The 129782-nt window shown below is 46.4% G+C and overlaps 2 protein-coding genes and 3 non-coding genes across 6 annotated transcripts; 1 reads left to right on the top strand and 4 right to left on the bottom strand.

The window, feature by feature from the left end:
• Positions 1-5881: 5881 nt before the first annotated feature.
• On the top strand, positions 5882-12458 carry MRPL44 (mitochondrial ribosomal protein L44). The gene is made up of 4 exons (XM_066232461.1): positions 5882-6100; positions 7949-8417; positions 10563-10741; positions 12146-12458. Exons 1-4 carry the CDS (start codon positions 5922-5924, stop codon positions 12315-12317), a joined length of 999 nt encoding a protein of 332 aa, XP_066088558.1. The 5' UTR covers positions 5882-5921; the 3' UTR covers positions 12318-12458.
• A 5679-nt stretch (positions 12459-18137) lies between these two features.
• Positions 18138-18213, bottom strand: TRNAP-GGG (transfer RNA proline (anticodon GGG)). The gene has a single exon. It is a non-coding gene; the product is annotated as a tRNA-Pro (tRNA).
• Positions 18214-20019: 1806 nt separating this feature from the next.
• SERPINE2 (serpin family E member 2) lies at positions 20020-80456 on the bottom strand. Of its 2 annotated transcripts, none has more exons than XM_066280910.1 (9): positions 80248-80456; positions 41768-42048; positions 38035-38262; positions 32729-32926; positions 28524-28722; positions 26835-26935; positions 24378-24464; positions 22017-22100; positions 20020-20666 (listed from the first exon to the last, which is right to left on the bottom strand). In XM_066280910.1, the coding sequence occupies exons 2-9, from the start codon at positions 42024-42026 to the stop codon at positions 20629-20631; spliced, it is 1194 nt and encodes a 397-aa protein (XP_066137007.1). In that variant the 5' UTR covers positions 42027-42048; positions 80248-80456; the 3' UTR covers positions 20020-20628. The 2 variants fall into 2 exon arrangements, with proteins under 2 accessions (XP_066137007.1, XP_066137005.1); XM_066280908.1 differs by lacking the exon at positions 80248-80456 and adding an exon at positions 79866-80188.
• TRNAS-GGA (transfer RNA serine (anticodon GGA)) lies at positions 36450-36525 on the bottom strand. The gene has a single exon. It is a non-coding gene; the product is annotated as a tRNA-Ser (tRNA).
• Positions 80457-114971: 34515 nt separating the features above from the next.
• LOC136307096 (U6 spliceosomal RNA) lies at positions 114972-115078 on the bottom strand. The gene has a single exon (XR_010725788.1). It is a non-coding gene; the product is annotated as a U6 spliceosomal RNA (small nuclear RNA).
• Positions 115079-129782: the final 14704 nt, after the last annotated feature.

Genomic DNA, 129782 nt, shown 5'->3' with positions numbered 1-129782 from the left:
TTGTCTGGAGCCCTGAGGGGTCTGGAAAAGGAGATTACTCTGGCCTTACAAAGGTGTGTGATCTTAGATGCACAAAGATAAATGACAGGCTCAGTTAAGGACTGACCTTAGTCAAAGAAGCTCCAGGCCTAGGATGTGACTACCCGCCATGACCTGCGTTTAGTTAGGAATTTTCATGTTCAAACCATCCTGTATGGTTACTCTCAATCTCTCAGTTTGAAAGGCCTGCCATGCGTTCCTCCCCTGAGCTTGCCAGGTTTAGTATGTGGCCTCTTTTTTTGTCCACACAAAGTAAAGTTTACCCAAGAATTGAGCAGTTGGCAGGGAAGAGAAATTGGTCCCCAAACCAAAACCTTCAGAAAATACAACTATATTATAGTCATTCTAAAAAGCCATTATTTGGAAGACACCTGCATTTCAGAGATGGTAGTGTGAAGAAGTAGAGTGCAGCTGAGAATCTGTGAAAGCTAGTAGGTGACACTCACTGAATGGTGACTGCGTCCTAGATACTATCTCCAATTTCTTTATTTATTGAGTGCTTGTTATGAGCCTGGCACCATTCTAAATATAGTTGGGTTTAAGCAAGACAAACATTCTCTATCATTAGAACTTACATTACAGAGAAAGAACCAGGTAATAAACAAAGTAAATAAAGTACACAGTATATCAGGGGTCGGGAACCTATGGCTCACAAGCCAGATGTGGCTCTTTTGATGGTTGCATCTGGCTTGCAGACAAATCTTTAATAATAATGTTAAAAATATATAAAACATTCTCATGTATTACAATCCATTCATTTCCTACCGCTCATGTTCATGGTTGCGGGTAGCTGGAGCCAATCACAGCTGTCCTCTGAGACAACACCAAATTTTTATTGGATAATGCATAAAGTACACAGGTTGTTGTGAGGTCAGAAAGTAAACTTCCCTTTTAATCAAGTAGTCAGCTAGCTAATTGCAGAAACTTTGATGAAGAAGATGGCCAAAAGAAAAAAAGATGAGGAGTATCGTACTTTTCAGCAGGAATGGACAGAGAAATTCGCCTTTGTGGAGAGAGCAGGTTCTGCAGTGTTTCTAATATGCAATGGTAAAATTGCATCGATGAAACAGTCAAATATAAAGCGGCACTTCGGCACATGTTATACTACATTTGCATTGAAATATCCAGTGGGGACAGCAGGAAGCATGTCAAGAGCTACTTTGCAGAGTGCAAGCTAGTCAGCAGCAACTCCGTGTTTGGACCCAACAAGGTGACTGGAATTTGGCTAGCTTTGCTGATGCTTTAGCAATTGTGAGAAACAGAAAGCCATTCACAGATGGGGAGTATGCCAAAACATTCATGTTTGATGTTGCCAATGAACTTTTGAAAGACTTTTCGGATAAAGACAATTTAATCAAATGAATAAAAGACATGCCTCTGTCGGCAAGGAACTGTTCATGATCATACCATCATGATGGCAAATCAAATTGAGACAACACAAGTGAAGGACATAAATGCAGCACCATTCTTTTCTTTCGTTTTGGATGAGTCAACAGACATAAGCCATTTATCCCAGTTCAGCGTGATTGCAAGGTATGCTACCGGTGACACACTACGTGAGGAAAGTCTTGCTGTTTTGCCTATGAAAGAGACAACAAGAGGAGAGGATTTATTCAAGTCTTTCACTGAGTTCACTAAAGAAAGAAATCTACCGATGGATCAACTTATTTTGGTGTGTACTGATGGTGCTCCGTGCATGGTGGGGAAAAACAGAGGATTCGTAGCACTTCTTCGTGAACATGAAAAGAGACCCATCCGAAGTTTTCACTGCATCATACATCAGGAGGCACTTTGTGCTCAGATGTGTGGCGAGCAGCTTGGTGAGGTGATGTCGCTGGTCATTTGGGTGGTCAACTTTATTGTTGCCCGAGCTTTAAATGATTGCCAGTTTAAAACACTGCTGGATGAAGTTGGAAATAATTATCCTGGTGTGCTTCTGCACAGCAATGTGCATTGGTTGTCAAGAGGGAAGGTGCTCAGCCATTTCGCGGCTTGTTTGGGCAAAATCTGGACTTTTCTTGAAATGTAAAATGTCAAGAATACTGAGTTAGTTAACACTGAGTGGCTCCTGAAGTTCTACTATCCCGTGGACATGAGTGAACATCTGAACCAGCTCAATGTGAAAATTCAAGGCATTGGAAATACAGCCTTATCCTTTCAACAAGCAGTGTTTGCATTTGAAAATAAGCTGGAACTCTTTATCACTGACACTAAAACAGGTCATTTACTACACTTTGAAAAACTGGTAGAGTTTAAAGATGCATTCACAACAAGTGACCCTGCTCAACATCTTGATCTCCAGCAGCTATCGGGCTTCACATCTAATCTGCAGTTATTCAAAGTGCACTTTGGAGAATTTTGTGAGCGCACTCATCTTTTTAAGTTCATCACCCATCCATACAAGTGTGCAGTGGACAGCACCAACCTGAGTTACGTCCCCAGTGTCTCTGTCAGAGATTTTGAGCTACAAGCTGCTGACCTGAAGGCCTCAGACATGTGGGTGAATAAGCTCAAGTCACTGAATGAAGATTTGGAAAGACCTGCATGACAGCAAGCAGAGTTGGCGAGCCAACACAAGTGGGTAGAAATGAAAAAACTTCAACCCGCAGACCAGCTGATTGTCAAAACTTGGAACGCGCTTCCCATCACATACCACACACTGCAGCGTGTGAGTATTGCTGTACTGACAGTGTTTGGCTCTACATATGCATGTGAGCAGTCTTTCTCACATCTAAGGAACGTTAAGACCAACCTACAATCACGTTTAATGGATGGAAGTCTCAACGCCTGCATGAAGCGTAACCTCACCACGTATCAACCAGACTACAAAGCCATCAGCAAAACCATGCAGCACCAGAAGTTGCATTAATGGTAAAGAAGTACTTTAATCATCATTGGTTAGCAACAGCATAACAACGTTATTAAAAAGAATGCAGAGACTTATTGTACTTTAAAAGTGTTGGTCTTACATAAAATGTACACATTTACTTGTATTTAGTGTTAAACATATTGTATGGCTCTCACAGAATTACATTTTAAAATATGTGCTGTTCATGGCTCTCTCAGCCAAAAGGGTTCCCGACCCCTGCAGTATATTGACAGATGTGAAATGCTATGGGGAAAGTAAAGCTGGGAAGGGTGATTGGGACCCTACGAGGTGTTGCAATTTTACATAGGATGATGTGGTCGCTCTGGAGATACACTCACAGATCCAAGTTCATGGATGGAGGGAGGGCGGCAGGCAGTCTCGGCTCTCATCTCTTTCCTGCTCTGCCTGAGCTGCAGAGAGCCACTATGGCTCAACCATGTCCTCCATGGAGCAGCTTGAATTCAGTGACTAAATGAGACACGGATATTCAGGCCTGGCCATTTCAACCTGACCCGGGGCACACTGATGGCAACACTGGCTCCAGAACTCTCTCCTGGGTGGGATGAGGCTTTGCCAAGTCTGCATTGCAGCTGACTTTATCTGCCAACTCCTGCAATATCTCCCTTCCTTCAAGCTATGAATCCCTAATCAATACCCTCTGCGCCAACCTCTGTCTCAGCATCTGCTTCTAGAGAATGCAATCTGAGACAGGTGGCAAGGGAAGGCTTCCCGGAGATGATGACATTTGAGCCAAGAAGGAAAGGACGCAGTAGCCCTTTGAAAATACGGGCAAAATGCCCTGCTGGCAAAGAGTACAAGAGCAAGGTTTTCTAGGATTGCAAGAAAACTGGGGCAGGGGCAGGGGAGTGCATGAGTAGCACAGAGGGATGGGGGCAGAAGGCTCATCAGCCAGACCATGTTGAGCCTTGATAAGTGGTAAGGACTCTGGTTTTTGCCTGAAGTGAGACAAAAAACCATTGGAGGGTTTGAGCAGAAGATTGGCTTAATCTGCCTTCAACTTTATTTTATTTTATTTTTGACAACTCAAAGTCATGCTTATTTCAAGAATACCCCACTTACTTCTACCCTGATTATTTTGAAAATCTGAGATGCCTTATTTTTCACAGGTAAATATTTCCGTGTAAATCTCTAAAAGCGAAGACTTTTTTTTAAAGAATCAAAACTAAAATACCACCATTGTAAACCTCTCAATAATCCTCTGGTATTATAAAAAATTTGTCAGTATCCAAATATTCCATGTCTCCTTTTTTTTTTTTTTTTTCATTTGATTGGTTCCAACCAGAGTCCAGACTAGGTCCACAGTTGATTATGTCTCCTAAGTCTCTTTTAGTCTATAGATTTTCCCTTCCTCTTTTTGTAACTCTGCATTTATTTGTTGAAGAAATCAGATCACTTTGTCTTGTAGCTTTCCCACATCTTGAATTTTGCGATTGTTTCTCTTTGGTGTGTCACCGAACAGGCCTCTTCATTCACTACATAGGCTATAATCTAGTAATTAGATCTAGAGGCTTGCTTTGGTTTTGGTTTGGTCTTTTGGCAAGACTACCTCACAGAGAGTAGTGTTTTCTTCCACCAGAAGGTTCATAATGTCCAATTGTCTCTCTTTTTCTGGTCGCAGCCACTGTGACCATTGATTGTTTAGATCCATTAATTATTAGTTTATTAGGGGTTGCAATGTGGTGATATTGCAATTCTTTCATTTTCTTCATTCGTTAGCTGAAATACATCACATTTGATGTGCTGAGTGACACTGACCGGCTCCATTTGGTCTCGCAGCCAGCCTGCTCTTTGGCAGGATGGTAACAGCAGTCATGACAATGACAGCACCTGTGCTGGGCAGGGGGAGTCTGGGTACAAGCAGCAGCAGCAGCAGCATTACTGCTGGGCACAGGGGCAGTGGACCTACCAGATTGTGGCAAGTGTCAATCTGCCTTCACTATTGAAATTCTTGAACTAAATGGTAACATGCATGCTTGGGTCAGTGTTTCAGGAAGATGAATGTAGGTGAACTGGGTCCAGGTCAGGGAGGGTGCGGTAAGACCTGTCTGGAGCCAATTACAATTAACCTGGGAGAGAGGTAAGGGTCTCCATCAGGCAGCTCTGCGGAAATAAATTGGAAAAGGACTTGGCAAGTAGACAAAAGGTGTTTGTGGAAATAAGAACAGCTGAAGTCATAAGTTCCCAGGCTGGGTGGCATCAGGGGATGCTGCTGCCCCTAGCAAGTACCGAGACCACAAAAAGAGGGGCCCCACTAAGGGTGTAGATGTACGGCAGGCAACTCGAAATGGGAATTCAGACAAGTTTTCCTTTACAAATTATTAGATTTAAACAAAATCATATTAACAGTTTGTTAGGCCAGTAATGTGATATTGCTAAAGATAGGAAGATAAAAAAAACCATGACACTTAAAAGCCACTGTTCCTGTGTTGATGTATTTTTTCCTGTCTGCTTTTATTTTATTTTATTTTTTGATACTTTTTAAAAAGTTTATACTATTAGGTTGTTTTAAAATAAAAAATTTCGTTTTGGCTGAGTATCTCTTAGTCCAGGGGTCCTGAAAGGAAGGTTTTTGGAGACATACCAAGTAAATACTTGCTCAAAAAGCGGCTCGATTTATGGTCAGGAGCTATAAGACCAAGTTTCATAGAAGTAGTTTCTTTTTTTGAGAAGTAGTGTTTTCTTTGAACGCGTTTTGTTGTTTTGTTTTGCTTTAACGAGAAAGGAAGGAACAAGACAGCAACTGACAAGGCGAGGCAACTTCTTTCAGAAATTTTGGCTTCAAACGCTCCTCACAACCGGCTCACCCAAGAGTAGTCGGCTTGACAATGGCCAGCGCTCGCGCACGCGCAGTAACACTCAACCGCATCCGCCCCTCCCACTGCGTGCCGGCCCCGCCCCGGCCTAGCTCAGCTCCCTAAGTCCGGGGGGACTGTGCCACCGCGATACTCGTCCGACGTCTTTCCTTCCGCCCTCCATTGCTTTGTCCCTCGCCATGGCGTCCGCGCTGGGGAGGCTGCTGCTGCTGCGGGGGCCTCGCTGCCTCCTGGCACCGGCTGCCCCCACTCTCTCCCCGCCGGTTCGGGGAGTGAAGGACTTCCGCGTCGCCATCCGCTTCCAGAAGGAGTTAGAGCGGCGGCGCCTGCTCCGGTCCCCGCCGCCGCCCGTCCGCCGGTAGGGGCCGCCTCGGGACGGGGTCAGGGCGGCGATCGAGGGCCCGGGCGGGGACAGTAGTCCTCGCTAGCGCGCGCCTGGTGCGAGATCAGGGGGTGTGCGGTGCAGACACGCGTGTGACGGCGACGCGCGGACCGAGCCGAAGGCAGTGGCTCTGTGCGCGCGGAGAGCGCGGGGCTGCCCGGGACTTGGACGCCCGTATGGGCGCCCGTCTCCTGCGCGTTGTGAGCGGGAGGCCGGCTGCACGGTCCCCTCTGTGTGCGCTGGGTGTCGTCGCCCCTGTTCTGTGATGCCCGAGAAGTCTGGGTACGGATAAGAGGGAAGAGAACACTCCACAGCAGTGCGATGTAGAGGAAGGAACAAAAAATTAAGTGTTTTTCACCACAAGTCCACAGTTTAAAGTGAAAGGGAAACTTATTAGCTTTAGGCTTTTGCCCTAATTAATGTTGTTCCAGTAATAGAAGTTCCAACGGAAGTGGGCGCAGATACGTATTCCTAGATCCAAGTCAGACCCTATCGTGCATGAGATTTTGCATCTTGTTCTCTTTAATAGTGTGTCTGACCTGTGGCGGTACAGATAGATGCACTTCACTATTTTATAGCTCCAATGATGGGCATTTGAATTCTATGTTATTTCTATTACAACAGATGTAACAGTGAATGGCTTTGAAGGTGTCACTCCTTTGGAGATGTATTAAAATTTTTCGGTAGCTAGTTTAATATCCCCCTGCCCTCAAGAAAAAGTTAATCCAGTTTATACTTGTTCGTAATCCTATACTCTTTGAACACAAATATTAAGTTCTTTTCCTAATAGGCAACAACAACAACAAACATTTCTTTTAAATTCACATTTGATTATTGTAAGGTTAGTCATTTTAGGCTTTTATAGTTGGAAGAAACTTATGGGTTATATACACATCTTATTTACAACCCAAAGCTATACTTTGCTGCTCTCTTTTATTTACAAGTTTATTTTGGGTTTGTCTTTCTTTAAAAACAGACCTGTTAGTTGTTCTTGGGAGTGATTATGAACTTTTAACCTACTTATACTATTGATACTAGACTACTTAATTGCTAGCTTAAATGGATTTTTTCTTTTTCATTTTAATAAGTGAGAGGTGAGGAGGCAAAGAGGCAGAGAGACAGGCTCCCGCATGTGCGCGGATGGGGATCCACCCTGTCCACTGGAAAGCGCCTTACAGGGTGATCCTCTGCTCATCTGGGTAGCTGCTCTGTTGCTTGGCAACCAAGCTATTTCAGCACCTGAGGCATGCAATGGAGCCATTCTCAGTTCCCTGTGGCCAACTTGCTGGAACTATTCAAGCCATGACTGCAGAAGGGGAAGCGGGGGAGGGAGAGAGTAGGGTGAGGGGTGGAGAAGCAGATGGCCCCTTTTCCTGTGTGCCCTGACCAGGAATCGAACCTGGGACTTCCACATGCCAGGTGACGCTCTACTGCTGAGCCAACTGACCAGGGCAAATGGATGTTTTCAAAACCTAATAAAATGTAAGGTAAATAAATACAATATACTTATTATGGCTAGAACCTGTGAAATTATAATTTGTATTTAACACCTATGTATTAAGTGTAGTTCTATGGTTAGAGCCCTTTAATGTAGCAGTTGGCTCAAAGGGAAAATGTATCCAACAATGTATCTAGCAAAGAACAAATAATCATCTGACTTGAATTGTAACTTTTAGAAAATCACAATCAGGCAGTAAAATGAAACTTTTAAAATTTACTTCATATAATTCCGGAAATTGCCTCACAGTGAAAAGTTTTTGCACTGTAGTAACATTCTGTTGTTCTCTTTACCATCTGTTACTGTCTTCTGCTTTACCTTTTCAGTTCAGAGAAACCCAACTGGGATTACCATGCTGAAGTACAAGCGTTTGGACATCGGTTACAGGAAACCTTCGCCTTAGATCTTCTCAAAACTGCGTTCGTTAATAGCTGCTATATTAAAAGTGAGGAGGCCAAACGGCAGAAACTTGGAGTAGAGAAAGAAGCTATTCTTCTGAATATTAAAGATAATCAAGAACTATCTGAGCAAGGGTTATCTTTTTCACAAATGTGCCTCGCGCAACTTCTCCAGGATGCATTTCCAGACTTGCCTAGCGAAGGCGTTCAAAGCCTCGTTGACTTTCTCACTGGGGAGGACGTGGTGTGTCATGTGGCTAGGAACCTCGCTGTGGAGCAGTTGACGCTGAGTGCGGCATTTCCGGTGCCCCCGGCCGTGTTGCGGCAGACCTTCTTTGCAGTGACCGGGGCCCTGCTGCAGAGCAGCGGACCTGGGAGGACTGCCCTCTTCCTCAGGGTGGGTCATTATTCATGGAGCGTTGCCAGAACATACCTGAGGTAGACGGAAAGGAAGATTTCTTCTTGTAATTCAATTCTGTGCTATATGACCTTGGAAGGTTGTGTGTGAAATGTCTTTGCTACCAACACTGAGAAAGACTTAAAGCTTTTCTTACGGTAGTATATTAACTATTCCAGTTCTCTCATGGAGGACAACATTAGGGTGACTGTTCAACACTGAGTTGTGAGTTTGTAAGCACTGCAGACCGTGTCGTTGGCCTTCCATCCTCGGGCCGAGGGTGCTGCCTGCATAGCAGATGCGCAGTGGCTGTGCAGTGCGTGACTGAGACCGAAGGCCCCGATCGAGGGCCCCGTGTGCCCGGGAACCTTCGTGCTTCAGTGCTGACATCTTGGCTTTCTGAGTGCTTGAGATGCACATCTGACTTCCCTTTAGCTGCTAGCCTAGCCAATTCAAACAAAGTAGAATTGGTATGACTCGACAGCCACGGCCTTTTAGAAATGAACTGGAAGAATTTTTATCCTCTGCACGATAACATGAGTTTTTGGTTGCTCTCGCATAATGAAGAGTTCACACAGTCACTTCAAGTAAAAAAAGAAAAGGAAAGAAAAATCTTGATTCAGACATTTGCATGTTATGTCTCTTAAACCAGCATCACTTGCTGTTGGCATCTTTCCATCTGGTTTTGATAACTTTGGTAATTCTTATAGAGAAGGCTACCTGTACTAAGAAACACTCAGGTGTGTTCATGGGTAGAATCTCTTTCCCCAGCTAAGCCTGTGGGAAGTGGGCTGCTGTCTGCCTTTGGAAAGCAGGTATGTTACCTGACCCCCCTTCCGGAGTAGGAGCTCAGGGAAGGAGAAAGAGCAGAAGATTTTGACTTGGCTTGATGACTGTCAGTTGGTGTAGTGCTTTCTGAGCCTGGCCAATGTTTAAAACAGTCTAATGGGTGTTGTGTCCCCTGCTGTAAGCTTCCAACCGTGTTCCTTGATGTGGTGTTGGCTGCGCCTTCCCTGTTCAAATTCCGGTTTCCCAAAAAGATTTTTTTAAAAATGGCATTTCTCTGGGCATTCCACATCGGGTCTTAGGATCGTTACACCTTAGACCAGTGGTTGGCAAACTGCGGCTCATTAACCACATGCGGCTCTTTGGCCCCTTGAGTGCGGCTCTTCCACAAAACACCACGTGCACGCGCCACCTCGATAGGAATGTACCTACCGATATAGTTCAAGTTGAAAAAATTTGGCTCTCAAAAGAAATTTCAATCGTTGTACTGTTGCTTTTTGGCTCTGCTGACTAATGAGTCTGCCGACCACTGGCTTACACATAGCTGCAGACTTCACCCTCCTGGGACTGGCAGGTTCTGCCAGCCTGTTGCCTTTCAGCCGGGCTGGGTGTCAGCTGCCCCACCCCCGATGCAGAGGAGACACTTTCAAGGCCTCTGGGCTCGAGGTGAAAAGGGCAACATACCCTGCCCTCCCCTCCCAGAGTTAATGACTTCTACAGAAATCCTCACAACGCCTCCCTTGAGTTGCCTTCTTTTTATCACTAGCTTCTGTGGCATCGTAGAATCTCTACAATTTGTGGTCACTTTGAAATTTCTCTAAGGTAGTCACGAGATCATGGGAATATTTGCTTACCACATTCTAGTGCCTCTGCCAGTTCTAGGTGTAGACCTATCAGCTAATCCAGGTATCTGTTCCTAAGTCATGAGCTGGTCTTGTCTCCCATTTTACGTCTCACACGCTGGAAATGACGACCTCGGCCTGGCTGGGGTCTCCCAGCTGCACAGCTGCCAGAATTGTGAACTTGTATTTAAATGGCTTTTTTAAATCACAAACTTAGACAAAGAAGTGCTGTCCTCTAAGGCCCCTAGTACCTTTTCACAAGAGTTTCTGCCAGAGTCATTACTGTTTATTAATTGAACTCTAAAAATATTTTTCTTACTGATAAGAATATATTTCTAAATTATGAGGCAAGATTTCACCTTCAACTATGATTTTTGTAATAAAACTTATATGGGAATGAAAAGGAATAGTAAGTTTTGTTTTCCCTTTAAGTATTTCATTTCTGTTAGAATTATACATTGCATTATGATTCTCATTTACACTAATTTAAATGTATGAATTATATTTTTATATGCAGGACTTCTTAATTACTCAACTGACTGGAAAAGAACTCTTTGAGATCTGGAAGCTCGTCAATCCCATGGGGCTCCTGGTGGAAGAACTGGCGAGAAGGAAGCTCCCAGCCCCTGAGCCCAGACTGACCAGGCAGAGTGGGGGCGCCACGGCCGTGCCTGTGTACTTTGTCGGCTTGTACTGGTGAGGGGAGCTTTCATCTTTCACGACCTTGAGGGGAAGCCTTGAAGAATGCCTTTGTGCAATTCCTAGTGTAACCTGATTGCATCAAAGGATTATTCAGAATCTCATTTCCTGTGGTTATCTCCGTACTTCTTTCTTTCCTGTTGGTCATTCCTAGGGAAAGACAGGTAACCTATGGATTGCTGATAGTGTCTTACTTTTTCCCCCCGAATTTTCTTTCTTTTTTTTAAATTTTATTTTTCAATTAAAGTTGACATTCAGTGTTATTTTATATTGGTTTCAGGTGTACGGCATAATGGCTAGACAATTATATAATTTAAAAAGTGATCTGATATTGTACTTGGTACTATGGATACTTACTACAGTATTATCGACTATATTCTCTATGCTGTACTTTAATACCTATGACTATTGTATTTTATGTTTTAGCAAGAGAGAGAGAGACAGACAGACAGGAAGTGAGAGAGATGAGAAGCATCAGTTCTTTGTTGTGGCACCTTAGTTGTTCATTGATTGCTTTCTCATATGTGCCTTGACCCAGGGGCTACAGCAGATTGAGTGACCCGTTGCTCAAGCCAGCGGCCATGGGGTCATGTCTGTGATCCCATGTTTAAGACAGTGACCCCACGGTCAAGCTGGATGAACCTGCGCTCAAGCTGGCAACCTCAGGGTTTCAAACCTGGGTCCTCTGCGTTCCAGGCTGATGCTCCATCCACTGCACCACCGCCTGGTCAGGCCACCCATGACTGTTTTGTAACTGCCAATTTGTACTTCTTAATCCCTTCACCATTTTCATGCTAATAATAACTATTGTAGAATTTCAGGGAGTATATATGTTAATCTAAATATTTCTGTAGAAAAAATAAGTTTCAACTCAAGTTTTACATATTCGACCCTAATCCACACTGCAACAGCTTCAGCAGAGCCACAGACTGGAACAGGAAGAGTTTAGTTGTTCACAAAATGTTTGTTCAGGACTTTTGTTTTTTTAGTAAACAGTTGACCTGCCTTGAATTTATTTCAGGTGGATTAGTGTTAAATGCAAGCAGTGAATATCTAAGCTTTTCAGGAAACGTTTTTCAAATCTTTCTGTGGTGCAGGGCTCCGTAGCTATAAAAGCAGGGAGGACGTCGTGGAGGAGAAGACGGAGTGTTACCCAGTTCCATCTTTAGTGTCCAGCTAAGTGCAAAGCAAAACAATGAGCCACTCTTTCGCTTCTCAGATCACCGAGCCCTGAGCACAGCCTTCAGCAGCAGGTCACTTGCTGTGGCTGTGAAGAGAGAAGATGGCGCCACGTTCCTGTGGCTGCTGGCGGTGTTGCCAGAATCAGTCACAGGCAGAGCTGGTGAGGGCACTGATTTGTGAGGCCCCTGGAGTTTCAGAGTGTGCTCTTGTTTGTTCTAGTGACAAGAAGTTGATTGCAGAAGGACCTGGGGAGACCGTCCTGGTCGCCGAGGAGGAAGCGGCCCGAGTGGCACTTAGGAAGCTCTATGGATTCACTGAGAACAGGCGGCCGTGGGACTATTCGAGGTCCCCAGACAATTCCAGGGCCGAGAGGACCGTCACGGCCAGCTAGCCAGCGGGCGGGGAACCTGCGGTTTGTAAGCAAAGCGTGGAGGCAATGCCAGCGACGTTCGAGGTGGGACAGTTTTCAGATCATGAGGGAGTCTGTTACTCCTCCTACGGAGTTCTTAAAATTAAACAGGTATTCATCAGGGCATCTGTCGTTTTAGTTTTGTTTTTCATTTTTCCTCTTGTCTATTTTGACATTTTCTCAATAAATTTTTCCTAGGTCATTGATTTTATTGTGTATAACTTGTGCAGTTAGGTGTATTTTATTCCCTTCAAGCTTTGAGATGTCATAGTTTGAATGTATGTTTTATGTGAACTTTGCTGTAGTACCAATAAAATAGTTATTTTCTAATTGTTTCATTGTAGTTTAATTTGATATACCCTGGTGAGTGAACTTTGCCTCTCAAATATAATTTTAGCTAAAATAGTAATGTTACCACTCAACATTTAAATGTAAGGTGTATATTGCAGCAATTAGGTCTTTACACAATCACTCGAGTCTCATGCACATTTAAAAATCTGTATACTAATTCATTTCCTAATTACTCAATTTATATAAAATAAATGGCAGAAAATGTACTTTTTGTGCTTTTAAAGAAAACAAAGATCAAAAGCAGCTTAAAGTACTGATGTCAGTGATAATGGAAAATAAAGTATCAATTTAATATTCCATATCCTGGGTGCTCTGTACCCCGTGCACTGTTTTAAGTATTTTACCAACATTTAACTCCGTAGAGGATAAATCTTACGTGTGCTCTTAATGGTTTATTAATCCTTTGTATTCAATTCAGTAATCCATTTGCAAGTTTTTGTGATTTATTTCTTTTTCACTTTTTGGCAACAGTAATTTTTTTTTCTTTTTTTCCCAGCATTCTCCTCACTGAGTTTTATGGGGTGGAAAGGGAGGAATGAGAGGCGTCAGCTCATTGTTGCTTCACTTGAGTTCATTGCTTGCTTGTCCTCTGTGCCTTGACCAGGCAAGCCCAGGGCCTCGAGCCGGCGACCTCCGCGTTCCTAGTCAACACTGTCCACTGTGCCTCCACAGACCCGGCAACAAGCGTAGTATATTTAGTTTCAGCGGGCCATAGTCACTCCCGGGGTTAACAAGGAAAGTGGGAATTGGGAGCTGAGACGAGAAAGGGAGAATGTTTGGGCTGATAGCTCTTTAACCAGGAAGTCTTTTTATAAAGGAAGGTCAAGGCCCTTTGGAACTTCTGAGCCTGATTGGGAACGTGGAGCTTAGTCACAGTAAGAAGGTGTAAAGATCACACAGCTAACAGACTTGGAATGGGAGGTTTGAGAATTACGTAGTTGGTTGAATTGGTAGGTTAAATGTAAGTTATTTCACCTTTCTTATGAGGGTTCAGGAACTCCTAATAATTGAACACAGGGACAGAGGACCAAACCCAGTGACATGCCACACTTAGTGTCATCTGTGACCAATAAACATGATTCATAAGCAGCTCATTGACACCAGAGGAGAAGAGACCATGGGAGGTTTCTGGGAAGCAAAAGATGATAAACGTACTACTCATCCAGCATGTGCACAACGCCAGCTTCTACTACAGTATTCAAATGTTAGGTGAGCATTTTTGAAAGTTTTTAAAAATATAGTTGCAGCCCTGGCTGGTTGGCTCAGTGGTAGAGCATCGGACTGGCATGCAGGAGTCCCGGGTTCGATTCCCGGCCAGGGCACACAGGAGAGGTGCCCATCTGCTTCTCCACCCCTCCCCCTCTCCTTCCTCTCTGTCTCTCTTCCCCTCCCGCAGCTGAGGCTCCATTGGAGCAAAGTTGGCCTGGACGCTGGGGATGGCTCTGTGGCCTCTGCCTTAGGCGCTAGAATGGCTCTGGTCGCAACAGAGCAGCGCCCCCTGGTGGGCCTGCTGGGTGGATCCTGGTCAGGCGCATGCGGGAGTCTGTCTGCCCCCCCATTTCCAACTTCAGAAAAATACAAATAAATAAATAAATAAATAAATAAAAATATAGTTGCAAACCCAGTAATCCCTCCCCAACCCCCATAGGTAGTGCTGATAACACAATCCCAAGTGTCTCCTGTTCAGGCCAACTGGCAGGACCTTCGACTACCAGCTTGGAGGAGACGTGTCCTCACCCTTACGGTTTCAAACTTCTAAACTTTGAATGCTTTTAGACTGACACAGGAACAAAGCCAGCTCTAGTTCATGAAAACGATTTTGCAAGCCAAGTGATCCAAGTTCCTTGTGCAGAATGTGATTTCAACATAATTCTAAGTCAAGTCTTTGAACCTAAATTAAGCACCCATGAGCATATGATGGACTGGAAGGCAGAGACCAAAACTGCGTATGTTTGCCCTTCTATATGAGATAGTTTCTGGACAACTAGTTAATTTGCTCTAAGAGAATAGATCCTGCAGACGTTTGATGTAGGCGCAAGAGGAACTTGGGTACAAGGATGTCGAAAGGGATGTGTAACCAAGAGCATTTCGGGACCGTTTGGAGGACTGGGTTTTTTTTTTAATTTTTTTTTTTTTTATTCATTTTAGAGAGGAGAGGGAGAGACAGAAAGAGAGAGAGAGAGGAGAGAGAGAGAGAGAGAGAGAGAGAAAGGAGAGACAGAGAAAAGGGGGAGAGGAGCTAGAAGCATCAACTCCCATATGTGCCTTGACTAGGCAAGCCCAGGGTTTCGAACCGGCAACCTCAGCATTTCCAGGTCAACACTTTATCCCACTGCGCCACCATAGGTCAGGCGTGGGTTTTTTTTTTTTTACTAAAGTCTAAACCATGCTGAGAAGACAGTTGTTATGACCACAGGAAGTGGGAGGGATATAAAAGTTGTAGAATTTGGCGTCAGAGAAAGACATTAGAGTCATTTACTTTGAAATTCCAACATTCTTTCTCACCTCTTCCCACTCCAATTCCTAAGCTCAAAATATAATGGCACCAAAAAAAGTTCCTTAGCCAAAAATGTGATTGATGTCTACAAACTCATGAGAAAGTGAACTAGAATGACTAAGAACTCAAAACTCAAGAATGGAATAGGCGCCGTTTATCATGTTCAACATGTAATATTTTTTGGCCACAAGGTGGTGCTCTAATCCCACGTCCCAGTTCTGTAATATGCAAAGTGCCACTAGAGGGGACCATGCCTTTTCTCCCTGTACAGGAGAGGTTATGTGTGGGATACGTGATTACAGTGACAAGTGACTTTTCTAGACCCCTTACAGCTCTAATATTCTATGACGTGGGCAGAAGTAAGCTCAGCTCTTCCCTCAGGATGTCAAGTCGAGAATTGAATGGATGAACCATTCACCGCTGACGCCAAGGTCCCGGTGTTTTAGATCTTTCGTGTTTACTGGAAAGAGGGAATATGGGAGGGCTTCCATAGATAAAACTTTTAAAGGCAGTTTTTTCTTGGGTCACTTGCAATTTTTTTCTCCTACTTTTGTTGAGGATGGAAGAAAATGCATTGACCGTGGAGGCCAATCTCTTGGTGTCCATCTTGACAGTTCATGAAACCGAATGTGGACATTTCTGTCATCAGGGGGCCAGCTCACAACGTCCCCCGGCGAGGCATGCCCATTGAGGATGCCCAGCGGGCAGTGTGCCGCCCACGTCTGTTCTCCCCTCAGCTGACCCGCGTTGTCTCTCAAACCTCAGCTTGTGAAGCCCTGGACCGCTGGCCCCAGGACCGACAGCTCTGCTCCCAGCCTTGGTTGGCTGCCGGGCCCTTGAACGCATGGTTCTCCCTGTAGAATACCAAGAGTGATGGCTAGAGTGAACCCCGTCCTGCAAACTAAGAATTTTTTCCAGGAGAAAATTCATGCCACCAAAAATTATAACCATGAGCACATATCCCCCTGAACAAAGCAAGCTGCCTGAGCTTTCTCACCAACACTCTTTTGCTCTTGTTCATGCACCCGACTACCTGTCAGTGCTCACTGACAACAGAGGACCAAGCCGGAAGGAAAATCTGAGAGAAAAACAACCGAGAAAATTAAAAACATTAAATTATTCCCCCTTCCGGTGAGGGAGAGCCCCATTATTTGATATTCACAGCCAGCATGCCTTTTTAACACATCTGTTGGACATTAAAATCGCAAAAGTGAACTACTGATTTTGATCTAATGAGATTTGCGGAGGAGGTGAGTAATGAGGTCACTGACAGGGAAGAAGATTTCTGGTTATGAGGCAGGATAACAGAAAGCTGGTTGAATCTCTTGGCAAGTACAATGGGGACAGATAGCCAAACAAACTGGCCGAGCAATTTATAGCCAGATACAGAAGGTCCCCTCCCTAGCGGTGACATCTAGGCCTCAGTTGTACTTCTGTTCCAGGCCCAGATAAGCAGCCAAACCAGGTGGGCAAGGAATAAGCCAGGACCAGCTGCAATGAATAATGAGCCCAATCAGGAGAGACCATGACCCTAACACGCCACACCTGGATAAACTAATGAATATTCTATGGGATCTCTCCTAAGACCTCCCCTAAACTACAGCCTTTAAAACTCTCAAAACAAAGGTCCCCTCTCAAACTCTCTCTCTGGGAGCTCACCCCAGCCTTTCCCTCCCTCTCCTTCCCCCACAGGCGTGTGTCTCCTGAACTCTCAGGGTTCCCACCAGACTTGCCACCAGGGGAGCAGTGGGCAGCGGCAGCAGCTCGTCTGGGGCTCGCCCTGTCCCCAGGGCCCCCTTTCTCTAACATACCCGCGTGTAGGCTCTTTCTTTCCTGTAAGGTCTCTAGCTGGACGAAGCAGCGATGCTTGGGCTCCCTCCTGTTGTCCCTTCTGTCCGGGGCCCTTCCTGGCTTCCCTGTCCCCAGCTCTAATAAACTTACTCTCATCATCGCCTGGACTCGTGCTGTGAAATCTTCCCTGCGTGAAGTCAGAAACCCACCCACACACCACCTGCTGGCTCTAGGAAGCCCCGCGGGGCCAGCTCCCGTTTCTGGGAACAGTCCGAGGAGGAGAGGTTTGCCTGAATCCCCCCAGCCACTTCCTCTGCAGACATCACAGATGGTATCATCCCCACAGCAAGAAAACTGGCCGTAGGACCAGGGGATACTCTTTAGTAGGCGATGTAGTTATTAAGACAAGTGCATTCAATGATCAGCGCATTGTCCTCAGATTAACACGACAGTGATGTCCACAGAGGTCCTCAGGAACTGCCACTAGGGCTCCCTTCTCAGTCCTGAGATTGTTTGCTTGTCTCGGAGGGAAAAGCACAGGGTCTGTCACCTTCTCCCTCCCTCTGGTAGCTGGGATGATCAACTTCAGATGGAGGAGGTGTACCAATAAGAAATGTAAACGTTCCCTTCCATTTTGATATTTAACATTCAATTTGCAGGCATCCCCAAACTGCATGACCCGTGGGCCGCATGTGGCCCCCTGAGGCCATTTATCCCCCCACCCCCACTTCTGGAAGGGGCACCTCTTTCATTGGTGGTCAGTGAGAGGAGCACTGTATATGGCGGCCCTCCAACGGTCTGAGGGACAGTGAACTGGCCCCCTGTGTAAAAAGTTTGGGGACCCCTGGTGGAGACACTACTATCTTTTTTTTTTTTTTTTTTTTTCTTTTTCTGAAGTTGGAAACAGGGAGACAGTCAGACTCCTGCATGCGCCCAACCGGGATCCACCCGGCATGCCCACCAGGGGGCGATGCTCTGCCCATCCGGGGCATCGCTCTGCCGCAATCAGAGCCATTCTAGCGCCTGAGGCAGAGGCCACAGAGCCATCCTCAGCGCCCGGGCAAACTTTGCTTCAATGGAGCCTTGGCTGCGGGAGGGGAAGAGAGAGACAGGGAGGAAGGAGAGGGGGAGGGGTGGAGAAGAAGATAGGCGCTTCTCCTGTGTGCCCTGGCCGGGAATTGAACCCGGGACTTCCGCACCCCAGGCCGACGCTCTACCACTGAGCCAACCGGCCAGGGCCCAATTTATCTTTATCACTGGAGAACAGTGATTTCTCCTTCAGCAGCATGTCTCCTCATCTACATCCCTTTTCTTGACGATTTGGGAGAGGGTCAAAGGGAAGGAGGGTGGGGGGATCTCTAAAGAAACAAGGCCGTTAGAGGCAGAGGCGTCTTTGTGACCTGGCCACCCGAAGCGGACTCTCGGTGGGACAGTGTCTTTCAGCGCCCACGGGAGGGTGAGGACCTGGACGGCCCAGCAGCTTGCCCAGTGCTCGTCCCTGCCCCGGTGGTCACCACGGCTCAGTCCCCGGAGGTGGTGTTTGCTGCTCCGCTACTCAGACCAAGTTCCTGCTCTCCCTCCTTTGGTTTCTTAGCTGCCTTCGTCTAGAGCAAGTATCACCGTGCGTCACTTTCAGAAAGACGAAGAGTGACAAGAGTGACGGGTACAAAAGCCACTCCCTCGTGTCCTTTTGTAACATTCTCTCATGTTTGACATTTGCTCCAGGTCACCTGCTATCATTTCCTTTTTAGGACAAAGACGGACAGGCCATCTCCCATCAGGCTTTCCACGTGAGCCCTTGCCTCCTCCTCCTCCCCCTGTGTCCCAGGCATCTCCTCTCATTCAGTGTCGGAAGAGGACTTCCCTGGTTGTTGGCCTCAGTTTTTCCATGTTGTTCCTTTAGGAAACTTGTGGCCTCACTCCTGCCCAGACTCAACGTGACATCTAATTTATATGATAACTTCTTTGCTCAAATGTCTACTTAGCAAATCAAGATGCGGACCCCCCTTTCCAACATGCGGGTCTCCCCCGCACACAAACAGCCAGTTCTCGAACACCAGCAGTGTCCTGCCACTCAGTTCTGACACTAGCTACCCGGAGGTATCATCAGAACCCACCCGTTAAGGGCTCAGGCCCACCGGACCGCCCTCCGCTCCAGGTGCTTTTCACTTTGATTTCTTTCTTTCTTTCCTTTTTTTTTTTTTTTTACAGGGACTGAGAGAGTTATACAGGGACAGACAGACAGGGACGGAGAGAGATGAGAAGCATCAATCATCAGTTTTTCGTTGCGACCCCTTAGTTGTTCATTGATTGCTTTCTCATATGTGCCTTGACTGTGGGCCTTCAGCAGACTGAGTAACCCCTTGCTCGAACCAGTGACCTTGGGTCCAAGCTGGTGAGCTTTGCTCAAACCAGATGAGCCCACGCTCAAGCTGGTGACCTCAGGGTCTCGAACCTGGGTCCTCGACATCCCAGTCCGACATTCTATCCTCTGCGCCACCGCCTGGTCAGGGCCCTCTGACTTCTGAGGTACACTGGTCCCCAGCAATTTCTCCCGGCCCTGGCTACAGAATCTCCGCTTCTGCTGACAGCACTCAGCCCTCAGAGAGCAAACGGGCAGCTGCGACCAGGGTGGGTTTAAGGAGACAGCTGCTCCTCTAAGGCGACCTACGCTCTGAGCAGGGGTGCGACAGGGACCGTGTCTGATTGCCAGGTGAGGAGGACAAAGCCCGGGATCCCAGCAGGTAACCCAAGTGCACAAAGCCCGGGGTCCCGGCAGGTAACCCAAGTGCACAAAGCCCGGGGGTCCCGGCGGTTAACCCAAGTGCAAAGGGTTCCGAGAGGGGCTGAAGTTTTTCTAAAAGGTTCCGTTGCTTGTGTTGTGTTTTCAAATAGCAGAGAAAGAGCTTTTTTCTTTTTTCTTTTCTTTTTTACTACTCATCACACTTTATTTTTACTTTGTACAAAATACAAAAATGCAAATCCAAGGACTACAGACCAGAGCGACAGGCACACTGCACGACAGCAAACCTTGTCCAGCAAGACTTCCGTTTTTAGAACTTTATTTTAGTGAGTACATGCATGATAGAAAACACACCACCACAACATCCCAAACGCACAAAGAGGCTAGAGATTTCACTATTTCTATTTCCCGCCCCCCTCAAATAATGCTTACTATCAAGACTGTGGATGGAGCCACCACCAACAACAAATTCCAAAGGCCAATAACAGATTTCCATAAAAATGTAACAGCTACCATCAAATGTCTTCCCACCCCTCTCATCACGCTGATTAAATTTCTTCTGCGAAGCCATACATATAAACAAAACAAAACAAAAATCCTGAACTGGATAGTAAATACTCTAGAGGGTTGTTACCTAGGTAACCACTCAGTAGTTTAAAGAATCTTTTAAACATTTGGAAGCCTTCCTATTCCTTGCTCAGTACAGTGTTGGAGCCATCCTGCCCCTTTCCCCCCTTCAACACATCCTGGAATAGAAATGCTCGCATCATCGAGTCTCTGTTCCTAAGAACTAGTTTTGAAGAAGAAAGTAACGTACAAAAATATTGAACAGAACTATTAGAGATGTAGGCAAGGAGCCTTCTCTTCGCAGCAGAGCCGGCGGGCTCCGCATGGCTTCTTCGGCGTTCCTCTCAGGGTTTGTTTATCTGCCCCATGAATAAGAAGGCACCTGCGGAATTCAAGGAAAACAATGCATGACTATAAAACGCAGTCCTTTTGAAGTAAAGTGGAAGGCGCAGTCAAGGGAAGGTTCCCGGGCTGAGTTTAACCCACTGCTCTCAAACAGAACTGGAAATGATTTCTATCTTCCTGGTCCCATGTGGTAGCCACTCGTCGCATTTGGCTATGGAGCCCGACATATGGCTAGTGTGACTAAGAAGTTGAATTTTAAAATTGTATTTTATTTAAATTAATTAAAAGTTAAAGGGAAAATAGCCACCTGCAGCTAGAGGCTCCCACTGCGGATTATCCACGTCGGGAGCACACTAATTATGACATTAAAGATGCAATGAGACAAGAGGATAAGAAACTAGTTTATAGTATTGATTTCAAAAAGAGTAACAGTTAAAGTCTATTAGTTTCTACTCTGTACCAACTTGAAGCCAGTGTCTCCCCAAAGGCAATCTTATTTATTCTTCAGAACTGTACTGAGGGGTAGGAACTACTGTTATGCTTAACAATGGAGCTGAGGTTTGTTTGTGGTTTTTTTTTTGTACTTTTCTGAAGCTGGAAACGGGGAGAGAGTCAGACAGACTCCTGCATGTGCCCGACCAGGATCTACCCGGCATGCCCACCAGGGACGACGCTCTGCCCACCAGGGGGCGATGCTCTGCCCCTCCGGGGCATCGCTCTGGCGAGACCAGAGCCACTCTAGCGCCTGGGGCAGAGGCCAAGGAGCCATCCCCAGCGCCTGGGCCATCTCTGCTCCAATGGAGCCTTGGCTGTGGGAGGGGAAGAGAGAGACAGAGAGGAAGGAGGGGGTGGGGGTGGAGAAGCAAATGGGTGCTTCTCCTATGTGCCCTGGCTGGGAATCGAACCCGGGTCCCCCACACGCCAGGCCGACGCTCTACCGCTGAGCCAACCGGCCAGGGCCTGGAGCTGAGGTTTGAATGAACGATTCAAAGAGCCAAGACAGACTGATTTAACAAACCTCGAGTCAGAGCCATGGAGTGGGTTTGCAAAGGTCGATGACATCTAGCTGCTTATAAAATTTAATTATTGCATTTATTTAAAAAAAAATCAATAGATGTCGAAGTGCCCCAAAGGGTTGCGGAGCTCTATATGTTCAAAACAAAACAAAGAACATAAAATCTTGCCCTTGTTTGAAAAATTTCATCACACTTTGTAAACACAGCCTGATTTTCCTCTCTCCAAGGTGGGTGGTTATGTTAGCTAAAGTGCTTGTGACTCGTGTGACATGGGACCCAGATGACAAGCACACGGCCGGCTGTCACTACCGTGGCACTCTACCTCCCAGAATGCTAACAACTGTGACCAGTGGAGGCAGAGAAGCACTCACCTGTAGGGTTATGTCGGATGAAAAACAGAAAAGGTCTGTCCACTATGAACCAGGGAGGCGACGACCTTGCGATGAGAATTGCAGCTGCGGGAAGAAGAGGAAAGGTGTTGAACACCCAGCGTGCGGCCCGGCATCTCCTCGATGGTGGCGTTCGAGGCCACATGGTCCCATGGGCTGGCCATGTTCCAGCAGGCCCAACGGTCACCATGTCCTGAACACTCGCCATGGGCCAGACCCTTCACAGCACCATCTCGTTCAGTCTACACAAGCACCGTTTTGTCTAACAGAAGTATGTACGCCTGCCGGGTTTCTATGAGGATGAAATGACATAAACCTAGGACAGCCCTCTGCACAGAGCCTCGTCACCGTCAGTACTGGTTCTATTTGCTCCGTCTTCCGTCTGCCTTCCAGATGAAAGCAGCTGGTCTTCCCAGCTTGTCCGGGGCGCTTCTGAGGACCGAGGCCCGGCTTCGAGCTCGGACACCGAGCCTGCGCCTCTTCCCCTGGCACCATCTGGGTTTCCTGCGCAGCGGCAACATAGACGAGTGGCTTTCAACCATTGGTCTGCAGACCAGTGCTGGTCCACCAGAAATCTTGTGCCGGGCTGCCAAAGAGTTAACCACCTGACACTGTATGAAGATTAGAGACCCAACAATTACAGACTCTAACCTTCTGGGGCCCGGCGGCTGGAAAACACAGACAGAAGCCACTCATCTGGGACCTAGGATGCTGTTCAGCTCCTCTGGTGTAGACACGGGACTTAGACAGCAAACTTTTTTTTTTTAATTAAAAAATTTGTTTTGTTGATTTTAGAAGGGGGGAGAGAGGGAGAGAAAAGAGGCAGACGGAGAGAGAAAGAGCTACCCAGCCAGGACCAGAAAGCAAACTTCTTCAGTTCATGGTCTCAGACATGCTTACTCTGCCATCTTACCAAGGATGGCTTTAATTCAATGAGCCTGGGACAAGGCCTTGCAGAGGGTAGCGCCCAGCATAACTGCCTCGTGCTGGCTGCACTGACCCCGTCCTCTTGTTCAAACCCCAGAAAGCATCAATGACTTGGGCTTGAGGTTATAAAGGAAATATCTGCAGCTATGCTGGGGGTAAACCACTCAATTCAGGGTTGTTAGAAACAACTCCGTAGTTAGCAGGTGTTACGGGCTAAACTGAATCCCGCCAAAATTTGTATGTTGAAGCCCTAACCTCAATGTGACTGTATTTGGGACATAGGGCCTTTAAGGAGGTATTTATCTAAATGAGGTCATGAAGGTGGAGCCTTAATCTAATAAAACTGGTGTCCTTATAAGAGAGAGAGACACCAGGGGTGTACGCATACAGAGAAAGGACACAGTGAGGAGGAGGCCATCTACAAGCCATGGAGAGAATGCTGAAGAGAAACCAACCCTGCCAACACCGTGATCTTGGGCTTCAGCCTCCAGAAGTAAGAAATGCGTTTCTGCTGCTAAGCCACCTGGTCTGTGGCATTGGTGTGGAGCCCAGGAAGACTAATGCAGCCGGGCCGGGCTTCATGTGGACATGACCTGATGACCTGGGCAGTCCCCTCCCCCCCCCACCGACACAAGGACCTCACACTTGGTCTAGCAATCTGCTGCTGCTGTCTCAAAATTCTTAATCGACTTTGAACAAGGGGCTCCATGTTTTCATTTGCGCGAGGTCCTGCAAATGATGTAGCCGACCAATCCTGATAGTTCTACTAGCTGGAAAAAATTGGTTAATAACTTTGGCAAAATTTAGATGTCACTTGTGATCGCCAAGAAAAAACAAGAGGCATCTTAAAAATCTCTAAGGCCTCTTATTCGAGGTCTTTGTTTGAAATGCTGTATTAGCCCCGGTCCAGTCGCGCCGCTGGTTAGAGCGACACCCGGATACACCAGGTTGCTGCTCCGCTCCCTGGTCAGAGCACATTCCAGAATGAACCAAAGAATGCGTAAATAAGGGAACAACAAATGGATGCTTTTCCCATTCTCTTCCTCTCCTTTAAAAATCAATTAAGAAACATTATTTTAACAGAATAAATATTAAATTTATTTTAGAAAGGTCATAAGGTGTTTATGTGGGTATACACGGTATCTTTTAATGACCAGACATGTCTGACCCAGTCACAAGTGTAGCTAGGACATTCTTCACTTTATGAGCTCACAGAGCTCGGTCACATCTATTCAGGCAATCTCACAGGGATAATTAGGGGGTAAAAAGAAAACCTGAGATTGTTCTGTGTTCTCCTTTATTGTATAAGCCATGGAGGTGCCGGGGGAGCCAGGCACGCTCGCCCCCCACCCCCAGCCCCCCGCCCCATGACCCACCCCCCGCCCCACGACCCACCCGCCCGGGACTCCAGCTTACTCGTTACTGCTGAGGCTTTGGTTCCGTCTTCACTGACTTCGATTTTCGCTTTTTGCAAGATGTGAGACACATGGAGGTTTTCTGACCCTGTTTCCAGAAAAGAAGACAAAAGCCAGCGTTCATTTGCTAAGCAGACCCCTGTTCAGTTGAAAAGGGAACCTCAGTTCACGGCAAATTCCAGCTCTTCCGAGGTGTCAGTCTCCCCTGACACCTTACAGCCCCGGTGACCAGAGGCCATCGGATGGCAGTCACTGCGGCGTCTGCTAAGCCAGCTGTGAGGTCACCGGGGGGGAGGGAGACCCAGACCCCGGACACGGCAGTGCCTCTAGCAATTCCACTCTGACCACGAAGGATGCTATTAAAGAAATAAAGGGAACAGAGCTTTACGGAGGCTGCCCGGGTCTGCAGAAGCAGCAGGCCAATGCTGCCTTTCACTGACACAGCGTCGGACCTAGGAAGGGTTTCAGATGGCATTCACAGATGGGGAAACTGAGACCCAGAGTGTTTAAAACAAAACAACAACCTGCCCTCAAATCACACGGCCAGTTAGTGGCAGAGGAAGCGCTGGATTTTCACAACACAATCCACTCATCTCAGGGGCATCTCGGTGAGAGAAGAGGGTCAAGTATGAGGAGAGTTTAGGCTGTCTGAGGGTCGGCCGGACTCGCTGGAACCTTTAGTGAATTCACATTCCTTCTCAGCAAATCCCTGCTATACCAGCAATGCCCACTGGGTGCCGCCTTTGGGGGCAATGCAGACGGAGGTTAACACTAGCCCTGACAGAATGCGGGCTGGGTGCAAAGGGAAATAGTGCTTCCTGGGTCATCTGATTGTAAATTGTCTGCACCAATCAATGCTCGGCTCTAATATATGACCCATGGTGAGTGAGAGGCCCCTCTGCAGAATGTTTCAGGAGAATTTGGGGTACCTGGTCTTCCCTCTGAACACCTCTGAAACCCCTATGCTGTACTTAGGTGACACAGGAGGACCGTGAAGGGGAAAGTGCAGGTTAAAACAGCACTTCCGCCCTGGCCGGTTGGCTCAGCGGTAGAGCGTCGGCCTAGCGTGCGGAGGACCCGGGTTCGATTCCCGGCCAGGGCACACAGGAGAAGCGCCCATTGGCTTCTCCACCCCTCCGCCGCGCTTTCCTCTCTGTCTCTCTCTTCCCCTCCCGCAGCCAAGGCTCCATTGGAGCAAAGATGGCCCGGGCGCTGGGGATGGCTCTGTGGCCTCTGCCTCAGGCGCTAGAGTGGCTCTGGTCGCAATATGGCGACGCCCAGGATGGGCAGAGCATCGCCCCCTGGTGGGCAGAGCATCGCCCCTGGTGGGCGTGCCGGGTGGATCCCGGTCGGGCGCAGGCGGGAGTCTGTCTGACTGTCTCTCCCCGTTTCCAGCTTCAGAAAAATGAAAAAATGAAAAAACAAACAAACAAACAAACAAAAAAAAACCAAACAAAAAAAACCCCAGCACTTCCCACATGTTACCGGGCTGAGGAATCTGGTAAAGATTCTGATTCAGGACGTCTGGGTTGGACCCAATATCGTGCATTGCAAACAAGCTCCCGGGTGATACTAACGTCACTGGGTGGGGACAAGCACTCGACTAACAGGATGAGACCGTCAGAATACCCGTGGAGCGCAATTTCACCAGGGGAGCCAAGTTTATTCCCAACACAGGTGCTCAAGGGTTCACTAGCAGGCAGCTGAGGCTGCTGCTGAACTGATTCCTGCTCATTCAAGAGGAAACGTACAAAAGGGGGTGAAAATAATGTTCAAGTCATGACTTTCCTTTGGGAGGAGGTGGCTATGCTCCAAGTTAAAACAACAATAGCAAAGGACTAACCACTCAAACCCAGCTCCAGGAAAAGGCCCCTTTATGGGCAAAAGAAGGGATAGCATACCAGCTGTGTCTTAGAAGCCTTGGCAAAGAAAAATTCTAATTAGGCTCTTTTGAATTTATATCATTTCAGATTAATGGGCATGAGATTCCAGAATACGTGTCTGGCTATTGTGCACGCCTGCTGTTGTGTGGTGGACATAAGCAAGTGTTTGAGAGCCCAAAATGTCTTGGTTTTTCAAACACAGGGGGAAAAGTGTGCATTTGAAAGAAGAAAAGAATCTAAAACTAAGAGCCAACATCTTAGCTAACAGAGACAGCACACAAAATGGTTCTTTAGCTGCACGGAGCCACTTGGGCCGCGCAGGAAACGCGCCTGTGAGAGGCGGGGAAGGCTGGCTGCGCTCACTGACGCGAGGAAGGGCCGATCGTATCACTGGCTGATGCAGCACATTAAACCTTGCAGAGCTTCAGGGCCACACATTTGTAAGTTTGACCTTTTCTTTCTAATAAATAAATAAATAAATAAATAAATAAATAAATCGGAGACTCAGTTTGTAACAGTCTTCAAGAGTAAGTTTCAAACTGAACATACAAGAATAAGTTTTAAACTGAACATACTTGTTATTTTTGCAAAATTTGCCCTTGATGGGTCAAACATCTCGGTGATGCCAAGAGCTTTCAGCGGCTCCTTCAGGTCTGTCTGTGCAATGGCTGTGAACCTGGTGTGGAAGAGAAAACGGGGGTAAAACCATCACACTGTAAACGACATGATCCGTGCCGGTGGAAAAACTGCTTACAGATTCTTTCCTAAGCACGCTCTGAACACCAGTCACCCTAAATTGTACTGTGACGTTTGGTCCCAAGGTAAGCAGAGAACATCCCTCAAACCCTCCGCTGGTATTAGCAGCACATACGGTAGTCGCCAGCAGGGGCGCTCTCGCCCCTCGTGTGCAACAGGCACCCTAATCCATTCTCAGGAAGAGCCATATTCGCACCACCTCTTGCGCTGATGGGGAGATGCAGGTGTTGAGGAGTGTCTACACTCGGCAATATCTACAGTTAGTTCTTCCCCACGTCCAATCAAAGAGCCATCACCTTGGATGCTTTAAGAACCATCATCCTTATTGGGATTGGGGATGGCCAAGAGAGAGGAGATGCGTTCCTGCTAGTTCCTGGTGGGATTCTGAAAGCATCGTCCTGTTCACATGAGAACAAGCATTGGAACAGGTGTCATGAATACTGTATTTGGGCGTCACACAGACTTCTTGGATATGTGTGGGCTCTCCGGCCTTATAACCATACATATGTCGGCTACTCATTGTATCATCAGAAGATGTCTGAAGATGTCTGAGCGGATTTGATCACATCCTGTGGGACAAACAACAGGCCAGGCGAACAGATTCTCATCACAGATGGGCCGGGACGGTAACCTACCATTCTAATTATAATTTGCCTACAATATCAGCATCTTATTCATTTATCCCAAGCTTTGCCTGTGTGAAGGCTTATTTTATAACAAAAATTAATCTTGGGAGGATTACTAATACTTATTATCAATGTACTTCTCTGATTTCTAAACTCGGTGATTGAAAAGGGAAAACTGTAAGGTCCCCCCTGCCCCCCGAGGTCTGGGTGGTTAAAAGCCCTAGAGATAGGCAGAACACTAATGTTAAAAAGCTCATAGAAAGGGGACATCACTGCCTCTTTCACAGATCTAACCTGTTCAGATATTTAGGATTCAGACAGAACCTGGGATTACTCTTCCCTTGGACTCAAATCTTAACAGCTCAAATTCCGCCCATCTTCTACTTTCAGGGTATGACCAAAAACTTCCGCAGATAGTTAGGTACGAGTTCTGCCTGGTGGTTTCAAAATATTTCCTTACCGCCTGGTTCTGGACCTCAGTCTTCAGGGACTTTCAGCTAAGACTTAAACGACTACCGTGAAGCTCCCTCTCAGGACACAGACCACTACCAAACTTTGGAATTTCATCAGACTAACAGGATGCCGTGCTTGCGTTTTTCAGACTTTTGAACAGAATGAGATACGTTAGGAGCTTGTGGTTTTTGTGGCGGCTGTGAGGCCGCTGCCTTCTCTCCTTCTCCTCCGTCAGTAACTGGCCACGTCAGAGACACGGGGACGATGACAAACTCACAAAAAGCCTTGTTTGTATTCCTGCCCTGCAACAACTTCTGTACAATAAAACGGGCTTCACAATGAGCCAGATCTTAGCCTCGTGTTGTCTGGTATCCGGCACAACCGCCGTCAAGGACTGAGCACCCCCTGTGGGGACAGGAGGCCACTTACTTGGGCAGGACCACCTGCACCCTCTTGGGCACCATCATGCTGGTCCAGCTGTCCACGGTCTTGGTGCTGATGTGCGGGATGACGGCCGAGAGTGGGGTGGAGCTCTCGCTCGGCAGTGCGATCAGCATGCTGATGCTCTCCCCGTGGTAGGGCAGCTCGATGAAGTTGTACCACAAGCCATTGGGGGTGCTTGCCGACCCTAAAGAAATCAGAGGCAGGTTCAGCGTGTCCTTTTTTTTTTTTTTAAATTTTTATTTATTTATTCATTTTAGAGGATAGAGAGAGAGGAGAGAGGGAAGGGAGGAGCAGGAAGCTTCAACTCCCATATGTGCCTTGACCGGGCAAGCCCAGGGTTTTGAACCGGCAACCTCAGCATTCTAGGTCGAGGCTTTATCCACTGCGCCACCACAGGTCAGGCTCAGCGTGTCCTTGATGACTTCCAGAGGTGGCAGGAGGGATTGCTGAGTGCCAGGGCAGCTTCAAGGAAGGGAGCTATGCAGTTTAAGAACTTCTTCCCTTTTCACAAAATAGCTTTCTTCAAGAGACAAAGGTAAGGACAATTATTTCTTCCTTCCCGGGTAGAGAATTCCCTTCCTTCCGTCTAGACATGTCTTAGCAGAATGCCTTTGGTCCTGAAATCACATCCATTCTGTTCAGGTGATTTTAACTAGGTCATAAGGCATTTAGAGCACAGAGCTTTGCAGGAAGTTAACCCTTCTCACAGGAATAAAGGAACGAATGGAACTGCCTTAGGAGGAGTCCTCTGGCCAAGCCTATGTGGCATGTTGAAGAGTAGGGAGGAAGGGGATAAAAAGCTTCCACTCTTTCGGCCCACTCTAGCCAGGCCCATACCATCCACGTCAACACATTTAGACTCTGTGGTGCCCCACGAGAGAGGGATAAGCAGTCTATGTTGCTTTCGGGGAAGCTACAATTAGGGAAATTACGTAATTTGTCAAGGGACACATGGCTGAGACGCGGAACATCAGGACTCGGACTCAATACGTCTAATGCCAAAGACCAGCTTCCCACTTCCCTGCTCTGACTCCCTCTTCGTTCATTCGGGTAACTCCCATTAGGGCTCTTAGATACATCACGCTACTTGTGCTTACTAATAAAAACCCAGAAAATACACAGCTTGCAAGATGCTCAGTATACAGATTGGTTCCACATCCCAGTAAGTCCAGGAAGCACTGGGCCCTTGACCCTTCTTGCAGATTATAACAGCAATATTTTATTTATGTATTTATTTTTTTGACAGAGACAGAGATGAGTCAGAGAGAAAGACAGATGGGAACAGACAGAAAGGCAGAGAGATAAGAAGCATCAATTCTTCGTTGTGGCACCTTAGTTCATTAATTGCTTTCTCATATGTGCCTTGATGAAGGGGGAGGGGGGGACATAGCAGAACGAGTGACCCCTTGCTCAAGCCAGCGACCTTGGGCTTTAAGCCAGTGACCTCGCGCTCAAGCCAGCGAGTCTGTACTCAAGCTGGTGACCTTGGGGTTTCAAGCCTGGGTCCACTGTGTCACAGTCCATGCTCTAATGATTGCGCTACCACCTGGTCAGGCATAACAGCCATATTTTAAAGGCTCTGAGACATTCTGCAGAAAACTGTTCAACTCTAGTTATCCCCAGGTTTCCCAAACTATTGTAATTTGACCTGGGAACCCTTTTATTGCACGTAAATAAAATATTCAAGACACTTAGCAAGTGACCAGCACACCAGAGCACCGCTGACTAGAGTGAGGAAGAGTGTGGTTTTCATGGGCCCTGGTGGGGATGGGGCCCAGAGAAGCTACCAACTCCCTGGGAAGAGAGTCTCCGACACAGCACGCCCAGGGATCCTGTGAAACCATTCCATTCAGCAGGTAACGAGAGAGTCATAAAAATTAACGAGGTGAATGAAAAACCAGCAGTTCCAGTGAAGCAATCAGAACGGCTGACCACTGCAGGATGACACTGCAGGTTCCGCTCAGGAGAGAGGTGTGGGCACTCGCTGCGTGTGAACATTCACTGTAGCCCGGTCTGTCTTGGGGCACCTATGATTCGGATATTGGCTCCTTCGTCTCTACTTTACCCTGCTTAATCCAATGGTCTCAGCAGAAACTAAAAATCAATGGGAAAGTGAGGGGAAAAAAAAAAAAAAAAGAAACCACTTCCCTATAAGCCCTTTAATCCTCAAAGAAAACATTAGTCCCCTACTCAGGCAGAGCTAATTTTTAAAAACTGAAATTTGGGAAGTAGTTAATAAATGATTTCTCTAGGGCATGAAATAAGAACCTGGAGGCATTCATTAAGCACTTCTAGAAGTGCTTAATGTTCAGATAAGGATTGAGGTCATGAATAATAAAAACTTAGGAGTTGAGTGCGTGCCTCCGGGAAGAAGGGGGAGGGGCTGACATTTCCACCAGTGAATCCAGCCTCCATTGGAGACATTTTCCACTAACCGTTTGGCATCCACTCACTTCGGTCCGGCTGGTAACTCACTTCTCCCTGGCCCACTTCTGCATATGACAGGAGCTGATGACAAACGTCAGCTAGGATGCCTCAGAACATCCCCCTTCCACGCTTATCTGGACTCAGTGGCTGGAGAAGCCAGAAGACAAAACAGCACCTGTCCCCTCCTCCCACCCGGTCACTGACACGTGCTGCTTTCACAGCCTCGTCTCATACTGGGCAAGTGCCAGGGCCAAAGATGCGATCTCTGAGTTATCACAGGGCCTGGATTCCAACCCTGGCCCTGACGCACACTGGCTGGGGGGTCTTGGGCAAATTCCTCAACTCCACGTCTTAGTTTGCTGATCTGTACAATGGGGTGTAACACCGCCTCCCTTACAGAGCTGTGGAAATTAAACGAGAACATATATGCACAGTGGTCCGCACAGGAGCCGCACGAAGCAAACATTTTCATCTCCGGTCGGCAGCAGCTTTGTAAAACACCTCCTGTCTGGAGCCTGCGGTCGCTGTTCCAGCCGTTGAAAGACAGAAGAGACCCACCACGAGAAAGAAAGCACAGCACCCTGGGTCGAGCTCCACTCCTGGGTGGAATGAGTCACAAAAGAGAAGGGCATCTGGGAACCTGGGGTCAGGGCAGGGAGCCTGTCACCGTCCCAGACTGCTGTCCTCTGAAGTGTCCCGCCGAGGCCCTGCAATCTTTATCTTCTGGAAGCAGACCGACTGTTTCTTTAATGAGGATAATTTCTAGAGTGTGTTACAACATGAACGAAGGAGGCTTGTTCCTTCTCAAAAGAAAGGGAAGACTGGAGAAGGGGGGAAAGCAGCCTTTTCTCTTAGATGGATGGTGATCAACAGAGCCTTCCATGAGAAATAAAAAGCAGAGAATCAAATAGGAAAAATAGAGAGAAGACTCAGAGTGTTCTGTGGGCGGCACTCCGGGGACGCGCCCGTTTCCGGAAAGCTCCCTAAAATACCCCCGTCCCTATTTTAAGTCCTGTCAGGGAGGAAGTAATCAGCAGGCTCGATGGAATGCTAAGGACTCTTATCAGCATGTAAGATCAGAGGGAATGTTTTTAATACGTCATATCAGGAGAGCCCAAAGAGATGAATGTCCTTCTAATTACCTTCTACCACAAGTAACCTGATGCATTTCCTGAGCCCTTAAGGAACCACTCGGGCTATGCTTTCGGAAGATATTGAAATAGATATGTAAAGAAACACAGAACTCAGAGCTCCGCTGCCTCTGGTCTGTGTTCAGGCTGGAGCCACGGGAGTGTGGGGAGCGGAGCGTGGATGGGGAAGGAGGTGTGGATTAAGCTGCTGGGTGTCTACTGACGCCACTTGCTGAGCCCAGGAACACTGGGCAGAGGGGACTACAGGGCTGAGGGCAACTGTGCAGGGATCTGTGGAACTGGAGCTCACCAGACAACCAAATGGAGAAGTAAATGCGTAGGTAGGTATGAGCTAGAAGCTCCAAGGAGAGTGGAATCTGGAAACAGACTGATGCACAAACACACCTACGTATTTCTGGAATTCTTTGCGGTCTTTTTCAAACTACATGACCTTTGCAGATAATACAAAGACTACCGTGAGCTTTTAAAAACAAATTCTGCCCTCTGCTCCTCTGCTCTTTAAACAGTTTTTTTTTTTAAAGGCAGGATGGCTTTTGAACTCAGTGAAAGCACTCCGGGGCCTCTCTGTGGCCGGCACACTCCACTCCCAAACGGTCACACGTGTGAACTCACCGCTCCGGAACAGGGAGAGCTGAGCGAGCATGGGAACTTGGTAGGACTTCCCGTCAGCTGCCACAAACGGACGTTTCTTTGTGTTCTCGGGTCGGAACCGCGACTTCCACAAACCCTTGAAGTACAGGGCGTTGACCAGGACCATTCTGGTGAGCCCGCCGTCGATGACGTCTGGGGAGAGCAGGCTGTCGATCTTCCCTGGGGGGTCACAGAACAAACAAGGGACAAGCTCAGGACTGGCGTCCACCTCAGGACAGAGGCAGCGGCGGGATCAGGTAGCATGAAAAAAATCAAAAGAATTCTTAAAAGGCTTTTAAAAGCAATGTTTTACAACACCCTTCCATACTTCCTAATTCTTTTCCTCACTAAAAATTAAAGCTGAACACGGCTTAAAAATCAGAGACCAGGAAAGACTTTAGATCTCGTCTATGTAATGATTACCAAATTTTTCATCAAGGACTTCTTTTACACACGGGGCTTCTTTCTCTGAAGCCCCACACATGAGAACATTTTAATCATCCAAATAAGCTTTATTTAATTTCCATATTTCTGCTAATTAACTGACATGTGTGAGGACCCGTGAGGGGTTGTGGTCAAACACAAGATAAGTAGTCGTACGCTCTTAACCCCTGAGCTGATTTAATCCCAGTCAAAATAAAGGCACACTCTATCCTGTGCAATGTCATCAAAGTAAATGTTTCATGGCTCTTAAGATCATAGAAATGTTGATCCGTGGTTAAGGAAGAGAGTTGAAGTTAAAATTGGTGTCTCTATTTATGGGTCAGGGGTCCAGCTAGGTGCCAGCATTACAGAGATGAGAAGAAATCAGGTCTGTCCTGGGACTCCCAACTTTGAAGGAAAATGCTCTTCACATGACATCGGGATGGTCCCCCTTGTTTGTGTCGGGAAGGAAGGAGAAACCACCATTGTTCTGAGATGCTCTAGTGAAGTCACAAACATCCTTCAAAATGCCACCTGTGCTTGATTGTCACTTCGGTTTTTCACTGAGGTTTCCTTTGCTTCGTATTTGAAGAGTCAGTTGTGTGTGTGTGTGTGTGTGTGTGTGTGTGTGTTTAAGAGAGATTACTAATACCTAGTCCCAAGTATGTATGTATGTGTGTGTGTGTGTGTGTGTGTGTGTATATATATATATATATATATATATATATATATTTTTTTTTTTTTAAAGAGTGAATATAAATGCCAATGATAATGTATTAAATGGTAAGGGTAAAACCAATGGTTTCTAAAGAAGAATAATTTCTAATTTAGTAGAGAGATAAAGAGAGATTTAAATCCTTTATAATGGAGCCCAAGAACATTCTGATGTACAATAAACATATGTTTAAATAAATTATGACAGAGAAGCCCATTTAGAGGTTTCTCTGACCACAGTGTACTCAAGACAGTTTCATGACTCCTTACTCCCACTAGGGGGCACCAACACCCCCTTCCCTCAAGATCTGAAGGAAAAGACGCTGGCTTTACACAGCCATTCTTCAACACAAGGCCCGCCCCTGCCAACAGACTGTGGGAGGAAGTTGGAACTCTGTGCTCCAGCGACAGCAAGCTCCTTAGAGTTGGTTCCTTCATTCATAGCGAATGTTTCTTGTCTTTGCTGGGAACATCACCCAGTCCAACCCCTACCTGCCTTTAAGACATCACTCAGTGGTCCCTCTTCTGTACACCTTTCTGACCCTTCCACCCATCTCCTGGAAGTCTGCATAAAGCCCAGTGCTCAGCAGCACCCAGACACCAAGGTATTTTATTCTAGACAAATTTAACGTGTGCGTCTCCTCCAGCTGAGCCACGAATGGTGCAAGAACAAGGGCCCTGTCACTCATTCCTTAAAATCCCAGCTCGCTCTGTGTTCAACCCGTAGTCAGCCCTCACTAAGGGTCTGAAGAAACCTCCTCAGCCTTCTTTCGCTAAGATAAATAAAACCTTGGATGGCTACGGGTGGGACTAAGATATTATAAAGCGGTGTGAAAAAATAAAAAGGATAAAGAGAGAAAGGTAAGAAATGCAAACAATAGAGGCAAGGAGGCACACACGGGGCGCCCGCCCTCAATACTGGCCACAGACAGGCCTCCATCCAGGTGCCCGCCCACAAGTCACCGCCCACCTACCCGTCCATCCTCAGATGCCGACCTATCAGGTTCCGCGCACTCTTTTAGATTAAAACAAAACAAAACAAAGCAATGAGCCCTGCCCTCAAAGAGCCGTGGATCCACAGGGCGGAGATGGACATAAATGACTCGGGAAAGTGTGAAACTGCAGATGGAATAACTACCTTGAAGTGGAAGTACTCAAGGTGTGCGGGCAAGTAAGGGGGGCCTGACCCGGTCGGCGAGGGCAGCCAGGGACGGACGGTTCCCTGAGGAAGCATTACCTGAGCTAGTGGCTATAAAAACAGCTCACACTTGAACACGTGTATTATTTTTTTATCCCCACAACAGCCTTAATGTTGTTGTAACTATTCCAGTAGTATCACTATGATATTTCCACTTTACAGATGAGGACACTGAGGCACAGGGAGGTTAAATAACTGGCCGAAATTTATTTAAATGGAAGAACTGAGATTCCAACTCAGAACGTGCACTTGTCACTATTACGCTATTCACATGACAGTGTGGAGTTGAATGGACATTAACAAGGGGAAGGGAAGTATACCAGGTAGCAGGACACGCATGTTGGGGGTGCGTGATGGGAGAGGAAGTGAGGCTGCAGAGAGGTGGGCAGGGCAGCCCCAAGGGGCCACCCCACAGCCCTGGTACCCTGCAAAGGGCCTCTGTGCTGGTTCTCCCACTCTGCAGGGCAGAAGCTGCCACCTCTCCGGAACGAACTTGGCAGTCTTCACACAGAGACTGTTTAATCTCCAGAGTCCTTCTGAGACCCTTTACATATGCAAGTACTTCTTAGTGGGCCAGTTCACCCTAAAGGGCTGTCTGGAAATTTGGGGGAGTGTTTCTGGTTGAATGGACAATGGCTAGAGATGTGACATGTCCTAAACATTCAAAACAGTACCAAAACAATGAAGAAGTGTTCTCTTCCTGCGTAACTTTAAACACCTGCTGGATATTCATGTGGGCGAGAAATCTGCTTATCATTATCTGAGCCCAGAGCCTTACTCTTTCTCATGTAAACGCATGTATCTTTTGGAGGGACCTGCTTTTAATGCGCACCAAATTTGCCAGGAATGTGAGAGACCATGCAAATCAAGTAGAGACGATACTTATTTGGAAATGTACCAAGAATTTTGTGCCACCACAATTTTCAGAAACCACGGTAATGTAGCTGCGGTTTCCGTGTCACACATACAAATCCTTGTCTTGGTTGGTACCCAGGGGTCTGCCCACTGAACGACATACATACACAGATGACTTTTGTTGTTTCTTCTATTACAGTTTGGCATCATATGTATTCATTTCTTTTTTTTTTTTTCCTGAAGTTGGAAACGGGGAGGCAGTCAGACAGACTCCCACATGTGCCCGACCGGGATCCACCCGGCATGCCCACCAGGGGGTGATGCTCTGCCCATCTGAGGCATTGCTCTTTTGCAACCAGAGCCATTCTAGCACCTGAGGCAGAGGCCACAGAGCCATCCTCAGCGCCTGGGCAAACTCTGCTCCAATGGAGCCTTGGCTGCCGGAGGAGAAGAGAAAGACAGAGAGGAAGGAGAGGGGGAGGGGTGGAGAAGCAGATGGGCGCTTCTCCTGTGTGCCCTGGCCGGGAATTGAACCCGGGACTCCCGCACTCCAGGCCGATGCTCTACCACTGAGCCAACCGGCCAGGGCCAATATATATTCATTTCAAAAATATAAATGCAGGTTATATTGGCTATAAATTTCATTTCAGGGCAATAAAGAGAGTATTAAAGATATCTGCTAAAGAAAGCGACAGAGCTGCGTCTCATTGCTGCCGGATCCCCGGGGATGCAGTAGGCAGCTGACGGTGAGGATGCACATTCACGCGGTTTGAAAGCTGTCCGTGGTATACTAATGTGATTCAACATTATGCAGCGCAGCAGAAGGCTGGGAGGGCGCAGTGACACGCCAGGCACACAGCCAGCGAGCGTCTCGGTGCCATCAGCTTCCTACCGCTGTTCTTAGAACCACAGGCTCGGCAACACCTCTACACCCTTTGCGTTGGTTGGTCTCCTGGTGGTTTCATGGCTGCACTGTCCAGGGTGCTGTTGAGAGGGGTGCCACGAGCTTCCCAGCCCAGCCTGGCTCTCCTCCACCCTCCGGAGCACTGCTTGGCCCTCTCTGCACTAGCCCCTGGAGTGGCTCTCACACATTCCCGTAGGTAAGTCTGGTGAGGGGTGGTGGAGGCAGACGAAGGAAGAACTTGTTTTAATGCCGAATGTCAGGCCCCTCCCTCGGAGATCCTGATTCAGCAGCTTGGGGCCCAGGGATCTACATTCTAAACACACATCCCGGGCGATCGTCACGCAGGTGCGTCAGGAACCACACCTTGAGGAACGCGACCCGAAAGCCTCAGTTTCCCCATATTTTGTCTCTGAGCTGCTCCTCCCTACGAGTCTCTTTTCTCCTCCCATCCTGTGCTCTCAACTCTCGCTTCTAGGAAGAATGGCTCCCAAAGCTACAGGTCCAGACTCGACTGTCCTCTCGTGCTCTGGGCCTACCCCTCCTCCTGGATCTTTGCACCCGGACCTCCAGTTTACAAACTCACAGCTTTAAAATGCTGACGTGAGCCACCTGCTCAGCTTCCCAGGAGAAGAGACACCAGGAAACCAGGAATCGTTATGCAGTGTGGCCAGGGCTACAAGGAAGGGGCACAGGAGAGGCACGGCCACAGGCCCAGTGTAGCTGGAGAGGGGACACCTACTGCCCGAGGGGCCAGAAGCAAGAGGCAGGAAAGGCGAGAGAGATCAGTCCTGAGCCTTACAGGCCGAGAAGGACACTCTGGGCAGAGGAGACCACAGAGACTAAAGCAGGAAGGAATGAGCAGAGAGACTTGCAAAACAGACAACGGCCGGTGGGCTCGGGCTCGGGACCAGATGCAGCGAGGAAGGAAGAGGCTCTGTGGGGCTGTATTCCGCTCTGCTGCCCGTGCCAAGGGACACGAGTAGTGGCACGGACAGAGAAGGAAGGCAGATCGAGCCGTGGGGTCTGCTCAGAAAGAAGAGCCACACCGGTCAGCGGGGCCCTGGCCTTTCACAACAAAAGGCCAGGGCCGCCGGACTTGCAGACCCACGCTGGAACCTCAGGGTCTAACTCACGTTTTCATTCACAAAGTGTCAGCGTGTCCGAAATACTGCCCGGGCAGCCACGCCCACTCACCCTGGGTTTCGTTTCTAACCCACGCGTTGATGACATCACAGGCGGAGGCCGGATCCTTAAAGTTCACGTTCTGGACTTCGCACTGAAACACATCTTTGTTCCTCGTGACAAAAGGCACTTCGATTTTGGAGCCGTTCTTCACAAACATGGCGTTAGCCACCGTCACAATATCTTTGTTCTTCTTGGAGACGATGGCCTTGTTGATCTTCTTTAGCGTTTTACCAACTCCTACAAGGGGCAAAGAGAAAATGCAGCAATGTTTCCACGAGAACTTCGGAAAGTTATTTTTCAGAGTATCAGCTCTGTTCTGGTGAATAACAACAGGACCAACCAGACGACATGAGCAGCGAGAGATGGTGTCTTCTGCTGTCTCAGTGTCCTTGTGTTAAGAAAACAGAGGTTAAAATAAAGTACAACTATTCACAGGTCTTAAAAATCGGTTACAGTTTGAGCGTCAAATCAGGCTCATTTGAGGTATTCTCAGCACCTCCCCATGTGGCCCTCACTCCCCGGGGCACTGTCTTGGTACCAGGTCAACAAGAAGGTTGGCAGGCTCCTCCGTTACGGGGCCACGGAGGGATGCATGGATGCAGTCTTACCAACCCCGTTTTCTTTCTCCCTTAACAATCCTGGCTGCTGTTTCCCTTCCTGCCCAAGACTGAAAATGTGATTCCCTTTTTTGTAGTTTGGAAAGAAAAAAAAAATGAATAGAATAAGCATTCCAACGACTATAAAAAATAGCCACGGTGCCACCATCCAAGAGCAATGTGACTTTTACCTGATATCAGACTCAAAAAGGAAGGGGGTTAATTTTATGGCAATATAAGCTTTATGTCACAAGAGCCACTCGTGCACGCTCCATTTCCTTTCAGCCCATGGGAAGGAGGGAAATCAGCCACGAGGATGAAATGCGTTCCTGTAGAGAGCTTGTATTACAGGCCCCTCTTATTCCCCTTGCAAAAGGACCCTGTCCTAAAAGCCCCTGGAGAGGGACCTCGATGGCCTTCTGCCGAGTTGACTGTCACTCTGAGAGGGTTTCTTCTTGGGACCCTTTAACCAGGGGCGGGGCCGGGACTCCAGGCTCCCTAGGCCTCTCTCAGGTCTCTCAGACGCCACCCCTGGCTCCACCCCTCACACCGTGCTGTGGGGCAGGCCCATTTGTAAGTCAGGGGACAGCCAACTTCAGAGGCCAAGTCCCAGGCCTGTCCCTTTCGGCCACACGCCCTGCGCTCCTGCTGAGAAAATCTGCTCTGCCCACACTGTCCTGCCTCCATCCCCAGTGGGAACATCACTAGTGTGAGCCCCCAGAGGCTGGGCTGGGAGGAGGGCCTGGGCCACCGCTTGGGTTCCGGTGGAGCGAGTGGTGTGTCCCGTCAAGGGAAGTCGCAGCAGTTTGGGGGGAAGAAAGGGTGCGGTGGGGGAGTGTTGCCAACAGGCCCAGATCATCAAAACTTTAGAAATGCTGCTTAAATTCAGCACGGCTCAGCTTCGAAAGAAAACCCCCAATCCAGTTCCTGCGTGGGAGGTGGGCTGGCTGACAGGTGGCCGCAGGAAAGGCCCTAGATTCTAGCAGTGACTCACTGGGAAGGTATGAAACACCAAGGGTTTCCAAACATACAAGCGAGGGGCAGCAGAGCGTGTTCCAAGGGTCAGTCTTCCCTGCTTCCCACAGGTGAGCGAACTGCGAACGCCTGCAAGACTCGAACGCCTGTCACCAGCACTGGGGGTGGGGCGCCCTCGGTACTGGCGGCTCAGGGGCCTCGCTGAGACCCCCGCCAACAGTGCCTGAGGGGCACAAGCCCTCTCCTCCCTCATCTTCCTCTCCAGCTGAAGGTGTCAACGCAGTCAAGAGTCCTAGAATGTCACGGCCAGTGGAAGTGGGGGAATGCGGGTAGGAGAAGTCCCTCATTTTCCAATTAAGTAACTAAAGCCTAGAGGTGGGAACTGACCGGCTCAAGGTCACAGAGCCCTGACGGCCTCCGGGGCCAGCTCTGCGGCCCTGTCCCCGGCCCCGCGGCGGAGGCGGGGGGAGGGGAGGGGAACGGTGGCACTGGGTGGGGAAACAGCAGCTAAGGCACAAACCGCTGTGCTGGAACCCGGATGCGCTCGGGTCAGGTGGAAATGGCTCATTAAAAACGGGTTTCTTTCAAGAAAACAGCCTTTTCCATTGGGCCTTACTTTAAAAAGGTGTTTGTTTTTTTTGATAAGCCTTTATTTTGCAATAATTACAGCTTCACAGGAAGTTGCAAAATGGTGTATTGGGTAGTCCCATGTACCTTTCACCCAGTTTCTCCCATTGGTGACATTATGTATGACCACAGGACAGTGCCACCACCAGGAAATTGCTACTGGGGCAATCCCCAGAGCTCATTCAGATTGCACGTGCCTGTGGGGTGTGTGTGTGTGTGTGTGTGTGTGTGTCTTTTTTTTTTTTTTTTTTTTTGTATTTTTCTGAAGCTGGAAACGGGGAGAGACAGTCAGACAGACTCCCGCATGCGCCCGACCGGGATCCACCCGGCACACCCACCAGGGGGCGACGCTCTGCCCACCAGGGGGCAATGCTCTGTCCCTCCAGGGGTGTTGCTCTGCCGAGACCAGAGCCACTGTAGCGCCTGGGGCAGAGGCCAAGGAGCCATCCCCAGCGCCCGGGCCATCTTTGCTCCAATGGAGCCTTGGCTGCGGGAGGGGAAGAGAGAGACAGAGAGGAAGGAGGGGTGGAGGGGTGGAGAAGCAGATGGGCGCTTCTCCTGTGTGCCCTGGCCAGGAATTGAACCTGGGACTCCTGCACACCAGGCCGACGCTCTACCACTGAGCCAACCGGCCAGGGCCTGTGTGTGTGTTCTTTTTTTTTTTTTTTTAATTTTTTTTAAATTTATTTATTCATTTTTAGAGAGGAGAGAGACAGAGAAGGAGAGAGAGACAGAGAGAGAGAAGGGGGAGGAGCTAGAAGCATCAACTCCCATATGTGCCTTGACCAGGCAAGCCCAGGGTTTCGAACCGGCGACCTCAGCATTTCCAGGTCAACGCTTTATCCACTGCGCCACCACAGGTCAAGCTGTGTGTGTGTCTTTATGCAACTTTGTCCCCCAGGCAGACTCGCGTGTCCACCACCCCAGTCGAGGCACAGAGCGGCCCACCGCTCCCAGGCTCCTCCACGGGGCTCTCCACGCCACAGCCACCCGCCTTCCCAGTTGGTATTTTTAAAAGTGCGTCCATGCGGCTCAGTTTTATGTCCCACCTACGTGTGAAATCATACAGTTCTTAGTTTTTTTGTGACGTGATTACCCAAGGGGGGGGGCGGGAGGAAGTGAAGAGGCCCCGAATATACAGTGAAGGCAAGTGATCTGACTACGGGTGACGGGCCCACAACGCAATGAATAGTTCACACGCAATGGAGATGTTCACCTGAAACCTGTGTGTTCTTATGGACCAATGTCACCTCATTAAACCTAATTTCTAAATAATAAAAAAAAATTTTAAGTGTATCCACAGTCAATGTACTGTAGGCCCACACTCCATGGAGGCAGAGAGACGGGCAGTTCTCTTTTCAGAGAAGAGAAAACTGAGAGATGCAGGGACACGGACCCAAAGCCCCGCTGGGGCCAGGACCCAGCTCTCCTAACGTCCAGCCCCACAGCACCTCCGCCCGGGAGCACACCGGCCTCCGCCCCGGCAGGGAGCCCAGAGCCCCCCCACGCCCGCCCCCCACACTCCCCAGCGCCCCGCGCCCCACCCTTCACGCCGTAGCGCATGGCCGCGGTGAGCTGCGCCTTGGTCCGGCCGTCGGCTCCCAGCTGCAGCATGCCCAGGACCGACGCGATCCCGTGCGGGGACACCACGATGTTGTCCTGAGGCCGCGACTTGGCGATCTGATTGAAGACCTGGATCCCGATGTCAGAGCCCAGCTCCTCCAGAGGCTGCGGGTTGAACTGGAGGCACACGGAGGGCAGAGTCACTGCGACCACCAGGAAGAAGGGGAATCGCCACGTCATGGCTCCTGCCGGCAAGGCCCACCTGAAAATCAGATCCAAAAGGGGGCATTTAAATTCCACCTGAATGGACGCTTTCCCATACGACTTTGTACTCAACCAGATACGATTTACTGGACACAGGATAACTGGATACCTTAACATAGTTAAGCTAGAACAGGGCAGATTAAATTGGTTTTGACTATATAATGCTCTCAGGAGGATGGGGAGGGAGAGGAAGTGAACTCACGCTTGGTAGCACCCCGCCCCCCCACAAGCCGGCCACTCTTCTAACTGGTATTTATTACTCATAACCAACGTTCATTCAACTGAATCAACATTTACTGAGTGCCTACTGGGTGTCAGGCCCCGAGTGCTGGGCATCCAACCACAAATAAGAGGGTCAAGACCCCTGCCTGCCCTGCTGGAGTTTCCGTTCCAGAGGAGGCAGGAAACACAGCAGGAAGCAGTAAAGGAACTTCGGAGGGAGACCAGGGACAGGCCAACCGAACACAGTGACGGCCGTGAATGGCAGGCGGGTGCGGGGCAACGCTCGACAGGGCTGCTGTAGGGAAGCCACCTCTGCGGAGGGGACGGGCGTGACGAGACCTGAATGGTGGGAAGACCCAGCAATGCCCCGAGCAGGGTCCAGGGGAGAGTCAGGCAGAGGATGGCAGGGATGAGCCCCCTCCCCAGGTGAGAACCACCTGGTATTAGAGGTTGGGAGGCTGTGACATAAGGGGGGAGGAGGAGGAGGAGGAGGAGGAGGAGGAGGAGGAGGAGGGAAGGAGGACCCAGACCCCAAAGGGCCCGCAGAGCCTGAAATGGCTCCTAGATGTCATTCTAAGGGAGAGACCATTCAGGTCGCTATGACTATACCGACACACCGTACACTTGACTTTTTTTACATGAACTTATTCCTTTCTTAATGAAAGAACTGTTAATTAAAATAAATTTAAGTGACACCCTTAAATCTACAGTAGGGCAGAAAAACTGGTAAATCTATCAACGGTGAGATGGCACCGTTTACACTGATATTCCCAAAGACGGCGAGAAAGCTTTCTGCCTTGATGACCCCTTGCTGAGCTCTCTCAGGCTGTGACAAGTAAGAGGTAGGAGAGTTCCATGTATTTATGGAAAAGCAAATGCTTTCACTCAGTCAGAGCCTAAAAGTGGCAGCCAGTGAAGCCGAATGCGGGACGTGGCTGATTTGGTTCCTCCTTTGCAAACCGGGCTCCTGCTAAGCACGCACAAGTTTCCCGCATGGGAAGCTGGGAGCATCTGCAGAGAACAGGAAGGAGGGGAGCTTCCTAGGACACAGGGGCTCAGAGGTGAGGGGGAAGTGAGGTCTACACGCTCCAGGGAAAAGAAAAGCATCAGTAGACGAGGGATCAAAAACTCCGGTGCATATACACAATGGACTACTACTTGGTCGTGAAGAAAGAATGAAATCTCACCTTTTGCTACAGCATGGATGGATCTAAACCAGCTATTTTCAACCGGTGTGCTGTAAGAATTTCTGAAACATATAATACCCGACTAGTCTGGGGCACTGACCTCTTTTCCCTTGGATTGTCAAATAAAAAAAAAAAATGACAATAGCTAACATAACAATAACCGTCTGGTATGAATGAATCAAAGTTATATCTATTTTTTTGTCAAATTGGCAAAAAGTATATTTTTTGGTGTGATGCAGAATTTTAATAATTAGTTTATGTGTGCCATGAGATGAAAAAGTTTGAAAATCGCTGATCTTGAGGATATTAAGCTAAATGAAATGTTAGACAGAGAAAGGCAAATCTCATAGGATTTCACTGACATGTGGAATTTAACAAACAAAATAAACTAAGAAACACAACAGAAACAGACTCACAGATACAGATACAGACTGAGGGATGCCAGGCTGGGGGAGAAAGGCTGGGGGGCTGGGTGAGAAAGATGAAGGAACAGAGAAGTACTAATTGGGGTTACAGAATAGTCACAGCGCTGTAAATCACAGCACAGGGAATGTAGTCAATAACATCACAATAACTATGTAGTGGACCAGGTGCGTACTGAAGATATCAAGGAAGGAGGGAAACTCTAAAGTACATGACTGTCTAATTACTATGCTATATATCTGAAACTAATACAGAACAATACTGAATGTAAGCTGTAAATAAAAAATAAAAAACAAAATGGGTAGGACTTTAGAGATTAAAAAAAAGGAGGAAGGAAGGAAGAAAAGGAAGAAAGAAAGAAGAAAAGGAAGGAAGAAAGGGAAGGGAAGGGAGGAAAGGAAGGAAGGAAGAAAGAGAAGAGAAGAGAAGAGAAGCGAAGAGAAAAAGAAAAAGAAAGAAAGAAAGAAAGAGAAAGAAAAAGAAAGAAAGAAAGAAAGAAAGAAAGAAAGAAAGAAAGAAAGAAAGAAAGAAAGAAGAAAGAAAAAGGAAGTTTTAAGCAAAACCAGCAGCGGGTGTTTTCTCTCCTTCCTCTCTATGTACTTGTCCCCTTTCATTGCCAGGTCATACTAGCTGTTCAATAAATACACATGGGATTAAACCTGATGGCTCATATACTTTCTATTTTTGCTAATTATTTTTCATTGCATCGAAACCTTATTTACTGAATGTGACTAGGAGAATGACTGTGTTGAGTTCAAGCCTCACTGTTAGCGCCGTTTTCCAAGGACAGTGAAATTCACTGGGGTGGGAAGAGGGCTGGCGACAAGGATCCCCTGTCTGACCCCCTCCCCCCCTGCCCCCCACAGGGCCACAAGGTGAACCACTGAGGCCATCATTCAAGGTGAGATTGCAATTTCCTTACATTTTATAAAACAAGCCCTCCCCCCCCCCTTTTTTTTAAATTTAGGGCATTCAGAGTTTCTCCAGAGCTTCATAGTAAAATAATTGTCTAAAGGCAGCCTGTCTGAATTCAAAACAGGTAAGTGACCTACATACGCTCGTGCTGTATGGCCAGCATGGCCTATTTTGCTTTGGCACCTAGGATTGGCTCTAATAGCATGACAATCCCGAGTTTCTTTCAGCCTGATGGACATTGGGGAGCTTCCAAATCCTGATTATGGGAAGCTTGACTCATTTTATCTAAAAACAGACATCGTGTCTGTCTTCCCTCCTCTCTCTCTTCTTTCTCTTTCTTTCCTTCTTTCTTTCTTTCCTTCCTTCCTTCCTTCCTTCCTTCCTTCCTTCCTTCCTTCCTTCCTTCCTTCCTTCCTTCCTTTTTTCTTTCTTTCTTTTTTCTGGAGATAAATTTCCTCTTTAAAATGAAGTATACCAAAGAGCCATGGTAAGCATAAAACAATTTGTACAACCTTTGTTACAGACGGTCAGCTCTGATGACTGGCACCGACTTCCTCAGTCCGAGTTGCCGCCCCCTGCCCTGTAGTCTATTCAGACTTCTGCCTTCAGCACGCCCTTTAAATCCATACCCCCAGGCCTCCCGAGGAAATCCTCCTGGATTAGCAAATATTTGAATAAATATTTGAATCTGCACAGTCATAAAAGACATAAAATTGGTTTTGCTTCTGATAGCTTGCAGCTGATTCACCTAAAGGTTATAGATTCATGTAAAAAATTGTAAAGCAGGTATAAAGGATCAGCGACAGACGGAAATTTAACAGCTCTGAAGTCTTCGAGTCAGCAAAGGCAATCTTCCCAATAAACAGCCATCTTATTGAGCGGAATTTTGCTTGGTTATAAATCTTTGCTAAAAGAAGAGTTCCATTATGAAGTGGGGGAAGGCTGCCATGGGTGTTTTTCTTGGTTTCTTGGATTCGGGAGGTTTTTTGGGAGACGTCTATGTGCAGTTTCATAACAGCGCATCAGGACAGTGTCAGAGCTGTGCAGAACTTGGAATCCGAGTGGTTTTTGATTGATGTTCTGGGCATAACTTCTTCTTGGCCTCAGTTTCCTAGGCTAAATGCTCACTCGTCTGAACTCACCTGGCTAATGTACACGTCTAAGACCAAGCTTTTGCTTTTTTCCAAAGTTCCGTAGCCAGGAGAGTGGATACTGATCCACCAATTACTTCAGGCTTATAAAATTCTTAATACCAACACATATTCATGTCCAAATAGGCAGTCTTTTACATGGAATAACTGTCAACATTCTCAGGCTTTGAAAAGCTTAGTCTCCAGAGGACAAGCAGATTCTCATGATGGGAAGAACACAGTAACCTCCTGTTTATTTGAAAAAGAAATTACACTTTAAACTTTCAAATAAGAGAGGAAGAATAAAGATGCCCAACTGTATTACATGGCATCAGTAAGTTTCCTTTTCCTGAATAATCTTTTCACAACAATAAAAAAAAAAAAAAGATTCTAGTTTAAGCCATTAATAGAGGAAGGTCATAAACCTATAAATAAAGCCATCATTACAGGTACATGCTTCCAAATGTAGGTTTCTTCTTCCCTGTAAACTTCTGGTTTCCCTACTCCAAACTACTTCTTCTCAGTGTGGGGAATATTTTTGAAGTAACTGGGTACTGCTTCGAGCTTTAAAAGAGATTTCATGTAGGGAATAATTGTTGGTAGTTTTGCAAATGCCAAACTAAGAGCATACCCCTACATTTATAAATGTGCCACTTGTCAGTGGCAGACCCCATGAGTTTAATAGTCACTTCCACACAGATGAGCCCAGACCGGCAGCTCAGATCCTTAGTTGAATTTCAGTGCCATACTTTCAACTGCTGCATCTTTCCACCTGATTGTTCAGGATACTCTCTTGGCCTGAAAAACCCTAGGTTGCGAAATCTACCAACTCTCCTCTTAAAGGGTGTTATTTTTTATTGCCAGTCCTTGGTCTTGCGCACGCCCAGGTCTTGCTCTCTACCTACTAACACCAGAGATTCCCCCAACTCCTTCCACAGCCTGTGGGAAGCTTTTTCCCTGGCTGTCCCAGATAGGACTAGTCATCCCTTTCTCTGAATTCCCATAGCATTCCCATCTGCACCTCTCATTCTGTTTTTTAAGTATTTTTCCCCCTCCCAATTGGACTGGAAGCTCACAGAAAGCAGAGCCACGGGGCTTCAGAATTCTAGAGCCCACAGGGTCTTCACTGGGCACCTACCATTGGCAGATAGTAAACCAGAGATTGACCCATCGGACCAATCCAGCTGCTCAAGTTGTTTGGTTTGGAATGCAAAGCGTCATAAAATTATTTAAGCAATTAAGAGTTAGAAGATGTGGCCCTGGCCGGTTGGCTCAGCGGTAGAGCGTCGGCCTGGCGTGTGGGGGACCAGGGTTCGATTCCCGGCCAGGGCACATAGGAGAAGCGCCCATTGCTTCTCCACCCCCACCCCACCTTCCTCTCTGTCTCTCTCTTCCCCTCCTGCAGCCAAGGCTCCATTGGAGCAAAGATGGCCCGGGCGCTGGGGATGGCTCCTTGGCCGCTGCCCCAGGCGCTAGAGTGGCTCTGGTCGAGGCAGAGCAACGCCCCCTGGTGGGCAGAGCATCGCCCCTGGTGGGCGTGCCGGGTGGATCCCGGTCAGGCGCATGCGGGAGTCTGTCTGACTGTCTCTCCCCGTTTCCAGCTTCAGAAAAATACAAACAAATAAACAAAAAAAGAAGTTAGAAGATGTCACATCCAGCCTAGATTTATTCTTGGGAGAAATGAGAATGAATGAGAGTTCCAGTAACACGGAGTTCTCATTGCTCAGGCCAACAGCATGCACGGTAACCACCTGAGGGACTGGGAACGCATTTTCCCATAAGCCACAGCCCCCTCCACTCCTCCAGTCGCCTCCTTAGGCTGTGAAAGCTCTGTGACCAGACTCTCGCCCTGAACGAATGCCAATCCATTGAACAATGGGAGACTAGCAGAGCTCGTCACAGAAAATGAAGCTTACTTTCAACATAATAACTTCGTTTTTTAATATATTTTTAAAGATTTTATAGAGAGAGGACGGGGGGGGGGGCGAGAAGTACTAACTCACAGTTGCTTCACTTCAGTTGTTCACTGATTGCTTGTCCTATGTGCCTTGACCAGGCAAGCCCAGGGTTTTGAACCAGTAACCTCAGCATTCCAGGTCGACACTTTGCCCACTGCACCATCGCATGCCAGGCAATAAATTCTTTTTTTACGAAATAATATAAAATGTATTTTATGTGCAACTCGTGAGCTAATGAGATACCTGCTGGCTCTATCTACTAAAACAAATAAGATGTAAACAGTTTGGAGAGAAATGAGAGACTCTTCTGGCTACAACCCTTCGTTAGCCAGGTGATGCCCATCTGTTTTCGGAGGACCCAAAAGTGTCTTATCGCTGGAAAGGACTGCACCCCTTTCATTCTCTAAAAAAACTGTCTAAAGTGAAACCTGTTTTAAAACACATATATATTATTTAAAATCTTTATGTCATGAACGATTTCAAATATATGCAAACTCATGGCCTATTCTATTTCTTCTAAAACCAAAGATTGTTTTGAAGCAAATTCTAGACATCATATAATTTAAAATATTTTGAACACATATGCTAAACTTAAGGAATATGTATCTTTATACACACACACACACACACACACAATATTATTATCCCACTCAAAAATTATTAACTTTTTTATATATTAAATATCTAGTTAGTATTCAAATTCCTTTCATGCTCTTTTTTTCTCTTTATATAGTTTATTTGAATCAGGATCTAAATAAGTTCCACATAGTACAACTGGTTGATATATCTCCTCTTCTTATTTTATTACTGTTATTATTTTTTATTTATTGATTTTCAATCAGTAGAGAGAGAGAGAGAGAGAGAGAAAGAGAGAGAGAGAAACAGAGACAGTAGAGGGAAGACACTGATTTGTAGTTCCAGTTATTATGTGCCTTGACCTGGGGTCAAACCTGCAACCGTGGCATAAAGGGACAGTGATCTAACTGACTGAGCTACCTGACCAGGACTGCTTCTCTGGTCTTTTCTTTAATTTATTTGTAATTTACTGTGTTGACATGGTTTCAAGTGTTTCACTCAATAGAACACCACATCAGGCCCCCCATGCCCCCCCATGCCCCACGCAAAGTCTCCTTCCACCCCCATTGCCCCCGCTTGTCCTCCTCCCCCTCGCTCCTCTAGCGGCCTTATTTTTAACTTATTTTTAAAGATTTTTATTTATTGATTTTACAGAGAGGTGGGGGTGGTGAGAATTTTCAACTCATAGTTGTTGCCCTCTAGTTGTTCACTGATTGCTTGTCCTATGTGCCCTGACCAGGCAAGCCCACAGCTTTGAACACACGACCTCAGTGCCCCAGGTCGATGCTCTATCTACTGCGCCACCACAGGCCAGGCTATTTTTAACTTTTCCTTGAAACATGTTGGTTGAAGAAGCCAGGTTATGTGTCCTGTCGAGTTTCCCACAGTCGAGATTTGGCTCGACCTGCATTCACGTGATGCTGTCACTGTGCTTCCTGTAAACTGGCGGACCTGGAGCACGCACCTGGGCCAGATCTGGCCACACTCTCGATGTGCCCGTGGCTGCATTCAAGCGCCAGCAGCCAGCTGAATGAGTCGCCCTGCTGCAACAGAGACCGCACGACCAGCAAAGCAGGAAACCTTCACTATTTGGCTCTTTGCGGGGAGCTTATCGCCACTGCTCTAGAAGCTCATCAGATTCCAATTCCTTTCTTTGTAAGAACATTTCATGGAGGTATTACTGTACCTGGTGCTGGAAGAAGGAGACAGCAACCATTTGTTTTTGTGTGTGCGTGCGCGCCCGTGTGTGTGTGTGTGTGTGTGTGTGTGTGTGTGTGTCCCCTTAACACCTACTCATGATCGTTGCTGAAATGCATTGTTTTATTAGGGGCTGCCCAATGCTATTGTAATTCTACCTTTCCTTCTTCATTAGTTGGAACACTTCTATAAAAATAAACTTTCCATATCCAACTATTTGGTTATCCTGAGATTCAATCTGTGTAGCAAAGGCAGAATAAATGCTAGAGTTATTTCCTACATTGTTCTCACAACAAGTTGGTTACCCAGCATTCTTAGAGGTAACCAGAGGGAGTTTTTTGTTGTTTATTTGCTTGTTTTCTTAGTATAATTATAAGCTCATGTTCTTAAATATATTTTAAGGGCCTTGATACACTGAGATTCTATTACCCTTATTAATGTTCGAGATGAGCCTCATCAGTATGGCTCCTGAACCTCTCAGATGACCTAGAGTCTCATTAGCTTCTTTGTTTTCCAGTCTGACAAGATGTTCTAGGCTCATTTTACACATTTCCTGTCCTTAGTAGAATCAGTCACTTTTCCAGGGAGCTCTGGTTCTTTTTAGTGGGAGGAAGTATTTAGAGATCACAATCTGAAGTGTGCTCGCCTAATAAACTCTAAATTAACTCTGGGAATACTGGGCGCTGCTAACATGGGAAGTCCAAAATGCATTTACATCCCTCTCTGGACTACATCCAAATACTGAAGTTCATATTGTGAGAGAGCGGCTGCCTCCCTGTGAGTCGCTTTGCCTCCCATGGCCACGGAGCCCCTGGGGACATGCTCAATGATGAGAAGTTGAGGGAGTGAGCCGGGCATTGAAGCTGGGCTGGAATAATCAAAGCAGACCATCCTCACGGGAAGGCGCTGAATCTCTTCCTAAGAGTGGGATGCTAACCAGGCCAGTGTCTGAAATGAACAACTGGCACACAGCATGACAGGGAGAATACCCTCGTTTATCTGGGGGAGAATGTATGACCACCAGCCCCCGCCCCTCAGTGAGCGCCGCCCTTTCTTAAAGCACTGGGAAAGCTCCGCTATCCTTCCGGGCTCCGGGTGCCTAGGACCCTCATTCTTAGTGCTTAGAGCCCCGTGCCATTCTGCCTTTGGATAACCATTCCCTCTAGAGGGGGAGCAGGATGCAGAGAAAAACAGGACATCCGATTATATCAGAATCCTGACATCTCCCAATGGTTTCTCTTCCTGAAGAAATATATGTGAAGGCAAGGTATTAGGCTGCCAAACTGAGGCTTCGAAGTGGCCTTAAGTAAAATTGAACTGCCTAGCATCCTGCCAAATGTTTCTTACCAATACCTTTACCAACAGGCAAAAAGTCTAACTCTTCAGGCTGTCCAGCAAGAGGCACGTTAGAGACTTTCAGGGGTTCAGCCGCAGGTCTGCAAAGTGACAGGAGTTGTTAATGCACAAACAGTCGGGGTTGAGCCTTAAATAGGGTCCCAGAGCGGTGGAAGAGGACGCTGGCCTCTCGAAGCTCTACAGACATTACTGAGATACGGCCGCCCAAACCTGTCTTCATGTTCCAAACAGCGACCACGTTCTCTTAAGGCAGAGAGTTAGACGCACAAGTGAAAGTAAAGTGAATTCGGATGCCCTGGGAAGTGTACAGAGTAGTATCAGAATGAGTCAGCATCTTTAAAAATTCCAAGAAGAAACCGGAAACGCTGACAGATCACAGTGACAGGACCGTGGTGGTTCTAACTGCTCTCCCAGGATACGGGGGAGAGGCTTGGAGGCTTTCTCCAATTCTTTCTTAAGTTTTTATCAGTCTTCAAAGTGTATACTTGATCTATGATCCTAATTAATTTAGCCCAAAATGAACTCAAAAAGACTCAGGAAAGAAATGCCCAGCCACTAAAATACAAGTCGAAAATGTCTAAAAGTTTCCTTCAATGAAGAGACACATATTTTAGTAACTATTTTCTAACTGACATCCACATGCCTTTCATCCCCATAGCGTTTATTCTTAAATCTCTTTGGGGGTGAAATGGGGAAGGCTATGGAGGAAGAAGAGTGATTAGGGTTTTGTTAGTGAACTGTTTTTTTTTTTAAATAGAAGCTTATGGGACATTTATTCTACTTTCCTCTGAGTGTCAGGGAAAATTGATCTAAGGTTCAAATCCCAATTCTACTATCCACTAAGCAAGAGATCCCAGGCAAGTCACAGTCTCTCTCACCCTCAGCTTTCCCCGGTACCATATTAGAAATCAAATTTCAAGGCTGGTCCTGGGAATTTCATAAGAACAAACGAAGAGACAGCAACTAGCCCAGTATCGGGCTCAGAGTGGGTGCTCAGTAAATGTTGGCTCCCTTCCTCAACCCCCAAGAGCTGGAACAGTCTCTGGTTTGTAATTCCAACAGTCATTTAGAAAGTGTCAAGGATCAAGCTAAGAAAATGGGTCAAACGCAACACTTCCACCCTGGTAAAGCCCTGCCTGTATCTTTACAGCTTCCTTAGATTATTTGAGACTTAGAATAAGACAATGTTGGCGTGTTCTGATGTCTCTGTAAGAGAATGGAGGAGCTGGATCATAATGGGGATGGAGGTGGGTGAGTATGTTCCAAAAAATCTTTCATGGTGCCGAGATATGGTTTTTAATCTGCTGAGTTACATCACTAAATCTGTTTTATTTATGATATCAAGTCCTACAGACAAATTTCTCTTTTTTTTCTTCTTTTTTTTTTTTGTATTTTTCTGAAGCTGGAAACGGGGAGAGACAGTCAGACAGACTCCCACATGCGCCCGACTGGGATCCACCCGGCACGCCCACCAGGGGCGATGCTCTGCCCACCGGGGGGCGATGCTCTGCCCCTCCGGGGCATTGCTCTGCCGCGACCAGAGCCACTCTAGCGCCTGAGGCAGAGGCCAAGGAGCCATCCCCAGCGCCCGGGCCATCCTTGCTCCAATGGAGCCTTGTCTGCAGGAGGGGAAGAGAGAGACAGAGAGGAAAGAGGGGGGGTGGAGAAGCAAATGGGCGCTTCTCCTATGTGCCCTGGCCGGGAATCGAACCCGGGTCCCCCGCACACCAGGCCGATGCTCTACCGCTGAGCCAACCGGCCAGGGTCCAGACAAATTTCTTATTGACAAATCATTAAGATGCAACAGTTCACATGGGTGACTCCCTAATCAATAGCTGAGATATGACTCAAGACATTATAGTGATACTGATCAGTGGTTCTCAATTTTTTAAAAGAGGGAGCACCTTTCTGAGACATAAAAGTATATGAGATACTTCATGACTAATTATATTTTTGGTACTTGTAAAAATACATGCTGAAAACTGCCACAAATTCATAAGCACTTTAATATACTGCCAATTCTTTTTATCTATAGCAGCATCTGGATACATTCCAAAAATCATATTTTTAGGTATTATTTACTCAGTCTAGACTCAAAGCTGGACCATAAACATGACTCTTTTGACCTGTTAGAATAACTGATGTTGTTGATGGGCCCTCGATTCATAAGTGAGAACTGGTGATCTCTAGATTATTGCTAGTAAAAAATACGGAGTATGTGTTAGAAGCGTAAATTGATAAAAAGTCTTTCTGAAAGGCAACTTTTGGTATGCATGATCTTTAAAATGTGTATGTCTATTGCACCAGTATACCCTTTATCAATCAACCCTAAGGTAATAATAAAAAAGACAAGCCTAAAAATGTTCACTGTGGAAATACTTCCAATATTCTTTGCAATAAATAATTGCAATACCAATTACCACTGCAGCCTATACTTCCAATGGAAGGGACACTGTGGGTGACCTTTCTCCAGCTTTGTCCACTTCTCCTCTAGCTCCTGTGGGCTTCACTGCTAACAGTTTGCACCTGTCACCTTCAGAGACTTGCTGCTGGGAGTTGGAGCCCATTTTCTTACTGAGCTGTAAATGGCTGGGAGTTGACACACACCATTCCTCCACCCCGGAGGCCAACAGCCACTGACTCCTTTCTGGGAATCTTAAGAGCCCAGCTTCTTTGTCTCGAGGTAACACAGATCCCCAGAGCTCTCCAGCATTAGGCTGAGAGGGGACTTTGCCCGATATCTCCCCCTTGACTTGCTGCTGCTCCCCTTTCTAATACCCGTTTCCCCAACTCTCTGTGTCACCAGGGGCCCCTTCCTCCATGCATCATCTGCACTGTGTCCTTGGTTCAGGGATGCATCTGGGAGACCATGACCTATGACCTATGACATCTAACAATAAGGGTCAGTTCATGACATCTATCTAACACAATACCATAAAGATATATTCTGCATATACCTTAGCTGAAAAAATAAAACTACAGTATAATTAACTATGTAAAAATAATACACAAGCACAAAAAAAGACTAGAAAGATGGATATCAAGATATTATTTATATATTTATTTCTAATGATGGGGATGAGTCCAGTTTATTATTCTTAATACTTTTCTGTATGTGTGTGTTTGTGTGTGTGTGTGTGTGTGTGTGTGTATATATATATATATTATTCTCTACGATGAACACATATCACTCAGAGCAAGCAGCCATTTATGTTTATGAAAACACCACGGCAGGTACTCAGACCAGCTGAGACGGGCAGTAGGAGGAGCAGTAGGAGGAGCAGAAACGGCACAGAGCACAAGAACAGCAGTTCAAGCTCGGATCATAAAAACTTGAATACAGAATTATAGTTACAGGAAAAACAGAGAGTTGAGAAACAATATAGTGAGAGTCCTCTATATACACTGAAATGAGTGTTATACCCTATTCCAACCCACAGACCATTTTATACTGAGTTTTCTAGCCAGTGGTGGTTCTGTTTTGATGCATATGACTTGAATCATTTAATGTCACTATATCTACTTATTAGATATCTAATGGCATGGGTTACAGTTTATTAATTTTTTTATTCTCTGCCGTTAGCATAGTCCCTGGTATATACAGCAGCAACTCAGGAATGGTTATGAAATAAATTGTAGTTCAGTGGAAATGAACTGAGCCCATTGCTATTTTAGGCAGTGGCAACTTTTATTGCTAACTTTAAAAATTCCAACTTGTGCCCTGGCCAGGTGACTCAGTGGATAAAGTGTCGCCCAGCATGCCAAGGCCGCGAGTTTGATCCCGGGTCAGGGGACGTAGGAAAAGCAATCAGTGAGTACACAACTAAATGAAGCAATGTATTGATGTTTCTCTTTCTCCCTTTCCCCCTCATTTCTCTCAAATCAATGGAAAAAAAAATTTTAAAAAGACCCTTTAAAAATTCCAACTTGCTCCAAATTTGTGGAATAGATTCCTAAGTACTCAAAAATAATGGCCATCATCTTTTATTGAGTGGCTACAATGGGCCAGATCCTCTACCTGGAGCTTTATACATTCAACATCTAGCTGTACCCTCAACTTAAGAAGTAGGCATGAGTATTTATAGTTCACACAAGATGAAAACGGAGGTCCAGAAAAATTAAACCACATCCCCAGATCCTACAGATCGTACGTGAAGAGATGTCTGAAAACGGACACTCTTGGCCAGTGTGTCCTGCTGCCTCTGCGATGGAGGTGAAAGGGTCAGCTGGGGAAAGGACAGCAACAGTGCCTCCTGTCTAGCTCGCTGTCCTGCGCTTCAATCGCCACTCGGAGTAAACAAGTGGCCACAGCTTTACAAGGCACAAGAATTGAACGGAGTGCTTGTTATCCTGGTGCAGCGGTGTTTCAACTTGGAGGGGGCTCCACCGCCCCCCCAGGGGGCTCCACCGCCCCCCCCCCCAGGGGACAGCTGGCAATGTCTGGAGACATTCTGGTTCCCATGCCTGGGAGTGGGTGCTCCCGGCATCCCGTGGGTTGAGGTCAGGGTTGCTGCTGAGCAACCTCGGATGCACAAGGCAGCTCCCAGCACACGGGACCATCTGGCCTGAAGCGTGAATGGCTGGGGACTAACCCTGAAGGAAGGCGTGCTGGCGCACAGGAAGGCACACGTCCCCACTCTGCCCGGGGATGCTGCACGAAGATACCACTGACCTTCCTTAATTCAGTGTCCAGGCTTTAGTCCAAAGTCACAGACTGCTTCTTATCAAAGCACCAACACATCGACAGCCACTGTCGCCGTGGCTCTGGCCGGCATTGTCCCCCACGTGGGAGGGGACAGAAGCAGCAGCCTCACCTCTGTGGTTCCCAGGAGGGAGGTCTGCGTTAGCAGGGCTGAGAGCTCGGCTGGCAGCTGCCACCTAGTCGGGCTCGTGGACGGCCTGTTGAGAAGAGGTGGGTGCCCACATCACCCTGCGCCTCCTGTGCCCCGACCAGGGCAGGCCCGCTCACCGGGCAGCCGTCCCTTGCTGCTCACTGGGCAGCTGTCCCTGGCCGGAGGAGGCCAGGCCCAGCTTCTTAATGCTGTGGACCCTCCTCCGTGCACTGCTGACATCCTCCCCATAACGCAGCAAGCAGGGGACGGGGTGGGGCATGGCTGACACACCTAGTCACCGCCTCCTGTGGCCCCTGTGGCCGGTGGGTCCGTGCTGCCCACCCACGGCCTGGTCTCCCCCCCCACCCCTACCCCCACCATAGTCCTTTCTTTTCTTTTAAACCAAAACCAGCTTTCTCATACAGGCTCAAGAAAGAGTCGCCAGGTACAGAAGGAAAAACCTCAAAGAAGCACACAGACCCTAAATTACTCTTATGGGAACTCTCAGGACTAATTAGTTCGGCAAAACTGAGCCCACATTCCTACTTTCCTCCCTTCCCTCATGAAAAGGGGGCGGCGCCCAGTTACAGGGGGGAGGACACTCAGCAGGCTCACCTTAAACCGGGTCTCCACTCACCCTGCGGCAAATCAACCCGACAAGGCCCCCTGCGGGGGGTCCCCGCTGCCTGCTGGGCAGCCCTCCCGTCTCCGCAGGAGAGCTGGGAGCCAGTGGGAACACTGGGCACGATGAGGCCCTTTCCCAGGTGGGGAGGGCCCCCTCCGGCGGTGGTAGGAGCCGGTGTGGGCTTCAAGAGGGCGGGCCGGCCAGACTCGGCATTCTCATCGCAGCTGGCCCAGGACAAGGACCAGGGTGCCCAGACTCTACAGTGCAGACAGGGCCCCACATTTCCAGGGCTAAATTCGCATCTAACCCGCCCTGGTTCTGAGATCGGGGTGCTAGTTCCAAGGCTGTCACGTATAAAACTCCGCCCATGCAGGAAGTAGGTAGAATCTGTCCATCTGTCTATTTCACAAACATCAGCGGAGCGCTGCGTGACCGGCAGGAAGCCGAGGTGAGAACGCACAAACGTGGACCTGCCCCTACTCTCCTGGAGCTGATGGTTAGAGACTAAGTCCCCAACCTGGCACGTGGGTCCCTCGGGGAACATTCGGTCATGTCCGGAGACATTTCTGGTTGTCACAACACATGGGGAGGGTGCTACTGTCTAGTGGGCAGAGATCAGGGACACCGCTCAACACCCTCAAGGCTCAGGCCAACGCCGCCCCACAAGGAATGGCTGCTCCCCAGGGTCAACAGGGCTGAGGCGGCACTGGGAGGGCAATGTGGGTGGCCGTGGGAGGCTGAGCTGGGTGTGACTGGACGAAGGGGGAGAGGGATAAGGACAGGACAGAGTGTCCCAGACAGAGGCTCTCAGGCACCAAAAGGCCGTGTGTTAGGCAGTACGATGGATGGTTCTGGAAGCTGAGTTTCTGGAAATAGGTTTATTTTTACACTACTGTCACCTTATAGTCCTTGTAAGACAAGGTCTACCCTGGGGCCATAGCCTGACAAACAGCTCATCATGACATACACCAGAGTCCAAACTGGGCAGAAGCTGGAAGAATCATTCATACTCCAACTTCCATCCTGCCCCCACCCCCACCCCTGGCCTTCCTTCTCAACCATCAGGTTCTGCACATGAGAAGAGGCAGGAATTGAAACCCTATTTTTTCATAGTTTGATACTAAAAGCATGACCCCAAAAAGGAAAAACTGATAAGCCAGACTTCGTCAAAATTAAAAAAATATATATTTGCTCTATAAAACACTCTGCAAAGATGATGAAAAGGCATGCTACAGATTCGGAGGATATATTTGTAAACCCTGTGTCTGACAAGCACTAGAACCTAGAAAATATAAAGAACTCTCACAATGCAACAGTAAGAGGAAAACAACAATTCAATCAGAAAACGGTCAAAAGATATGGACCGGTATTTCACTGCAGAGGACAGGCAGATGGCAAACAAGCCCATGAAAAGATGTTCAACATCATTTGCCATTAGGGAAGCGCCAGTTAAAAGCACATTGGGCTAAAATAAAAACTAATGATAACAACGAATGCTTGAGAAGATGCAGAGAAGAAATTGGATAACCCGCACATGGCTGGTGGGAATGTAAATTGGTAGAGCCGCTCTGGGAAACCGTTTGGCAATTTCTCACAAATCTAAACATGCATTTAACCATATGATCTAGCAATCTTGGATATTTATCTCAGAGAAATGAAAACTCATGTTTACACAAAAATCTGAACACCAATGCCCACAGCAGCTTTATTTGTAATAGCCCCAAACTGTTAATGACCCAGATGTTCTTCCACGGGTGAATGGTTAAACAAACTACGGCACACTCACGCCACGGAGCACTACCCGGCAGTAACCAGAAACTGACCATCGTTCCGCACAGCAACTGAGATGGATCTCAAGGGAATTATGCCGAATGAAGTCAATTCCAAAATGTTACACACTATATAATTCCATGTATAAAATAGTCTTAAAATGAAAAAAAAAATTATAGAAATGGAGAACGTGTTAGCAGTTACCAGGAGTTAGGGCAGGAAAGGGGTGTATGTGACTATAAAGGGTTCTTGTGATGCAACTCTTCCGTATCTTGACAGTGGTGATGGCCACATAACCTACAGGTGATAAAATTACACAGAAGCGCGCGCACGCCCACACACACACACACACACACACACACAAATACATGTAAAACTGTTGAAAACTGAAAAAGGTGGAGGGATTGTACCGATGTCAGTTTCCCAGTTGTAGTGTTTATTGTCATGTACTGTAGCTGTGCAAGCTGTTACCTTTGGGGGAACTAGGTGAAGAGTATATGGGATATTTCTCTATTATTTTTATAGCTGCATAGGGATCTACAACTCTGTCAATATGAAAAGTAAAAACAATGGCAAAAAAATTGCCCCAAAAACAGTTTTAAAATTTTAGTCAGCAAACTAATGCACCCTCAGACAGATCTTTTTTATCATCAACATGAATTCTTCTTCCAATCCTGCAAGCACACTAAAAATGCTAATATTCTAAAAAAGTATATATGTACCAAAAATATTTTTGCATAAGGGTGCCTTCCCATAATTTATGACAGCTTCAAATCTTAGACTTCTCTCAGCCTCTGAGGCTCCTAAGACAAACCACCCAACTTCATAACCCAGCTCTACCACCAATTACTTGTGTGACTTTTGACAACTATATAGCTTCCCCGTGCCTCGGTTTCTCTATCTGTAAAATGGGTACTCTTATGGGCTGCTCTGAAGCATGAAAAGAGGGGAACAACACATCTCAGGTTCTTCCATCAGTTACTGACTCCACAGAGGGCTCGGTCAAGGCTGGCTCTGTCACCGACTGTCGCCATCACGGAGGACTGAGGTGTCCTTGGGGCTCTCTCCCAGGCCAGGGAGGGCCTCCCTGCCAACCCATTTTAACAGTCCCCTCAACTGCAAAATATCCCCAAATCCCAATTTCTAGAAACGGAAAGGAATTTTAAAAGTTGCCTTTCTCATATTTGTGGTCCTTTTATCCCTCGTGGGCCATTTTCTTTATTTCTCTGCCGTGGAAGGGATTCAAGGGTCCCTCTCGTACGTGACTTCATCAGAGTTCCACTTCTGGGCACGAGTGCTCGAGGAAGGTGGTCTGAGTGGCCCTGCCCTCTGGGGAGAAGCAGCCAGTCCTCACGCAGCCTCCACAGACGGCCCTGGGGATGGGGTCAGGAAATGACCACTGGCGACTGGCGGGCTTAGGAATGGGCACCAGGCCCTGCTGGTTTGCGCTGCGCTTTTCCCAAGACTGCTGGGCTCACGAATAAGGAGAAGTGTTTTCCACCAGCGTAAACTGAAGTGAGGCGTGATTAGACTAAAACAACTTTTAAAACAGTTTAGTGTAGAGAAGCCAGACAAGCCTTGTCTCCATGGTCAAGAGACGCAACGGTCGACATGTGAACTGTAAGCTGAGTCTCATCACTGTTTTATTTGCTTAGGTGAAGGAAATACCCCACACTGAAAATGCTCGACGACTGGTCAAAGAAGCCATTTAGAAATAACTCAGCTGTACTGGAAAGCTTACTGTAATGGTAACTGAAAAGAAGAGTAACCCAGGAGAAATAGCTTAAATTTTAGCAAGCAGAGCAGACTCAAATACCCTGTCTTTCCTCTTTCAAAAAAAAAAAAAAAAAAAAAAAAAAAAAAAAAAAATATATATATATATATATATATATATATATATATATTTAGAAAGATATAGAAGCCCCCTCATTCATTTTCATAGAAATGTCAGGAAAAAGCCCTCCTCATCCCTAGGCTTGCTGTTCCCCCAGGTTCTATATCTCAGTAGGTGAGGCATCCCATCCACCCAAGAATCTAAGTAGAAAGCCTGGGTGTCACTCTTCATCCTTTCCCTGGCCCCGTTAGGACCACGGCAAACTCTATCATTCATCCTCTGAGATAGTTCCTGAATGGTCTACTCTCTCCACTGCCTTTGCCCTCAGTCCAGCCACCGACCTTCTTGGAAGAAGACATTAGTCTCCCGTACCCAACTCACCATCCGCTCCGTCCCAGTGACCTTGCTGATGGAGAAGGCTGACCACGGCCTTGGCACCAAGATCTGCATCAAGCCCTCCCATGGCTCCCCTAAGCTCTTACAATAAAATGCAGAACACTCCCACAGGCTGTCAGCTGGTCTCCTAGTCTGGATTTGGCTTCCTTTTAGAGATACACTCTCTTCCAGGGAGGGCGCAGAACCCGGCCAGCCTCAGGCCTCCGGACGCACAGGCCTTCTGATTAGAACATCTGCCATCTCCCCTTCTCTTCGTGCTTGCGCGTAGGGCAGGGACCTTGTCTGCCCGGCCCACCACTTTTCCCCAGCATCTAACTTACATAATCAAGGCACTGATGAAGAAGGCAGGCCTTCAACAATCAATGTTATTCACTTCATGCACGAACATTGATTACAGAAGCTACGATCTTATAAGCAGGTCGCAATCCAAATGATTTGAGGAGGCCAGTTTTTAAAAGAAATTCTAGAGCAAGCTTTTACAACATTAGCTCTATTGACAATTTGGGTGGGATAATTTTGTGTGTTAGAGGTTGTCCTGTGTATTATAGGACAGTGGTCCCCAACCTTTTTTGGGCCACGGACTGGTTTAATGTCAGAAAATATTTTCACGGACTGGCCTTTAGGGTGGGATGGCTAAATGTATCACGTGACCAAGACAAGCATCAAGAGTGAGTCTTAGACGAATGTAACAGAGGGAATCTGGTCATTTTTGAAAAATAAAACATTGTTCAGACTTAAATATAAATAACAGAAATAATGTAAGTTATTTATTCTTTCTCTGCGGACCGGTACCAAATGGCCCATGGACCGGTACCGGTCCGTGACCCGGAGGTTAGGGACCATTGTTATAGGATGTTTAGCATTATCCCTGGCTTCTGCCCACTAGATGCTATTAGTACCCTCACCACACTCACACACACACAATTGTAACAAACATATTAAATGTCTGGTGACAATGACAAATATTTCTGGAGAGGAGAGAAAGGAATACCCCTAGTTGAGAACCACTGATCCAGAGAAAAATTAAAAACTGGTGGTTAGGACTATAATTCTACCCACAAAATGTCTAATAAACCAGACTTTGTGTGAATAACGTAAGCAATAATGCATTTAATACAGTATTACCTAACCACCATTTACAACGTCATTCTAGTGGAAACACGCATTCCAAACTCCTAGTCATGTTCCTGAACCACCATGGAGGACATGGGTGGTCCATCCCCGACTCAGCTTAGCTTTCTGCAGCAGTACACTAGAGTAGGTGATATTTGATGCAAAGCAGGTGGCAAAGAATGGAGACGGGGAAGAAACAGGAAGTCAGAGAAGAACTGGGGAAAGGACGGGGTTCTTCCTGTCTGAGCTGATCTCTCTTTTGTGTCTGGTGCATGAAAACAGGAGAGAAACAGAGAACACCTTGGTGCTTTGGGTCCTTCCTGCGGGCACGCTCCCCACATCCTCAGGCAGTTGAGCGTGCTCTTTCTGCCTCTGTGTGGCACTACCCGGGAATGAAATGGGAGGATTGAGCCTGACCAGGTGGTGGCGCAATGGATAGAGCATCGGACTGGGACACGGAGGACCCAGGTTCGAAACCTAGAGGTCACCAGCTTGAGCGTGGGCTCATCTGGTTTGAGCAAAGCTCACCAGCTTGTACCCAAGGTTGCTGGCTTGAGCAAAGGGTCATTCACTTTATTGTAGCCCTCCTGGTCAAGGCACATATGAGAAAGCAATCAATGAGCAACTAAGGTGCCGCAACGAAGAACTGATGCTTTTCATCTCTCTCCCTTTCTATCTGTCTGTCCCTATCTGTCCCTCTCTCTGACTCTGTCTCTGTCAAAAAAAAAAATGTGAGGACTGAATATCAACATGGCTCTAACTCCCTGTCCACACCTGCTCTTTGGACTAACTAACCTGAGACTACTGGGCTTGGAGCACCTCTTCAGAAATGTAAAATGACTTCCTCATTTTACCTGCTGCAGGGCAACAATATTTCCAATTGTTGGTTAAATTGCAAATGCCCCGTGAGTCATTTAAATAAATCTCACATGTATGAAATAGTCAATTGTGTTCTCAGAGCAATACCCAGCTGTAAAAATAGAGCCACACGGAACAATTTTTTTTTTTCTGTAGCTAATTGAAAATACCACACATATAATGCATGATTTAAAGCACCCAGGAGGAATTTCAATTTGTGTTCCCTGTTTTAAAATGTACAATCAGATGCTGTCTTAAAGTGCTCCACACATTTAAGTCAATATTGCTTGCCTGGAGCCCCAACCACTCTTAAATTTTCACACTATGAATTGATGACCTGAGATTTTTAATGCTCTGAGTGACTTTCAAAACAATGGCTTTAATAGAGCTGTGTTTCCTGAGAAAACAGTCCTAGACTTCTTGACTGATTCCAATGTCGGTGGCCCAGAGGAAATCTCCCAAGCAGCATCACTATGCCTGCCGGAGGAAGGGCCCGCACCCAGCATCCCTCACTCGGAGCCCAAGCCGTGATCTCCTAACCGCTCACGGGACTGACTGCCCTGGAGTTAGAAGGATGCTGCAGTATTCTTGATGGCTGATCAAATGGGAACGGGCAGGGTCTGTGACAATGACAAAGGGACTGTCAGAGCAACGCGCGCCCAAGATGGAGTGCCCAGTTTTGGGGTCTGGGGAAAAGGGGAGTTACAAGCAAGATTCACGGTCATCTTCCATTTCTAGTAGAGCTTTAGACCTTGAACAACAGTCCTGTGCTTTTCTTTACTCGTTAGTGGAACAGCTTCTGAGGTCCTGCGCCACCACAAGCACGAAGGAAGACTTTACAAGGAGGAAGGGGAAGCACAGCCTGACCCTAAGAGCCAAGAGAACAGAGGCTAAATGTATTCAAAGGACTAAGAAACAAGGTAGAACGTGCGGGTAGCCTTAAGAGTCCCAGGCGAGCCCCGGCCGGGTGGCACAGTGAGTACAGCAGCCCCGGTCAGGGCACATATGAGAAGCAACCAATGAGTGCACAAGTAAATGGAACAACAAGTTGATGCTTCTCTCTTTTTCTCCTTTCTACCCTCCCTTTCCCTCTTTCTCTCTCAAATCAATGGGAAATTAAAAAGAAAAAAAATCAGAGTTCCAGGCAAACAAGGGTCTCGATCTGCCTTTACTTTATATGCAATCACATTAAATTCAATCGTTAATGTCCTTCTATACAGCAAATTAGTAAGAGGTGAAAGTCAGAAAAGCAGCCATAACTCACCCCACCAGCCAAGACGAGAGAGCGACTGGAATAGTGGCAACTGACGAATGAAAATCAAACTAGCAAAGAAGGAAGCACATCAGATTTTAAAGTCAAACGACACAGCAGACACTTGATGCACATTTATGAAGGAATTAAAGTACTACTCACAACTTAAGTGCTATTGGTTGGCTATGCGAAACTTGAACCCTTAGCTTTTGTTCCATAAATTAAGAGACTGAGTTAGAAATGACAGGGCTCAGAAAACTATCAGTTTCAATAACCTGTCACCGGGGGCTAATGTCTTATACTATCTCTAATATACCGTGTGGAAGTCTGCTGACAACAGGCTCCTGCGCGCCGCTGGACCAGGAACTGCCGTAGGGAACTAACTCAGGTTGAGTGCTGTGACTTGAACCATTATCTCTCTCACTTGTATTCCTCCTGTCCTCACCAATGAACCTCCCGTTAACAGGAAGATCTGGTTACTGTGGGAAGAGGCTAATCCACCATTCATGCTTTCCATTCTTCCATCTCTTCCAAGTCTGGTGTCTGTTAGTCTCTCTGACCTGTAATAGCCCTGGGGGGTCCTGACAAAATCTAGCTCCTGTGCTTCATGCCCCTAACAACGCCATCTCAGGACAACCCACCTACGCAGTCAGCATCGCAGACATGCAAAAAAAAAAAAAAAAAAAAAAAAAAAAAGGCAGCACCAACTGGTGACCCATCCTGTGTCTTTTCCTCTCCCTCGGCACCACTGAGTCTTCATTCACAACCTTTCCCCCAGGGGCAGACAGAGGGAAGGCAGCAAAGCGCTGGGCTTGGGTGTCAGAACCTGAGAAGGAAGAGGTCAGTGTGGCTCTGCTGGCTTCCTAACACACCTCGGTCCCCAAGCAAGGTCGTTTACGAAGCTCAGGGATGAGTGGTTCAGGGAAACAGACAGACAGGCAACATGCTTCTTAAGCCCTCTTCAAATATATTAAAGATTTCGCACAAAAAAAACGAATTCCATATTTCATTGGATGACCAGGGATGCTTTGAGATAAGTTTTGGCGGCCCCAGGAAGGATTCTGTGATCCTCAGGCATACTTTCACCTTCTCTTTCTCAGTTCTCCACTCTGATTCTTGTCACTCAGTCCCCTCTCTGCCCGGGAATGGTATCAGAGGCACAAACAGGTTCAGCCCGCCCACCCCCCCTCCCCGTGTAAGTTTCAGACGCGCGTTACAAGCAAAACAGTCATGCAGAGGAAGTTGGGAATGGGTATGAGAGGTAATGGGTCCCTGGTTCTATCATTTTAACCTCTGGGGGGCAAGTCAAATGAGAGAGACATCTTCCAAAGTACTGTAAATTAAAGAAGTAAATAAAAAGTATATACTGTATCGATAACACACAGGTTCTGGAAATATTCTAAAATAGGAGGAGGGACCCTGGGATGGGAAAGATACTGGACAATTTGTAACCACTTTAAGAAGGCTCCTCAGCTTTTCTCTCAGTCCTTTGCTCACTTCTTTCAGTACGAAGAGTGTGTAAAGAAATAAAATCCCATATTTTCCCCCAGCAACCATCTGACCAGCGAAATTCTGCAGACCTTAGAAACCGCCCGACGTGACGAGAAGCATGATTCCGAGCTTGGCTTTAGTCACCCAAGTCCTGAGGTTCACCTTTGGCCTTAGTGGCCTGTCTGCCTCAGATAAGTCACACCCCTGCTCTGGGACTCAGTTTCCTCATCTGTAACATCCATGATAGTCCCCTCCTCCATCCTGCGCCTCAGAGGGTTGCGATGAGGATCGCATGAGAACACTGTCCTGAGAACATGTGACAAGTCTCAGGCACCACAGAACTATGCCTCATAGGACCGGCCTTTTTACCGCGCCACACTCAAAGCTAAGGCTGAAGAACAAGAGTTCTGGAATTAAAAGTCAATGACTTCACCTGACCTGGGTGGCACAGTGGATAGAGCATCAACCCAGGATGCTAAGGTCCCCAGTTCAAAACCCTGGGGTCACCAGCTTGAGCATGGGGTCGCTGGCTTGAGTGTGAGCTCTTCGACATGATCCTAAGGTCGCTGGCTTGAGTCCAAGGTCATTGGCTTAAGACCAAGGTCACTGGTTTGAGCAAGGGGTCACTGGCTCAGCTTCAGCCCCCTGGTCAGGGCACATATGAGAAGCAATCAATGAACAACTGTAGTGATACAACTACGAGGTGATGGTTCTCATCACCCTTCCTGTGTCTCTCCCTTCCTGTCTCTCTCTAAAACAAACAAAGAAAGAAAGAAATAAGTTAGTGTTTCATGAAAGTTCTTCTGGTCACCTTTGTCTAAGGTCTGCTAAACTACTACCACACTGAGGCATCTCTAGGGATGGTGGGGCCCAGCCTCTGTGTGTCCCAGCTTTACAGGGAGAGGGGATCTCCGCAGCTCCTCACAGCTGGTTTGGAGAAGACGCCCACCAGCAGCGGAGCCAGCGAGTGGCTGCCGGGGAGCCGGCCAGGGGGAGGCGGGCCAGGGGGAGTGGCTGCCGAGGAGACGGGGGTGGGGTGGGGTGGGGTGGGGGGGTGGGTGGGGGGTGGGGGGGTGGGGGGGGGGGGGGTGGGGGGGTTGGGGGGGTGGGGGGGTGGGGGGGTTGGGGGGGTGGGGGGGAGGACGGCCTTCACAAGCTCTTGCTGTGTGCATGTGGTCTCACTGAACGTCCCATAGCCCTTCGGCATACAGATATAGAGGTAACAGAGACGCAGGCAGACTGAGTCACCTGCCCACATCACACAGCAAGAAAGAGGTGAGACCACCCGGACCTGTTTGCCGCCAGGAGGCAGATGCTGCCAGAGGCCTCCCCCAGACGGGTGGGGGGGACGCATAGGTGTTACCCTCGCCGGCCTCGCCCTAGTCTGCCCTCCAGGTCCTTCTTCATCCCGGCAGTCAGCGCTCGGGATGGGGCCTGATCCCTTTCGGGACCCTCGCCTCTCCTTCCGGTCCCAGATGCACATCCGACGGCCCTCGCCCACACTGGCGGGCACCCCTTCTCCCAGAGTAAAGGGTCTTCTTTGACTGGGTCCTACTCGCAGGTGCTTCAATGTCTGCTCTTTCCCAGTGAGACAGCCGCCCCCTTTCCCAGTGAGAAGACCCCCAACAGCCCCTCCCCACTCCCACCCAAGCTCTGGTCAAGCTGACGAAACGAACTTTATGACCAATGTGTAGCGTCCTGCGAGGGACGAGTTGGAAACAGCACTTTCTCTTTCCAGTCACACCTGCCCTGAAGCATTTCGTTCCGAGCTTCCCCAGGCGTCTTCTCTGGGCCTGCCCTCACTTTCTGGGTTGCCCAACAAGTTTCCCAAGCACATCACCTCCTTCTCTTCCAAGCTGCCTCTGAGACAGCTTTTCAAGTCTGGGTGCGACCCTGTCCCTGATAAACCTGTCCTGCTCCATCAGAAGCCCTTCACGGAGCATCAGGACAGTGGCCCTTGTAGGAAAAAAATCCATTCAAGATCCCCACAGCATTATTACTGACCGTGTTCCCTTTTAGAGTGGTCTTTAAGAGTCTGCATAAAATTTCACTTGAGGGGAAGTAGTAGCTACCTGCTCAGCAAACCCATTTCCTCTCTGCCCCAAACACAGAGCTGGATCGCATGTCTTAGCTTCTGCCGTCGGTGGGAGTGACCATAAGGCTGAAATGCGGTCGGTGAAATGGGAACAGAAGTGATACACACCACTCCTGGGCCTGGCCCATCCAAGCTGGCCATATGCAATCCTCCATGGTCTTTCTGCTTCCACCACCAAGCACCAGGCCCTTGGAAACCAGCTGTTAACTACAGATGAGCCACAAAATGAAAAGAGACGGGGTCACCGAATCACCAGGTTTGAAACTGAGACACGCGCACTTTGGCTTTACACAAGTGGAAAACAACCCTCCATTATATCTGAGCCATGCACGGGTCTGGGTTTATTTGTTACAACAACTAGCATCTCACCTTAACAGGCACAACACTCGACAGTGGGCAACTGTGCAGTCAGGAGCACGGGCGTAATTACTAAATCTGAATTCACCGCCACTGCCTTTGTGAAACACACCTTCTCACCGTGCAAACTCTAGAAGCGCTCACAGTGCGGACAGAGAGCGGATTCTGGGCTCGCGCGCCTCCCCCCTGCACTCGGAGTCTCGTCCATCCAGTGCAATCACCTTATCAGCACCTTGGTACAACGGAAGATTTTGTAAGGACCCAAGTATCTGTCAGCTCCCTCTTCCTCTGGGAAACAATGTGGGAGAAGTTTTTTACATTATATTCACGCACGGTTTTAAAGCTAGGACACTATTTGCACGTAGAAAATTCTACCTCTTAGTGATTTTTAAGGGCTCATCAAGGATGGCTCTGGAACTGTGGAACTGTGTTGGCTCTCAAGCACGACCCAGAAGAGAATGGCCCAATGCAGTGCCATACTCCCCAGTCTCGTCGCCATGAATGCTGAGTGACATGAAGGTTACAAGCAACTAATTGCTTCCCTCCTGTCTCCGGTTGTCCATGAAGACTTTCAGTGTCTTTTTTCAGGGATCTACTCTTTCCCTTGAACTTAACCATAAAGAGCATGTGAGAGGCGAAATGGCCATCTTTTTATGACTACTACAAGTCAATAAACAGCAATTCTGAAAAATCTAGGGCAAAAAAGGGTTTTGTGGAGAGTTATTGTGAAAGAAAAAAAATGACCGCATCCCCCACGAGGGCTACCTAGACATGTTTACTGGTGACGGGCCAGCACTGCCCACTGGGCAGACAGCCCGAACCAGCACACGCTATGATGAGTCGTGACTGACATTCAAGAAACGTCGACGTGTCAGGGGCTTTGGTGTTGGTAGTGCTGAGCCCCGGGACTCCTGGAATGTGGCCAGTACAGCTCTCACGTCACGTGGGAGGAAGTCGGGACCTGGACACGGTCCGTCACTTGCCCCACCTGCGGAATGAACTTGGGCCGCGTGAGGACGCAGGGAGGCAATGCTGGGCAAGTGCTTTCACAGCCACAGCTCCTGCTCAGTTGTCAGCTCACACAGTAGTTCCCTGGACTTCTTCTGCCCCAAGAAGGAGAAGCGAGGCCCTCGGGCAGCTTCCCAATGATTCAGTCTCCACTGACCACCTCAGTCTGACCCTGTAAACGTCTCAGCGGTAGCACCCCTTTGGCAGGAGATTATGACCACAGTGCAGAACTGAGGGTCAGGGTGACAGTTGCGCTCTGGTGGAGGACCAGTGTGGTGCACGACAGTAAGAAGCAAAGCAGTTCTGATGTGGTTTCACTACTGGGTTTAAATCCTCTGCAGATGATACACCCCTAATAGCCCCCACCCCCACTTCGGTGTGCCACTGTTCTAGACCATCTCATGCTGTTCAAGTATCACACACATGCCTGTCCTGACCAAACACACAAGATCCTCAAAGGTCATCCTCTTTGGGGGATACTTCTGTGTCCCTCAGAGCACCTGTTAAAGAGTAAAGGCTCAAAAATAACTCTCCAACTGAATGTCACCCAAATACAACAGAGCTGTCATCTTCCCAGTCCTTTGGAGACCCATGTGGGCCAGACTCATCCAGAGTAAGTCTTGGGGAATCTCTTTATTCTCTGGGAATCATCCTCTCTGAGATCATGGGAGTAAACAACATTGAGAAAGGAGACATGAGCCAGACAGTGGCTTTCAGGAACGGATGGTAACTGTCCCCGGTCAGTGGGGTACTTTGAGGGCTGCTCAAGGGTGAGTGGCAGGAGCAGTGACATGAGCTCTCAACCTGCCACAGCCTTGACTTTGCCAAGTGACCTAAGTCACTGTACGTCCTATATCCCTGTCTGAAACGGGGACAATCCTGTCTCTGTCTGCCAGGAAGGGAACACCCTTACCAGCCCCACTGTCTAGCTATGGCAATGGGGCACCGAGAAGGAAATGTTTCACGGCCCCAAAACTACTTAGCACAGAAGCACAGAGCTGGGCTTTCAACCCAGGTTCACCGACTCCCCAATTCATTCTCGGTGCAGCAGTGTTCCGACCCCTCACCTGTGGGCTCTGCGTCTGGCCCGGCCACACTGCTCCGCCTCAGTCGCTCACTGACCCGAAAATCTCCGCCACAGAGACACGGGGGCAGGGGTGGGGTGGGTCTCAGCTGGGCGCGCCGTACACCTGAATCTCAATGTCACTCATCAGCTCGGACTGATTTCCACCTTACAAGAGCCGTTAGGTTTCGACAAGATCATATATAAAATGTGCCCAACAGTACTCGACAGACGAATGGTCCGTCATCTTTCATTCCCCTCTCCCTTCAGGCATCTTTTGGGCAGGTGTTGTGGAAAGAGTCCAGAATAACAGCACTGATTAAAAAATCCTCGAGGGTTCCTGAGGCAGAACAGACCTTAAAGAGACACCGAAGCAGAGCACAAGGTAGACAGGAAGACAGAAGCATGACTTTGCTGTGGTGTAGGTGAAAACTCATACTATCCTACTCACAGGAATGTTAGGCTAATGAGTGATACACATGCACGGGCACAACTGTGCTACAGGGACTTGCTGAATTAATTCACATTAGTATGATTAGTACTTGAATATTCATAATTTACCCCCATGCTGCACAAGAACAGGTTTACTTTGAATACTTTGGCATCTCGGGCCAATCCTCCAAATGGCTATTTTCATTAACAAGGCATTAAGAAATGAACACAGGTTTGGCATAAGATGATATGAGTCTATCGGTAAATTAATTTCAAAGAGAAAATTCACATCTTTAGAAAGGAAGTTCTCTTTATAATTAAGCCGTCACACGGAATGTCCCTGGCATCTCCCGTCCCATTGTCCAAGGAACAATTCAGGTGTGGGCATATGCTGAGTGCTACATAAAATCCCAAACGAGTATTTGCCAATAAATTCCGCAAAAGTCCTATGAATGGCAGCACAGAATACCTTTCCTATCTGGGACTATTTGCTGAGCTTAATTCAACATTCATAGAACGCTTTCGTATATTGAAGGAATTGAATTATAATTAAATGACCGCATGTACATTCAGCATGAGCTGCCAGTGGCTATTTCTGGGTATCAGGACATCACTGGATACAGTAAGAAGGATCTTTTCAGTCTGAAAAACAAGACCAAAAAGAGAAGACTCTGGATGCTACACTTGCAAAGACTGAAACGGTAAACCAAATAGATTATCTCTTACTCTGCAGACATTTATTCCTTCTGCATAACTAATATAAGGAAAAGCCCCCAGCCTGACAGGACTAGCCTGAAATGAGACCCTAGGAAGACTTCCTGGTGGCACAGCTGTTCACATTTCCCCATACAGGAGAAGCGAGAGGGGGCTGGCCTCCTGTATCGGCCATCCTTTGCTCCACAGCCAGCCCTGGAAGCCCCGGAAGCCCGGGGAAGGACAGGTGACCAGCTGATCACTGGGAGTACAGCCAACCAAGAGTGTTACAGGAAGGAGTCTGGAAACAAAGCATGTGAACACACACAGCAGGTCAATCATTCACCAGGTCAAAGACAGAACAAAAACAACGAGTTCCAGAGGACTTAAAGTCTTACCTGGACAAACACCTGCCCCCATCCCCCCCCCCCCCATCACCACCAGGTGCCCTGGAAGTCAGCTCCATTCTAGCCCCTGTGCTCAGCTCCTAAAGTACACCCTCCACTTCATCCTCGCTACACTTAAGACATGGTTACCTTCGTGCCCAACTCACAGACAAAGAAACTGAGGCTTGGACCAATTTAACAAATTGGCTATGATCTCCTGGCCTTCAGCTAGTAACTGATCAGACCAAAAACCATTGGCCTCCAAATCCTCCACAGTCCTAATTACTACCCTATACCAAGGAAGGGGGGGGAGGATGGAGACATGTCATATTTAGATCTGACAAATTTTGAAATCAAGGTAACTTTTAAAAAATAACTATATAAAAACTATGAAAAGTTACATCTCAAACAATATTCTAAGCTAAGTCTCTGTATGTTTGAGGAGTTCAATTAGGCATCTTTTAAAAATCACGTCCCACTCTTTAGTTTTTGGTCATGTTGAATTTCCAGCTTAGCCTCCATTATTCCCTTGGACTCCGGGTAAACGCACCTTACCTCTTCAACCTAAAGGTCAGTATTCATTTCAGAGTTCGAATCCCATGATAAAGCCAGTGTCTAAGGGGGAGAGGTCCAAGGCATAGAAACATTCCTTCAAACATAACACAAAAAAATTAGCCTCTTCCTGTCTCGTGTGTTTTGGCTAATTATTAAAGGATATCATGCAGCAAAGTGAGAAGACGGTGTTTTGTTTGAGAGGAGGCATACTGTTTGGCAGGAATTTCTTTCTGAGAAATTTAAAAATGGATGGGATCTAAATCTTTGAACAGTCATGGTGTCAGCCCACAGTTCACACATCCACAGACCTGGGTTCAGGCTCTGGCATAGACACACCCAGGTTGTACTTATGACCGAGGACACCAAGGCTGGTCCACACCCTTCTCTCCCAACTGTACAAATGGGGAGGACACCGCATCTGTCTTACAGGCGGACACGGGGCTTGAGGAAACCACAGAGCCCTGCCAACTGAAAACAAAACTAATGGCAGTTGGGGAACCTTGCCAGTCCAGCACACCTCCGTCAACACTTCCTCCCCTTCTGACCACATGCTTAAACATGTGACTCAGGCTCTGGCCAATCAGAATAGCCCATTCCCCTGGCCAAGGAAAGGCATATGACTCAAACTGAGCCAGTCAGGTGCCTTCCTCGAATTTTTCCAACTGGAACTCGCAGAAAGACCCTCTTTCCTCTTTGAACAGGAGGCTGTAGGGAGGTAAGCCTGGAGCTACAGCCTGAACAAAGACAACCTCCAGAGACAAGAGACAGGGAGGGAGAAAAGAGAGCCCTAAGGCCGCGAGCCGGTCCAGCCCCCCCAGGGCCAGCAGCGCCTCCACGTGCCTCAGGGGTGCTGATCCAAACCATTCAGCCACCGGGTGCTCTAGGTTTTTCTGTCAATTACTTTGATTCGGGTTTTGTCCTTTTAACCAAAAGATAATAGGTACAGTAGTTCATAGCTCATACAATCTAAACAGTAACCAAATCCTCAATAAAAATAAGTTCTTCCTAAGTGGATTCCTTATTTTTAAAAAATGAAAAGAGAAACAGTAGAGGAAGCAAACACTGCCATTATTTACACAGCATTTCTTAAAAGAAAGAAAAATCTATTTTCATTTACAATCGCCTTACTCATTTTGAGTGGACATTGTACACTGCTCACAAAAATTAGGGGGTATTTCAAAATGAATACGAAGCGATAAAAAAAAGCATTTGATTTGTCACTTGCTACTCAATCACGATAACTGGGTTTGCATCTCATTTGCATGACAGAACAACTTCCTTTGACTTGTCCTTTGCTTTTCTGATGTTCTTGTTTATAAAAAAAAATCAAATGCTTCTTTTTTTTTTATCACTTTCTATTCATTCTGAAATATCCCCTAATTTTTGTGAGCAGTGTATCTGGCATCAAACTCTCTCACATATCCATACCCACTTTCAAGATTTGGTCCATAAGAGCTTAGGCTAAAAACAAATGGTTATTATTATTATTATTATTATTATTTTGATTAGCTGGCACTAAATAGAGGGGAAGAACTGATTCTAATGCCCCAGGTCACCAGAGCTCTCACTGCAGGGTGCAGGGGGACAGAACAAAAACAAAGTATATTTACCAGGATTTGCAGTCACTCCAAGAAATCCTTCTGCCTTTTCAAAGGATTTTTTTCCCCTTTGACAGGAAAATCTCCTTCCCATTATCTTCCTCTCAAGGATGAACTGATAAAAATAGAAAGGCACAGTGGATTCCGATTCTGGAATGATCTTCTGAAGCAAAGGCCCAAATCTGAGGTCAATGGGAAGCAAGAGCACGGGGTGCCCCCGATCTAACCTTGAGCCAGGGTGCGCCCACCCCAACCTTTGAAGGAATTACATGATGAGGTAGGGGACGCGCTTGTCCAAAGGCAGGGATGGAATTACAAACTGAAGACTGCTCAGGCCCGGTGGGCATCTACACACACAGAGAGCCCCTGGGGGGGGGGGGGGCGCCAGTTTCTCTGGACCGGGCTGACACCTAGACCTAGAAATTTAATCAGAACAAGGGAGAGTCGTTGACTTTCGTTGACTTTAAATAGACTTGGCCTGTTGGGTGAAAGGTGGTGTATCTCAAAAGAGAAATAAAATGATACTAACATTCCAGTGCTCTTAATCAAATTTGAGCTTAACGATAACCAATCACTTCAAGCTGTATGTAGTGTATTACATTTGAGTCCATTATACAACAAAGGGTAATTTTTATAAAACCCAACATTGATGTTACAGATCAGATATGTAATCTATTCTTGGGGAAAGATAGTTTTGGAAAAAGAAGATAGGTACATTTATGGGTGGAAACAAGGCTCTACCAAGAAGAACCAAGTATATGGGACCCAATTTTTAAAATATATATATTTTTATAAATCCCTCCAAGGGGGAATACAACTTAAATCTTCATGCTGGCCCTTAATGCTATTTCTGAATACTAAAGAGACAGCTGAAGGATTTCATAGGTTTAAAAGAAAAAGAAGAATTTCATGTAGATAAACGTAAAAGTATTTCTTTAAAATTTCCTCTAGATCTGATATTTATGAGAAAGCTGGATCAGGCAGGAAAATAAACCTACAAGTTACATTTTTTTTAAATAATAAGACCCCTTTCAGATCATTATTTCCACACATGCACTGACCCAATGTATATACAGACAAAGAAGTTCTAGATGGTCACCTATTCAAATCACTGCAGGCAGAGCCCAGACCCTCTTTCACGGCAAGGCTCTTCCCACCACACTTGGCTGATAATAGTAGCCAAAAAACGATTATGGAAAGAAAAAAGTCAGCAAGAAGGCAGCATCACCATCACCGAGAAGCCTAACGGAAACCAAGCAGAAAGCGTTCTTCTTTCTTGTACAGATCATGAAATACAGGGCACAGCCCAGCCCACGGACCTCAAGGAGGACTGACCCAAGCCAGGACAGTTCAGATGAGGATAGCGAAGGTGAACACAGACACACTTCTGTATTAGATGATTCCTGCTTTTTTTTTCTAAGTAACGGTCAATCTCAGAAGACATGGTTGATCAAAGATTTTTTTTTTTTTAACGTGAAGATATACAGGGATAGACAAACCTAGGTTTACAGTTGTGAGCACGGCAGAGTTAATAAAGCAATTGTAACAGTCATAACCTGCAGGTCTTTTTCCATACCAACAACTATAAACCTACTTTTGCCCCCTCTTGTATATTAAATGCATAAGTACCAGAGCCAGGGGTGGAGGTCTGGGGAGACAGCTCCCCTTTAAGCCTGAAAAACAAGCACTCTTTCATGAAATATGTAGTAAACTTATAACAAAAAGGAATATGGTTCAGTTCAGACATCCATTAAATGCCTTTGGGTCACCACTGCGGTTGCAAATGAAACTAAAACCCAGGCATGTCTGCATGGGTCTTAGAGTCTGTCTGGCGTGGAAAGGCGTCCATCCACAGGGTTGGGCGGATGTGTGTGCGCACACGCCGCTGGGGGCAGTGATTTTCAGGGAGGACTTTTTGGGAAAAGGTGATACTGGGCCCAAGATCTGAAAAGGGGGAAGTCACCCAGACAATCAGTGCAGACAGAAAATGGGGCAAAAGAATCCTAGGCGGAGGCACAGCAGTGGCAAAGGCAAGGCGGTGCGAGGGGTCCGCAGGAAGTTCAGGTTTGCAAGAAAATAAAGTTTTGGGAAAGGCAGGAGGCAGGGAGGTGGGAAGGGGCTGAAGAAAGCTTAGAATTTGCCAGGTCATCACAAATGGCTGGTAGCCTGGGGCGTCGCTGTGGGGGAAGGCGGAGCATTGTGGAATGCCGCCTGGCTGAGTGCTGAGGAGTTCTCAGCCAGGACAAGCGACCCGGCTTCGGGAACACACTGTCTGACTCTGGGCACCGTGCGTTAAATAGGGCCTGCCATGTTCCAAAGGCTGAGAACTCCAACGCCAGCTGGTACCTCCAAATTTAGTCTTCCCACTGTTGTCTGGGACATGGAATCCACCCTGCCCCACCTCCTCTCAGGGAGGGTGTGAGAGGGCGGGAGGGTGGTGAGGTCCATGGAGATGGTAAACAGCAGAGACTGCATGTCAACACAGGTGAAGTAACACGAGGTGTATGTGTCGACCACCTTCCTTACCAAAACTTGGGTACACCACCATAAAATGGTGATAAGAGCTCACCTCTTGATACCTAACCTGTCATAAGCATAATCACATTTTCAGAGTCAGGGCTTGTCCCAAAGACAAGAGGGAGGCATTGGGTTTTTATCAAAAGGGACACAGCAGATTTGGGTTTGAAGGGCAGGAGGAAAGTCACCCCGTAATAACATGGAAGGTAGTTGAAAGGGATGCAAGCTAGGTGGGAGACGCCAGGCAGGAGACCAGGGAAGAACCACGAGGGAATCACAGGCTGCCAGGGTCTCCCAGCCAATAGTCTCCCAGACTGTGGCCGCTAGCTCAGCACCCATGGGAGCCAGGAAGCTACTGGAAGTGAGGACCACAAGTCCGGGGGGTACCAGAAAGCAAGCCACCCCCAGTGTCACCGGGCACTGGAAACTCCATGCCAGCCAACTGTTGCCACATGGGAATGTAATGTTCCAGGTCTTCTGACTTTCAGGAGAAGCTATAAATCCAAGTGACATCTTAATATTTCTAAATATAACTCAATGTTTATATACCCTGTCCAGGCCAACAAGACATCTGCCAGCTGGAGGTGGCACACTGGCCACCATTCTGCCAGTTCCGGACTCTAAGGCAGGGCAGGGCCAACGTGACTACAGCAGAGGGTGTCCAGGACTTTGCAGCACGGAGAAGCAATACGACTGGGCAGCTGTCTGGATGCAGGGAGGGAGCGCTGGAACAGTCCAGCGAACAGTCCAGCATCACCGCGAGGTTCCTGCTGCGCACCTTGGTGAAGGGTGGAGTCACCACCACAGTAATTGTTAAAAATAACAGATCCATCAAAAACAGTTCAGACAAGTTTTGGCTAAGGATGAAACAGGTCTGGGGTAGATAGTGAGAAATGACACCAGTTTTGGACTTTTATGGTCGTTTTGTTTTGTTTTGGGTTTTTTGTTTTGTTTTTGTTTGTTTGTTTTTTGTCTCAAGTGCATGGATAAGCCCACCAGCTTATATAGGTAACTAGCTGGGGACACCAATTTGGGCCTCACTTTGTATGTGGTGACAGTTGGAGCTGTGAGCACATGGTCACCCACTGTCGACACAGAGCAGACGAGGAGTAAGAACAGAGCCCCGGGTCACCCCAAGAGGCAGAGGAGATGCCAGGGCGGCGGGAGGAAGAGCAGGAGGAGGCGGGAGGAGGAGGCGGCCACCAGGGAAGGCAGAGCGCTCCAGAAAGGAAGGAAGGACGCACCAGAAAGGAAGGAGAGATGCACGTCTAATTCCACGCCGAGATCTGGAGAGCACCCGCAGGTTGAATCACTCAGGAATCGTGGGGTCTTCTATTCTGGGGAGCTTTGGGCCAACTTGCAGAGAACTCGGAAGGAAGGGGTGGCCCGGGAAGTGTGCAGTTGTTTCAGAACCCGGGGAGACACGACGGTAGAGTGTCTGGAGATGAGGTCAGGATGCGGGGATAAGGGAGGTGATGGGATTTTTAAAATACTATTAAAAGAAAAAAGGGTTCACAGGGAGACATTAGGCACTGCCCCAGGGAGGCCGTCTCTTTAACCTTCTCTAAGTTTCCCGCTCCAACTTGATGTTTTCCTATTACTCTACCTTACTCATGTTCTATCATCGTCCGTTTTATCCTAGCACAGTTCGGTTTGCTGTTGGTTTCTTCCCACAAGAGCAACAATTTGGAGAGAGCGGGGACCCTCTATTTGGGGTCCCTAATTTGTCACACATTAAGGTCTGGACACAGCAGATGCTTACGAAGATCTCTTGGATGACTGGATAAATTCAGAAATATCTATGAGAGGGAAATGGGGTAGGACATGGGGAGAGTTTAATCCCGTGGCCTCTACTTACACGCGAGAGTGGGCCGCGAAGTCACCTGCTACGTGGGGAGGAGGCAGAGGCGAGTTTCCCTGTGTTGAAGAAGAGTTGTGACGGGAGGGCTAGTCAGCAACCTGGAAGGGTGGTTCAGAGACGCTGAAATGCAGACGTTTCTGATTTCACAAGTTGATCATCTCTGGGCAAGGGCAAGATTTGGATGTAGAGGACTCAGTAGTTAGAATGGGCGTAGGTCCTTGGATTTGAGACTGTCAAGGATGGAAAGCATTTCCCAACAGGGACTGGGACTAGAGGAGAAATAGCCCAGGAGCCCAAGTCCACCGTGCTCTGGGAGAAGGACTGGATGGTAGAGGAAGCCACATGGAAGAGCAGCCGGGACCTGGCTAAGTCACTACCGCATTTCCAAACTCTGCCTCTTCAGTCTGATTAGTATTTAATCCCTTAAATCAGGAACTGAAAATTAACATCATTTGGAGACTGAGTCATATGTGAAGTTCATGGGAGGCAGCAATATTTTTGTACAGACATTTTTTTAATTATTTTTCTTTCTTTCTTTCTTTCTTTTTTTTTTTTTTTTTGTATTTTTCTGAAGCTAGAAATGGGGAGAGACAGTCAGACAGACTCCTGCATGCGCCCGACCGGGATCCACCCGGCATGCCTACCAGGGGGCGACGCTCTGCCCACCAGGGGGCGATGCTCTGCCCCTCCGGGGCGTCGCTCTGTTGCGACCAGAGCCACTCTAGCGCCTAGGGCAGAGGCCAAGGAGCCATCCCCAGCGCCCGGGCCATCTTTGCTCCAATGGAGCCTCAGCTGTGGGAGGGAAAGAGAGAGACAGAGAGGAAAGAGAGGGGGAGGGGTGGAGAAGCAGATGGGCGCTTCTCCTGTGTGCCCTGGCCGGGAATCGAACCCGGGACTTCTGCACGCCAGGCCGACGCTCTACCACTGAGCCAACCGGCCAGGGCCCAGACATTTTTTTTTTAAGTGAGAGAAAGGGAGATAGAGATTCCTGCATGTGACTGACCAGGTTCCACCCAGCAACACCATCTGGAACCGATGCTCAAGTACTGAGCTATTTTTAGTGCCTGAGGCATACGCTCAAACCAATCAAGCCACTGGCTGCAGCAGGAGAAGAGAGAAAGTAAGGGAGAAAGGGAGAAGAAGAAGGGGAGAAGCAGATGGTTGCTTCTCTTGTGTGGCCTGACCAGCAATTGAACCCAGGACACACCCATATGCCAAGTGACCAGCCAAGGCAGATTCATTTTTAAAGAATAAAAGATAGATGACATCTTAATGACCTTCAATAATTGCCCTGCACTGTACAATATTTTCAAACATTATTTTAACAGAGAATCAAAACTTAAGGGTTGAAAGAGACCTCAAATTATTCAGACTATCACCCACGTTTGCATAGCTAAAGAAAATTTTTGCTGAAACGCTGCAAACAGCACATAATTACTGATTCCGACATGCAGACAGCCTTGAAAGTATCTTTGATTTTGGAAGTGCTCTTTAGATAGACAAATTAGCAATGCTGACATTTTTTTCAGTTATCTGTATTTAACTTTTGACATAAATCTCCAAAGAAACAAATTATCACGTAAATTGTTCCTGAACACTTCAGAGAAGTAAACTGTTTCCTGGCTTAAAAGAGGAAGTCAAACCTTCAAACACCTTTTTATGTCGATGCTAAATATAAGAACGTTCCCTGCAAAGTACACAGCAGCACTGGCGCTTTCTCAAGAGACACACAGGCTTATTTGACGTTTACTAAAACATTAAAACCTTCCAGAGCATCTTCCTCAATACCTAAGGTAGAGTTCAGTCTTATGTAATCGGCGCCTTCCCTCCCCAATCAGTTTGCAGGCAAATAGCCAGTTCTGTCCAGAATTTCTGAGCACCTTACCTGTAGTCACTAACCAGCACCGCAATTTCCAGTGGTACATTTGATGAAAATAGCAAAGACCTACTCCATAGGGTTAAAACGGGTGCCAGAGGCCAATTGAAAGGCTCTCTCCCAAACCACTGGTCACCTCACCTGGCTCAGGCAGTGGGAACAATAAGTCTAAGTCCGTTTGTCGTTCCCTGCAGGGCGACGCACATGCAAAGCACGGGGCAGGGGACGTCCGCGAGTACCTGGGTACCTCCCGTTCAGGGTGACGGGCGCCGGCTGGGATGGAACGGCAGCAACCGCGCGTCCCCGGGACTCCCAGCTGCGGGCACACCTGGGCGCCCCAGCGGCACGGCCCGTCCTCGTCCTGCGCGGGTCCTGCCCGGGTTCCGGGGCACAGGGGCCGGGGCGCGCACGCAGCAGTCTGAGGGCAGCTGAGAAAGTTGCTCCACCTCGACGTCGCCGCCCCCGGGGCGCCGCTCGTCCCGCAGCCGCCCGGCCCGACGAAAGGTCGCGGCGGGGAGCCGGCGGCGCGCGGAGGGACCGTCCCCGGCGCAGGGCAGCGCCGGCCGCTCCCCTCCCGGCCCGGGCGCCCGGGATCGGCCGGGGCGCGCAGCCCGTACTCACCGCCCCACGCTGGCGATCCCCAGTCGGCGGCCGCGGAGGGCAGCGCGGTCCGAGCCGCAGCCGGGTGGCGGCGTGGGGGGAGGCGGAGGCCGGAGAGCGGCGTTGGCGGCGGCGAGGAGGAGGGTCAGAGAAGGAAGAGGCGGTGGCGTCCGCAGACTCGCGTCGCTGGAGCAGTCCGTGCGCCCCAGAGCGCTAGCCAGTGGCCGCCTCGGCGGGGGCTTTATCGCCGCCTGCCGGGCCCCCGCCCCTTCCTGCCGCCCCCGCCCCGCCCCGCCCCGCCTTCCCGCCGCCTCCTTTGTGTGCCAGCGGGCCGCAGCGTCCCCGCGCCGGGACGCCGGGCGCCCCCGCTCTGGCCGCCGCCTCGCGGATGCCGCCCCCAAGGGGTCCCGGCAGTGGGGCTGCGCCCAGAAAGCGCCGGGAGACGCGGCGACCCCGAGGTGCGGCGCTAGCCGGGGCCGAGCTGCACGTGGGTCGCTGGGGTCCGAGAGTGGGTGGGAGGAGAAGGACCCTAGGGCTCGTGGCGCGTCCCCGAGACGCAGGGCGAGTCGTCTCGGCTATCCCCTGGGAGAGACAGGGGAGCGCCCCGGGACAGTGCCCATCGATCAGTCCGGGTGATGGGGATAACGGTGCCAGGTCACTGCCGGGAAGGGGCAGATCACTCCTCAAGGCGCTTCACAGGGTGCCCAGAGCCGACTTCTCCGGCCTCCGGGACACGGGAGGGGCAGCTGGTTACCGTAGGCGGAAGGCAGAGGGGAATTCAGAAAACTGGATTTCTGGCTGCGGTGACAGCACGAGGAACCCGCAGAGTGCTGGGAATCCAGCCCTTCCCAACCGCTAACTACAGCGGAGGGGACCGGACCTTGTGCGCAACAGCGAGGCGTAGACCCCTGGGACTGGCGACAAATTACCGTCCAGCTCCCAGCTGCATTCCCCAGATCTCCGGTCTTCGGTCCTCCTTTGCATCAACTTAGGTTTGTGGGGACCCAACTTAGTGACATAATTTATGTTGCTCTTAGTGCAGAACCCTAGCAGCAGGCCCAGGGCCCCAGCTGTGAGAAAGAAATGTGGTACATCTCAGACACAGCCTTGAGCTGAGGCTTCAGCCACTGATTAGAGCAACTCGGGATCTACAACTGACGCGTGGGCGAGCACGCTAGACAGTGTGTGCCTGTGTTGGGGTGAGAAAGTCGCTTTTAAGTGTAAAATCTGGGCTAGCCTAAGGGTATTCACAGCCTCTCTAAGAGCTGTGGGCGGTGTGACCCTTAAAAAGGAAGCAGTCCACAAAAAGACAACTTGTTTCATTATTTATATCCAATTAAGAGCAGAATTTAAATACTTGTAAATACTTTTTTCTTGTTTTCTCTGTCTGAAATGCCACCACCACCCCTCCCACCCCCATCCCCGTGATCTCAGGATCTTCTCGCTGTCTCCTTAGACTTCAGGTCTCAAGTGAAATGTCACCTACTCTAGTAACCCTTACCTGACCACTTGAGCTAAAGCCACTTCCTTCCTCCTACCACCTACTGCTTACTTCGTAGACCTCATCATGGTTAGGTTGGCTTTTTTCACTTGTTTCTTGGCTAGCTTTTTCCTACCCTTCCTCACGTGAATATATATTCCCAGAAAGCAAGGAAGAAAAACCAGTTCAGCATGGTTTCCAACTCACCCAGTCCCTAGTGCCTAAAGCCACTACTACAGACGTAGTACAATAGTTGCTCAAGAAATGACAGCTGAAGGTTGGTGAACGAGTAAGTGCCTAGTGGCTACTGACATGGTCAGTGCTGATCCCGGGACAGGGCACTGGCACTGGGAAGAAGTGGGATGGAGGGGAGGGGGTTGGAGGAGGAGAAAAAGTCCGGAGGCGAGTATGAGCTTGTTGTGTTTGAGAAGCTGGGATCAATAGCCTCTTCCACAGGGAAGGACGTCATTCAAGGGACTAGTGGAGAAACAAACTAGGACCAAGAAGTGTGGGTGAAGCCAAGTTATAAAAGCCTGCCTGATTCCCCACGTCCATTTCTGTCTCAATCCCTTGTTTTAATAATAAAAAAAATTGTATTGAGATAACTGGAGGTTCACAGGCAGTTAGAAAAAATAACACAGAAGAGTTCTGTTGTAAACTTTGCCCAGATTTTCCCCATTGGTAACATTTTGGAAAAAAACATTGTATAAAACGTCACAATCAGGATACTAACATTGCTACATTGACACATTATCACTGACGCATTATCCCAAACACTTTGTTATTTGCGATTTTAAGTCTTTAGTAACATTATTCTAAATTTTAAAGAAGTAAAGTTACTCATTGAAAGAAATGCACAAATATTATTTTAAAGGTTTTCCGTCTCTTGTTTTACTGGAACCAACGTTTTTTATTTTTGGTTTTTTGTGTGTTTTTTTTAAGTTCTATTTTACTGATTAGGGTGTGTTTAGGTTCCGGATTCTTTATATGTAAAAGAGCATCAGAAGTGTTTGGGACTTACCTCTTTTGTTTACATTTTAATGGTTTACTGCCATTCACTTCCCTGTCCTATCCAGTCCTGTTGAAGGAACATTTTGAGCAATACTGTACATGACTTGTCAATTCTGAAATCAGACAGGATGCAGTGGTAACTAATATGCTCAACCACGCCCAACCACTAATGTGCCTTTCTCTCTCCTCGGACGTTGGATGGGACTGCCAATGAGTGTCGCCCAAAGGAAATGATTCAAGACAAAGACTCATTCTGCCAGTGGTATATGCCAGGAATACCAACTATGCTTATTACAGAGGGGGCAAGGCTGGTGTTGGCCAGCCTTCAGATGCCAATCAGAGGATACAGAAGCAATCTCTCAAGCTTTCGAGTGACAGTCACCAGGCACTTTGACACCCATCATAAGGGGACTGCCCCAAAGAAGCTGTGTTCCTACCTCCGCTGGTGCCCAGGAAGAGCTGTTTACCTAGTGTTTGACCTTCTTTGAAATCTCTTTCTCATAGATGTGCATTTTCCATCAGCATTTGCCTCGCCTCTCTACCTTGGTCCTGCTCGAGAAATCCGACTCATGAAAGCCTCCCACCTGCTTCTTTCTTTGCAACTTTACATTCACTGCAGAATTTCATTTTGTCCTTCAATTGTGTGGCTTGCCTTAATCTTTGGAGAGAGCTTCAAATTGTTTATTCCCTGAAAAAGTAAAAAAAAAAAAAAGGTGACCTGGAGTGTAGCCAGCCCCAGCCAGTCTCTGAGTTGGGCTTTGTGTCCATGAGCCACAGTGGGGAGAAACGCAAGAAATGCCCAAACAGAATAAAACAAATGATCTATTTAGTCTCGTTTCCTCTGTTGGAAGAGGTCCAGTGTTGAGTGCTTTGGAAGAAGATGAAAATCCCCCCACCCCACTCCCCTGCTCCCCCATACCCCTAACAGTATGACCTTGTATTTCAGTGAAAACTCTCCTTAGCTTCCAATGGGTAATGGTGTTTTGTCTGGAAGAGTGACTGATGTCTTGATAATTAGATAATAATAGTTGCTCCTCTCCTGTCGAACCCCCACTGAAAACACATTACCCCACAAGACAACTTGTTACACAACATTATAGATGCAAATGCTGTTATGTAAGATTGTTTCGGCCGGGGGAAAGGAGGCTGGCTATAACAGTTCACTTATACAATTAGTTTCTGGGACTGTTGCATCGCTCTGATTTTTTTTTTAAAGCTTATAAAAGGCATTTGTCTTTTTATTTCCCTTTCAAGTTGGCTTTCAAACAAACCCAATTTCCTCTTTCTGTAACTTCTGAAACACTAAACCAGAGCATCAATTCACACTCTCCCATTTTCGTCACTACTTTTCACCAAGAGCTTCAGAGGGATGGCATTACTAAGTGCTGAGCGGAGTATTCTTTCCAGCTTATACCATTTATTGGGCCGAATGGGATAGGAAACCCTGAGGGTCACTGTGATACTGACCCCTTCAAACAACAGCCTGACTCTTCTTCCTCTCACAGCCGAACAAAAGGTGCTGCCTCCCTGCTTCCGTACAGGTCTCTGCCCTGTCTCCTTACCTGCCCCACTGCCTGCACCTCTCGCAACCGTCCTTCTCCATCAAAGCTCTGTTACCAATAACGTCCCACACCAGCCCCAGCAGTTTTTCATCGTTCTTTCCCACCCTGACCCCTGGGCGGCATTTAACTCTGCTGTTTTGCCCATCTTTGGAAACTTCTTTGCCTGTTCTCCCGTTCCTTGCCCAGCCTTTATTTCTTGCTCATCCAATCCACCTTCTCCATACCTGGTGCTGCACACCTGCCTGCCGGCTGCTCGGTCTCTCTCCTCCTCACTCTCTGCCCGCGGAGGGAACGCGGGTTGGTTTGTGGCCACCAGTATCTCTTCCCCTCTCCTGCCAGCTGCATCTGGCTTGCTTTGGAGAACCACTTCTCCTGCTCTCTGTGCCTCTCTGTCAAAAATGGGAGCCAAGGTGTCTTTACTCTCTCTAGCCACCAAGCTAACTGCATCCCCTCCCAGGACTTGGAATCCTGAAGGAAGCGAGGGAAGTCATTGCAGCTGACTCATCCCAGCCTGATGAGATTGTGAACGCTTCCCGTCTGAGCTCCCAGAACCACCATGGTCCCTGCCCCTTCTAAGTAGAGATCCACAGGGGGCTCCTTTGTGCCTTTCCTACTTGTAGCCACATTCAGTATCTGTTGCTGGCAACCAAGGACCCCTATTTGATGCACTTAGGTGTGTGTAACTTGGCTTAGTTCTGGGGCAATTCCAAACCTGTGTCTACAGATGGTCTTGACCACTGTCTCAAGTTCCCACTCACATATCGTCAAAGGCTGGAAGAAACTTCCACTTAACACCCTATCATCACCTCCCATGTGACAAGGCTAAAACCAGTTTATTCTCATTATTCCCAAAGCAGTTTTTCCTCCTGCACCTCGTAAGTGTCTTGCAGGGATGACCACCATCTCGGTCACCAAAGCCAGAAAAATGGGGGTAAATTATGATTCCTCCCCTTCCCTTGATTCATCCCATGTCCCGCCATTCCCTGAGAGAACCACTTTCCCATATCCCTCTTAGTCACCCCTTTCCTATTATTTTTCAGACTAGTTCATACCCTTATCATTTCCTACCTCGACCACTCCAATAGCATCCTTCATAGCCTCTGGGCTCTCAGAGGCTGCCCGCCCCTGCCAGCATACTCTTTACAAAGTGCTGCAGCAATCAGTCCACTACCTGCTCAAAATAGCTCCAGGTTTGTCACTGAGGTCCAAATTCCTTGGCTTAGGCAATCTTCTATAGAGGTCATGGTCACACGCTCTCAAGTTAGGCTGCCTGTGTTCAAATTCTAGTCTCACCACTATGCAGTTTTTTCCCAAGTAATGTAACTTCTGGGCCTCAGTTTCCTTATCTGTAAAATGGAAGATAATAATGATATATAAGTTACTCATAGGGTTATGTGAGAATTAAGTATTCAATCCATAAAAGGGGGTTAACTGAGATTCACACAGTAAGTGCTCAATAAAAATGTATTACAATCTAACTCTAATCCGCCTTGTTAGCCTTATTTCCTTATTCATTTCTGATACGTTACTAAAGGTTTTATCAATCAGAATCACTCATATTGTTCAAACTATTCTCTCTGTTCTGAATACCCATCTCTCACTCTGCCTGTATCAGGAATTTAATCTTGAAGTGCAAACTATCCCAATCTTAATGGTTTCAAGTAACCACTTTGTTTGGTGTGAGTCTGTAGTTTGTCCAGGCAGGGCTCAGCCGGGCGGTTCTCTGCTTTGCCCACATTGTCCGATCTCACTGGTGCAGCTGCGGGATTCAAGATGGCCTCAGTCCTGTGCAGCCCCTCAGCGGAATGCTGCCCCTCACTCTTCTCACGCCTCCAGCATTTCCACCTCATGGGCCTTTCCTTCTTGTTGTATTTTAAACTGAAAGGCTTCTCTCTACATGGGTTTTCCAGCAGTATTCATACTTCTCTATGTGATGGCTCAAGAAAATAGGAGAGTGAAAACAGAAATTAAGTTACAGAACCTCTTAAGGAGTAGCCGTGGTTTGGGCACAATGTTACTTTTGCTGTCACTTTCCAGTGAGTCACGGGGTTATCTCAGATTCAGGGAGGAGAAACAGACTCTATTTGTTTTTTGTTTGTTTGTTTGTTTTTAAGTGAGAGGCAGGGAGGCAGGGAGGCAGAGAGACTGACTCCCACATGCGCTCAGACTGGGATCCACACGGCAAACCCCCTACAGGGCAATGTGCTGCCCATCTGGGGTTGCTGCTTTGTTGCTCAGCAACCAAGACATTTCAGCAACTGAGGTGAGGCCATGGAACCATCCTCAGTGCCCGGGGCCAACTTTCTCGAACCATTCAAGCCATGGTTGTGGGGAGGAGAGAGAGAGAGGGAAAGGAGAGGGGTGAAGAAGCAGATGGCCGCTTCTCTTGTGTGCCCTGACCGGGAATTAAACCTGGAACTTTCATATACAAGGCCAACGATCTACTGCTGAGCCAACTGGCCAGGGCCAACTCTACCTTTTGACAAGAGATACTGCAATCACCTTGGACTGCCATAACAAGATATCACAGACTGGGTGGCTTACACAACAGGCATTTATTGTCTCATAGCTTTGGAGGCTAGAAATCTAAGCTGAGTATACCATCAGGGTTAGTATCTGGTGGGGCCCCTTTCTGAGAACACAGGATGAGAGAGAGAGAGAGAGAGAGAGAGAGAGATTTCTCTAGTGTCTCTTCTTATAAGGATGCCAGATTTATTGGGTTATAAGTCCATCTTCCTGACCTCATTTAACCTTAATTAACTCCTTTAAAGCCCTATCTTTAAATATAATCACATTGGGGGTTGGAACTTCAACATATGAATTTTGGGGGGACACAATTCAGTCTATAACAAGAAGAGTGGGAAAAATCACATCGGAAATGGGCATGCTGGATGGAAGCAATGGCTGCACCCATTTTTGGAGACAATCCGCCACCCCTTTCTGCCACTGAAATAAGGTTCTTCCTTCAATGTCCCCCCCAGCCGGGCCAGCATTGCTGTCTCCTCCCTCGGCGCTCCTGTAGCCTTAAGTATGGGTTGCTTATTTTACATGACCACATCCGGTCTTGCATATAAGTATTTGGTTTAGACTCTAACCTCAAGGCAGTGGCCATATATTTTTTTAATATATCCTAAAATGTTCGCACAGTACCTTACACAGAAAAGGCCTAATAAATGTTGGTTAAATGAATTAAAAAATGCAATGAATTTTACTGCTCTAAAATGTGGCAGCTACTCACAGATGAAGCTAGGTTTGATGCCTGGGCAGACTTTCTGCTTTGCTGTTTTGCTCATGTCCTCTGTCCTCCACTCTTGCAGCTCTCGGCATTGCTGAATGTTGGAGGAACTCAGAAGACTGGGCACTGGGGGCCAGATGACCCGGTTCCTGTCCCATTTCTGCGACCTTTTAATTTTGACCATGGGCACACCATTGATTTCTCTGGACCTCAGTTTCTCAAGTCTAAAAGGAGAAAAAGAGTATCTTTTCTAAGATTGTTGCGAGAAGGCAAAGCGCTTCTCAGTCCGAAGAGCTGCACAGATATTATTACCTGTATGAGTCAGCTTGAGTTGCCATAACAAAATACCATGGCCTGGGCGGCTTCAATGATAGAAATTTATTTCCTCACAAGCCTGGAGGCTGGTAGTCCAAGATCGAGCTGCCGTCATGGTCAGTTTCTGGTGAGGCTCTCCCCTTGGGTTGTGGATGGCTGTCTTCTCACCCTGTGCTCACCATGACCTCTCCTTTGCAAGCATTTGTTGAGAGAGAAAGTGCTCTGATGTCTCTCCTTATAAGAACACTAATTCTATAAGATCAGGGCCCCATCCTCATGATCTCATTTAATCTGAATTACTTTCATGAACTCCCCATCTCCAAATTCTGTCTCAGTAGGAGTCAGGGCTACAACAGATGAATTTGGGGAGACACAAACATTCAGTTCATGGTATTTCTATTGATAATTCTGAAGCACACAGTCAATTTCACTGGTCTAGCGTGGTTTGTTGACTCTCTTTCATACCAACCCTTCTGCTGCCCCTCCTATGGTGACTGCCACATTGTAGAAATTAGTAAATGATAGCATTTATGATAGTTACTCACAATCCCCACTGACAGATGTTAGTGGAGGAGAAAATGAAGACAAACGTTCCGAGATTTTTGGTTCTAAATAGAAGAAAAGGTTTTGTTTTCATGACTTCTTAACTCTGTAGCAGGTTAGAAAGCTTTCTGAGAACTATGTTGGGTTGTCTCCAAATTCTCAGGAAGATACATCCAAGCTTACCCAAATCACAGAACGAGAAAAACCATTTTATAAACTCTCAAGAATGACTTCTCAGTTAAAAAAAAAAAACAGCAAAAAAAACAACAACAACCAACATTGTTAAAACTGGCAGGCTTCCCAGCGTGCTCTGCGGCTGGTCACCGGGCAGGAGCTGCCGTGTGCCACGTGGTGCCTAACTACAGGGCATTTCCCAGCGTTCCAGGTCACCAGTGTCTCCATCGTGAAGGACCCTGCGTTCCACTTCCCTCATCTGCTTCCACTTACCACCTCTTCTTACACAACATCTAATGAGGATAATGATACCCCCATCTTTATAAGACCCCAAGAGAAGACTGGTTTTTATTAAAGGGTAAAAATCAGTTATTAAGCTCTCTCTGACACGGTGATCTAGTGTCACTCATTAGCACTACTTCTGTACATACCCCAGAGAGCCCTCTTTAGCCCTGCCCGTCTACATGTTGCATATTCCCACCTCAAAGGATTTAGGAACAAGCAACTCAACAGCGAAGAGAGTCTGTAAGTGTGAGCTTTGACTGGCTGTATCTATTAATACATGCTGTTAATGCCAGCACATCTCGGCATTGAGCATTTATTTCTTCAAAGATTTCTGGAGTGAGGAAGGGACCTTGTAGATCAATAGCCTACCATTTCTTCAAGTGTAGTCCAAAGATAGCCAGCAAGATCATCTTTGAGGTTCTTATTAAAAATGTACCTGGAAATCCATTCCAAAATCAACATTTTTGTGTGTGTGGCAGTCGTTTGATTCTGAGTTTTCTAACAAGCCTGCCAGATGTCACTCTATACACACGCCTCTGAGCCCTGGAGTAGTCTATGGCCCTTATTTCTGAAGATGTAGTCCTCAGGGAGTATCAACATCACCCAAGAGCTTGTTAGAGATGCAGAATCTCAGGCCCTAACCCAGACCTCTTGAATCAAAATCTACATTTTAATAAGATACCATCTTGAGACTAATGCACATTAAAGTTTAAGAATACTGATCTAACCCACCTACCTAATGTACAAGGCATCTGGAGTCCAAGAATCCAAATGGCTTGCCCAAGACCACATAGGTAAACCAGAAGGATTGGGTAAGAGCCCATGCTTGGAGTCAAAGAGACCAGTGTTCAAATCTAGACTTTCCTGGCCCTGACCGGTTAGCTCAGTGGTAGAGCGCCAGCCCAGCATGTGGACACTGGGTTCAATTCCAGGTCAGGGCACACAGGAGAAGTGCCCATCTGCTTCTTCACCCTTCCTCCTCTCCTTTCTCTCTCTCTCTCTCTCTCTCTCTCTCTCTCTCTCTCTCTCTCTCTCTCTCCCCTTCCTGCAGCCAAGGCTCCATTGGAGCAAGTTGGCCCAAGTGCTGAGGGTGGCTCCATGGCCTCCACCTCAGGCACTAGAATGGCTCCAGTTGCAACAGAGCAACGCCCCAGATGGGCAGAGCATCGCCCCCTAGTGAACATGCCGGGTGGATCCCAGTCAAGCACACATGGGAGTCTGTCTCACTGCCTTCCTGCTTCTCACTTCAGAAAAATACCAAAAAAAAAAAAAAAAAAAATCTAGACTTTCTTCTTTCCTGTCCTAAAATCTTAGGTAAGTCCCTGAATATGTCTACACATCTCCAATTATTTGTTGTTAAAGTATTAATACTACCTCACAGTCTTGTTGAGAGAAATAAAACAAAAAGCATATTAAAAGCACCTAGAAACAGATCTTATGATCATTGTTCAAACTCAGATTTCCAGATTCTGTGCTGCTTCATTGGCATCCCGTGTTGCATGCAAGAAATGGGAAATAGTGCTTTCGATAAATGTGGTCTCTTTGAGACTGTGATGTATAGTTTCGATTTCCTGGTTTGAAAGCATGAGAACAAGGATGGGGCTCGCCAGAGGAAAGTAAACAAAATGTGGTACATCCGGGAGATTTCCGACTCCTGCGGCCCTACTCCTCCCAGCATGGGTGGTCCAGGAGGACCTGCAGCACCAGGAAGACCTGGAGAAATGACCAGGATGGTGAGACTTCTATGCTCTTCCTCAGGGTGTGGGTCCTTCTCCTCTGAACCCTGCATTGCCTCATTCAGGCTCCCTACAGTCTCCCTAAGTAGGGCTCCTCCTCTTCCTGTTTCGTGGGACACCCGAGAAATTCGGGGCCTTTCTTCCATACTTCCAAAGTCACCTGCCCTGTACTTCATTCTAGAAGACTGTCTAGCTAAAGTGATACATAAAATTCAACACTCGCTTCACTTCCTTTCAAATAATATTTGCATCTTAATGAGATCTTGTCTTGTCTTCAACCCCACATAGTGAGCAGTGCATCCCTCAGTGATGCAGATGTTTCAAGTGGAGTGCCTCTGTATATCTTTAGCAGCCTTCAGACTCCGGGACTGTGGGCAACAACCAGCACCGCCTTCCGCCTTCACTTAACACCATCTCTAGAGATCCACCATTTCTCTATCTCTCCTTCCCTCCTTTTCCTTTCTCCCTCTCTCCCTCTCATTGCACAAACCATTTGGCTTTATGTGGTTAAGAACAGACTCATAGACAGACACTGCTGTCAGACTTGCTGGGTTCAAATCCAAGCTCAGCCATTTACTCTATCTGTAACTTAACCTCAGTTTCTTACCTGTACAATGGGTTGATTACAGTAGGAGCTACTCTATCAAGTTGTTCACTTCATCAAGAAGTTCACACGAGTCCAGGTTTGTAAGGAGTTTGGGGTGTGCCTGGCACGTGTAAGTTGTTTCTATGAGCCAAGCACTGAGCTCGGTGCTTATGGATCTGGAGATGAGGGTACAGTTCCTATATGTAGAGATTTGAGCAAAGGGCAGATAAAGGTATGATGACAGCACGAAGCCAGGAATGAGAATGGTTCCCAGGTAGCCATGTCTGAAGTCCTGAAAGTCCTGGAGGTGAGTAGCAGATTTGGTTCTAAGTTTCCTGGCCACTAAGGCAGGGATCCCCAAACTACGGCCCGTGGGCCGCATGCGTCCCCCTGAGGCCATTTACCCGGCCCCCACCGCACTTCCGGAAGGGGCACCTCTTTCATTGGTGGTCAGTGAGAGGAGCATAGTTCCCATTGAAATACTGGTCAGTTGGTTGATTTAAATTTACTTGTTCTTTATTTTAAATATTGTATTTGTTCCCATTTGGTTTTTTTACTTTAAAATAAGATATGTGCAGTGTGCATAGGGATTTGTTCATAGTTTTTTTTTATAGTCCGGCCCTCCAATGGTCTAAGGGACAGTGAACGGGCCCCCTGTGTAAAAAGTTTGGAGACCCCTGCACTAAGGTCTTCAAGATAAGTTGTTTAGGAGAAATACCTTGGCATATAGTTTTAAAAACTATTTCTTGTGGATCTTCCTGGAGACACTACTATGTCCTGTGCCAGCAAAAAGTGCATCAATTTTATGTCATGATGTTATAATATCTCTCTTAGTCCATTTGAGCTGCTATAATAAAATAACAGACTGGTCAACTTATAAACAACAGAAATTCATTTCTTACAGTCTGTAGGCTGAAAGTCTGAGACCAGGGTAGCAGAATGGTCCAATGAGGACTCTGTTGGAGGTCATTAACTTATCACCTATTCTTACAGGGGCAAGGAACTAAAAAGCTCTATGATATCTCTCTTATAAGAGCACTAAGCCCATTCATGAGAGCTCCTCCGTTACAATCTAATCATCCCCCTAATGACCCATCTTTTCATAGTATCACCTTGGTCATTAGGTTTTCAACATACGCATTGTGAGAGGGATACAAACATTCAGACCATAGCTATATCTTTTCAGTTGAGTTGATGGCGTTGTACCAAAGCACAATTAGGAAATTCCATCATGGAGGGAATGAAGGCAGAGTAACAATGACATCTGTGACAGGGACCCAGGCCAGCTCTTTAGTATCGTTGCCCGATACCAGGATAGGTTTTCACAGCAGGGGCTCTCAGCCTACTGTGTATTAACCCGCACTTACAAACATCTTATTTATTTGGGAATACTTTTAGGTTTATAGAAAAGTTGCAATGATACCTTGGAGAGTCCATCTTATAGTTATCAAAACTTAGAAATGAACATAGAAATGAGCACATTATCACTAACTAAACACCAGATTTTATTTGGATTTTACCAGATTTCCCCCCCCTAATGACCTCTGTCTGCTCCAAGATACCCATTGGATTTGGCCAGCATGTCACCTTAGTCTCCTCTGGTTTGTGACAAATTCTCAGTCTTGCTTAGTTTTTCATGACCTTGAGACCTTGATAGTTTTGAGGACTATTTTGTAGTGTTTTGTAGAATGTCTCTGAATATTATTATTATTTTTTTTTAGAGAGAGAGGGTAGGAGGGACAGATAAGGATGGACAGATAGGAAGGGAGACAGATGAGAAGCATCAGTTCTTCATTATGGCACCTTAGTTGTTCATTGATTGCTTTCTCAAATGTGCCTTGACCGAGGAGCAGCAGCTGAGTGAGTGACCCCTTGCTCAAGCCAGTGACCTTGGGCTCAAGCCAGTAATCTTGGGCTTCAAGCCAGGGACCTGTGGGCCCAAGCCAGCCACCATGTGGCATGTCTATGATCCCAAGCTCAAGCCAGCAACCCTGCACTCAAGCTGATGAATCCTCACTCAAACCAGCGACCTCAGGGTTTCAAAGTTGGGTCCTCAGCATCCCGGGCTGACTCTCTATTTACTGCACCACTGCCTGGTCAGGCTGAATTTAAATTTGATTGATGTTTTCCTCCTTAGTCATGACTGCAGATTTTGGGAGAAGAAGACCAGAGAAGTGAGGTGCCTTTCTTCTCACATCTCATCAGGGTTGTCAGTATCATCACTGGGGAACTTAACCTTCCTTATACAGTTAAAGTGCTGTTGGCCATTTCTCCATTGTAGAGTTACTACTTCCCCCCTCTTCATATTCTATTCTTTGGATGCAAGTCACTAGATCCAGCTCACACTCAAAAACGTCAAGTTCCGCCTTCTGGAGGTAAAACATATTAAATGGGACTCTTCTGTAAGGAAGATCTGTCCCTTCTTTCCATGTATTTATTTCATTCAATTATGTATTTACATCAGTATAAACTTATGTTTAATTGTGTTATATTTGGAGCTGAATACAATACCACAGTATTCATCTTGTTGCTCAAATTGTCCAGCTTTGAACATTAGGAATTCTTTCTATGTTTCTTTGACACACTCCCATCTTTGGGTCTTCTGATCACTTCCTTGCTTTTGGGGACCATAAGATGCTCCAAACTCATCTTGTGTTTTCTCTACTCAGCCTTAGAATCAATCATTCTTCAAGGAGCTCTGCTTCCTTTTATTTGAGAACAGCATTTAGAAACCAAGTTCTGGCGATAATGTATTTGTGCGTCTACTGATGCATGCACCACCTCCCAAAAGTCTCTATGCTGACATGTTGATGCATAAATTATATCCATAGGTTTCTACTTGGTATCCATAGATCTACTTGGTTTCTCTTTAGACCTATATATTCATTATTCTGAACACTTACTGTGATTTATTCATGAGAAAAGGTTTTCATGTGTTCCGGGGCACACATCTCGGTTATATTTTATGCCTCTTGCCTCTTATTCCTGAGAAAAGATACATTGCACCACACCACAGCAGTACAATCAGTTCAGCATAGCATTCTTATCTGATACTTATTAACATATCAGGATGGCTATTTATATAATAAATTATATATTCAGATCCAAATCTGGCAAGGCACCAGTGGAGGGTTTATGATATTCTACAGCACACTAACTGTCAATCAGTGTGTAGCAGACACAGTTGCTTCTTTGTGAAGGCCATTTGCATTTCTTGATAAAAGAATTGGGATTAGTTCAGGCATCTTTCCATCTATCTCTCCGGAACCTGTTTTAGGAGCAAATACCCCATTAATCCTGGCTGATTATGATAATTCCATTCTCTTTGCCAATGCTTGATTTAGAGATAGAAAAGATTTTTCTGGGAAGTCAACTGGCAAGACAGATTCTGAGAAAGGTTGCCCTGATGATAAGAAGAGAATTACCCTGAAAGAAGAGACCACTTTTTCCACCTGTTGCCCAGAATGATAGCAGCCATCTTGTGACCCATGAGATCAAGTAAGGCAACATGCTGAGGATGAAGAGACAAAAGATGGAGACAGCATGGATCTTTCTTGATGTCACTGAGCTTCTGAATTAACCAATACAAGAGGCCCCCTACCTATACAACCCCTTGTTATATAAGATAATAAATATCCTTTAGTATTCTGTCAATTTTGAGGTATTCTTTCCTTTACTTAAAGCTAAAGGCATCATAATGAATATGCCCTACTTTAGAATATTTTAAAGCAATTATTAACCCTTTGAGACCCATGGCCCTTTCCATAATTTACCCATTCATTCATTATTTAATAAATATTTACTGAGGAAGGGAAGCAATAGCGAGAGATTGATCAAATACTAACATGCACATATAAAAACAAACTGTGATAAATATTAAGAAGGGAAAGTATCACTGTGAAAATAACTGAAGGATACAATTTTAGACTGGGAAAGAGTGAGATTGCAGACAAAGAAGGAATCACATACTAAACCTGATCAGTTCAGGGGAGGCCTGCATGACCTATAACCTCAGAGACCCAAAGTGACCACATAGGATGGCCTGAACATGAAATTCTTAACTCAAATCTGTTCGCAGTAGGTAGTCACATCCTAGACTAGTAGCTTCTTTGGCAAAGGTCAAACATTTTCTTAATGAACCTGTCTGTTCTCTTTTTGCATCTAAGATAATACACCATTAAAATGTCAGAGTAATCTTTTTTCATTGTTATCTTGTTCCCTGCATACACGTCTATGTCCTATAATTGTTAACTATTAACTATCCTATTCCCATGGGTGTAAAAAAGGTGTGTGTCACTCAGTTTTACTTTTTCTGTAATCCCAGAGATTTCCCCACTTTGCTTCCTCCCACCCCCTTCATCTACCACCAATGGACTTGATGTAACCCCCCCTTCCATCTCCTCCTGTGACTCTCATGTATAAAAGGAGCTGCAAAACGGCCACTCTCTGGAACATTTCCTCAATCTGTTGATATTTTGTTTTCCAGCAATTGTCCTCAGTTTGGCTCAAATAAACTCATAAAAATTCTCTGCAGGTTTGGCTGTGACAACATTAAGGTAAAACCATTACTCAGCGAGCGATGTGTGAACTGAGATCCTGAAGCAAGTGTAGGAGCAGGAAAATATTCTGGGGAGGGGGAGGGTGTGGGCAGAGTTGGGGGTGGAAAGAGCAGGAGCCCTGGAGGGGGCTGAGCCAGTGGGACAGGAGGAGACAGACTGGGGAGAGAATGTCACACCGAAGTCTAGAGGGGCCATCAGGGTCCAGAAGACGTACCCTCCATCCATCTCAGAGACCATAGTAAGTAAGGGTTTTTCTCCCCTCAGAGAAGAAAGAAGGGCTATCATCTGGGTGTGACATGATTGGCAACCTAACTATGTCATTTTGGGCACCTTGGGGCTCAGTCCTGCCACAGCACTGCATTCAAATGCAAAACACTGTCATCAAAAGACAAAGAAATTTCAGATCATTATGCCTGCCTTCTAGAGGGGATTGTTGGCAGAGTATTATTCTCAGCAGAAATTTATTTTCTCAGGGTTCTGCAGGCTAGAAGTCTGAAATCAAGCTATGGACAGGGACTTTGCTCCTTGCAAAAGGCCTACGAAAGAACCTTTCCTTGCCCTTTCCAGCTTCTGGTAGCTGGCAACCCTTGGCATTTCTTCTTCGACTTGTAGCTGCATCTCTCCAGTCTTTGCCTTGCCTCCACCCTCGCACACACAGCCTTCTTCTCTGCAGGTCCGTGTCTCTGCTTGTGTATCCTGGTGGCCTTCTTATAAAGACACCAGCCCTGGATTTAGGGCCCACTCTGATCCACCATGACCTCACCTTAACCAATCACTTTTACAAAGACCCTATTTCCAAATATGGTCCCATTCTGGGGTTCCGTGTGGATATGTGTTTGGGTGGGGACACTAGTTGACCCACTACAACAGCTAACACAGGATATAATTTCTTTTTTTCTTTTTTTTTGTATTTTTCTGAAGCTGGAAACGGGGAGAGACAGTCAGACAGACTCCGGCATGCGCCCAACCGGGATCCACCCGGCACGCCCACCAGGGGCAAGGCTCTGCCCACCAGGGGGCGATGCTCTGCCCCTCCGGGGCGTCGCTCTGCCACGACCAGAGCCACTCCAGCGCCTGGGGCAGAGGCCAAGGAGCCATCCCCAGCGTCCGGGTCATCTCTTCTCCAATGGAGCCTTGGCTGCGGGAGGGGAAGAGAGAGACAGAGAGGAAGGAGGGGGGGCGTGGAGAAGCAAATGGGCTCTTCTCCTGTGTGCCCTGGCCGGGAATTGAACCCGGGTCCCCCGCACGCCAGGCCGACGCTCTACTGCTGAGCCAACCGGCCAGGGCCACAGGATATAATTTCTAACAGCAGCACTTCTTACAGCCGCCATCTCTATGCACCCAGTTCTAAAGCAGCACTGGAACCTCTCACCTCTTCATCCCCCACCTCCCTCACTCTTCCCTAGCTTCAGCCAGCAGGCCCATTGTGTGACCAGGCCCTCACCTTCTCTCCCAGCTCTCTCTGTGCCATCTCTGCAAACATCCCTCCTGATTCAGCATCACTGCAGTCGCAGGGGCGGGGCTGGTAAAAATGGAATGTGTGCAGAAGGCAGAAAGAACCAGGAAGCACAGGCGGTAAAAGCAACATATTTAGTGGAAGCCTAGCACCCTCTCAGGTTAACGGGCTGCCCCAGCCGAACCTGCATTCACAGAGATTATCCTGGTTGTCCTGAGAGTCTGATTGGTGGAGGCGAGGAAGAGCACATAGGTCAGGGGGCCAACGGGAGGCTATGGTAGCCATTCTGAGAGCCCGGACCAGGTGATGGTGGGGGGATGCAGGGGATGCAGGTTTATTCCAGGTGCGATACTAAGAGGACGTAGGAAGTGTGGGTGAGGAAGAGGATCTGAGCAAAGCTATGGACCCTGATGGCAGGAAAGGGCATATTCAAACAATTTTATACAGATATAATGACTCCTGAAACGCATTCTCCTTCTCAGACGAACAGTCCGGGCTCTAGGGGCAGAGCCGCAGACCTCCAGAAATACAGCTCCTCCGGGTGAGCAGATTCTGACAGCGGCTGGGCAGCAGCCACGCCCGGGCTGTTCTCTGGGAGGCTCGCCTGGAGGTTCGATGGTGCTCGAAGGGAGGGAAGCCAGCAGCTTTAACAGCGCAGCGGTGCCTGAAGGAGCAACGCTCCCCCTGCGCGGAGCTGGGCCAGCGGGACACCAGCAGGAAAGACTTCCGTGGCTTTCGTCCCCCTAAACAAACACACGAGCAGAAAAGAGATGCAATTTCAAAATGGGAAAAGCTAATAGATATCCTGGGGAAACCTGGGACAGAAGTAAGAGGGGGCAGGTCCCCCATAACAGAACATCCGGTGCAGAAGCCCAGAAGAGGGGGGCACGTGCGAGGGAGCGGGGACATGTCGCTCTCCGTGGGCCCCAGCTCTTCTTGTGTAGAATCAGGCAGCTCAAGCAGCCCTAATCCTGCTGTGTGGACACTCCACTCGTTACAATCTGCCCCACCATGGAGGGCTGGTTAGTAAAACTGGGCTTCTACTTTTGCAGCCTGTTATGATGACGTGTTCAAGTTTAGTTCCCAAGTATGTGGGGACCCAATCCACAGGCTGCTGGGTGGCCGGTGGGAGAGTAAGCTGCCTCAGACTGGGCTGGGGCCACGGGAGGATAGAGTTGGGAGTAACCATTCAGGAGATCCTGCTCAAGGAAGGTAGCCAGCCAGCTAAAGTACCAAGTAAGATTGCGTTAACCTGACCTGGCATCAGGAGCCAGGTGGACCGGCTTGGGGAGGAAGGGCACAGTAAGTAGTAGTAAAAGCTCCACATAGTCACGGTGGCCAGCACGAGTGGATGCCTTGTGAATCTAGGGAGGATGTATTTGGAATGAAACAGTGCTACCGACAAATGGCTTCTGCATTGAGGAACTGGGACCAGTTCACTGGAGGGCAAGAAGGGGCTGACTTTGAAGGGTTCTGGTCCTGCAGGCGATAGATCAGGAGCCTGGATGGCTACAGTGACTGTGCATGCGCAGTACTGGTTGTGAGCGGGGCTGTTGTGGGGTAGGGAGTACATAGGTTCTGATTTGGTTCCATCTCAGGGACTCTTGGGTGATCGTTTATCTGGGCTCAGGGCCAGACATTGAGCATGGCCCTAATGGTCTGCCACCACTGACATGCTGCCAGGCTTGTTTCTGATTGGTTCCTGGGCTCTGCCCAAGTGACCTATCAGGTAGCAAGTCACTCTGTTCTTTACACTGGGCATGCCTGAGGCAGACATTGCTTCCCACATAGGTCTTGCTAAGACTTGAAACCAGGCTCAACCTCTGGCAGGGCTGTGCAGGCTTGACTGGATTTCTCATATCCTACCCAGCCCTTATCAAATTCTCCCTCCTGGGGCGCTGGCTTTCCTCCTTCTCCCAGGACCCTCAGGCTGTGCCCACCACACTCAGTGTCCCATCTCACCTTCCAGCGTTGGACAACTCCCTTTGGGGGGAGGAGGTTCCAGCCTGGGCCAGGGGCCAGATTACTTGGTCTGAGTTATGATTCTGATACTTCTTACAAGTGTCATTTTTAATAAAAATTTTTTCAACCTCTGATCCTTGTTTTTATCTGCAGGTAAGAGGAATAACCCAAAATCAAGGGTAGATAAGGCAATTAAATGAGATCATGTTTGTCAAGTACTAGACCTAATCATGTACTCCGCCACATATAACTATGACCTGATATTGTTATTTTATTTCATGATTGGCTGCTTTGATTGGGGACTATTCCTTGACCTTACCCTCGCTTCTTCTTATTATGGCTTCCGCCCCTGCCCCTTTCCCACCAAAGATGGGAAAGGTGCCTTAATGTACTCTAGGGAAACTCTGCCATCATATTTGTGTGGGAAGACAGTCACATGCACATATTTTAAGTAAAGGATGGGGATCAACCTTAAGTCAGGTCAGTATAATTCTTCCTTTTTTTTAAAAAAAAAAAGTCATTTCCACTCTGAGTAGAGAACAAACACATCTGGAAGCACAGTGAAGGTGACATCTCCTTTCAGTAAAGCTCGTTAAAAGCCTGAATACATAGGACTGATGGGAAAAGATTGCTTTAATTATTCAGCTTGATTCATAGCAGAATTGGAGATAAGTTTAAAAATGGTAAGCACACAAGAAGATATTTATAGAAAATGTAATGCCATGTTATTCTTCACGATCACTAATAATAGTCCAAGAGTAAATTAATTATAAGAGGAAAGAGTCAGTTTAGGTCCAGAGAAAAAAAGGGATAGAGATAGTTTTAATAGAATCAGCTTTAAAAAAAATACAAAAATTAGAATTGTTCATGGTATCCTTGGAGCCACATTTAAGGCGTAAAATGCAGCGATGTTAACGTAAGCAAACACAGATTCTGGGTCTGTTTAGTCTACACAATTTCATAGGGAAGGAATCATTGTTGTGGCTTTTTTTTCCCTTTCATAATGGATCTATTTCCTTCCCTCTGCTTTGCATCATCTCTGTTCATTTTCACTTCTCCATGCCTCCTATTCCCTTTTTTCCCCTTGCTTTGGAGACTATAACAGGTACTTCTCCATGCTCAATTAAACTGAAAGCTAACGCCCTCTCGCCTTTCAAATTCCCTCAAACTACTTTATCTCCCACCTTCACCCTAGACCAAGGGTTCCCAAACTCTGGCCCGTGGGCCACATGTGGCCCCCTGAGGCCATTTATCCGCTCCCCCCCCGTTCACACTTCCGGAAGGGGCACCTCTTTCATTGGTGGTCAGTGAGAGGAGCACAGGATGTGCCACAAAGCACAGCGTCGCTCACGTACAGTACTACTTCCGGTGACATGGATGCATGTGTCAGGGCTCCGGAAGTGCGTCATATCACTTGTTATGGCTAGCAGTGACAAATATAGAACCGGACATTGACCATCTGATTAGCCAAAAGCAGGCCCATAGTTCCTATTGAAATATTGGTCAGTTTGTTGATTTAAATTTACTTGTTCATTTTAAATATTGTATTCGTTCCCGTTTTGTTTTTTTACTTTAAAATAAGATATGCGCAGTGTGCATAGGGATTTGTTCATAGTTTTTTTATAGTCTGGCCCTCCAACGGTCTGAGGGACAGTGAACTGGCCCCCTGTGTAAAAAATTTGGGAACCCCTGCCCTAGACCTTGTGTATAGAGTGTTTTTAAACAATATTCACAAGCTACTCTGTAGAGCGGACGATGAGGGAGGGATTGAGGAAGGGTCTTTACTTAAGTTTTATCCAGCTTCCCAAGGTCTTTTGAGTCTGACATCTGTGCAGACTTGTGGTGTTTGATTTCCCAGCAACCATTTTTCATTCTTCAGATTATAGAACCCTGCTGTTGCCTTGGGGAGCTACCACCTTGACGCTCACAAACACGCTGCCTCATTGGAAGCAGTCCTGGTGGGACCACCAACTGAGATGGCCCAGCCCTCCCTTGGGCAAAATTGAGTAAGTGACACAAGTTAGGCCAAATAGATACTCTCTTCCTGGAACTGAAATTGTAGCAAAATGGCCCCAAAAAGCCTGAAAATAGCCCAAGACTGTTCATCATGACAAAGGCAATTTGAAGAGGTAACATCTCACCCCTGGGGCTGCCATGTTCCTTGTCCTTCCTGAAGTCTGTTTTTTTTTTTTTTTTTTTTTTTTTTAGCTGTTTTGGCTATTATTCTTGTAAGAGCCATCCCATATCCTTTTCAATAAGTTTCCTTTTGCTTAATTTAGTTTCAGTCGATTTCTGTGTTGTAAGCAGAGAACCCCCAAAGACATTTCGATACACTGTTCTTTATGAGATTATTAAACACTACAAAACAATTCCCATATGCTCTTTTAAAAATTATCTTTTCTTGCTTTAAGGCATTAATAAAATGTTGATTATTGGTATGGAGATCGTTATAACATTTTGAGGGAGTCACCAGATGGTGACATTACATATTATCTCCTAATTGAATTTATCTCAAAATGTGTTAAAACTGGAGGAACTGCTTTCTCATCATTATTATGTTATAGTTCTGCTTTTAAAAAACCAAGCTATAGAATATTTTGTAGGGATAGACTTTGGATGTAATCAAAGCAGTTTTTTGGCAATATGTCAGAGGTATATACCTTTACTTCACAACAATTTAGGTCCAAAATGTCTGAAGGCCAACAAATATCTTCAGAAGGGGAATATATCCTAAATGGCTGCAGCCACTGTGTGGATTTCATTACTGCTCTGTCAGGGACCAGTGACTTACACATTGCTGCTGCTCACACCTGAACCTTTCATAGATTATGATCAATGCTTCTTTGATAGGTAGGCACTGCTCTCAGCCAAACCCTTAAGCAGTACACTCTGACCAGAAGCCATGCGGTTGGCAGTAAAAGACCTTTGCTTTGGATTATAAGGGAGGTTGCAGATTACATTGTTATGGTCAACTAGAAAAGAGTTCTACATTTGTAATAAAAATTTTATTAAAATATATATATATTTTTAATTAAAGTTATTTTGGTAGATCATGCCACAAAAAGAAGGAAATGGTAACACTAAACCCTGTCAGTGCTGACTGCTGGAAACTCTGACTGATAATTATCAGCTTCTACAAAAAGGAAAGAAAATGTGTTTATCAGTGACTATTTGCTCTTTCACTTCTGCTTCCAATTCTGATTTTCCCCTTTTCACTAATGTAGCAGTTAGCTAGTGCTGTGTAACAAACCAATCCAAAAAGTATAGGCTGAAAACAGCCAATATTAATTAGCTCACGAGTTTGTGGGTTGGCTGGGTGATTCTTCTGGTCTTGGTTGGTCTTGTCTGTGTTAAGTTGGAGGGCTACCTGTTGGATTAATGAGGTTCTTTTCCTCTTACAAAAGGCTCAAGAGAGACAGAAAGCAAGACAAAACAGTCAAGGCATTTTTTTTCAAGCTTAATCTTGGAACAGGCACACTGTTATTTTAACCTCAAAGCAGAAGCTACAAAATTACATTGCAAATGGTAGAGATCTAAAGAGGTATGAAAAGTTGTGGCCATTTTTAATTTTCCACACTTAAAAATATCACAACTCTGCTAATTGTGTGTGTGTGATGTCAAATGAGAAGAACTGTGAAGAGAAATAGTGACCAGAGAAAAAAGAAGAGGAAGAGAGAGAGAGAGAGAGAGAGAGAGGTCATGTGGATTAAATTTCAGAAAGAATTTGGGCATTTGGCAAATGAGAGGATTTAAAACAACTTCCGTATGGAAGAGAAATGGGTGTTAGAGGAAATGGATTGAATATGTGTTCTCTTGGTTTAAGAATTTGATCCCTTTTGATATTCTGTAAGAGATGTAAGTAAATTACTTTTTTTAGTGATCGAGTGGTGCATTTTTCAATGTAAGACAGGGCTATGTGAGGCCCAGGGACTTACTTGAATTAAGTAGTTAGATTTTGAAAGGAAGACCTTAAAAAAAAAAAAAAGCTCTACCAAACTACTAGAAAAATAAAACATTGATTCTCCCCAAGGAGTATAATTAATCACATTGAGATGTTTAATATTTTTTAAGCAATATCAAGTTCAGCATGGAAAAATTTTGAACAAACATGGTGTTCTCTGAAGACTTTGTGGTTTTACTGTTTTCAAATATCCATGAAAATGTAAAGAAATAATGCATTGACTAATTCCTAGCCATACGATGCTGCCAGTTTATCCAGACATTCGATCCTCTGAACCCACCCTCTTTTTGTTCACCCCTTTGTGTTCTAATGGTGCGGCTGCTTGAAATCTATACCACCGGTGGAATGAGCGAGAGGTGCCCTGAAAGTTAAAATTCAAGAGCTTCAAAGTCAGCTCGGCCTGTGTTCAAATCCTGACTTCACTCTTGACTGTGAACTTGGGAGCATTTTTCACCTGACCAAGCTTTTTAAAAACCTTAACATGAGGACAAGAATCCATTTGCATAAGTTTGTGGTAAGAATTAAGTGCATAATCAGTGTTGAGCATATTGATGCTTCTTTTTGATTTCTCAGAAAGAAATCGTAGCCCAGCCTCTACTTAGCCAGCATCATGACACTAAAGATTCCCCAAATTTGGTCAGATGAGCTTGTTTGAAGTCCACTGTTGGAAAGCCATTGAGCCAACAAAGACCTCTCTTCTTATTGCTTGTAGAAGAGAGCCTCCAGCTCAGGTGGTCGGTGCTGTGCTCCTGGGACCATGTTAAAATGTATTAATCCTCAGATTTGGTTTTTATTTCCCATATAGTTATTCCAGATCTCAAGGCTGCTGTGGACATTGAAGGCAAGGCGAGTTTCCGGGTGTAGAGCTGGCTAAGGGAGTCCTCGGAAGGAAAGCGTGCTCGGAGGCAGATGTAGACTAGAAAGGAAGGTGGAACTTAGAGAGTTGGGTGGGGAAAAGGTAGATGATGAGGGTTTGAAAGTCAGGCAGAGGCCCTTGGTGGGGCGGAAGCCAGACAATCACTAACCATTTCTGAACAAGTGAAAGAAACCATGAAGATTAGTGCCTGGCGGGGACCTCAGATTCCTGAGGCAGAGCCTGGAACCAAGTGTCAGTTGGCAGGGGGTCAGACACATGCTGATGGACCCTGGCCAGAGGTGTCAGCGGTGGCAGGAGCAGGAGAAAGTCACAAAGCTCTTCACTGTTAGAGTGTTGGCGAGCTGTAGTTTCTTCTGAGCCCCATGTAGTCTAGACTGACCAGTACTGTTCTGGCTCAGACACCTGCTGTGGGCAAAGATTCAGAAGGCAAGAAGCTGTCCTGTTGGGCACTAGATGGGTGATCTCAGATTCCCTTCCCTTCTTGGCAACTTTGCAGAAACCAGGGGACTGCCCATCAGATGCTTACATAAAATGCCTCATCCTTCAAGTGCAAGAGAAATAGGAATGAGAAGAGTATGTCTCACCTGGTAGTTGGTACAATGGCTACAATTTTCTTTCTACTGGAACTCTATAACAAAACAGAGGGCAATTTTTCTCCCTATCCCCAGGCAAGGGACAAATAGAAAAGTGAAGCATGGAATGGAATAACATGAGTTATTCTCTCTATTACTAATGTCCATTTCTGCCTTCCCCAGACTGTCAATTACAGAGAAATTGGCCCACACCACATCTCAGGGAAAACTCAAGGTCAAGCAAGTCTTCCAATTCAAGTATCAGTGGGACCTCTGGTGCTATACTTTTCTGCCAATTAAGGGATGAGAACTTAAATGTTTTCCTGTAACTTCTGAATAAGTGACATCTACGTCTTCAAGCTGGCATTCAGCACAGAGCAAATGAGGGGCACAGTTGAAGAAGGCTAAGTCAGGGTAAATTCCCATCGTGTTTGAGATGTCTTCTTATGGGGAGAGGGCGTCACGGTAAGTGAAGGGGAGAACGAGGGAGAATATTACTCCTGAAGAAGAGCAACATTAAAGTTTAAAACTTGGATATTTATGTGCAAATAATCTCTATAGAATCAACACTTTAAAGCTAGTTATAAGCCATTCACATTTATCTCTTCAGTGAGTAGTTACTGAAGGCCTAGCTAGCCTATGCCAGACTCTGTCCCAAGACTGAGGAATGCATCAGTAAGTAGAACAAGCCCCTGCTCACACGGGGTGGCAATGCCAGTGGGGAACATGGACAACAGCCTGTAAAAATAGGTTATGACAAGTGCTAGAGTCAGCCTGGGAACGGGGAGGGAGAGGGCAGCGCTGATGAGGGTGTTGAGCTCTTTCAGACACTGCCAAGGGCAGCTTCCCTCCGGAGGTGACATCGGAAGGAAGTGGGGGAGGGGCTCAGCCCTGTAGACACCTAGGGCCAGAGCAATCCATGCAGGGGGAGAAGAAGCACAGAGCCTTACCAGTTAAGATGCAGGATGTCAGGTTTAAGTTAAATTTCAGACTTAAAAAAAAAAGTGTTTCGTATAAGTACGTCTCAAACATTGCATGGGACACAAATACCAAGAAGTGAAATTCCACTTGACCTGGGTATGATGTATTTTATTGGCTAAATCTGGTGACTCTTGCCAGGTCTTGAGGAAAGAGTGTGTTCAGGGAACAAAGAAGGCCAGAGACACGAGCAAGGGGAAGACCAATAGGAGCTGAGGCCCTAGAGGTGGCAGGTGGCTGGGACACAGAGAGCCTTGGTGGCCACTCTCATGACTTTGGCTTTCCCTTTGAGTGTGATGGGAAGCCATTGCAGGTGTTGAGGAGAAAAGTGTCAAGATTCAGTCACTTTCCAACTGTCGGTGAATTTCATTTAATACTCATTTAAACAAATGATCATATACCTATTACAGTTACTGAGCAAAGACAATGCTAGGATGTTGTTCCTGCTTTCCAGGTGCCCATCCACTATTCGGGGAGATAACACTTAACAAAGCGGTGAAGTAATAATATAAATATATATGTGTGTGGGTTACCATGGGTGGTTCAGCCCAGAGTACCATGAGTGGATGGGTTACTTAGGCCAGAGAAGTCTCTGAAGCATTTTGGAGGAGGTTGTACTAACTAGAACTGAAAGGATGCAGCCTCTTCATTCAGTGTTTCCTGGGGACACTGTGTCCCCTGACAGCATGTCTAGAGAGTACATTCAGAAGCAAGTGGATTACAGGGTGAGCTGCAACACCCCAAGTAAAGGGTCCGAGGTAGAACTCTGAGTGGAGTTCCAGTGGGTCTTCTCCACCCAGACACACCAATGTCCAACCCTCATCTGCAGGAGGAACGTGGACCTCAGGAAATGGACATTGTATTAAACAACCATTGCTTTTCCTTAGGCTTTCCTACCTCTGACAAGTTAGCACCTAGAAAAAGTCCTGGCACACCAGAGAAGGTAGTAAGTGTTTGTGGAATACACAGCCAACTTGTGCCTAACTTTGCAGAGAGCATTTTAAAGTATTTCTAATAAAGTAACTAGTTTCACCACTTAGCTTTAATTTAACTCAATGTTATTTTCCGTCTAAACTGCCTAAGTGAGTACAGAAAACATCTCATGTCTTGTGGCGCCTCTGGAATGGTCAGAGAAGCTCAGAGAACCTTCTCTGGAATGGTCAGAGAACCTGAGAGAATCTTCTCTGGAATGGTCAGAGAACCTGAGAGAACCTTCTCTGGAATGGTCAGAGAACCTGAGAGAACCTTCTCTGGAATGGCCAGAGAAGCTCAGAGAACCTTCTCTGGAATGGCCAGAGAACCTGAGAGAACCTTCTCTGGAATGGTCAGAGAACCTCAGGAACCTTCTCTGGAATGGCCAGAGAACCTGAGAGAACCTTCTCTGGAATGGTCAGAGAAGCTCAGAGAACCTTCTCTGGAATGGCCAGAGAAGCTCAGAGAACCTTCTCTGGAATGGCCAGAGAAGCTCAGAGAACCTTCTCTGGAATGGCCAGAGAAGCTCAGAGAACCTTCTCTGGAATGGCCAGAGAAGCTCAGAGAACCTTCTCTGGAATGGTCAGAGAAGCTCAGAGAACCTTCTCTGGAATGGTCAGAGAAGCTCAGAGAACCTTCTCTGGAATGGTCAGAGAACCTGAGAGAATCTTCTCTGAAATGGTCAGAGAACCTGAGAGAACCTTCTCTGGAATGGTCAGAGAACCTCAGAGAACCTTCTCTGGAATGGCCAGAGAACCTGAGGGAACCTTCTCTGGAATGGCCAGAGAACCTCAGAGAACCTTCTCTGGAATGGCCAGAGAAGCTCAGAGAACCTTCTCTGGAATGGCCAGAGAACCTCAAAGAAGGGTTATGCGTGTAGTCTGGAGTCAGGGAACCAGAGGCGACCAGAACCAAGGATGTTCTGGTTCTCCAGGCCTCGGGGACACCTGACAGCTTTGGAAATACAATCAGTGTCACAGTCAGACCTGTCAGAGTTGCCCGGCTTTGAGGCAAAGGGGCTGATTCTCTACACTCTTCTGGGATTGTCCAGCCATTGACGCGGCCGCCATGACAAGAAGGCAGGACCATGTGGAGACAGCTGTGCGAAGGGCCCTGAAGGGAGGGGACGCCTCCGAGAGTCTGCCATCAGCAGCCCAGCAGCAGGGGGTGAGTGCCTCGGCCTTCAGAGGGAGCACCCGGTGGGGCACTGAGTACAACACGCCCTGCTGTCTGCACTTCACACTGCTGGGATCCCATCTTGTTCACATACTAGCTTCTGGGAATAGCTCCCCAGGATCCTGGCCCATCTCCTTCCCTGGGTAAACTTATAAGAAAATGGTTAGTAGGATAAACTGCAGACCCCTTGTAGCTGGCCTCCAAACTGTAGCTGATCTGCCCCGTCCGGGTACCTCACCCTCAGCTGTCCTTTCTGCTGGTGCAGGTGGTTGATCTGCTGGGAGAATCCAGAACCTTACCCCTGAGTGTTCTGAGCATGGGTTCCTATGCCCTTCCCAGGTGATGGCCGTCACATTCACCCACTCACTGTCCACACCGGGCAGGGGACTACCAAGAAAAGTGCAAGTGGGTCACCGGGGTGCCAAACATAGTCTTTCCCTTCCAGTCGCCTTAATCTCCTGGTGAGCAGAATCAATCCTTCTTGCCAGAGTAGAAACAACTTGCTTGGCCTTCTCGCCTCTTGGCATAAGAAGACAAACGTTAACAGTAGAGCCCGGCAACTTAAAGTTCAATGGGACTCCTGCTTAGCCCTGGGTGCATGTGTTTCCTCCCTGGGAACTAAGACCTTTATGTCCATGGAAACAAAGCTATTGAGACTGAATGCACATCACCAAACATGTTGACTGATGGGACCACTCTTACTTGTATCCTTTGGTTCTAGATACATGTATTGTACCTTCTGTGGGCCCAGTACCCTATGATGGTCACTGATTTATGCTGAATCTTTCCTTAGTTGCAAGGAGGCAGCAACCTTGCAGGGGATGATCTCAAAGATAGCACCTTAAATGCGCCTTCAAAGTTTCATTCCATTGCTTTATTGGGCCAGCAGCTTCTGAGTAGGGCAGTAAGCAATGGGACCAGTAGATCCTACGGTCACGTGACTGTTGCCACTCCTCTTTGCTATAAAGTGCGCTCTTTGGCCCAGTATGCTGTGATACAGAATCTATGTCAGTGGTTCAAAGGCTCTGTAAGCACGCAGCTAGTGTTTCCAGCTGAGGCCCAGTGGAGAAGAAAGTCAAATCTAGATCCTCCAAAATGTGTTCACTTGCCTGTCAGAAGCAAACACTGTTCCTTCCATGGTGAAAAAAGTCCAGTGTAGTTCTCATTAAGGGGTGGTGTCATGTCACGGCAGTTGCAACAAACGGTTTATTCCACAAGGAGCTTGAGAACAAGGATGGCCCCTCAGGGTGGTCTTGCTTTAAGGTCAGAGGTCTGGACCTTCCTATTCACTCCCCTCCTCAAACGGTTATTGGATTGCCGGCTGATCCCAGAAAGGCACAAAAATTTGGGAGAGATGGCCCTTCAGGTGACATGGATCCCCAAAGGGCACTTCCGCTGGGAGCCTCCAGACCCCACCCACCCCAGCAGCAGGGAAGGGGCCTGGCAGCACAGTGCCCAGTGAGCTCACTTACCGTCCACTGGCGGGACCGTGTTCGTCATTGTTCTTCCTTTTCGGAGAAGTGGATTCGCTCTGAATGGTTCTTACTTGAGGCGGTTAGCAGATTGTTGGTCGTTTTAGCAAGAATTATTTTAATGGATTTTTGGGAGGAAGAAGGAATCCAGATGTTTAAGAAATAATTCTGGAATAAGGAGGCTGAGCTAATGAGCCTAAAGCCTCTCTTGCAAGAAACTTAGTTGAGAATAAGAGGGATCTATAGATTTGGGAAGACTGAATTAGAATGCCCATTCTTCCCCAGTGAGTGTACTTCTACAATAGATGGCTGGGGTTCTGTGGAAAGTTTGGAAGAATTTTTGTCTCTGCGTGAAGCTAATTAGTTCCCAGGGGACCCGAATCTGTAGCTGTAGCCTCATTAGTACCATTCCAGCAGGACCCACTGGCGGAGAGCAACCAGGATTTGGGCAGGCTGAACAGTCAGATCCAAGATTATCTGAGTGGTCAAGTTATTTACTAAGTCAGACAGACAAGATGGGTTTACATTCATTATTTACAAAATATTTGTATCATAATGTGTGAGGTCTAATACGAGGGAATCTTAGTGAGGTCTGGCTGAAACTTCAAGAAAGTATTCCTCTTTGTGTCCAAATGGGAGACTAAAACAAACAAACAAAAAGATTTACAGAAAAAACAACATCAGTGGCTCTGGGATATTTTAATGGGACAGATTTGGAGACAGCCAATGGATTCAGGTGCGATCAAAACCTTCCATGTCATCAAATCAGGAGGTCAATGCAAGTGTACTTTTTCAGTCCCACATCTGTTTAGTGTGTAAACTGTGCAGAACTGAGCTCATTATGCTATAAATATAACTGATGAGGGCAGGTGGAATTCTCATCTGCTCGTGAGCTATTTGAATAATTTCCTAAGTCCTATGTTTTATTATTTGCTTTCCTTGCAAGGGAGATTTATCCTCAGTTTAATCAGGGAGGAGTCAAGCTTCTCTGAGCAGGGCTAGGAGTGGGGACCCAAGCAACTCAGCTGCTTCTGTTGTTTCTGGCAGATGGGTGGGGTGGGGGAGAGGATAGATAAGAGTGTGGGTCCCATTCTGAGTAACGGGAAGAGCCCCCTTCTTAGGAACATAGGAAACATTGTTTGAGTTGAATGAAGAGTTAAACCAGGTATGTATGGGGGATGGGCATGGTTCATCTTTGAACAACAAAAGTACGTCTTCTATCACAGAACCGTTTAGACTGCTGTCATGTGCGACAACAATGAGAACACCTCTGAATGCCTGGAATCTTCTCACGTCCTCCCAAAGTCTTCTCATGGCTGTCTTTGTCCTTAAAAGTCTCTGCTCCTAAATGCTTCTCTGTGGAAAGGTGGGACCCAAGGTGGGGTCTTTGGGCCTCCAAGTGGACACTTCCTTGTTATTCCCTCTGTCAGCCCCTTGCTTGTTTCCTTTATAACTTATAACCTAAGTGGTCATCATTTTACTTATTTGTTCATTATTTCACCCTCTCGAATGTAGGCTCCATGAGTGCTGAGGCCCACTCTGCATTATTTCACAGTGACGTCCTGATGCTTGGCACCTCAGTGAATTTGTGTTGATTGAGTAAATGATGAAAGATTTGATTTGAGAAGAATCATAGGCAAAGGCAATGCTTCATTTTATAGTCAAGGTATAGCGCTCCGTCTTAACTCAGCCCTTAACCAGCTCCATGACTTGGGACCAGACTTCCAACCTCTCTGGGCCGCATGTGTAAAACGGGAAGTTAGAGGTGGCTCATTGAAATCCAGAGTCAAGTGACTGGAATGAAAACTGTGTTCATTCTGGAGGGTTTCTTTTTTCCTTTTTATTGAATTTATTAGGGTGACACTGGTTAACAAAAACATACAGGTTTCAGATACACAACTGCACAACACATCATCTATAAACTATACTGAGTGTGCACCAGCACGTTCTGGAGTTTTGTTAGTCTCTCAGTTCACACTGCAGCCTCATCGCAGGTGTTTCCATTTCTAACTGGTTTCTATGCTGTATTTTTCAGAGAGCAGCTTATTTTGACCCAAGGAATATCTACGGACAAACCTGAACAAGCCGTTACTGGGAAAATATGTCCGTGTAATTAAATTCCAGTATTCACAATTCCCAAAACCACTTTACAGAGAGAATATGGTTTGTTAGTGTGGAAATCCCCAAAACAAATTGAATTGAACATTAGTGTCCATTCAAAATGGTTATAAATGACATAGGAAACTCAGAGCTTTTGCGGTTTGTTCAAAATATTTCAAATGCTTGAAGAAATGGCAGTATTTACTGAAGTGTCGACTTGTTATTTCATGCTAAAAGCAGAGCTATTGAAAAGTTGAGCAATCCCTTTAACAGACTTGCTGGTGAAGACAAAGGCACAGAATTGCCATCACATTAGTTCGTTGACTACAAAAAAGTGGTTACTAGGGTTCATGGAAACACATGACCCGGACATGAGCTGCCAGTTGAGCACTGGGCTCAGGCCCCTCCGTACAGGTTGATGCCATCGTTATCAGGACCACACGTAGAAGGAAGGCAAGTCTGATTCTCTTTGTGGCTGTGGCATTAACAAGTCTTATCTGGCACTGAGATGTTTGCTGCCACTCAGGGACTCATTTCACCACCTTTCAATCTCCAGTGGAGGCTTCCAGAAGGAAGAAAACAAAAAGCAAGTTCCAGTGTCTCTAATTGTGAATAGCGTCACTTACATTTTCCTAAGTAAGTTGGAATCTAGTATTTAGTCTGCTTCATGGCATAGATCCTCCTCACAGCACGGAACTGGCAAGTTGGAGAGGTAGGTGACAGGCTGGAAGTGAGTTCAGCTGCAAGGACTCAGAAGAACACATCTGCGGAGGGTCTTCGTCCAGAAACAATAGGCCTTACACAGAGTAGCGAGGCTACCATGTAAAGACATCATCCACATGAGCATGGATGTCTAGAGGTTTTCTCGAACGTACATTATATGCCTTCCCCACCGGTTGGACCTATACCCAGGGAAAGACCAAATGCATACCTGTGTTTTAAGAAACATTAGAAACCTGTAAGCCAACAAGGTGTGTCACAAAGGGGTAGACTTTAGAAATCTGATTTCTTTCAGTCTTGGCTAGACAATTCTTTGATCTCAGTGTCAAATCTCAATAAGAACAACAACAAAATGTTTCTATACAAAAGTAAATACACTTGAAACCCTGGTTACCTGCCCCAGGCAAAAATATTTATTTTTCCAATCATGCTTTTCGAAGTTATCAACACGAAGAGGTCTTTCGTCTTCCTCCTCCTCCCTCTTCCCCTTTCGTCTGCGTCTGCACTTACTCTGTCTCTTACCCCACAGCCACTTATAAAAATTTCTCCAGGGTGCTAGACTATTAGCCTTGTCCCTTCTTTACTTCTAGTCAAGAAGAATTAATTTTCTCTTAACCCCAGAACCTTCTAAAAGTATGAGTTTTAAGTAGTCTCTTCCCTTCACATACATAATATGTTATAGGACATATGCATTAAGTAAGAAACATAGGATGTCTACGAAGTATAGAATCATAAAAAAGATGATGTTATTTATTTACAAAATGAGGACATCATAGAAAACATTTTGTATATTTCCCTTTTTTTTCCACACTCTCAGAATACCTCCTAATCTCCCTATCATCCTTGGCTGAAACCTATCCATACAACTTTGAGGCTGTGGTTTGTATTTAAAAATTACAGTGTTAATCTGTTCTGAATCATATACAAGGCAGTGAAAGAGTTTATCTGCTCCTTCTTATTAGTAAGTTTTGCTAGGGCAGAAAGTGGGGAATTGATATGAAAACAAAAGCAGAAAGATGGTAGGAATTACAGATGAAGGTTTAGGCAGAGGCTCCGGTCTCTTCCCTCCTGCTCTGCCTCCTCACCTTACCTATTTCTGCCAGACAGAAATGGTCTGTGCCTAGCAGGCTTGCTCCCCCATGCTTTTCTCAGCTTGGCCAATGACCAAGAAGTCCTAAATTAGTTCTTTCTTCTGGTATACTCTATTCAGTCATTTTTCATTCTCTACAATGTGTCAAGCACAATGCTAGCTGCTGGATGGGCTCTGGCACAGAACGCCCACCTCTGTCTTCACGGGGACTAATCTAGGACCAACAGGAAACAGGCAAAGAAACAAATAAACCCGCATTCAACTGTGATTAGCTCCACAAGAGAAGCAACAGGACTCTAAGGGAGAAAATAACCGATGAGTGACCCACTGTCATTGAGTGGGCAGGAGAGCGTCTCTGTGGAGGGGAGAAGGGAGGAGAGAAGGGGCCAGCCACATGTGGAAGGAGGTGGGGGCTCCAGGCAAGGGAACAGCAGATGTGTACACCGTAACTCAGAGGGCCAGTCAGAATTTTTAAGAATGTTAAACTATGAATCATGGATTCTACCTGACACCGCTTACGGAAAATACAATAAGTTTCTGGGAAAATCATCACTGTTTGTTCTTGGACTTTGAACTTATTTCTGCAGAATTGGGTGGGCCTGGAAGTGAGTCTTCAGCAGATGTTTTCGGGTATTGACTCTGCCTTCATGAGGTGACTTACAGTTTTCATGCCACTTGACTAAGTCCTGGGCTAGCGGACATTTGAGTAGGGCAGTATTTTAAAAACATGTAACCTTATTTTAAGCAATTGCAAAGTGTAGGGGAGGAATTCCTGAAGTTTATGTGAATCCAAATTTTCCAATAAGAAATTGAAAACAAAAAAAAATTTTTTTCTTTAATTCTAGGCATCTTATCTCACTAATCTTTTTATTCTTATTACATTTTTGAGTGTCCAGTTTTCAAGTGTCCAATCAACCAGCATCACTTAGAAAGGAGATAATGGGGGAGGAAAGGTTTTGCAAATGTGCTCTGGGCGACCACCCCCATCAGGAGCCCTCAGCAGAGTCATACAGGAGAGAGGAGACCAGGTGAGCTGTGTGCTCACCCTAAGCTCTCCAGTGCTGCGAGGATTCAGGAGTGCCTTTTGTACACCCCCACCCACCCTTGCGCTGGATAGCCTCTCCGTTTGTCTTAACTTTAGGATGGGCACGTGATCTAAGACTGGCCAATCAGAGCAGCCTGTTATTCTGGCCATGGTGATAGGTTGGGCCATCAGCACATGACCCAGCAGAGCCTTTCCATGAGATTTGATATGTGAAAGCTGGGAGAGAGTCTCTCTCTTCTTCCAGGACCAGGACCTGTAAGAACTAAGTGGGCTTGGGACTAAGAGCAGACAACTCGCTGCCAGATGCAGAAAGAGCCTGAGGTTACATCCCGGCGGAAGTGAATGGAGAGATGGAGATGGACTCAGAGAAAGAGAGTCTGGCATCACAAACAGGCTCAGATCTCACCATACCTGCGCCCCCAGACTTTGCAGCCACAGACTGATGATTTTGCTGAACTGCAAATTTGATTTAGATTTCCATCTCTTGCAACCAATAGACATGGGTTAAAACGACGACCCAAAAATGCTTTCTTTTTTTTCATTTCCACCAACCTTTGTTAGAGCCATTATGTATAAATTGCCCACTAATGATATAAGCAATTTCTCATGTAAGACAGGTAGTAGTTTTCCCAAAGTCACGCAGATTTATGACAAAAGACTTTCCATTCTTCAAGTACAAATTATCATCTGAAAGAGAAGCCAAAGCATATGGCTGCGTCTTCGATAAGAACCAATAGTGCTAAGAATGACTTGTTTAAAAAGAATTTATTTTACTTTTGAATGTGCTATCGTATAAGCTTTTTACCTAATTGGAGTATTATTTTCAGACAAAACTCTGCTCTCATCCATAACCAGAAATTCTTTCCTTTTTTTTTTTTGTAAAATAAGAAAGCTTCACAAATTTGCGTGTCATCCTTGCGCAGGGACCATGCTAATCTTCCATGTATCGTTCCAATTTTAGTATATGTGCTGCTGAAGCAAGTACAGAAAACTTATTTTTTTCTTAGGTTGAGAAACAAGCATAAATTAATTTTTCCATTTTTTAGGTTTCTAAAGAAGAGTCATAAATCGAAGAGGTTGGTGGCCTGTATTTTTTATTTGTATTAACTGCTTTTACTTATTCCTGAAGTATCAAAAGACAAATTATTGGCCCTGGCTGGTTTGCTCAGCAGTAGAGCATCGGCCTGGTATATGGACATCAGGCACACAGGAGAAGTGCCCACCTGCTTCTCCACCCCACCCCCTCTCACTGCTCTCTCTCTCTCTCTCTCTCTCTCTCCTCCCCTCCTGCAGCCATGGCTCAATTGGAGTGAGTTGGCCTGGGCACAGTGAGGATGGCTCCATGGCCTCAGACATTAAAAATGGCTCCACTTGCAACAAAGCAACAGCCCCAGATGGGTAGAGCATTGCACCCTAGTGGGTTTGCTGGATAGATCCCGGTCTGGGCGCATGCAGGAGTCTGTCTTTGTCTCCTCTCCTGTCAAAATTAAAAAAAAAAAAAAAAAAAAAATTATTGTTGAAAATAGTGGGTTGTTGCCAGAACACTTAAGCCAATCCTGAGGATGAGTCATGAGAGTTAAACACCAGGAAGTAAAGACTCAGAAAGGGAGGAGCTGGGCCCATCGCCTCTGGTTCCTCATTCACCATTGTAAAGAAAGAAGGCTCAACACATGGATAACCTGGAAACACCTCCTCCACACCTATTTCTATCAAGATTAAGAAACCAAATAATAAACTTCATTAGGCTCTCGTGATTTTTTTTTTTTTTTTTACTCAAGTGAGATTGTCTTAGGGTTTTAATGATAATTCCATTAAAAAATCTTGAATTGGTGAAGCAGCCAACGGCAGACAGATTTAGTGATCTTCACACTCAAAGGCTTGAAATGCCACTTCAGGAAAATGGAATGAGTCTCTGGGAAAATAATTACCACTTGGCCTTGGAATTCTAACTGTTTTCTGTGCAAAATCGGGCAGGCCTGGGAAGACCAAGAACTGTTTTATAAAGTAGTAGTCTTTTTTTTTTCTTTCTTTCCCATTAGTCATTTAATGAAAATTGCCACATAAGATTTTATTAAGCTTTGGGGAAAATAAAAAACGATTCAAACAGGAAGAGAATTGAACACATTCACTTTCTAGATGAAGAAAGAGTGATTCACAGCAGTTCTGAGACCCGCTGAAGGTCACAGACGGGTCTGATGGCTTTTAGGGGTGGCTCAGTCACCAGGATGATATGGAAGTATTAAGCATTTCTCAAAACTTCTGCCCATCAGGTCTGCATCGGCCACTCTTAAAGGCTGTGCCTTGGAATACTGGCGAACAGATGTTCTGGACAAAAAGGTTTTCCTGGATAAATGAGTTTGGGAAATGACATGTACTATTGCTTCTCTTGGAGTATTGTCACGACACAAGTGTCCTACAGCAGAAACTATTTACCTATATTTATCAGAGGGTTGGCCCAATATATTTGACAAGGGAACATTTATTCCAGGGAACACCTACCGATTTGAGCAGATCGAGTTTTCCATGTGAGAAAGACAGAGAGGTCTGTTTGGTGTTGGCTCTGCCATGTAAACTCAAGCTCCTGGGTACATTTTAAACTGTGCTCTGAGCTTTATTGGGCCAGATTCTATATAAAATGTTAAATTAAAAAATAAGTATTTTACTGAGGGAAAATTTTAAAGCATATTGTTTCTGGTATTTTTATAGCAAAGCTTAAGAAATACCCAAGTGCTGTAACTCAATGAAACTTACCGTGTGGTTCTTGGAATCGAACAATCTGTCAATTAACTGTCTGACTAAGCGTGAAATATAAAACCATGAGTCAGGATTACCGAGCCAGCTCCGCATGGGTGTGCCTAGCAGACCACGAGTTTTTAGTAACTCTAAGCGGACCATCAGCCAACACTACTGAACATCTTCCAATTGTATTGTTACATTTCTCCAGGGCTCACCAATTCACACGCCTTTAGGCAGTAAATAAATGAATAAAAATGCACTAGAGACTGTTAGGGACCATATTGAATGGGAAAGCACTTGACCCCTAAAGGCAACCCCTCCCCCCGAAAAAAAAACCCCAAACAAAAGTTTTTTTATACTATATCTTCCAAACAAAATTTATTTGGGAGCTGAACTAGTTACATGGGATGTTAGTGTGTAACCTTTGTCTGGACCTTAAAAAAAGAGTCAAGATTTAAATAACAGTCCCTAATTATGGAAAACAGCATGGTGGTTTCTCAAAAAATTAAAAATGGAACTGCTTTATGATCCAATAACTCCATTCCAGGGTACATATTTGAAGAAACCCAAAGCAATAATTCAAAAGTTATATGCATCCCTATGTTTACTGCAGTACTATTTATAATAGGCAAGATATGGAAGCAGCCCAACTGCCCATCAACAGATGACTGGATGAAAACAGTGGTGATACGTTTACACAATGGGACACTACCCAGCCACAGAAAGAATGAAGTCTTACCATTGGCGACAGCAGGAGTGGACTTAGATGGTATTATGCTAAGTGAAATAAGTCAGGCAGAGAAAGACGAATACCATATGACTTCCTTTATATGTGGAAACTAAAGAACTAAACAAACAAAACTGAAACAGACTCATAGATACAGAGAATGGACTGATGACTGTTTGGGGGATTGGGTGGAAAAGGTGAAGAGATGAAGAAATGCAGATTGATAGTTATAAAATTGTCACAGGGATGTAAAGTACAGCATAGGGAATATAGTCAATAATGTTGTAATAACTGCGTACAGTGCCAGGTGGGGGCTGGGAATACCAGGGGGACCACTTTGTAAAGTATGTGATTGTCTGACCACTGGGCTGTATACCTGAAACTAATATAAAATAATATTAAATGTCAACTGTAACTGAAAAATAAAATGTAAAAAAGAATAAATTACAAAGGAGCTTTGTAAGGACAAAAAGGATTGAAGTAATAGTGGCTAACGTGATCCTAGAAAATAGTGGCATTCTGCTATCTAGGAAGATTAGGGGCCTGAGTAATTGAGTTATCAACATCATGCTTATGATTCATGGTGACAATCCACAAGCTCCATCTTACAAACAATATGTGGATTTGTCATTCCCATGAAATTGGCAGAGAGGAAAATATGTTTAGCATCCAACTGAAGTGATCATTATTAAATCTCCTAATGATTTGAAAGACACCCGGGGAGCCTGGCAGTGTTTTTGCCGACAGTTGTATTGCACCGGGGAAACCAAAGGGGTCCGAGGCAGGGACTTCCATTTGATCGTGCCGGTGCTCAAAAGGCGTTGGCCGCGTGGATGTCAGACCTGCAGAATTTGCTGGGCAAATCAAAACAGCACCGCTTAAAAGAAGAGAAGCCTGCTAAAGGGTGATTGAATGGCTGAAAATCAGTAATCACGAAGAAAATTAGAAGGTGATGGGCTTATTTTGTTGGTAAAAATTGCCAGGAAGCTGCTACAAAAGCAGTTTTTCAGAAGATAAAAAGGTTGCTATTGAAATGTAATTTATTTTGGGCAGAGGTTTAACTTAGGATAAACACCTGCTATCAGTAATGGGGCCAGTGCCTGTCTGCCTGGACACAGAAAGAGCCTGGTCCGCCCAGTCCAGGCCACGTCCTGATCCCAGGGCATTACTGAGCCTTCCTCCTCTAATAATTTCAAAACAGAAAGGAATCTATTTGTGCATTTTCTAAAGGTGATGATGTTTCTTCTCTGGTCTAGAACCTCCTCCCTACACACACACACACACACACTCTCTCTCTCTCTCTCTCTCTCTCTCTCTCTCTCACACACACACACACACACACACACACACACACACAATGCCTGTTACTGCGCCATACCTAAAGTAAGGCACTGAATGACACTCAGACAAACTGTGTTCCCTAGAAGAACAGTAACACTGGACGGCATTGACCAAGCCCTGGCTGCATATTAACAGGACAGTGAGTCCAGTGCTTTATATATAATGACCTCCATTCACCCAGCAAACCCTGTTTTGCAGATAGGGAGACTCAGTCTTGTCGATGGGCACTTCATTCAAGGTGGCATGACAGAGTTTTAAGTCACAGGGTCAGGATCTACAGCCCATATGCTTTTCAACATACTCTGTAACTAGATAAGAATTTGTAAAAATGAAGTTGTCTGAGAAATAAGTGAGCGTGGGGGAGGGAGCGGCTGGAATCTATACAAATATTAGATGAATTTGAGAAGCTATAACTGGAGAAGCTTTTGAAGAAAGAATAGCCCAGGTCTTTAGAGAGGGAGGGGGTATAACAGGTTAGAAGGGCTCAATGCCATGCATCTCCTCTGTGCTTTAAAGCCAAGTAACGCAAGCATTTGTGATTAGGAGAGTGGGAGCCCACTGAGAGCTTAGGTTAAGAGAGTGTTTTCTGTTGAATAGCGTCTCTCCCCTACTCTGTCAAAATGTTGGAGTTCTAACCCCTGGCACCTTAGAATGTGATCAAGGGTCTTTGCAGATGTAATTAAGACAAGACTCTCCAGGTGATATCATCAAACCCAGAGGCGAGAACCCTGTGAGAGACAGAAGGGAAGACACAGAGAGACACAGAGGGGAGCCCCCTGGAGAGACGGAGGCGGGCATTGGAGTGATTTGTCCCTAAGCGGAGGAAGACCAAAGACAGCCAGAGCCACTAGAAGCTGACAGAGAAAAGAGGGGACTCTGTCTCTCAGAACCCGCAGAAGGTGGTCAAAGGCTTGATTTCAGACTTCCGGCCTCCAGGAATGCGAGAGAGTAAATTTCTGTGTTTTAAGCCACCAAGTTCATGGCCGTTTGTCATCCAAGGTGCCTGTCAAGGTCGTTTCTGCGGACCTGCTGCCTAGAGCACTCAGATTCCTTTTGAGGATGCATTTTCAGAGAAATGGTTTGATCACAGGGACACTGAGCTGGGTCTTCTGGTTCGGAAGCTGGAAAAGTGTCCCTTCAATGTGACCTCTTAGGTGCTGGCTTTTATGTTCTCACTGTGGAATTGGCAATAAAAACTAGACCGTTAGTTTGAATTCCTCAACTCCTTATCTTGATTTTTCTTTAATTCCTTCTGTGACCCGACCTTACACAATTTATGCCGTATCCGTTTCCCGGTCGGTAAAGCAGGCTGCACCATCAGCAGCTTTATTTAGCCATTGGCCAGGGAGACTGAACAGTCTGCACTTAATAAATGTCACAGGCAAGTGACGTGCTCACGAAGCCCCAGGAGCAGGTGTCTCCGCTGCTTCCCAGTTCTCTCCCAGCGTCTGTGGCAGAGGTAGCCCTTTGGTTTTGGTCAACGAGGTAGGGATGACCTCCCCTGAAGGGTTAATGTTCTGGCATCAATATTCTGGCACGGGCTCATGATGCCATGTCTCTGTGGGCACGGCCAGCAGGCCTGCTATGGAAACCAGCCTCCAGAGCTCTCAGAAGGTGCCCTGAGATGTACCTTCGGTGTCGCCAGAGGTGCAAAACACACATCACGGGTCTGGAATGAACGGAACCGCTTTTCCCCAGTGGACAGACCCGCAAACCTGTGCTGCACTGACAGGTTCCTGAGGGGAGGGCACCCAGATACACGCACGTGTACAACAGGGAAGAACAGGAAGTATGTCCACCTTCGAGAGTCTGGGCTGTGCGCTGTCCAAAATCCCCCGCCAGCATCACACTTGCCTGGTGCCCGTTCCCCTCTGTTCATGCGGTTTAAATGAAGAGTCATCCCTGCCGTATTTCATCTGCACTCCCTCTTGAAAACATTTGCTGTGTTTGCTGGGGGAAGGGGAGAGGTGTTAGGATTTTAGAAACAACGCTGTTTTTACCTTTATTAATGCACAAGAATATTCCTTATTTATCCATTCATTCCAAATTTGCAGCAAATATTTATTGACAAAGTTTCTCCCCTTGGAGCATGCAGTCTGGCCGGGGTGGGGGTGGGGGGACTGACAACGTACATATAACACGTAAACGTAGCTTTGTCCAGGTGGGCATAAAGGGCTGTGGGAAGAAACCGGGCAGGGTAGGTGGGCAGAGGCTGTTGGGTGTTGTAGTCATTTTCAGTTGCCATCCAAATACTAAATACCAAGTGACTTAAACAGCAGAAGCTTCTCCCCGTCTGGAAGCTGGAGGGTCACAGATCAGGGTACGGGCTGATCCCATTCCTGGTGAGCTCTGTTCCTGGCTTGTAGACAGCCGCTGTCTTGTCCTCACACGGCGGAGAAGGAAAAAGTGCTTACAAAGAATCAGAAAGGTCTCCATCCTTATAACCTCATTTAACATTAGTTGTTTCCTCTGCCAAGTGCAGGCATGTTGCGGGGACACGGTGTAGTTCACAGCAGCAAGACAATGGAGGCTGCTGCCTGACGTAGGATGGTCAGGGCACGCTTCCCTGACTTCCAATCTGAGAGCTAGAAGTGAGGGAAGGGGCCTTTTGGGTAACTGGAGAGTGTTTTCCATTCCATACAAGAGAGGAAAGATAAAGTCCTTGAGATAAGAAAGTGTTTGGAGGGTCTGAGAAGCAGCTAGGGAACCAGAGGGTCTCAAAGGCAGTGATCCAGGAACAGAGTGCAAGAACTCGGACTCAGGAGAGGTTCAAGAGCTGGAGCAGGCTTTATACCACTTCGTAGATGGTGGTAATATCCTGAGGGGAGAGGTTACATGATCTGACCTGTTCTGATCTCTGCAGTGCAGGTGTGTGCACTTCTCTTTTGTTTCCTGTGGTTGTGAGTCTCCCAAGACGTTGCACAATAATTCTCCCCCAATCCGTGCATGTACATCCTCCTCATATTAAGAAGTACAGATTATTTCCTCTCTTCTTGAATCTGAGCTGTTTGTATGACTGAGAAGAATGAAGAGGAAATGATGTTCATGGATGTCTGAGCCCAGACCTAAAGAAATGTACCATTTCTTCTTCCTGCCTCTTGAAACCAACTGCCATGCTGTGAGAAGCCCAAGGCACATAAAGATGTCACATGTGGTACGACAGCCTCAGCTGAGCTCCCAGACAGCAGTTCATATCACGGGTCAGCTGTCTTCTTGGGTTTTGTAGCCAAAGATCAGGGTACTGGCTGATTTCATTCCTGCTGAGCGTTCTCTTTCTGGCTTATAGACAGCTGCCCTCTTGTCCTCACATGGCAAAGGAGAGAGTGCTTAAAAAGAATCAGATTAGGTCTCCATCTTTACCACCTCATTCAACATAAGTTATTTTTTTTAGATGCCTTCATCCCCAGCCAATATTATAGGGAGCTGAAGAGCTATCCACTTGAGCCAATCAACCCACATGAAATAATAAATTAGCTGTGATTTTAAGCCACAAAGTTTAGAGTGATGTGTTATGTGGCAATGGATAATTGAAAACTCCCTCTCTTTTCCTTCCTTCCCCCTTTTCTTCCTTCCTTCCTTCCTACTTTTCATCCTCCCTTCCTCCCTTCTTCTCTCCCTCCTTTCCTTTCTTCCTCACTCCCTCCCTCCCTCCCTTCCTTCCTTTTTTTCTTCCTACCTTCCATCCTCCCTTCCTCCCTCCCTCCCTTTATCCCTCCCTCCCTCCTTTCCTTCCTTCCTTCTTTCCTTCCTTCCTTCCTTCCTTCCTTCCTTCCTTCCTTCCTTCCTTCCTTCCTTCCTCCCTTCCTCTCTTCCTGCCTTCCTTCCTTTCTTTCCATACATTTTCCTTCTTTTTCCTCTTCTTTCTCTTTTTCTTTTTTCCTTGTCTGTCACATATACCATTTTCTGTTCATTCTGTCCATTTATATTGAGCCCAGATTTTAAAAAAGGCTAAATTCTTATGTGCCACAAACCAGCATAGCTAGTAATTCCAGGTCCTGAGGGAGAACAGTGTGGAATTAAGGAAACAGACTCACCGAGAAAAAAGGATGGGATTGGGAGGCCTCTGCAATGCTGATGGGAAGATTAGAGAGAGCAAGCTTTGGTCTTTGCTTTATTATATAGTATAGACAATTAAAGCCTTTAAGCCAACATACAAATAGGGAAGTCTCTGATACAAAGCCACTCATCTGAGGCATAAATTGGATTCCTTATGAGAGTGCACCACCCTACATCAGGAGTTGGGAAACTTTTTGGCTGAGAGAGTCATGAACGCTACATACAGTGTCTCCGTAAAGTCATGGTGCACTTTTGACCGGTCACAGGAAAGCAACAAAAGATGATAGAAGTGTGAAATCTGCACCAAATAAAAGGAAAACCCTCCCAGTTTCTGTAGGATGATGTAGCAGCATGTGTGCATGCACAGATGATGACGTAACACTGTGTATACAGCAGAGCAGCCCACGGCCATGCCAGTTGAGATGTGGACAGTACAGAGGAAAGTTCAGTGTGTTCTGTAGCTCGCTAAATTAGAATCTGTGACCAAAGTGCAACGCGAATATCAGCACGTTTATAACGAAGCGCCACCACATAGGAATAACATTACTCAGTGGGATAAGCAGTTGAAGGAAACGGGCAGTTTGGTGGAGAAACCTTGTTCTGGTAGGCCATCAGTCATTGATGAATCTGTAGAACAAGAGTCCCCATACTATGGCCCGCGGGCCGCATGTGATCCCTTGAGGCCATTTATCTGGCACCCACTGCACTTCTAAAAGGGGCACCTCTTTCATTGGTGGTCAGTGAGAGGAGCATAGTTCCCATTGAAATACTGGTCGGTTTGTTGATTTAAATTTACTTGTTCTTTATTTTAAATATTGTTATTTGTTCCCGTTTTGTTTTTTGTTTTTTTACTTTAAAATAAGATATATGCAGTGTGCATAGGGATTTGTTCATAGTTTTTTTTTATAGTCTGGTCCTCCAACAGTCTGAGGGACAGTGAACTGACCCCCTATGTAAAAAGTTTGGGGACCCCTGATGTAGAGGCTATACAGGATAGCTACCTAAGGAGCCCTAAAAAATCTGTGCATGAGCCCACATTGAACTGCACTGAATAGGTATGAAACTGGGAGAGTTTTCCTTTTATTTGGTGCAGATTTCACATTTCTATCATCTTTTGCTGCTTTCCTGTGACCAGTCAAAAGTGCACCATGACTTTACAAACACACTGTATTTTAAAATGTAATTCCGTGAGAGACATACAATATGTTTAACACTAAATACAAGTAAATGTGTGCATTTTATGTAAAACCAACACTTTTAAAGTACAATAAGTCTCTGAATTCTTTTTAATAACATTGTTATGCTGTTGCTAACCAATGATGAATAAAATACTTCTTACCATTAATGCAACTTCTGGTGCTGCATGGTTTTGCTGATGGCTTTGTAGTCTGGTTGATACGTGGTGAGGTTAAGCTTCATGCAGGCGTTGAGACTTCCATCCATTAAACATTATCATAGGTTGGTCTTAACATTCTTTAGATGTGAGAAAGACTGCTCACATGCATACGTAGAGCCAAACATTGTCAGTACAGCAATACTCACACGGTGCAGTGTGTGGTATGTGATGGGAAGCGCATTCCAAGTTTTGACAATTAGTTGGTCCGTGGGTTGAAGTTTTTTCATTTCTCCCCACTTGTGTTTGCTCGCCAACTCTGCTTGCTGTCATGCAAGTCTTTCCAAATCTTCATTCAGTGACTTGAACTTATTCACCTACATATCTGAGGCCTTCAGGTCAGCAGCTTGTAGCTCAAAATCTCTAACGAAGATGCTGGGGATGTAACTCAGGTTGGCACTGTCCACTGCATACTCGTGTGGATGGGTGATAAACTTAAAAAGATGAGTACACTCACGAAATTCTCCAAAGCGTGCTTTGAAAGACTGCAGGAGATTAGAGGTGAAGCCCACTAGCTGCTGGAGATGAAGATGTTGAGCAGGGTCACTTGCTGTGCATGCATCTTTAAACTCTCCCAGTTTTTCAAAGTATAGTAAACGACCTGTTTCAATATCGGCGATGAAGAGTTCCAGCTTGTTTTCAAATGCAAACACTGCTTGTTGAAGGGATAAGACTGTATTTTCAACGCCTTGCATTTTCACATTGAGCTGGTTCAGATGTTCAGTCATGTCCATGAGATAGTAGAACTTCAGGAGCCACTCAGTGTTAGCTAACTCAGGATGCTTGACATTTTTCATTTCAAGAAAAGTCCGGATTTCGCTCTGACAAGCCGTGAAACGGCTGAGCACCTTCCCTCTTGACACCCAACGCACATTGCTGTGCAGAAGCAGACCAGGATAATTATTCCCAGCTTCATCCAGCAGTGTTTTGAACTGGCGATCATTTAAAGCTCAGGCAACAATAAAGTTGACCACCCGAATGACCAATGACACCACCTCATCTAGCTGCTCACCACACATCTGAGCACAAAGCGCCTCCTGATATAGGATGCAGTGAAAACTTAGAATGGGTTTTTTTTTCATGTTCATAAAGAAGTGCTACAAATCCTCTGTTTTTCCCCACCATGCATGGAGCACCATCAGTACACACCGAAATAAGTTTATCCATCAGTAGATTTTTTTCTTTAGCGAACTCAGTGAAAGACTTGAATAAATCCTTCCCTCTTGTTGTCTCTTTCATAGGTAAAACAGCAAGACTTTCCTCACATAGTGTCTCACCGACAGCATACCTTGCAATCACGCTAAACTGGGATAAATGGCTTACATCTGTTGACCCATCCAAAGCAAAAGAAAGTAATGGTGCTGCATTTATGTCCTTCACTAGTGTTGCCTCAATTTGATTTGCCATCATGATGGTACGATCGTGAACAGTTCTTGCTGACAGAGGCATGTCTTTTATTCATTTTATTATCTTGTCTTTATTTGAAAAGTCATCAAAAATTTCATTGGCAACATCAAGCATGAATGTTTTGGCATACTCCTCATCTGTGAATGGCTTTCCATTTCTCACAATTGCTAAAGCACCAGCAAAGGTAGCCGAATTCCAGTCACCTTGTTGGGTCTAAACATGGAGTTGCTGCTGACTAGCTTGTACTCTGCACAGTAGCTCTTGACATGCTTTCTTCCTGTTGTCCCCTGCTGGATATTTCAATGCAAATGTAGTATGGTGTGTGTCGAAGTGCTGCTTTATATTTAACCATTTCATTGATACAATTTTATCATTGTATATTAGACACACTGCAGAACCTGCTCTCTCCACAAAAGTGAATTCCTCTATCCATTCCTGCTGAAAAGTAGAATACTCCTCACCTTTTTTTTCTTTTAGCCATCTTCTTCATCAAAAGGGTTTCTGCAATTAGCTAGCTGACTACTTGATTAAAAGGAGGGAAGTTTACTTCCTGACCTCACAATGACCCGTTTACATTACGCATTATCCAATAGAAATTTGGTGAAGTCCTAGCCACAGCAATCAGACAAGGAAAAGGAATTAAAGGCATCCAAATTGGAAAAGAAGAAGTAAAACTAATTATTTGCAGATGATATGATATTGTATATAGAAAACCTTAAAGTCTTAGTCAAAAACTACTGGACCTGATAAATGAATTCAGCAAGGTGGCAGGATATAAAATTAATACTCAGAAATTAGAGGCATTTTTATACACTAACAATGAACTGTCAGAAAGAGAAATTAAGGAAGCAATCCCCTTCACCATGGCAACCAAAAAAAAATAAAGTACCTAGGAATAAATTTAACCAGGGAGATTAAAGACTTGTACTCAGAAAATTATAAAACATTTATAAAGGAAATCAGGGAAGATATGAACAAGTGGAGGCATATACTGTGCTCATGGTTAGGAAGAATAAACATCATTAAAATGTCTATATTACCCAGAGAAATTTATAAATTCAATGCAATACCGATTAAAATACCAATGACTTACTTCAAAGATATAGAATACATATTCCAAAAATTAATATGGAACCAAAAGAGAACACGAATAGCCTCAGCAATCTTGAAAAGGAAGAGTAAAGTGGGAAGTCTCACACTTCTGGATATTAAGTTATACTACAAGCCCATTGTACTCAAAACAGCCTGGTACTGGCATAAGAACAGGCATATAGGTCAATGGAAGAGAACAGAGAACCTAGAAATAAACCCACACGTTTTTGGACAACTGATATTTGACAAAGGAGGTAAAAGCATACAATGGAATAAAGACAGCCTCTTCAACAAATGGTGTTGGGGAAATTGGACAGCTACCTGCAAAAAAATAAAACTAGACCACCAGCTTACAACATTCACAAAAATAAGCTCCAAATGGATAAAAGACTTAAATGTAAGCCTTAAAACCATAAGCATCTTAGAAGAAAACATAAGCAGTAAGCTCTCCGACATCTCTCGCAGCAATATATTTGCCGATTTAACTCCATGGGCAAGTGAAATAAAAGACAGGATAAACAAATGGGACTATATCAAACTAAAAAGATTTTGCACAGCTAAAGACAATGAGAACAGAATTAAAAGACAAACTACACAATGGGAGAACATATTTGACAATACGTCTGATAAGGGGTTAATAACCAAAATTTATATAGAACTTGTAAAACTTAATACCAGGAAGACAATCCAATCAAAAAAATGGGAAAAGAAATGAATAGACACTTCTCCAAAGAGGACATACAGATGGCCAATAGGCATATGAAAAAATGCTCAACATCACTAATCATTAGAGAAATGCAAATTAAAACCACAATGAGATATCACCTCACACCAGTCAGAATGGTGCTCATCAACAAAACAACACAGAATAAGTGCTGGCGAGAATGTGGAGAAAAGAGAACCCTCCTGCACTGCTGGTGGGAATGCAGACTGGTACAGCCACTATGGAAAACAGTATGGAGATTCCTCAAAAAACTAAAAATTGAACTGCCTTTTGATCCAGTTATCTCACTGTTAGGAATATACTCCAAGAACACCATAGCACTGTTTCAAAAGAAGAAATGCACTCCCATGTTTATGGCAGCATTGTTCACAGTATCGAAGATCTGGAAACAGCCCAAGTGTCCATCAGTGGACAAGTGGATTAAAAAGCTTTGGTACATATATATTGTATAATACTATGGAATACCACTCAGCCATAAGAAATGATGACATCGGATCATTTACAACAACATGGATGGACCTTGATAACATTATACTGAGCAAAATTAGTAAATCAGAGAAAACTAAGAACTATATGATTCCATACATAGGTGGGACATAAAAATGAGACTCAGAGACATGGTCAAGAGTGTGGTGGTTACAGGGTGAGGGGGAGGTGAGAGAAGGGGTTGGGGGAGGGGAGGGGCACAAAGAAAACCAGTTAGAAGGTGAGGGAAGACAATTTGGCTTTGGGTGAGGGGTATGCAGCATAATCAAATGTCAAAATAACCTGGAGATGTTCTCTCTGAACATATGTACCCTGATTTATCAATGTCACCCCATTAAAATTAATAATAAAAAAAAAGCAAAACCCAACTGTAGGCTGCCTTCAAGAGACGCATCTAAGCTGCAAGGACAAAAGTAGACTCAAAGTGAAAGGTTGGAAAACAATTCTCCAAGCAAATAATACTCAAAGAAAAGCAGGTGTAGCTATACTCACATCTGACAATGCTGACTTCAAAACAAAAAGGTAACCAGAGACAAAGATGGTCATTTCATAATGTTAAAGGGCACATTGTATAAAGAAGACATAACACTTCTTAATATATATGCACCAAGGACACCAGAATATATGAAAAAAAAATTGGTGTTGTCCCGGAGCACAGCTGTGATTGGCTCCAGCCACCTGCAACCATGAACAAGAGCGGTAGGAAATGAATGGATTGTAATACATGAGAATGCTTTATATTTTTAACGTTATTATTTTTTTTTATTAAAGATTTGTCAGTGAGCCAGATGCAGCCATCAAAAGAGCCACATCTGGCTCACAAGCAGTAGGTTCCCGACCCCTGCCCTAAATCATGCAACAGTCAAGGGTGAGGGGAAAAGCTTAGTGTTGAAAATATCTTAGTATTAAAAGATTTTAGTGTTAAGAGACCTTAGTATTAAAAGAGTGGGAAAGGCCCAGTCTTAAACTCAGCCGTAGGTTATAACTACCCTGCCAGCCCACAGCTCGTCTCCTACACTGTGTCTAAGAAAATATCTAATAAGTAAGGGAGATAATGAGAAAGAGGCCTACCTGCATATCAGAGAATAGAAGGAGAAAGATTTGGAAAACAAATACAAATATTTGAATAGTGTATTTCTAATAATTCTTGGTTTGAGACCCAGAATCCATCTTGGGGTTATACACCTGTGTGTTTCTCAGGGCTTGGGAGAACACTGAGGTGTTCCATCTTCCTGGAGCAGGAGTGAGACTCTGAGGCTGAGGGTATCATAAAACAGACAGACAAAAACACCATGACTTCAGTTAACCAAAGAGCTATTTCCTCTGTGTTAGTTTTCTATTGATGCATACAAGTTACCATAAACTTGATGGTTTAAAACAACACCCATTCATTAGCTCTTAGTGCCATAAATCAGAAGGCACATGCTGGATTTTCTGTCCAGAATCCCACAGGCTGAAATCAATATGTCAGTCAGGCTAAGTTCTTTTCTAAAAGCTCTGGGGAAGAATCTACTTCCAAGCCCCTCTAAATAATTGGCAGAATTTAGTCCTTGTGGTTGTAGGACTACACTCCTATTCTGAAAGTCAACAGGCTATCATCTAAAGCAGCGGTCCCCAACCCCCGGGCCGCAGACCAGTACTGGTCCCGGTCCATGGGCCATTTGGTACCGGTCTGCAGAGAAAGAATAAATAACTTACATTATTTCTGTTTTATTTATATTTAAGTC

The sequence above is a fragment of the Saccopteryx bilineata genome, chromosome 5 (assembly GCF_036850765.1).
Source record: "Saccopteryx bilineata isolate mSacBil1 chromosome 5, mSacBil1_pri_phased_curated, whole genome shotgun sequence".
Classification (NCBI taxonomy): Eukaryota; Metazoa; Chordata; class Mammalia; order Chiroptera; family Emballonuridae; genus Saccopteryx; species Saccopteryx bilineata.
The sequence above is the reverse complement of the archived record's forward strand: the minus strand, read 5'-3'. Positions and strand labels throughout refer to the sequence as shown.

Bases quoted from the DNA above. Each gene is read 5' to 3' on its own strand.
- MRPL44 (XM_066232461.1), top strand. From the start codon at position 5,922: ATGGCGTCCGCGCTGGGGAGGCTGCTGCTGCTGCGGGGGCCTCGCTGC. The intron at 6,101-7,948 runs GTAGGGGCCGCC...TTACCTTTTCAG, and splicing joins CCGCCGCCGCCCGTCCGCCG to TTCAGAGAAACCCAACTGGG. The intron at 8,418-10,562 runs GTGGGTCATTAT...TTTTATATGCAG, and splicing joins GGACTGCCCTCTTCCTCAGG to GACTTCTTAATTACTCAACT.
- SERPINE2 (XM_066280910.1), bottom strand. From the start codon at position 42,026: ATGACGTGGCGATTCCCCTTCTTCCTGGTGGTCGCAGTGACTCTGCCC. The intron at 26,936-28,523 runs GTAAGTGGCCTC...CTTCCACACCAG, and splicing joins GTGCAGGTGGTCCTGCCCAA to GTTCACAGCCATTGCACAGA. The intron at 20,667-22,016 runs GTGAGTGCTTCT...TGAATTCCGCAG, and splicing joins CATCCGACATAACCCTACAG to GTGCCTTCTTATTCATGGGG.